Source organism: Poecile atricapillus, chromosome 5, assembly GCF_030490865.1.
Source record: "Poecile atricapillus isolate bPoeAtr1 chromosome 5, bPoeAtr1.hap1, whole genome shotgun sequence".
NCBI lineage: Eukaryota > Metazoa > Chordata > Aves > Passeriformes > Paridae > Poecile > Poecile atricapillus.
This window is the reverse complement of record NC_081253.1, coordinates 8,409,890-8,554,068: the sequence shown is the minus strand read 5'-3', so window position 1 is coordinate 8,554,068 and position 144,179 is coordinate 8,409,890. Positions and strand designations below refer to the sequence as shown.

The 144,179-nt window shown below is 41.2% G+C and overlaps 4 protein-coding genes and 1 long non-coding RNA gene across 5 annotated transcripts; 2 read left to right on the top strand and 3 right to left on the bottom strand.

The window, feature by feature from the left end:
* Positions 1-28,783: 28,783 nt before the first annotated feature.
* On the bottom strand, positions 28,784-42,229 carry INSIG2 (insulin induced gene 2). The gene is made up of 6 exons (XM_058839661.1): positions 42,103-42,229; positions 37,757-38,094; positions 34,830-34,954; positions 32,621-32,787; positions 32,107-32,206; positions 28,784-31,623 (listed from the first exon to the last, which is right to left on the bottom strand). Exons 2-6 carry the CDS (start codon positions 37,998-38,000, stop codon positions 31,582-31,584), a joined length of 678 nt encoding a protein of 225 aa, XP_058695644.1. The 5' UTR covers positions 38,001-38,094; positions 42,103-42,229; the 3' UTR covers positions 28,784-31,581.
* On the top strand, positions 42,220-71,053 carry LOC131579547 (uncharacterized). The gene is made up of 6 exons (XR_009277729.1): positions 42,220-42,292; positions 45,788-45,970; positions 46,109-46,239; positions 50,964-51,125; positions 66,827-67,533; positions 69,188-71,053. It is a non-coding gene; the product is annotated as an uncharacterized LOC131579547 (long non-coding RNA).
* Positions 71,054-77,663: 6,610 nt separating this feature from the next.
* On the top strand, positions 77,664-111,402 carry CCDC93 (coiled-coil domain containing 93). Its single transcript, XM_058840193.1, has 23 exons — positions 77,664-77,820; positions 78,859-78,972; positions 80,646-80,740; positions 83,074-83,185; positions 85,688-85,786; positions 86,850-86,906; positions 89,207-89,307; positions 90,353-90,392; positions 91,791-91,883; positions 92,338-92,388; positions 93,366-93,452; positions 96,464-96,580; positions 98,023-98,085; positions 98,282-98,355; positions 98,869-98,950; positions 100,041-100,112; positions 101,172-101,243; positions 101,515-101,623; positions 104,158-104,240; positions 107,262-107,299; positions 108,178-108,262; positions 108,897-109,010; positions 110,230-111,402. Exons 1-23 carry the CDS (start codon positions 77,779-77,781, stop codon positions 110,281-110,283), a joined length of 1,854 nt encoding a protein of 617 aa, XP_058696176.1. The 5' UTR covers positions 77,664-77,778; the 3' UTR covers positions 110,284-111,402.
* A 1,267-nt stretch (positions 111,403-112,669) lies between these two features.
* On the bottom strand, positions 112,670-123,633 carry LOC131579641 (5-hydroxytryptamine receptor 5A-like). The gene is made up of 2 exons (XM_058839891.1): positions 122,644-123,633; positions 112,670-115,946 (listed from the first exon to the last, which is right to left on the bottom strand). The coding sequence occupies exons 1-2, from the start codon at positions 123,415-123,417 to the stop codon at positions 115,614-115,616; spliced, it is 1,107 nt and encodes a 368-aa protein (XP_058695874.1). The 5' UTR covers positions 123,418-123,633; the 3' UTR covers positions 112,670-115,613.
* Positions 123,634-127,292: 3,659 nt separating this feature from the next.
* On the bottom strand, positions 127,293-138,466 carry DDX18 (DEAD-box helicase 18). Its single transcript, XM_058840214.1, has 14 exons — positions 138,263-138,466; positions 137,972-138,160; positions 136,873-137,007; positions 136,212-136,347; positions 135,767-135,867; positions 135,467-135,666; positions 135,267-135,381; positions 134,441-134,580; positions 134,079-134,240; positions 132,912-133,064; positions 132,143-132,256; positions 131,629-131,685; positions 130,467-130,644; positions 127,293-129,846 (listed from the first exon to the last, which is right to left on the bottom strand). The coding sequence occupies exons 1-14, from the start codon at positions 138,378-138,380 to the stop codon at positions 129,704-129,706; spliced, it is 1,941 nt and encodes a 646-aa protein (XP_058696197.1). The 5' UTR covers positions 138,381-138,466; the 3' UTR covers positions 127,293-129,703.
* Between the last annotated feature and the right edge of the window lie 5,713 nt (positions 138,467-144,179).

The following is a 144,179-nucleotide window of genomic DNA, read 5'->3' as shown; positions in this document are numbered from 1 at the left end:
TGGTGTCTCAAGCGAAACTTATTTCCGCTACTGCCAAAGCTGATTTCTGAGTGTGACGAGTTGGTGCAGCAGATAGGATGCAGCAAATCCTGCAGCTGATGGATTGCCCTGCTACATCTACTCTGACCTGGCATGGCCACATCAGGAGGAACATTACTTCTGTAGAGCTGTGCTACTCTGTTTCAAAAATCCACACTTCTCTAGTGTGTACAAATAACAAACTCCCTCGCTACTGCTCCAAAAATATTTAACAGTAGTGGCTCCAGGGATGATTCACATTATTGAAATGTAATTAGTCCTACAAGAAGTGTAGGAACACTTACTAGTCTATTATATTAGCATAAAGAATAATTACAGTGCAGGGACTTATTTTTTAACACAGTTTTAGAAGTACATATTTCACATTGTCAGCACAAGGAAAGACTTAGTAAGCCCACAGACAAGTGTTTATTTGAGTCATGAGAAAAAGAAAATACCCAAGGTCTATAAGTAACCTGAAAATGGGACAAATACACTGCAGTGACTCAACAAAGTGCTTATTTTAATCCTAATAAATATGCACCACATGTATCTTTTATAACTGTTATGTTTTGCAGTATTTAGGCAATAGTTGGTAATGGAGGCTTTGTCAGCTATGCTTCAGTGCATTCATAAAAGCACCTTCCGTTTAAAGAAAGAGGATTTCATAGTAATGGGCAAAATTGTAAGTGCTGTCAATGGGTACATTTCATCTCATTGATTTACACTGTGTAGGATGATTGCCTGATCTGAATCACATATGCTGGAGATGTGCTGCATTCGGTGCAAAACAACTGGAGCTCACAAAAGAGATGAACAGGTAAAATCTGCTAATTCTTGGTGTGGTGACTGTCCATGGAACACTCACAGGGTTACACTCAGGTGATCTCAACACTGCAACAGTGAGGGGAAACTAGCAAATGATGAGTCTCCAGATGCTGTCTGAAACCTCTCTGGGGCCAAAATACACCTACTTAATTAGTGGGTGTTCAGTTTTTGTGCATAACATTGTTGAAAAGAGGCCTTGGGCTGGGAGAACCACTAACTACAGCTAAGCAGAAGGCATCTCACAATGGAACATGCAGATTGGGATGTTTGGCACTGTTAGCAAAACACTACTGAAACCTGTGTTTGCTGGGGCTTGTTCTTGCTCTGGTTGGATGGTCTGTAAGGTGGGGGAAGCCTTGGGTGGGTTATAGCCTGAACTATGAGAGCGAAGTTGTTGGTGCAGCAAGGTGGCTGTTTTGCACAGAGTGATAAGTTAGGTGTGTCACACGCCTTACCTGGACTTTGTTATGATCTTAATGACAAGAGATAACACCCTGGCATACTCCACCTAAACTGTGCCAGCAGCAGTGAATCAAAACACAGAGGTTTGCTTTGCTTTGCACTTCACAGCAAAGATCAGATGCAAACACCACATTTTCTCTTCCAGCCTATTTCATATTAGTCCTCAAAAGTTGTTTCTGTTTCTCTAACAGATGAAATAGAGCATAATCTGAATATTATAAAAACAGTTTAATTTTTGTTTTCACTCTCTCAAACAGTTTGTGAACTCAGGTGGAGCAACTGTATGCTTCTTCTATGACCCAAACTACAATGGTAGGGCAAGCAGAGAGTGACATTGTTTAGCACTTGTAATAGCTTAAAACTTCAGTTTAGAGAGGGGAAATTATTTGAAGTGTGCACTTCACAACAAACTTTCCTCAAATCAAAAGCATCTTAACAATGGAACTCAAAATACTTTCAGCACAACTAAAACCTTTAGCATAGAGGAGACTTGAAAAAGTTTCCTGGATTTAAAATATAGGCTATAAGCCCAGGCAGACAAAAAGTTAACTCAGAGCACAGCAGAACAGGACAAAGGAGCCTGAGCAAGGTCAGAGGAAGGTAAAACCTCTATGCAGCACAGCAGAGAACCATGCTGAGTTTGAGTCCCAGAGGCAATACAGATGCACCAGTGCACATGTTAATAAGCTTCATCTCAGCAAAAACTATTAGCATGGGCACAGCCTCCTGCTGCACCAATTATTCAGCTTTGAGTGCTAGTCTAGGTTCTTCAAGGTGCTCCACTGCAAACAACAGCCATGGCCTCTGCTCCCCTGCCCTACACAGCTCCTTTGCACGCAAATAAATCTGTGGTATGCAAAATGAAAAAAAAAAAAAAAAAGAAAAAAAAGGACGTGGCTCAGTTGCTTCTGGTGTTTCCTTTGAGGAGCCCAGAGCTATAACAGTTTTGAATGTTTGTAAAGGTCTCCATGACACATTGAGGAGGATTGGGTATGGATTGGGAATGTCTCCATGACCCTTGAAGCACAAAGCCCAGGCTGGCTGGAGCAGGGGGCTGGCAGCCAGAAGAGACTGCTCACCTTTACTCTCAGCCTGTCATACATGGTCTGCCCTGGCTGACACTGGCTTTCCCTCTGTGTGCTGAGTGTCTTAGAACCAGAATCTGCCAGGAGAGGACATCTCTGGCATATCTGGCAGCAGCTCTGTGGCTGTCATTGGTCACTGCCTCAGGGATGAGTTTGCCTGGAGGCCTGAGCTGCTGCTTGGGCTCAAACACAGCTGGGCTTACTCTGGGTCACATCTTCCCCAAAAACAGTCTGTCACATCCTTGACGGTGTCAGCCCAGGGATTTATTTTATGATTCTGGAAGTCCCCACAGAGAGGGATGAATTCCAATGGAGAGGGTTCCCCATAGCTGAGCATGTTGGCTTGTGGTTTGACTGACTCTCTCTGAACCCAGACTGCTCCACTGTTCCGTGGAAGTCACTGGGAAGCAGCCAAGGAAGAAGGTAAGTTCTGAAGCCAAAGAAAATAAAGCTTTAATAATAATTACAAGGTTATTTTATGATATCACAAGAAATCATCAGGAACTTTCCAGTGTCTTTCTCTTCAGACCTATTTTAACTGAGCTAAGTTCAGCTGAGTTTTCTGTGGATTATAAGGCTTGCTCGGGGGACAATTATCTCCCCTTGATGTGTTTTATGTTGGTGTGATTGATATATATACCAGCCTTAACTCCTTATCAGGGGTTTTGGCACAGTTCAGGGAGCAATTCTCCTGGTCCCACTCAACTTACACTTAAATGTAATAGCCAGTACTAAGAGTTTTTTCTTACACAAAGGTCCAGATGAAGAAGCAGGTCTTAGATGTCTGAAATTAGGTTTTGGTGCTGAAGTGTAGATCCTCTTGAAGGTTTTGCAAAGCCTCTGAAGGTTTTGCACAGAGAGGTATGGGAGCAGCAGGAACAGCAATCTGTTGCTGCACTGGAAAGACTGGGGCTTAGGTAGCAGGTAAGTCCAGCAGAGACATTTCATTAAAAGATCCTGTGAGCTCATCCTGTCTCTGCCACCATCCATTCCATCCTGCCATAAACAGAAAAGCCTCTGGGCTTCAGAAGGGAAAGCAAGCCTTTTAGCCCAGCTAGCCCTAGAAGGGCACACTGTGGCATTAGGATCAGCATACAAACTGAACATAAAAAAAAGAGATGCAACTCTTCCTGTTGTGAGGCACTGCAACTGACATCCAGCTTGCATCTTTGCCTAGATCCCAATAATCTCTCTATGACCAGGCTTTATAGGCCTGGATCATTTCCAGGTTACTTGGCCTCAGTTGTGCTGTTTGACTTGGTGAGTGGAGGAGCCTCACTTCCTCTGGTTGGGCTGGAGGTGATGGAGTCAAAAACAGCTCCTTGAGGAAGCTTTGGCCAGCAAGAACAACATAGAAACTGATAGATATTGAAAGGAGCAGTGAGGAGACAAGGAAAAAAAGTGAATAGGAGAAAAGAAAGCTAGTCTAATAACTAGAGTACTAATAACCAGGCCACAGCATTCAGGGACTGGGTGCCAATTCCTACTCTCAGCTACCCACTTTAATATGGCCTCAGGGAAGGCACTTTGGATCCCAGCATCCAAAGGCCTTGGGCATTTCACGAGCCTTCACACTTCAGTTTCCCTTCTCTAAACAAACCATACCACTTTCTTACCCCTCAAGCAACTTGCAGGAATAAATACTTTGAAGTTTGTCAGGACCGTGGGTGTGGGTTGATGAGCACCAGCAAATGTGCCCAGGATCTTCTTGTCTGAAAAGCCCATGTGCCATGAATGTCATATGGGCACTGGGTTTGTGGAGCTATGGCCTGGGGGGCCCATGCAGACACGGGCAGCGTGTCTGGGGGAGCTGGTGCCATGACAGGGAAGATTTACACCTCGGCTGCCTCCACAGTAACGTCCTTGTGCACACAAGTCCTCACTGTACCTGCAATGTTCGCTGCAGAGATGTGCTATTAATTCACATCCCAGCCTTGTGTGCAATAATTTTTCCATGGAGACAAGCCCTCAGACATGAGAATGGAAATGTAAGGCAGAGAAAAAAGCTGGAGCAACAGCATGGTGGGAAAGGAGGGTTGTGTGCCACTTTTCCACAACCACTGCAGAACTAGCAAAGACTCCTGTAGTCCCTTCATTATTCTCTGCTCCCTGTAACTGAATATGCAGAGGAACCAAGTCTTTTGAGAGAAACTTTCATGAGTCAGTGTAGACAATGTGGAGGATGAAGCTGGAAGGATTCGGTTTGTCCTGGCTTTTTAACGCAGACCAAGCTGAATTGAGCGGTTTGTGCTCACAGACTCACACAGCAGCACAAGATTGGAGGGAGAGAAATGAGGGCCTGTGAGGACGAGATGCAGAGCCAAAGCAGGCCAGGAGAAATGAGTATTAGGCAAAAAGAGAAAGTGGGCATGCCTGTTGTGAGTGAGTGTGCAGCTGTGGAGAGGGGCATGTGTGAGACAGAAAGTAGATGAGGGACCTGCCAGTGGCAAGTGTGAAGATGAACACCCAGTAGTGACAATGATGTTTGGGGCAATCAATGATGCTTGATGCATGGAGGACAGGATAGATGTCATTATTCTACAAAACCATACACAAGCAAAAACAAAGCCATCTTTTTTAAATGAAAATGAAAGAGAAATGACAGGCAAAAAGCAAAATATTTGTGAGATGATTTAAACAAAGAGAAGTAAACCCAAAGAATATATTTTTTTCCCAACCAATATGATGTACGGTATAGTTTACAAGAGAAGAAAGAAAAAAATCAATCTGTGGCAATATCTGATGTGCCTCTGTGTAATAAACTGTTCTGCAATTATATGAACAAGGTAGTGGTGGTTACGAGAGGTAGGGGATTTTTGTGTCTCCAAATGTGCTGGGTTTGTATCATCCTGTCACCAGTTGTTCAATATTGTGATACTGGACAATCTCCAGTGTTTTTCCCAGTAGGTCAGCGAACTTATTTTCTTATCAAGCCTTAAGGCAGGTGCAGACATGAGGAAGGCATTTGCCTTTGTTTTTCTCCTTCAGACCAGCCCAGCAGCTCCTTAGTATGCGTGGCCAGTGATTCAACCACACAAGTTTCCTCCTCCCAGTATTTTCTTTATAAGGATTGCCGTGAAAAGCACTACGGGGAGAAGTTTCCTGTCTCCCTGTAAATACGAATGAGAGAAGTGTCTAATACCTGTTATAAAAGATGGCATTTTAATTACCACCTGTACTGCAGCAGGCACATGCACACACATCTGCACCCACCCACAGAAACACACTCACACACACCCCCCACTGCACCTCTCCCCCCTCCCCAGGATGAGGAAGGTCTCCTTCCTCCTCCAATCCCTTCTCTGCCTTTATACAACCCGGGGAACATGGGTTGATTGGAAAGGTCTCTTTCCTTGATAACAACAATTCAATGCACCTTGACATTTTAATAGCCTGCCGTCCTAGTGAACACAATCGAGCTGAGCACTGAAGCAAAAATCATTAGGTAAGCAAGATAATCTAAACGAAAAATCAGCCTCAACTGGTTCCCACATCTGGGGCACATCTGGGCAGAGCCTACCCTTTCTTGCCTGCTTCTGAACAGGAATCCTCTCATGGGAAGGCTCGTCAGGGGAAAGAGGAGCATCCACGGATTTATTGCCAGGGGAAATCCACCCCCTCCTGCCCCCCTACCCCTCCCACCTGCAAACCCCTTCCCTCTGCTCAGCCCCCGCCTTTCCATTGGAGTGAGATGCTGACTTTGCAAGCCATTCGCTTTATGAATATGACCCTCAAAGGGAAGAAACCCTCTCACAAGCCCAGAACTATGTTATCATCGTTATTAAGGAGCTTAAAAAGGAGCTGGGAAGAGGAGACACCGGTGGAATTGCAGCCTGATTGTGATTGATGTGTTCCTATTAGCTCCTCACTGTTATCTCTCTGGATGGCAAGAACAGCCAGTGGCTTGTAACACAACAGATTACCTGAGTTTTCAGCCCTAGACGGATGTTTAAATAAAATATAGTCCCTTTTAGCGAGAAGCTCATTTTCTCTCCGAGGCTCCCAGACTATTTCATGTCAGCTGTGATTCGCTGTGACTCTCCTCAGTAAACATGTCTTATCATTAATAATTCTTTACAAGCACAATTTCATGGAGTCTTTTTGTATGCGCGCGTGGGGGAGGAGGGGGAGTGCATGCGCAAATGTTGGTCTCAGCCTCATCTCGATACAGTTTGGGAACCCAAGGTGCTTCTCTTCAGAATTTCACCTGCCTTGCCAAAAATGATTGATTACCCCTAGCAGACTGGGTGTCCAGCTATACCCAACAAATGACTTTGGCCCCTAACAACAGGCCTTGGCCAGATAGAAATCAATATTTCACCATTAAAATCTATCAAAGAAGAGTTAAGGCACCATCTGTCCCTGCCGCCTTTCCATGGTGTGTGAACATTAAATCCGACACTTGTAGTACATGAGTAATCAATATATAGTAGTTCACAGATCATTTGTGGTCCCCTTTTAGCAGTGATGGATGCTTGGAATAGTTGTGATTCATTTTGTCACACCATTAAACAAGATTCTGTCCAGTTCCTTCCTGATTTCATTTAGAGGATCATTCTTCACAGTTCATAAGAGAGAAACGGTTTTACCAATCTGCTTCTATTTCAATAAGTCACTTTATAGAGATTTTGTGTCCTGCAGACTGTAAAAATTCTGGAGAGATAGTACAAACATACCTCTAAAACTATTCACTGCATGACATATGCATAAAGTGTGAAAAACTGAATGTAAATATGTTTACCTCTTTATCTACAAATATTGGTTTTAACCCTTCCCTTGCCAGAGGGGACTTGAGGCAGAAGTGCTTGGAAATACAGCCTTGCCTAGGGCAGATACAGCCAAGTTTGGGAATGAGCTGTAATTAAAGACATGAATAAAACAACTGCAAACTCAGTGATAGAGCTCTATTCCTGAAATTGAAATGGTGAGTTCTCAGTAAAATAAACACCTTTCTTAATTGCTTCTGCTGATATGCACCCAGCTTTTTCTGAATTGTTCATTTTATACTGACAATAAATGTATAATTTCAAAGCACATTTAAGTGGCTCCAAATAAATGACTTTGTTTTCCTTTTTTTTTCCTTTTTTTCCCCTTTTTTTTTAACTTTTCTTATAATTGCCATTATTATGCAGACTTCTTCCTTTTTGGAGGAGGGGAGAGAATTACATATTAATGTTCCGTAGATTATTAATCTCATAAAAGACCTGCTCTTTCAGTCTCCAAATCGTTCAATCAGATCCTCAGATGATGCTATAATTTGGCATCAAGATGGGGCTTCTTCAGATTTAAACACTTTAGGAATTGGCCCTATCTGGACTTCCCCTGGCTGCAGTAAGAGATCCAAATAATATAAGCAGCAGGCTTGGATGCAGAGATAAAATCAGAGGGAGCCCTGAGGATCTGTCAGAAGACATCTAAAATCTGCATTGTGCTGCAATTTTCCTAATTAAAGGGCATAAATAGCAGTGATTCATGCAAGTATCAGTGCTAGCCTGTCCTCCGTGGAGCACTTGATGCAGTAATTTTTAATCAGGTTGGTCATTTACAACCCGTTCATTTTTAGGAATCTCATTTGTCTGCTGGAGTGTGCTGACTCACTGAACACAGGGCAGAGGAGGAGGAGGAGGAAGGCAGGTCCCACCAAAGCTTTCCTGGCAGCAGACCAGACCCCACAGACATTTAATGCAAGTGTTTCTGGAGGGAGAACGTATTTGTTAGAGTGCCTACTCCTCAAAGTGTGTGGCTGTGTCCCAGCAGCGTCGAGCAGCTCCGGGCAGATGAGAAGGGGCAGGTGGAGAAGGGAAGAGCCCTGCTCTCCTCAGTGAGAAGGGAACAGGGTAATCTGATGAGTTCACGCTCGTGTGAGTAAAGAAACCAGTATATTAGTGATAAAATGGTACAGATGATTTGTGTTAGTAAGGCTGAGTCATTGGAGCAGAAATCCGTAGTGAAGATGGAGGGGCGCAGGAGGGGCCAGGCCTGGCTTTGTCACAGCTCTTGGGTGGCTGGACTCGGGTACATAAAATGGCTCCAGGCAGAAAAAATTGCCTGGCTACACATGGGCTGGTGTCCCAGGAAAACTGCCCATGGCTCCACATGCACCAGAGCAAGGGTGAGAGTGGGGGAGCTGTGCCCAGGAGCCCAGCTCTGAGACACAGGCCTTGGCTGCAGCTGTACCTTGAACTTCTGCCTTCATCACTTGCTAATTCCATAAACAGAGCTGTGCTCCTGGGAGATAAAAAATGCAAAGCATCATTGTTAAAAACAAGCTGGTTAAAAAACTAGGGCCAGAACTTCAGCACAAATCAAATATCCACCTAGATTTCAGTGTAGATGTTCTGATTTGCACACATGGAAGGCCCTGTCCCTTACGCTTAGGATTAATGTATTTCAGAGAAAAGAAATGCCAAAATAATTACTGACTCTTTTCCAGAAAAAAACCACATGGTATCACTGTATGGAAGCAGTTCCTAAATTCAGGCATCTGCCTAATGTCCTGGAGCTGGAAGTTGCTGAAGGTACCGAGCTCCTCCAGTTACCACTGAGAAATTTCTCAGGTTCAGTGCAGAAGCATAGAAAGAAAAGATTAAAAAAAAAGAAATCAAGTAAGAAATCTGAGTTATTACCAGTAAAGACATTGCATGGGGAAAAGAATCAAAAATGAAAACATGCATCATCTTTACTCTTCAAATATTATGCAGAGCACCCCTCTTTGGCTGAATCTCTAATATGTGTAAACAGATACAGGTATTGATTTTTTTGCTAATAAACTGCATAGCTGTGATTCCCTTATTATAAATCTTTTCCTAAGCACAAAAGTGAGCAAAGGGAGGGGGAAGGGGTTGTAGGGTAACAAGACTAATCAGGACTTCACCATCTAAGTAAATACATCCAATTAACAGCTATTAAAGAAGAATTTTATGGCACCGTGCACAGTGAAGGCCATTATATCCAGTGGAATTAATCTTAATTATTTGTACCTGGGTACATACATGCAAAGGAAAGCAACTCGCATTAATCTACATTAAACTTAATACACAGTTGGTGTATTATCTTCTGAGTCAAAATTGACTGCTGGTTTCTGCATATGTATCTGTGGTGCTGTCTTCAGTACATATAGGGTGTCTGAGGGCAGAATCTGCTCCATATAGAACCCAGCAGTTAAAATCTTTTTTGTGATTTCTAAAAACAAAAACAAAAAAAAACCAAAAAACAACCCTCCCCCCCAAAAAAAACTCCATAACAACAAAGCCAAACCCAAAATCCCATAACCTGATATAGGCAGATATTATAATCAGAAGTCTTTCTTAAAAAAAATAAAAAAGACACACAAAAAAAAAGCCCAGAAAAGGCTGTACAGATTTATTATCCAGCTTAAGGGGAAACCGAACAAATATAAATCTGTGGCTTTCTGAGGTTTAAATAACGGCAATTACTACCCCCAAAATATTGCATTTCATGCACTGTGGACAATGTTGTTAAAACCACCCACGATATTTTGGACTGTGGAGATTTTTTTTCAGGTTTTTACAGAAGCTGACAGTAAATTATGTTGGTTGTTTGTTCACTGGGTTTGCATTATTTGATAGAGCTGGCTGTGGAGGTCTGTGCTGCAGTAACAATAATGAATGGTGTACTTTTTGCTTTAAATCCCTGTCTAATGAATATAGACATAGGCAAACAGCTATTTAGGATTCCAAAATATAACTACCCACGAAGCAGAGCTCCAGCTGGTCTTCCCTCCTACTGCATTGTTCAAGGGCATTCTCCTTATCAAGAAATGGCTTTTGAGTCCTAAGAAGAAAAAAGAGAACCTGGTATCCATTGTACCCAGCAAAAGCACTTGAGATGTGGTGGTGATCAAGCACTGAACTGCTTAATAGTTCTATAAATGTTTACACTTAACATGGGCTTTATCCAGCTCATAATATGCAAAATCCTGACTGTGCAGAAGTCAGTAGGTCCCAGTTTGATGCTGTGTCTCTGGTCAGGATCCCCAGAGCAGATGTTACCTACTTTAGCTAACACAGACCAGTGCCTTGTGCTGTGTGAAAGCATAAGCACTGCATTTTAGTTAAGTTTTTATATATTTTATTATATATTTTATTAACTTTCAGTAGCTATCAGGAGATTAAAATCTCATAGAGCCACTCTACAAAACATTTCTCTTAGGGGTAATCATAGCCAGCAGCAAGTTAAAGTCTTTCCAGGCCAGCATTTGCAGCTGTGTCAAAATATGGATCAAAGTCCTATTATGCACTTCAGTTGTTATTAACAAGCATTTTGGGTTAACAGTTGTAACTATGAACCTCTGTAGTAAAACTGGCAGACTCATGAAGATTTAAAGAAAAGGCTTGATAACGCTTCATGTTATTTTCACTCCTTCAGCAATGTTTAGTCTGCTCTTGAATGTTTTAGGAGGTGTTACATTTCACTCTATGCTACTTAAAAATTGATGCATGTTTCTCAGCTATTTAACCATTATGGCTGAAGTGATTTCTGCTGCCCAGGCTGCTCCTGGGGCTTGCTGCAAGTTACACCTGCACAGGATACTCAGTGCTCTTGAACTGCTGTGCAGTCTGGCATTTTAGCATGAAATCAAATTCTTATGTCAATCTTCATTTTTGCACTGTCGGGGAATATCAAAAGGGGTGGTGTCACTGCATTTGCTTTAATTCAGATGCTTACTGAAGTCTGAAGTGACCATCCTCTCCTCTGCTTGTACAGCAAACCTGAGGCTTTTCCCCCAAGCCCACATCACTGTCCTGTCTTTGCACATTAACCATAAATCCAGAGATTATGTTGCCTTTGGGTTTCTCCATCAGGATGACAATAAAATCACCACAAACCAGAAAGTCTCCCAGCCCAGGGGCATCCAAGCAGCAAGGAAACTAAATGGAGAAGCTCCTGCAAAGGTGGGGAGCACAGAAGATTAATGGGGATGAAAGGAAACTAACTTAGAAGAAAAAATGGGAGAGTCACCTGCCAAAGACTGATGTGCTCAGAATGACCTCAGTGACACTTTTGGACAGGATATTCAAAAACACACCATTTCCCACTGTAAAATGGTAAGATCAGAGCCCTGATGCTCTTCAGAGAAATTCTGCATGGGGATAAGTTTGCAAGTTAAGAGAATGCAGGTGGCAGTGAACTTTTAAGAAAGCCAATGAGCTCCATGATGAAATGAAGGCTGGAGGCAAAAGTACAAATATCATCATTAGCTACATTCCCAAGGTCTACAAAGTACAACAGCAATGTCTTTTCATGCAAAAAGTTGTTAGCAAGCCTCAAAACCACCAAATAAGTGGCTGTGGGTGAAGAAAAGATTTGTATACAAAGCTGTATCTTTCTGAGTAAAAAAAAAAACAAAACCCACAAATGGATGTTTCTGAAAATATCTCAATCCTGAAAGATTAGCCTCAGCAGAAGTGTCACTGCAGAAACTATCTGCATATTGAAGAGGTTGCCTAGCAAGGGTTTTTTTCCCCTCATTATTATTTTCTACTTAGATTGGTAAAAAAAGGTCTCTCAGGAGAAATAACAGTAGGATCTTAAAAATAGTTCTGAATCTGCCATTAAAAATTCAACAGAGATGTTGTCTAAGCCAATTCAGGTTGTTTTGAAGTCATCACATTAAATATGCTGAGATTCTCTGCTGAGCTTGGTTTCAAATCTAGCACCCACTAAAACATTTCCCTGAATTTGATGGCCAAAGAGCAGTCGGTGCTTGGGAAGCAGCTTGTGGGTTTGAGGGTACCTGGACATCAGGGCAGAGAGAGCAGGCTGCTCCTCCTAAAGGAATAAAACAGGATGAGGAATTGCTCTGAAACTCGGTGAGGAGATCCATAGGAGTTACCATGAGGACAAGGAATTGCACTCTAACTAGAAGAGCTGATACACAGGAGGCACCACCCAGCAATAAAAATGAAAATGGAGTGAACCAAAACCTGGTGTCTTCTCTGCTTCTCCCCTGTGCTGTTATATGCATTTCTATTCCTGCAGTGCCATGTACAACCCACACTTATTTGATCCCAGAGACATCACACATGAAGAGTAGGGTGTAGCACTCTTCTCTTCTGCAGATGTTTATATTTATATTGTTTACCGAAGCAAATATTATTTGGATACATTTAGTGAGGATGAATGTAGCAAGCAGAAACCTATGTTAAATTATGAATGCTTACATTTGGAGGAAAGTGAGTAAATTATTGACATTGGTTAAGAATTTTCATAATTCATCTTAATGTGGAGTATATAAGTGGAAGTAGGTAAAACCTCAGCCCAAGTGAATCTAGTGGAAAACTACTAGACTCTTTAAATTAACCAGCAGAAGCCATAATTTTAGGTGGATAGGAAACACTGTAAGGATTTATTGTGTCCTAAATTTTCCACCACTACAGCCTCCAAGCACATCTCAAGGAATATGAGTCATTGTTCCTCTTGACCTTCCTCTGGGGACAGAGAGAAGGCACCACAAAATTGTTTCTTTTGCCACCAGCTGTATTTTGGGGTGCAGGGGCTGCAGGTCCTGTTTGCTGCTGCGAGAGGAAGGCAAGGTGGAGATGTGTGCACCTGGGAGAGCAGGGAATTGTGCCTTTGGTGTTTGTCCATTGCCAGAGGAGTTTGCTTGTCAGGCTGGCACTGTGAACACCCGTCCTTGCAAAGAGGAGGATGCCTGGAAATGAATTCCAGCATGCTGGAGCGTGGGGTGGGCAGGCAGTGCCTCTGTCTCCAGCCCTGTGGTGCAGCCTGGTCTCAAGCCACCGCACACTTTAAAGCCTCAGACCTGTTCAAGAACGTCAGCGAGTGCGTAAAACCCTTTGTGGTCCCACACAATAATTCAACTTCCATCAGTGCTGCTGATCTTGCCAATGCAACAATACCAGCTACCACATGCCAAAGCAATAAAATCACTGTTTCCATGAGCAGCCCCACGTAATTTGAACTCTTCAGTTCCTTCCAGTTATTTACAAGCATTGTGTGTCACAAACAGACCACCTCTTTTGTAATGTTCTTTAGGAAAGCTGTGTATTATACTGGCATAATAGTCTTCTTCAGGGAGAGCATTTTGTTTTAATAAAATGTGTGCCACCATATTTAATCAATCAGATTGATTGACACCAGCACTAGCTGCGTCTCCCAGCAGATGCTGCTGCTACCTCATTCTTATTCCAGTTTCATTTCTCAATCAAATCCATGTGTAAAAAACATAATGTGCTGCCAACATAATGTAATAAAACTTCAACTGAAATGCACACCACCACGACTGAAACTGATAAGTCAAAGTATGGGGAAAGTTAACTTCAGCAAAATCATTTTTGACATGAAAATATTAAAGTTTTACAGTTCAGATATGCCTTGGCTAACCCTAACATAAATGCAAAAGTTTCTCGGGTGTTAAAATAAAAAATAAAAAAAAAAAAACTATAGAAAGAAATTCTTCTAGAAGTTACTGAGCTTTTAGCTGGCTCCCAGCATTTTCTAATTTTCAGAGTTTGCTGGTGCTATTCCAGTTCAGTTTAGTCCATCCAGGTGAGATGAATTATAACATTCACCTGGACAGTTCAGGTGCCTGTGTCACGTGGACACTGGGTAGTGGTGATGGAGGGCTCTGTGCCAGAGGCTGAACCAGCAGGTTTGAAAGGCAAGGATTCCTACAAGCATAATGGAAACCCTGAAAACCCTGACTGGTGGATGTCACACACAGCATGGAACCACTCTGAACTCTTTCAAACTCACCTTATATAATCTGCACACCCCACATTACCCACAAGGCATGGGTGGGTCACAGAGCACATTTCTGGGGAATCTGCCATTCCTGTACTTATGGGCACTGGTTTCAGACCACTGGAGTTGAGGCCTCTCTTGATACAGGTGGTCCCTCGTACCCCTGAGGAGGCTGCACCTCAAATCCCAAGGCCAAGCATCATAGCAGTCCCCAGAGCCAGATGGGAATTAAAGCTAAGCTTTATTCTGATTGCTTGACAGATTTCATACTATGTGCATGATGTGTAATTACTGCAGGAAGTATGAAAAGAGCTCCAGAACTGTTTTCTAAGGTCCCACAATAAATGACTTTCCCTTATTTTATATTTCTCACGGTGATTATATGATAGGAAACATATGCCATGAATTCACATGCCACCAATTTCCATCCTTTTGTTAAAAAGGAGAACAGAGGTTTTAATCTGAAAAGACTCCTGATGCTTCAGAACACCCTTTTTGTTTCACCACTAATTTTCAAATTAAAGTTTCATTAGCTGCAGTCCTGCTGGGCAGTGCTTTGGGCTCACACAACCAAGGAGAGATTGGGACATTTTAGGCTACAAAGAAGTTGCCTCAGCTGAAAATTTTTCAGCCTCTACTTTCAGCAAAATGCCCAAATGGTAACTATGGAAATAAAAATTACGCTTAAAGAAATGGCAAGGCTGACATATTATCAACCTGTCCATTTTTATCTCCAGTGAAATCCAGCAGTGCTGGAGTCGCTGTCCCACCACTACCATCCCCCTCCTCCTGTCCCTTCCCAGAGAGGAGCCAGGTGTCCCTGCCTGCCAAGACCAGCAAAGACATGGGCAGCCTGAAACTGATTCCAAAAAAAAGCCAAGGGAATGATTCAGCATCTGGGAAAACCTGCTTTGTAGTGCAAAGACCAGCCTATGTAATTCAGTAGAATGAAAATTCAGCAATAATTTTGTTATCACCTACACATAATATCAGGAGAAGTAATTCTGACAGCAGAGGGCTCTTTAAGCCAACAGGCTGAGGTACAGAAGGATCTAGTAGCTGCAAGCTCAAGCTAAACACATTTGAACTGAAAATTAGCTAAAATTTATTAGTGATAAAAAAACCTAATCCCTAGGAGTTCTTTGCTTTAGAAATGAGTTGGATTCCATAGCAGCTCGAACTGTAGTTCCAGTTGGATTGTAAATATAGTTTTCATTTAAATTAGATGTATTTTTTAGAGGAATAAACTTGTTCAAAATTGCATTTGTTATTACGACAAACTATAGTAAAACCTAGGCTTGTTGCTATCTTGGAATAATTCAGATACATAAAATAACACACGGCATCAATGAGATAAAAGTGGTTTAAATTCCATAGTCATTGCTTTTTAGCATGTAGTCTGAGGAAAAAACCTCAAGTTCTTGGAAGAGCCCAGGCTGCAAGAACTTGCCACAAAAACACGCAATGCACTGCCTGGATTTTTTTTAAAAAGTTTATAAGCCCTCAAAAGTTCACTGTTTGCTCCCAGCCCATTTCAGGATTGAGACCCCATTGGAAGGTGTCAGAGAGATTTTGTTCACTCAAGTTACACATGCCCTCTCCTTTTGATGGAGCATCCTGTGTTGAAGGGATTTTCCCTGTGGACAGGTCACAGCTTGCTGCCTCTGAGAGCTCAAGCACTGGCTCTGCAGCATTGAGGTGTCCAAAGCTGAAAATCTCATCCATGTTCATCAGATGCAGGTAGATATTTCCACCAGAAAAGCAAAGAAAACTGCCCATTTTGTGAACAAAACACAGTGGAGCAGGTGATGTATTGCATATTTGAGGAAAGGCAGAGCCAAAGTCAGAGCAGAGCTTTCTTGGAGATGGTACAGGGAAAACACTCCCATGTGGAAAAAAAGGAGAAACCTCTCCAAGAAGTTTTCCTCAGCACAGCTGCTGAAAGGAGTGCTGTGCCTCAGTATCACAAAGCACAGTGGCTGGAGCAGGGTTTCTCATGGCATCTCATGTGTGCCCCAAGCAGAATCTGGCTCAGAGTAGCTTCAGGAGACAGAACTGATGGCCTGGTTCCAGGGAAAAATGGCTCTATTAAAACACAAATGAGAAAGAAAACAGCAGCATGATTTTCAACCCTAAAATATTTTGATTAAATTTCACCCACATCTGTACTAAGATTCTTTCTGGCACAGCCCTAGCAACATCCTTCCAGGTTATAACATTCCATGTTATTCCAGATAGTACCAGTGGAGCCCAACTACATCCAGACCCATTACTGCCATTTTCTGATTAGCAATACCATCACTTATCTCAGAATCTGGGCATGTTGTTTCTCTTAGGAGTGGTAATTTGCATTGGAGACCATAAAGCCTTTCCCCTCTGTTCCTGAATTACCCCTCCCAGAAGCTCTTGGAACAAGGCACAGCTTGCCAATGCATATGTGGAGGAATTAATGCCCAGAGGGTGAAGATCAGCAGCTGAAACATCAGTCTCCAGTCTCCAGGGACTCTCTGGGCAGATGGCATTGGTGTGGGGCTGGCAGGGAGGGAGGATGCCTGGTTCCCCACATCTGCAGTGGAGGGCAGGGCTGGCCTGTGGAGCGTGAGGCACATGAGTTACAGCAGATGAATCCCCTCCAGAATGACAACAGCTCGCTCAGCATGAGGCTGCTGCGCTTGCAGCCTTCCAGAGCAGGAGCTGGACATGGGCCCTGCTCACAGCTCAGAACCCTCGCCTGCCCCAAAGTGCCTTCGGTACTGACAGATCCCCAAAAGAGGGAGTGAGACTCCCTTTACAGGAGGGACAGACAGCGCTTGTCTGAGCTGACACCCTGCAGGCTCTGCCACCTCCACACAAGGACGTCTGTTTGACTAATACCTTTTCATGAATGTCTCTGTGACCTTTTCTGGTTTTTGTTTAACACACAGTTCAAGCTTGTCAAAGGTCTGATCACCGAAGTGTATTTTTGTGTGTACCTTTGGCTATGAACATTTCAGTCCCTGCATATCAGTCTTCCACCACTGCTACTTGTTGTTTCCTGATCTTTCTATGTCCATATTTATAATTAAGTTTCCCTTCTCCCTTGTCCCCCAACATAAATTCTTGGTATAAGTAAATGGAAAGTGCTCCTCCCTTCCACGAGCATTTCAGCCCCAAAGCAGGTTGTGCTACCACTGGGTCACGTTTTCTAGTGGAAGTGAGGAGACATGCAAGGGAAGGAGGATCTGTGCCCCAGATGCCTGCAGTCAAGGTGGGGAGGACACATTTTCCTGCCTTCTGCTCCCTCTGGCTGCCTTTTCCTGCCATTCCCTAGCACAAGACCAGGAGTGTTGATTCCTTCTCCCCAGGAGCCTGAGAGCTGTGATCCTATGATTTGACTCTGGATGACAGAGAGAAAAAAAAAGAGGCACAGAAGTGGGTGGTGAGGGCAGAGGAAATGGTGCTACTGCTCCTCTCCATGGGCAGCCAGCACCATGATCCCCTGGCAGCTGCAGGCATTCCCAGCACAGGCTGCTCCCGCTGCCTCAGCTGCACTGCTCTGCTACAGCGTCCCTGCCTCCCATTGGGTTTGGCCACCATCCAGAATTTCCCTCAGGAATGCAACTGGAAGGAGGGAAACAGCAGTTTTTAACACTTCATATTTCAGTCTGAATGGAGAGAAGCTTCAGTGGAGCAAAAACACGGAGGTTGAGCACCTCTGTAACCCAAGGGCTGCCTGCTCACCAAACACTGCCAGCATGCCATGATCCCAGTGCCAGCCTTATGAAAGGAAAGGACACAGGACAGTTGTGTGAGGAGACATGTTGCAAAGCCTGGAAAAAAAATTTCATCGCACACTCTCTTGTGGTACATGCCAGAGAAGTTCAAAAAATACAGACAATGTTTTGGAAAGTTTTGAATGTTTGAACTAATACAAATACCCTCAGACTCTGGAAATTTTTCAATTCCTATTCAGCATCCATGGCCTGACTCCATCTCTAATCCATTTGTTACTGCATAGACATTAAAAGTCCTGTCCTGTAGCATGTTGGGCTCCCTTCTTGGCACGATGGGGTTTGCAGCAGGGTTGTAGTGCCTTACACCCACGCTGTTCACCCAGAATTTGGCTATGGGGTTATTTACAGCTCTTCCCATCAAACGAGGCAGGGGGGGACAGTTGACAGCTGTGCTGGTGGCTTTTGTGATGAGCAAACTGAATGCTCTGAATTTGGCTGGAAATGTATGATTCACTGCACTTTAAAAAATGAACATATCAGATGTGAGGCTCCTGTTAAGTGCCCTGCTGCTTGGCTCAGGTTTCTCCTCATCTGTGTGAAGAAGCTGCTGCACAGTCCAGGACTATGGAGGAGCTGGGACAGCAACTGTGCTGCAGTCATCCTGTTGGAAAATAGCTGGATTTGAGGCTACTTTTACAAAGACTTTGGCAAGGTACAGAGAGGAAGAAACTTCAGGATATGTGGCCAACCCTGGGAATGTCCCACTGAGGAGAAGCTCTTCAGATTTAGGTGCCAATGTTGAAATAAGTTGATGTCGTACCAATTTACTCTTTCCCAAATAACTCAAAGAACAGTTGAGTAGTACGAGGAGAACTCAGGAAACAGGACACTAGAGTAGAGTATCCTCATCCCTGCTTGTGGGAAGATGTGCAGCCATCTTATACTGAAGAGTTTTTGCACAAAAGGCTTTGTTTTCTCTCATTCAAGGCACCCACACTGATGTTTTTCTCGCTTCATCAGTTTTTATGGCTCATCATTCATACTGGCAGCCTGTTTGGGACTTACATATTCAGAAGAATGGAAGTGTAACAGAGTCCTAATTTGGGTAAAATTATCTGTGCTAGGATGGTATAAACCAGGAGTTTTCCCATCTAGGATGGGAGAAAATTCTGGCCAGCAGGCCTCTGTAACAAGTATGAGAACTTCTTTGCCATGACATTACAATCTCTAGAATAACCCAAGTGATTTGATTTCTTTGCTCCACAAAAGAAACCATATGGACTGGGACTTGATGAGAGCCATTCAAAGGACTGCTGTTATCCCAAAATTTGAATAACATCTCCTGGAGAAAGTGAAGCAGAAGGATCAATGCTTAATCAAATCCAGGCTTTCGTTTGCTTGGACTAACAGCTAAGGAAACTGGTTTAATTTTTTCTGTGAGAAAAGTGAGATAAATGATGTGTGTATGTGTCTCGGGTAAAATATTTGATCACTTACCTTCTTAGTCATCACTGGTCTTTAATCGCACATTATGTAACACTACACCCAATACAGATTACATCGGGGGGAAAAATCACAACCATGCAGCCTGCAGAAACTAGAAAGTAATTTGTCTCTTGGAGGAAGGATGCTCTTTCCTGCACACTCCATGTACAGCACCATTTATCATCCGGGAGCGGAACCGCACTCAGCTAAAGTCACACCAGACCAAGCCTCCTCTTCGAGGCGCCTGTCCCAAGAGCAGCCAGACCCTACAACTTTCCCAGGGCAAAGGCCTCTAAAAGCAGTGCCAAATCAGTCAGCCCAAACAGGTTTATAAGACCTTTTAAACTCTTGGGCTCTGCTGTAGTGAAGTACTGCCTTTTCCAGGCTACCTCTGTGACAATGCCATATTCAGAGACCTGCTGCACTTGCAGATTGAAGACAGATCTATTTGGTAATAACAACAAAAAAAAAAGTCTCCCAAAGCCAAACCCTCCAAACAACTTATTTCCTAGTGAAGAAACTTCTCTGAGCCTATGAAACCTAACTACTCTTTGGCATGTCTTCTCAAACACAGCATGCAAAAGTAGTAATATTTTATGTTTTCATTACAGGACATTGTGGGCTGCTGCCATCTGTTATGAAAGGGACATTCTGCTCCCTGAACATCCTGGTTGTAATTTGCACAATATTTGAGTTTCTGAGAGATACCCGGAGCTCCAATACAGCATGGATACCCATCAGCACTAACAGCACTTAAAAAATGGGAGAGGTGACTTGAGAGTGACTGGATTTTGGCACCTCAGAATTTTTCCCCAGGCAGGGGAAAATATTCCAGCATGAACTAAACATGCAATAAACTTTCCCCAAAGCACATGCAGCCCCCATGGCAAAGTGAAAACATGTAGGAGTGCCTCATGCTATAACATCATCTCCCTTTGCTGGAGTTACAGTTGGGTTCAATTTTCTATTATTGCAGATCTTTGGGGTGGGACTTTTTTGAAGGGCTCAGCCTTGGCCCAAATCCTCTCCTGTTGGAAAACAATGAGCCCCCCGACCCCCTCGCTGCTTTAATGGCAGAAGAGCGCAGCCAGCACAGAGCGCTTCAGGAAATTCCTCTCCTCCACCCGCTCCCGCACAATGGGTCAAATGTTTCATCCCTGCATGAAGCCTGAATAAACAGGCATTGCACAAGGAGTCGCCGTGGGGAAGCGCAGCCGCCGTGCCAAGGGCAGCCTCTGTCACCGCAGCCCCTCTGCGTTAACCATTCCAGCTCACGGACCGGGATCCTTCCCTGGAATGCTGCTCCTGGGGAGCCTCCCCAGAGCTGCCTGCTTGACTGATGCCTCTGAAGCTCTGCAAGTGGTGGCTGACAGGGCCAGGCTGGCCATGACGTGGTTCATACTTCCATATCCTCCCACAAACAACAAAGATGGTAATTTCTGACCTTGAGGGCTTTGTGCTGTATGGTCAGTTTGGCTTCTCTGGTGGCAAATTTTGATGCAAGTTCATATTTTTGAAAATCAACCCATTTCATTTATTAATGAAAGAATAACACGCTCATAAATCATTATGTAGGACCTTCAGAAGGAGAATAATAATTTATTGTTGAAGTGTCTGAGCACACTGTACCTACCACCAAAGACAAACCAGACCTGTGAACATCGACCTGCCATGCCACACCCTGGCATTTCTTGATAAAACCTGCCTGCCAGCTCGGTGTCACCCAGGCACCAAAAACAACCTGTGCTGAAAGACCTGCAAAGTTCACCCACATTTTTCTCCTTGGGACTATGGATTATGGTACAGGCAGGAATTATGGATGGAAATGTACAGGCCCACAGTGGATGGGAGCTTCTTCACCCATTGTCTGCCTTGCAGGAGAAAGTGCCATGAGGACTAAATATAGGCTCAACAACCTTGAACTTGAGCCTGTGCCTTACCTGGGCTATTTCTGGTGTGGTTCATCAGTGCTTTTGCCCTAAGTCTCAGGATGTGTTTCTATAGGCTGAAGGGAATAAACAGCTTTTCCTTCTGCATTAGGTAAAAAGGCACAGTAAATAGGCTCTCTCAGTTTACATTATTTCAGGATCTGTCTCATCATCTTCAATGCCAGGAGAGCATTTCCAATGACCCTTCTGCTGATGGCTACAGCAAAGGCATAAAGCACTTCCTCAGGCAGCCCTGTGCATAGTGTGCTCATTTGAGCGGTAAATAAAGAAGACATCACGGCTGGATGTGCGTTCTCTGCTAGCAATCAATGCACAGCATACACTTTTGATGAGGTTAGATAACAAGCATCACATGGAGAGAGGAGTACCATGCACACACAACCTTCTGAATATATGTCAGCAATAAAATGATAACTACAAAGGCAAGCAGTAGCTGCCCACTGCAGGATGTCTCATCTAGTTCAAGTTCAGCTGTGCAATACAAGCCCAACTCCATGTAGTTTGATAAAAAGCCACCCTAAAACAACAACAAACCCCCTATACTGCTCTGAAGGATTAGCACAAGGATATATCTTTGTTCACTGAGCCCTTTTTAAACTCAAAAAAGGAATTTCTTACATCAAAAATAGAGAATTCTTTCATGTCACTGTCAGCTCCGTAGCCCACCTAACATTGCATTATTACCACTGACAGAAAGACAGGTGTTAACAGCTGGAGAGAAAACAAATGTAGAGCGCTGTGGCAAAATTTGAGGAGAAACAGATGTGTGAGCAACGCTGCCTTTGATATTTATTTTAATAGTGCTTCTCAAACGTGTTCAATATTTATGCAGCCATAGGCTCAGCTTTCAGTGGCACACGAGAGCCCGCACGGCGCATTATTCACCTCTGCCGCCACCTCTTCTTTTCTTTTCCTCCCTTCCAACCGTCATGAAAAACAGCATCCGCAAATCTCCCAGGAAAAGCCGGCTTATTCCTCCTCCCCTCCCCCAGTATGAAATGGATAGAGTTTTTTAGCAGTGGGAGCTCAGTGTGATTAGTATGCTAATATGGGAGAGAGAAAAGGAAATGGAGATGAGAGATACGGTCCTTTAGCGAAGAAAAGCAGGAACAACTGAAAGGAGGATCTCTGCTAATCAATTAACCTACAATGGACCTAATGCCATAAGAAGCTATTGTGCATAAAGGGACAGAATTCTCGGTGACAGATGGCACTTGGGCTCATGATATTACAGGGCTGCTACTCAAGAGCTTGTTTACCTCCCATACAGGGGTAAGCAATAAAGCAATAAAATTGCTTATTTATTTTAAAGAGAGAAGTTGAAATGCTTATTTACCAAATCAATCAAGGTTTACTAAGGCAGAACAGCCACAATCCTCATGGCCCTAAAATGCTGGATACTTCACTGATTTCAAATAGCAATTATCTACTGCAGTTTCTTGAACCTACTCTGACTGCAAAGAGACGTTTAATTTGCAAATTTTGATGAAAAATTGTCATTTTTTTAATTGCTTATTTCACCAATTTGAATTTTAAAACAAACGATTAACTATAAGCTCATTTTTACTTGCCTTGGGCAAGCCCAGAAAAATATTTGTCAAGACCCAAGCCTGTCTGCTTAGCATTTGAGTTGAGAAATGCACAACTGCCTTCAAGTCAACATTAGCTGTGACAGAAGCAAGACTATTATTTAACAGTAGCTGAAAATGTCAAAAACAAGCGGCATTTGGCATTTTGACAAGACGGCGCTGAAAAGAAACTATTTTTTTTCCCTCAACACTCAGATAACTGTAAATCAAAACTGTACAATTACCACTTGGCTCAGAGTACTGCTTTGGTGGGTTTCTTTGAACCAGTGGGGAGAAGGAGAGCAGACAGGTCTCCATTTTCTGCTTGAAGCCACCTTCAAGGTCCCAACATGACCCAGACCTTCCATACTTTAAAAAATCCATTCTGCTCCCAGGAACGGATGTGGCATCATCTGAAAATTCATGTCAGACCTCAGGCATATCAGCATGATGAAGATATCCCAAAAGCTAAGGATATATGTACATGCTACAATGTATATGTTTTAGGTGTTAACTGTCTGCCAGAATAAATTCAGACTTTTTTTTTTTCTTTTTTAAAGTAGGTGTTGTGCCTGGGCATTAATCAGTTTGTTTTTTTTTACATTAGAAATCATAACAAAGGGTCAGCTGAATTAATTAAAAATAATATTGTGCTGGAGAGATGCCTGACACTGAAGAAGGACAGGAAAATTAATATCTAAACCACTTTGTTCTCACAGCGAGATTAAGTTGGAAGTTCCTGTTTTAATCACCGACAAGATACGACAGTGCTTATGGTAAACAATATTGTGAACCATCTCAGGGAAACAATGACATGGTGAGATACAGCCTTCAAGAGATTTAGATACCAGAATGAACAGGCCTTAATAATTTAAGAGATACCAAAGTGATGAACATATGTTCGTCTTCATTGCACACACCAGATACTGCCCACCATTTATCTGGACTCAGGTAGAACAATTTTTCTAGCAAGGTTTCCCACTCATAGAGTCACTTTAACATCAGTCAGCATTAGGCAGGGTATCAAATCCCATAAAGATTTGTCTTTACAAGTGGCAGTTGCCTGTTTCTGTCCTTCCTCAGTGAAATCTCATCGTGCACCTCAGAGCAGCTGTGCAAGAGAGACATCAGGAGTGTGTTGCACCTTCCTAGGTCCTATCCCTTAATCTGACCTGTACCAGCTCCATGACCAACCTCACCACATCCCTCTGGGTTTCTTCAGTTACTGTGACCTCTGAAATCACAAACTCTCAGGGTCTGACAGTTCACCAAAGTATTCCATGAAAAGCTGACTCAGGAGATGCCAGAAAGCATTTACTGTCCCCATAGCTTTGAAACTTCCCTGAAAGTTTGGGGGGTTCTGGTGGCAAATGTGTCCCTTTCCCTTGCAGAACACCTTTGGCATCCTGCTTCTAACACTAGTGGAAAGCAGGAGGAGGCAACACCACAGACAAGAAGCGGCCAACCCTTTGCACTGACCTTGCACTGATGGGGAACCACTCCAGCTTATTTTATTGCCTGGGAACAGATTCAGGGACATCTGTCAAGCCACAGGCTGTGAGAGCAACACAGCCATCCTCATTTACCTGTGAGCTGATCCAGAGTGGTGAAACCCAGTGGGTTTCACATCCCAAAACACACGGCAAATCCAGGGACTTGGGGTGCGAAAAAGCACCCTGAATGGACAGGTCTTAAAAAACAACTCCCCCACACCTTCAAGGTGCTACCAAGACTAAGGGTTGAATGCAAAAGCAACCTGTCATACCTCTCTTTGTCTTTTTGTACTTAAAGGTGACTCTCCTCTGTAAATTTACATTTAAAAAAAAAAATCAAAAAGCCTGTGTGTGTACTTTACAAATACCACTGGTATTTGTCTTTGAGCTGGGCATTTTGACCTGACATCTAAACTGAATTCCCTTTCGTATCCAGCCAGCTTATCAAGTGACCCCCCATCTTGCTGCTCTTCACTGTCCCAAAGTTCATCCCCTGGACCAGCACAGTGATCAAAGTCTGCAGAACTAACCTGGGAAAAAAACCCAGCACATTTCCAGGAATAGGTACATACCTTCTTTTCCACCAGCTTCATTATTTCTTAACACTGCATCTCCACACTTACTACCTACAAACATGTCTAATGCTTCTCATACCACCTATCCCTCCCCACAGTGGACACATCACCTCATCAATTCATGTCCTTAAACCACTGGACTTCAGGATATTTCAATTCATCTTCAAGCCACTACTCCAGCACCATTTTTGCTTAATACAATGATTTGAGAGAACTGGTTGGTAAGAGGAATCTGAAGCCACACAAAGCAGTATTATTTCTCTCTCCCCAGTTTAATCAAAGCAGGCACAGGCCCAACACAAAGCCTCAGCTGAATTTCCTAAAAGCAAAATACTAGACTAAAAAACAGCAAGCAGGATTGTGGCAAGCATCTATGACAACAGGCTCATCAGCAGCCAATATTTTGTATTTTCATCATTATTAATCTGCTTTGCCAGATCTGATTCTCCTGAAGAGCTGATATCCCATATAAAAAGCACACTGCAAATCACAGAGAATGATGACAGTTTTCATCAGTGCTGAAAGAGGGGAGGGAAAGGCAGAATCTGCGGTGTGCTGCTCTTACGTGTTGCACAATGTAGGAATTTTTTTGATCTCTATCAGATAAGAAGTAAGGTCTAAACAATATCATCCCTTTCAAACACAGTGGGCCAAATTCCCCACCAGCATGAAATGCTGCATATCCACTGAAATCGATGGAGTTATGCCAGTCCGGCTGAGAACTTGGCTTTGCACGTCAGTTCATTCAGCAATGATTGCACTTGACGTGCAGCTCAGAACAAGCATTTGTTTTTAAAAAGAAACAGTGGAGTCTTTCAGTGCTATCCCAGCCTACACATAGTTCTGGCTCCATGTGCAGGATTAACTGTCCTTAGCTCAGGCTGCTATGTATTTGTGCAAAGGGAGAGTTAAGGAGGAGGAAGGAAGCACATTATTCTCTCTCTGGCACATTGATGGCGTGTCTCACCACTCAAGACAAGAGATGATGCTCTGCAGAGCAGGGCACCTTTGCTTTGTGTTGGAACCTGTAATTAGCACATGCACTTGATGTCCTTACAGGCATTGGGCACGTTTTCACCCCACCTGAACACCGTGGAGTCACATCCCTCACTTTACCCCAACATTACCAACCAGTGCCCTGGGCCAGACCAGCAGTTTCTCAGAGAGTTCAAATGGAACATGTCAATCGAAGCAAGAAGTTGCTAAAGTGTATTCTCATGAAAATTCTCTGGTGGCATAGCTAGGCTTACCCCAGGCATCCCTAGTCACTGAGGGAACAACTGGCACAGCTGGGATAGAGAAAAACAGACGAGCCAAAACATGTTCTGGTGATCATCGCCAATGAGGTGAGATGTCTTTGGAGAGCAGCTGAGACCAGAACAAGTCAATACAAACGCGTCTCTAAGACTCCCCTTACCCTTGTTTTGAAACCCAGGGTACAAACAGAACCATCACTTACTGTCCTTTTTCTTCTTGCAACATTATGGAAAATGCTGGAGGCTCTCCTTGCATAATTTTTGTATGGCAAATTAAGGTGCAACCCTGTTCCTCACAGCTTTCCTATTAGTGCAAACATTTTCCCCCAATAACTGCATGAAACAAATCTTGCTTGGTGGTTTAATTACCAAAAACTATTAAATAGCTGAATGTTGGTTACCAGACATATACTGAATTAATAGGAGAACAGAAACAGCAAAACTATATCATGAATTCAGACAGCAACATTTTTAAATAGAGATTTTTCCTTCAATTAATATTTTGCTGTATTTGCTTCAAAAGCAGTTTCAGGACTTCTACCAACAAAGTCATAAAAGGCAGATTTTATGGCTACACCTGTGGACCTTGCCACTGCAAATGCTCTGCAATGTGTGCACATATGCCTGTAAAACTACAGTACAACAGGTCACCTCCTGCAGAGATGTTTGTCAAAGACAAGGCAGAACTGCTGCCTGTACAGAAAGTGAATCCTGTGAATCTGTCTGGAAATGCTGCAGGTTGTGCATCTGACTCAGATGTACACACCGGACACAGACCTCCCAACCAGCTTGGCCCGAAGAAAATTAGTAGCTGCCCATTCACTTTATAGTCCTTTGTGTTTCTATATATTGCCTCCTATCTGCTACAGTGCTGGGCAGGCTAAAAAAGTGTCAATGTGCAACAGAAGCTACTAAACTTGAGCTTTTCTCTTGCAAAGAACAAGAAAGGAAAACCTCAAGAAAATGCCAAACTACATTTCAACCTGGATTTCAGCTCTGATCAAATCAAGAAATAACCCCTACTTCTTCCCCAGCATGGCTTTTAAACATGTAAAGCACAAACTCCCAGTATGCTGCCTGAAAAGCCCAGGCATAAAGTTTATCCTTTAATTTGAGGCTTTGTCATTTGACTGGGGAGGAGGTAATCAGGACAAGGCTCTGGACCATGCTGCTCAAAATATGACAACAGACACACCAAAAATCCAATCTGGCTGCCTGAAGCAATTAAAGGAGTGTTTACTATTCCATGACAGTTAACATGTTGGACTGACCTTTCATTTACTGTTTAGTGCTGAACATTAAGCTGCAAAATTACTCATGCTTTGCATTTAGTACTGGCATCAGAACTAACAGCATTAGATAGCTATTCCCACGGCGAGGCACGCGTTCCCTCCGCCCAGCTGTGCTCGTACTTTCACAAGCACTGACCTGATATCTAACATCACTTCCACAGGTCCTGTTCGCCCACTGCCATCAGGAATTATCGATATCACTGCTCCAAAATGTAAAAAGCATATGCAAAATGTCCAGGGTGATGTGGCTGGTGGAATTATGTTCTTTCTTACGTACGAGGAAAGAAAAAAAGGGAGGACTGGTGTATGCCCACAGGTCCCCATGGCAGGTCCCTGCCAGATGGCAGCAGGGAAGTACAGAAGCTACGGAGGAAAAGTCTCTTTGTTTACTCTCCTCCTAGCTGCTCATAGCAGCCGTGCTTTAATGAGATGCACAGGATGCATTTTTCAAGAGCCCGACAGCTCAGCAGTTGGAATATTCCCCCAAAATCCAACTTTCCATTCGACACTCTCAGGCTGGAAGGACCTGGAATTTCCATTCTCCAAGGCTACAGATGGGAGAGGTTAAGTTTCCAGCCAAACTCCTTCACTCATCTGCTTTTGGCTAATCTTAGTGCTTACTACCCAAAATTATGGTTATTTCTACCCCAGGCTGTAATCTGCATGCCCAGGATGCTGCATTTTTAATGCAGAGTTAGGAATTTTGGGCCACAGGTTGCCAACACAAACAGAGGATTTTTCCTCTCACCTCGTGCACTCCTTCCAGCTTTCAGTTGCAGCGCTGTCCTGCTGTGGGACTGCATCCCAAACCTCCATGCATCTCTCTTCCCACCCTTCCCTCACCTCTGCCTTAATGCTTTTCCATTTCATTTCCAAACCTCTCTTTATCACTTCTTTTTTGAGACAGTGATGGGCACGATGAATGGAGTCTGTGAATACCAGAGTAGCATTCAGTTCATAACCAGACCATAACCATTCATGAATACAAATATATTATGAATTTCCCTGCCATTTGTGTTCTGGGTTTTTTTCATATCCATAGTAGCTATTTCTATCTAAATCTCTATTTTCTGTATTGTGAGTGAAGTTATCTTAGGGTTATCTTATCTGCAGATTCAAAAGAGTAGATTTTCTACAGGCTGCTCAGCATGGTAATTAAGATAGAATCACAGCTGATTTGATCTTTCCTGCTTCTTTTTCACTATTTTTATACAGATGTGCAACCAATATGCCAGCTAAATGGTCAGAATTACTATGGAATTGCTGATAGAAGACAATTCAGTATATTTTAAATATCAATATAATTTCTTAAATAAAAAAGAAACCTATCAATCAAAGTTGTAATTATGTTTAATGCACATTTTGCTTTTAACAGCAATTTGCCAGTTTAAACAGCACAGACCTTATAAGGGTTACTTGGTAAAGAGGTTAGAGTGCTTTTGAAGTTGTATCTAAAATATACCTTATTCATTCTTTATTGAGCAACATTTTTAAGACAGTTTAATGTTATAACTACATGCTATACAGTAGCAGCATGTCCACCCCACTGAAGTTAAAGCCGTGTCAGCATTCTCATCATGAACCTTTCTCAGGGTTTGAACACATGAGCCATAAAATCACAGCGCTTTGAAACAACAGAACACCCACAATGTGATCCTCTACTGATGTTAGTCAAGTAAGAATAAAAACAGTAAGACACATATAATGAAGGACTCCACCCAAATTTATTTTGGATGATTTCTGCCTTTGCACAACATGCTCAAAATTTCCAAAATGAAATTTAAAAGTCAGCGGACAGCACAATCTAACCAGGTTTAGCTGAATCTGAGTGCAAAGTGCTACAAAGTGGGTGCCACAGATGTACAACAACCACTTCTCACATACTGCACATTTCAACACACACAAGGCTGCTTCTGTGTAAGTATCAAGACTGGCAGATAACAGCAGTTCTACCACCAAGGGAATAACAAAAACAACTCATCTTCAGTTGTACACACTCGTTGGTCATGATGAAACTACACTGTTTACCAAGTCAGCACACTGGCTACTGAGGTACTGTGTTATTCCCTACAGTTAGGATAAGAAACAACTCCATTTTTATGCCACTCATGCCCTGATAACTCAATAGGGACTTCTCACACTGTCCACCAAGCTGAAGTCATTTGTTGAAGTAAAGGAGGTGGATGAGGCAAAATACTGTAAGAGAGAGACCCAACAGCTTCTTCAGCAAATTGCTCGAGCCTGCCTAATGAAACTCACTCTTCATTCCTGCCCAGCTTCTTGGTTTTACTATTGAAATGCTTCTTACTGTCATATGGTTTAAGAAACATCTCTGGTCAGGGATCTACTTAGACAGGTTCTGCCTCTGCTTAAAGCAAAGTCCCTCTGTAGGTGCTTTGCTGAAACATCATCCCAGGACAGTGGGCTGCAGGTGATGACACTTTGTGGAGCTGCAGAACCAACCTCTTCATACATCACTTGCTTATTTATTATCTTTACTATTTCCCATACAAGAAATTTTTCTTTTGTGACCACGTCTTTTGTTACAATGCTTTTGGAAGTGCTCATTCCACACTTTTCAGACTTGGAGGTAAGCAGGTAAGACTGAAAAAGTTGCCTAGTTCAAGCTTCGTGTACAATGTATTCACACACTTATGAATAAAAACTTGTCTAAACATCTATTTTCTCTTTGGACCAACTCCAGCCTCCCTAGATGACTGTAACATGCCTTATAAACATTTCATGGAAGACTTAAAATATAGTACTTAAAGACAAAAAAGGAAAACAAATACATTTAAACATCATCAACAAAGACAGAAGGGGAAAACAAAGTGGAGACATCCCACGCCAAACTCACTGCAGGCACAGGTTAGCAGTGTCCTCTTGAGATCTGCTTTCTGCCTTCTTGCACTTCTTCCAGCTCATGGTCTTAAAAGGGAGCTGCAAAGCCAAGAGAAAATTCCATGTATGCCCCCAAATATGGGTCACACACTAAAATCCTTCTTAAGAAGGGAACTGCTCAGCACACAGCCTATTTCAGCTTGCTGTCCGTGCACAGGCACCTGACAAACAGGGGTAACAGCATTTCTCTACCTCAGAACACTGCTACAAGAAGAAGTGCATTTGTGGTTGCCTGGACACGGTAACAGCAATGAGGGCTCCATCAGTACCTAAAATACAGCCCTGCTGATCCCTGCCAACAGAGCAGGGGGTGGGCAAAGACCACCAAGAGTAACATTGATAATGGAGGGGTTTATGACACTATATGGTAGTGGCTGATTTACTTCAGCAGAATTAAATTTTGCAATAGAAACTCTCTAAGTTGTTTTTTCTATCAACACAAATCAGCTTAAAGGATTGTACAAGAATGACCTGGCCGTATCCTGTTTTGCACACAAGTAGTTTCAGAATCTGTCCACAATTCACATAAATTCAAAAACAAACATAGATGCTGGGTATCCCAGGGGAAAAATAGCAAATAGCTTCCAGACTCAGTTTCCATTTCTGTGATACTGGGCACGCACCACAGACAAATGAAATGCTATGGCAATAACCCATGAAACCTGCATTGAGTTTCCTCACCTGTAATGTGAGTCAGAAGAATTATATACTGTGTTAATAGGCATAAATCAGTTACTTATTGCATCAAAGTTCACCTGTAATCCATAAATTTTATACAGATATTATGGGCTGTCATCATGGAAAGAGATCTTCATTGCTAAACGTGAACCCACTCTGTCTTTCACTAGCTGTTAAGAACAAATTCCTCAAAACTTTCAAGATAAAGTGAATCAAGAAGTTTCAGCTACAGAAACGTAGTGCAAAGGTTCAGTTTGGCACGGCAACATTACAGACAGACAGGAATTTATGGTAAACTGTTTAGATTTGAAAAAAAGAATCCTATAATTGAACCAATATTGTCAAATATATTGCATACTATTGTAACTTCACAGTAATCAAAATCAGACATCAAGGTTTCTATAGAAGCAGCAATCACAGATTGCAGTAAAGTATACCACTCAAGGGAAAAAAATTGCATTTTGGCAATTTCATAGTCAAGTGTTCCTTATGCTCCTCCAACAGTCACTTGTCAGGCATTTTCCTGTTTAAAAGGTGCATATTGTTTCCTCTCAGTCCTCATGAGACTTCTCTGCAATCACTTTGCATTCATACTGAAAAACAGAAGTTGACAAAATAATATTAATTTACATAACTTGTGAAAAAGGCTTAAGTGATTCTTCTATAAAATGGATGCTAAAATAGCTCTTGTTAAACTCCACCCAGATAAATTTGATCTCTTTAAGCTCTGTGCACATACTGGTGGCTTCCAATGTCTGTCTCCTGAGCAGGTCAGACTTTGGGGACAGCCCAATTTCTCCCCAAACACAGGAGCTCTTACTTAGCTCACGGTCCTCAAAGTACGTAACAGGGTGTACAGAGCAAAGCATGGGTGTGCTCTGATGTACAGCTCACCAAGTACATCACCAAGAAATGATTGCTGATTTCTACCTCACTGCACACCCTTGAGCCAAATAGCTGGCTGGTATACAAGGAAGAAGAAATGATATATACATTTAATCTTTTAAATAAACTTTTAAATAAATACATTTAAACTTTTACTGGAAGGCAATCAACCTCCCCTCCTCCAGACTCACCATTGCCAGCTGCCTGCCAATATTGCCCATTGTTATTCCACCAGCAAAAAATATACATGGCAACCAGGAACGGACATAGAGGAAGTCTGGGGATGTGTATCTGGAAAAGAAGGAACATTTTTGAGCTCAGTGTTTTGCAATACATAGAGTCCTCCAATCACAAGGCAAATTCACAATTATTTCAATATTTTAACTCAAAAAGATACACATTATAGAAATTTAATTTCTTGTAGCAAACAACAAAGGAGTCTTCTTATTGATTATAGCTGCATTTATTAACCAAAGTGTGTTACATCATTGGCAAAGTAGCAATTTTATTTCAATTAGCATTTCCAATTAGATTTCTCACCTACATACACATAAGAGCTTTCGTAAACAGTCCAATTTATGCTGTGCTCAAAATGAGGTGCTGACAGCTTTGAAAATCATGTCAAATTGCACCCCTTCAGTTATTCTGATTTAATGTTATGGCTTCAGAACATTATAATTTCACCTTAGGGGAGCAAGTACTTACTGATAAACTCCATTGTACACCAGAAGCTGTGACACCAAGGTGGCCAGGAAAGCAATTCCTACTCCAAGACCAAAGCCACTTCGTGACCTGTCAAAGGTCCACCACAGCCCAATGGACAGGGCTGCCAACGTGAGAGACAGCTGGATATTGTTGGCAAAATCCACCTTCTGTATTGGCTGTTAAGGATAAGCTTGGAAATATCATGTACAAGGATGAAGAAATTTGTGTCATTCTGTCTATTTTGGCACAACAGGAAAAAAAAGTACCATTCAGACATGTACAGTGCTACTTGTATAACTTCTCACACAGCTATCAGATGTGAGGAATTAAGGCTTGTAATCATCAGTATTTCAGGAAACTAAGAACATATGACACTTCTTCAAATTTTAGGGTCTTTGCACTGTACAAGACTGAAGAGCCTCTTCACCTACCAAATAATCAAGCATTTTATACAGACACACAATGCACATGTTACTTCTCATCCTTGCCTGGCCCTTTACTACACTCAATATGAAATCTTAAATCTAGCATTAAATTTCTTCAACTGACAGGAACTTACCAAAAAAGGTATTTATCACTCTTAATTGTACTTTTGATTAAATTACACAATGCTTTACATTCAGCTCAACATTAAAATGTTAATGTGTTCTATAAATCAGAATGAAAATATTACTGAAAAGTGTTCATGTAAATCAACACTGAAAGTCAGTTTTGTCAGCTTGTGAAAGAATTGTGAAGTCACTACAGGTATCTTTGTGTGTGATATCTTCACATCCTTCAAAATGTTTTGGAAACACTAACTCATCCTCATTACTTCTGTCCAAAACAGGTAATTAAAAAGGGGCTTGCCATGTTTCATAGGCCTGAAAGCAAATTTATGGGATGACAGTATAAAAACCACTGTCCTATTTCCTCACAAAAATCTGGAGGGAGATCTAGTGGAAATGAGAAACAAGTCTGACTAACTGAAATAAATAATTACAGGATGAAAATCAATAGCTTCAGAGAAAGTGTCAAAGAAGATAGAACCAAAGCTGGCAATGTGCAGAACTGGCAACAGCTGAAGAGAAAGCAGTCTGGAGAGCTGTCAAGCAGGAAATACAGACAGTACATTACTGATGTCCTGGGATATGGGGAACAGCTGTTACAGAACTGTAGAAAATTTGCTGTAAATAAACAGACCCATGTAAAAAGGAGCTGTCAACTCTTATTTCTTAGAAGCAGCAAAGTTTCCAGGGGCTCACCCAGCAGATACAGGCCAGGTCAGTGAGAACCACAGCACCAGACCAGTGCACCTCTGGCAAGGAGAAAGAGGTTTGTCAGGACAGGGGGAGTGGATCAGAACCTCGGCAGCTCCAGCTCATCTGACCATACTCGATAGCAGAGGGTGGGGAAAAAAAACCACACAACAAAACCCATCAGTGGCCAAGCAACCTCAGTGAGAATTCAGCCAGCCCTCCCATTTTTCACTTAATGCACCCTCTCTTCCTGGGAATGAGGAGATTCAGTAGCACAAGAACAGAACTTTTAGCATCATTTCTGTGAACTGTGAGCTGACACAGATGGAGATAAGCGTCACAACTTTCTTTACAAGACCCCGGTTTTTACCAGCAGACCCTGGTTTTAGCTGACAGAGGAAGCATTAGGTATAACTGCAGAAAGCCTGTCAGACCCACAGCACTGCCAGTAAGGTGCACCAGTCCATGAGAAAGCATCCTGTCACCTCAAGAGTCACCAGGGTACTCTCTTGGCATCAAGGAAGGCATCCTTTGCAGAAGGGGGTAGCAACATTTCCTTGAAATTTATAGTCCCATGTATTCCTGGTCCTGAGCTTTCCCCACTCTATAAAGTGCATGTGCTTCACTCAGGACCTCAAGACAGGGCCTCAAGCTCTTACTACAGTATTAAAAGGACATCAGCTTGTAACATCCTAAAGTACTTTCCTGTAATACCTACAGCATGAATATCTCCCCACACTAACTTTAATTATTCCAAGAAAACAAAGAGTCTAAGAAAAAGCCCAGTATTGAGACATTCCTAATGAAAATATTTTTCAGAACAAAAAGATGAGAGACTCATCAGCTCCAGTACTGCTACAAGTTTGCAAAAATGCTGCATGTTACCCCTTTAACACCAATTCACCACAACTGACCGTGAGAGCTTTTTTTAAGAGGAAACACATTTTACCACCAATGACATTACAGGATACAGCACTGGCATGATTTATTCCCACAAAGACTGCTACACATCGCATCACACTGGACCATTCTCTCTTGAACTTGTGTGGCTCTCCCAGATGTCTGTCCATGCAGGGGTACAATAACCCAATCACAGCTGTGGACACAGGAAAGAAAAAAGGCCCTGAAGTTAAAGCACTGGCAACATTTAACTAGAATAAAGGCTATCTAGACCTTGACAATTATAGTCACCATTAAAACACATCTTTTAAGGATAAACAGCACTAAAACACACATTGAAAAAGAAGAGGAATTTCAAAGAGTTTCATTATTTAAAAAAGCCCTGTAAAGTTCAACAGCATCCTCAGTCTCTGCAGCAGAAGAAGCAATACAATTTGAACCAGGGGCAGCAGATACAGAACTCTCCCCCACACCAAATTTGCCCTGTAGTTCAGAAAGTGCACTAATAGTTTATAGGTTGGCACTTGCAAAAATCCCACACATCAAACGTTTAAAATAACTGCAAAACCAACATATGACAGTACTGGTGTGGTTTATAACATCAATATTTTGTGTTTTCTTTTGTTCTTGTTACAAGCAGGCTTTGTTTAGGTAACATTTTCTCTTCTTCAATGCTACTCTCATGCTCACCCAGAAGAGAGAAAGCCAAGAGCCTACGGTAGCTGTTGAATACAGAAAGCAAACAGGAATTCCAGCCCCAGGGAATTGCGATGCTCTTTCAGTATTTCTTCACAAATGTGTTCTCTACTGCAACTGCAGCTAAAAAGACTTTTACCTATCCCACTAAGGAACAATAATGGTGCCTTAATGTCAGACTTCAGTGGTGTGAGCACAGCAGAGCCTGAGCCATCGGCATAGACTCCAGTGCCTTCAGTCCAGCACAATGCTTGGAGTAACACTGCAAATGCTCTTTATTCTGCCACAGAGGAAACTGATCTCCAGGATTCAGGAAAATAAATCATCAGTAAAGCTGGAGCGGAAAAAAACCTCCCTGAGCAATTTTCTTGCCAAAGGCCATGGGCCAAAATCATGACTAATAACGGTGATGGATGAAAAGACTTCTCTGAATGCAGCCGTGATCAGCACTGATTATAAATATGCAAAATACCTTATTCTGTTCATAATAATAAACCATACTGCAGAGAAATGTTCATGTCAATTCCAGGAAGGCTGTGCAAGTACAAATGGTAGGAAAATAGGTGAATTATCAGCATTTACCACAGAGGTTCCTTGTATGTATGCTAGCAGAGAAGAAAAGGAAAGAAAATGGAGAAGACTGATAATGAAAAAAAACCAAACCCTGAACACCTCAACAGGGGTGACTCCTGCTGGGAAAAGCCAATTAAGGCTGTAGTATCTTTAAATCAAGTGGCTTAAAATCAAACAATACCCTTTACAAGCCATATCCAGTCTTTCCATCAGAAATACCAACCCCTCAGACCCAGAAAGGCCCACAAGTTTCTTGTGAGATGATGGCAAGATGTAGCCTTCCCAAGTTCCCACTGGCAGCTGCAGCATTCTCAGCTGACCCCAGAGAGCACAAGGTGCAGCCTGATGCAAACAGCAGACGGTGCAAATGTTGCACTGCAACACACTGCAAACTTCATGCACTGCTGCTGCAGCAAGTTGGGGCTCATTTCAACCCCCACTAACTCATACATAAGAGGCTTATTTGTCAAGAAAATCAGTTTAATCAGTTTAAAGCATAAAGGAAAAATGCAGGAAATGCAGGATATGAAACAAAAGCTAATTGACAATCTTGGCAAGACAAGAAGAAAAGGACTAAGATAACTACAGATAAAGCAGGTATGTAACCACCACTATAACATGCCCAATGAATTTCCACTGGAGAACACAACATTCAGGGAGCTGTTAGGAGGGCTTCCTTTCAAATCAGGCTTCTCTATGACATCTGAAGTGTACTGCTTCAAGAAGGTATCAAAAAAAAACCCTGAACAGTCTACTAGGAAAAAACAGGCTGAAATATTACCATTAGTAAAACTGTGATGCCATCTCAAAAGCAAGATTATTGACTCACATTAATAGTCAGAATTGTGAGCTTCTCAATCTGATTAAAACTTGCCTCTAAGAAGACACCCCCTGTAAAAACAGATTCACCAAAGCAGAATCCTCCAGTACTGGTTGCTAAGAATATTCCCTTAGTAAAGCATGAAACTGACCCTAAGGACTACTGATCTCCAGAGCCAGGTAGAAAGTCAAATTCTATCATGCCTGTAACGTGGATATGCCTTGACTCCAGAAAAGCCAGAAGAAAGTGGGTATTTCTTACTGCCTACAGCAGTCAACTTGCTTTAACTGACTAAACACAGAGAATGCTCTACTCCCTGCATGGTCGTGGGAGAAACGGAGCATGTTCACATCATCTGAGATACACAATTGCCTGTAGGTGCTCTGCTCTTCTGCACTGTGCCCCTCCAGCTGCAAATGGCATACTGGCCTCAGCTCCCAGAGACACAGGGCTAAAAGCTGTACCTTGACCTGGAAGGGGGAACAAATGGAAAGCTGGACCACAAAAGGGAGCATTTCTCAGGGTGGTTTGCTGTGCTCAAACAGGACACCGTGTGCTGCACAGTCTGACACCACCAGGGTATTTTCAAGGGCTCTCTTGGAGCACAGTCCTGTAACCCAACTCCAGCAGCAGCAGCAGCACCGCCTCCTCACATCTGTTAAACTCTAACCCAGCAGAAAAAACAAAGATTATGCTCTGTTAACAATATTACAGTAAGACAAGTTAGCAAAAAAGTAATTCCTGGACACATGTTTATTAATGTATACATGGGGAGATCAGAAGGATACTCACAGCTCATCATGAACAGTGATGCTGAAAGGGAATTTTTTATCTTTCCCATCTCTCACAGTTTTTTGCAACTACTTAACTTCCTCAGCACACCAGGCACATACACATGACTGAACTTACCTGATGCTGTGCCACAGCAAGGTGGTACCCACCAAGCTGAGGAGAAGATGCTTGTGATCACATCAGGGGGGAAGAGAGTAACGTTTCTCTGGATCTGAAGCAAGTTTAATACTAATGCAAGAAATACACCAATAAAAAACAGCACTACACCACGAATAACCAAATTCATGCCACGACTGGTTACAGATGAAATGTATGGGCCACACTTTTTTGGTAGGGTTGGCATTGCATCATTTTCTGCCATGACTTCTTAAGTTATCAGAGGCATCCAAGAGGCTGACTGAGGATTTACTTGCAATAAGTATTTCAACTGTCTTCAATTAGGAGACACCCAAACCCTGAAAAATAATTAAAAAAGAGTGAAAATTCAGATACAAGAAACATTACATGTATTTTTCTTAACTTATTTGGAGATTGGGTTAAAAAAATGCCTATTATATTTTCTCTGAATTTGCTGAAGAATCAGTTAGTCCTTTGACAGCAAAATCAACCACAGCTGCAAAAACATGTTAAAAAGGGAAGAGGCTTCACAAACAGCTTTTTCTACTAGGAGACAGAGGAGGAAACGTGTGGGATGGGACAACCAGGAATGTGAAAGTACATTCCAGAAGGTGAAGAAATGACACAGGTATCAGATGGAAGAAAGGCTTGCTTTGCAGTAAGAATAAATTGTTTTACTCCCCTCCTTTAAGCAACAACTAGAGGTTATATAATTCAGCAGCAAGTAAACACAGCCCTCAATTCCAAGTCAGCCACAGAGGTTCAGAGATCTCTTTTCTTGAAGAGACACCAAAAAACATTTCTTAATTGGAAAGCGAAATCTGAGAAGTAACTTTCAGGCCGGAGTCAGGATTTCAGCAATCCTGCAGCACACGTTTTGTAACCTCTAGTAAGAACAAACAGCTCAGCAAACCAGAGCAGAAACTTCAACACAGAGAAATATTTGCCAAAGCAGCACACACGTCTGGTGAAAACTGCCTTACGTTACTACAAACCCTAACTGTCATCAGGCACAGAAGCACCTGAGGGCAAAGGAAAAGGAGCTCCGCCTGCCTTCGCACTGGGAAGCCTCTGACATAAGTAACTGCCGGCACTACAGGAATGGCAGAGTTCCCATCCCAATCCCCTTCTTAAAACAAAACAAAACCTGTCCATCATGAGTCTTGTTATACATGGATTCAGTGCCACATTCATGTATAACAGCGATTTTGATTGACAGCTTAGCCACCTGGAACTTCAGAAAAAAAGCCCTGACATTGTTTTTAAATTTGAAACTGCCAGCTGGTAGCGGCTTCTGTTAACTCTTATTTATGGCACATGGGGAGCCAAACCAGAACATCCATCCCCTTTCCTCTCAGCTCCAGCCAATCCCGAGGAAGCTCTCTGGAGATACAGCAGCAAAGCAGAGGACTCAGCATTCATTCATTTCTGCTGACTGAAAGCCAAAAGGAAAGTTAAATACATCCACGCTAGTTAGGATACTCCAGACAACAACACAGATGTGATGCCACATCATGGCATACTCCATCAGATGAAAAAAGTCCCAACAGACAGATAAAAAGGAGAAAAAAAAAATAAAATTCTCTTCATGCAAAACTTCCCACTGGCAGATTGGGGAGGCAACAGTGTCTTCCTAAGAACACAGGCTCTCTTCTACACAGCCAGTTCCCCACATTCCTTGTAATCATGAACACATCTCGGGTGGAAAGAGAACCACCAAGGTGTCAGGCTGCTTCCTGAGTCAGACTGCCAGCTCCTTGATGTCTGTATCAAGGCTGGCACTGGCACTGCAACACTTCCTTGAAGCAAACTTCCTTCAAGCAAAAAGGAGGCGCTCCAGATTTTTCTTGCCTGCTCTAGATGGCACAGCACTGGAGCTTGGATCATATACTTAGCCTCCAGCAAAGAAACCATGGAGTCACAAAAACATCACTATTTGAGCTGAGCATCTTCCTCATGTCCCTTGGGGCTTTGCCCACCAGGTGATCACTGGAATTCTCAGAATTTACAGGAGCCTTTTCAACACATGGCACTGGAGGCTGTAGCTCCCAATTAGATACTTTGCAGGAATATTGTGCTTAACATGAGTTTCCAAACTGTTATGTCCCTTCTCAGCTCTAGCTTGCCTAGGAAAATAAGCTAAGCTCTTAACTCTCCACTTACTTCACCATTCCGACAGCTTTTGATACTTCCTGAAGTCTGCATATCCCTTTTTTAAAATGCATGACCCGAACTGATACGTAAGAAAGTTCACACTTTCAGGTCTTTCTTTACTGAGCAGCACACAGGATAAGTTTATTTTTTCAGCCATAAAGTGGTTTGCTCATGTCCCTTGATCCTTTACTACATTCAAGTCCCTCCTGTTACTAAAATCCTTATTCCCTGCTACCAGCACCAGACCATGCACACTGCATTTCAGCCCACAGGTGTTAATTTTGACACACCTAACTTCAATCCATTTTTCCTGCAGAATCCCTCAGCTCTCTTTGGCCCTGCAAATGTTGCCAGCTTTGGGTCATCAGCAAGCACCTTACTGCATCTTATTTTGTGCACCAAGGTTATCAACTAAAATAGAATCATAGGATGTTTTGGGTTGGAAGAGACCTTAAAGAACATCTAGTTCCACCCCGCAAATACTGAGAGAGATCAGCCCAAGTCCATCTTTGATGAAATCTATCAATAATTTCCCTGCATTGATTATTTCCCCATTTTACACTCTCTCTTGGTATTTCCCTCTAACAAGACTCTGCTTCTTGTAATTCTTCAACTACAGGAATTGTTAGCCTAATTAAGAATCATGTACTGTCCCACATGGCAATACTGATGCAAACACTGATTGGCTCTTACCGGTTTTTCTTCTAGAAATGCTGATGATCAAATAAAAGTCCAATTTTATTCCGGTATAAATCACTTTCAAATCATAAAGCCTGCATTTGTGTAATTTACACTTTTTTAATGTGCCATTCAGCAAATACATATTTAATGGTGAAGGCTTATCTAAATGCAACAGGAAGGAAATCACTTACTGCTTCTACACAAGCACTGCAGGTGCAAGTTATTCCAGACACGAGCAACATATTTTTATTGGCAGATAAACAGACTGACCACAGTGAGGGCACCTGGGTAGGTACATATTGACAGACGTTTATAAAAGTAATTCAAGGTCTGAAACTAGCACGATGCAGTCGTTTGCACCTGGTGGTTTCTCACCCTACACATATCATTCCTATTTGTTTTATCAGTTTCCAGATTTTCCACTGACCCTAAGAGCTTTTGGCATGCCACAGAGCAACTGGGGAACGAAGTGAAGTTATCAGTGCTCAGGAAATATTCTTCAGTGCCCCAGACAGCCTAGAGACACACAATATCCTGGCACAGCACAGATATATACTATCATCACCTTTCATGGAAATTAAATTATCATCTCTAAAGACTCCAGTCCCTTCTGAACAGGAGGCCACAGTTCCTGCAGACAGCAGAGACTCCCCTTTTAAGCCTTATGTTTTACAGCAGGTTTTCTCTCAGATAGGAACAGATCACAACATATTGAACCAACAAGACTTCTGAGCCCTCATTTCTTGGGAATGCACATTCACAGCTGTAACACCGCACTGAAAGCTGCAGGCTTGGCACTGCCAGAGTCTCAGCTGCACTTCCTTCCTCGCTGAAACGCACGGACTCGAGCCCAAGCTTTTCAACCCACCGTGCACCATACACGACCTGCAAGGCAGCCACACGGTGTCTGGCATTGCGCATAAAGTTAACAAGTAAATTAGTACCCTAGACATTTTCAGAACACTTAGTCACTTAACTGTCTCCTAAGGAGAAGATCCATCCTGCTCCCCTGTGCTCTCCCTGCGCACCGGGAACGATTCACAACTTCTGACACCACACAACCACACCGGGCACGGCGCGGTAAGGCCGAGAACGAGAAGATTCATTTGGGCTACACCACGCAGGAGATGGCAAGAAACCATCCGTCTGCAGCGAGGCAATGCCAAAAGCAAAGCAAACCATCGCCTCTCAGGCATCGGGCGCGGCGGTTCTGCCCCGAGCCCCCGCAGAGCCCAGCCCGCCTGGGCAGCGCCGGCACCTCCGGCCCGGCCCGGCCGGCGAAGGAGCCGCGGGCCCGGGCAGCGCCGGCGGGCACGGGCTGTCCCGGCTGCCAGGGAACGGCCCCGCCGGCCTCCCCCTCTGTCACCCCCGGCCCGGCCCCGAAGCACCGCCCCAGCCCGCGAGCAGCACCGGGCCGAGGGGCGCCGCTATACCCGCCCAGCCCGGCTCGTCCCGGCCCGCGGCTCCACAGCCCCGGCCCAGCCCGGCCCCTCCGCAGCGCCGGGACTCACTCGGCCTCCGCCATCTTCCGCAGTCCCCGCCCCGCGCAGCCTCCGCAGCGCCCGCCGGGCCTCGGCCGCGCCGGGCCGGGCAGCGCGGGGGGAGCGCGGCAGGCGCCGGCAGAACCCGCCCGCTCCGCCGCCCTGAGCCCTCAGGGGCCGCGGCTGCCGCTCGGGAGCGCGTCCGGAGGCGTGCCACGAGGTTTGATAGGGGAGCGCTTCACTCTGAGTCCTGTGTGCAGGAGTAATGGGTACACATTGAAAGACAGGCAATTTAGGTTAGCTATTAGGAAGAAATGCTTTACTGTGAGGGTGGTGAGCCGCTGGAACACAGGGGAGGGAGTTGAGGATGCCCCAACCCTGGCAGTGTTCAAGGCCAGGTTGGATAAGGCCTTGGTCAGCCCAGTCTAGTGGGAGGTGTCCCTGCCAATGGCAGGGGCTGTTGGTACTGGATGATCTTTAAGGTTCCTTCCAGCCCTTAACGTTCTGTGATCCAATAATTAAAAGGAAAGCTGTACGTGTTGGGCTACTTGCCCCATGACCGCGCTCCCAGCTGGGCTGGGGGCAGTGCCACAGCCTGTTGCACCTTGAGGCACACACATGGTGGGAATGAAGTCCTTGTCCCCAGCTGAAGCTGCCAGCCCAGCTCCCGCCCTCCTGAGCACCTGGTCCCACAAAGGACAAGTGCTTGACTTTATTGATTGAGGACAAAATTGCAGATCTCCATGCTCCAGAAGCCACGTTTTCACCTCCAGTTTGGGCCTTTTGGAGAAAATGTACAACATGAAGCAGAAAACAATTTGCTTTAGCCTTAGAGATGGTAAAGCCATCACAATAAAAACCATGATTTATATATGGAATTTGTGAGAATAATGCTGTTACGTTCATTTGTGTATTATACATATTCATTATAACATTATATTAATTATTATTCTATTAATGAACTCTTCCCTTTCTCACACTGATATTGAATACTATTTATTAAAAATTTGCACATTGCATTCCTCCAAGCTTCGTATTTCACTGCAAAGAGTTTGACAGAGCTTTCCACATTATGAGGTCTACAGAGATTCAGTGCCTATCCCCATAGAGTTCCCAGAATAATGACTGGGTAGGATGGAATTTATAGCTGTTTACTGTAGTGGCATCCTTAGTGATAACTGTGCTTTCTTTGTGCTGGTATGATGTGACCAGCAGTGCCACCAAACATGTACAAACTCAGAGGGAAGGATACGGGTCTATAACAGACATACTAAGAATAGAAGGGAGAGATATTTGCAGCAGCAGAAACTCGTTGTGGTTTAGATGAGCAATAAATGAATTTTCAAATTTTTTAACTTTGGCTTTTTTAACACACAACAGAAAAAATTACTTTTATTCTTAGTAATTCTGCTGAGCTGCCTGCTCTGTCTGCGGTTTAGATGGTTATTTTGCTGTACTTGAACACCAAATTCCGGATCAAGAAAGATAAAAGGTTTTTTTAATCAAACAAAATATCTTTCTTTTATGTCAGATAAATGCCTGTGGCCAGCCACATGCCTGAAGCAGAACAAAGTACCATATCTATTTTTTGCCTTAAAGACCAGGACCATCAGAAAGCTTGAAATCCAAAGCTTTGGGAATATCAAGTGTGTGCTGCAGAGAGAAATGTCTGGCATAAGTAGATGGAGACTGCCAGTGATTGCTGGATCTTTCCTTCTCCAGACACATGTGAATATAGTCAGGTAATGACTTGTATGTCAATAAATTTGGATTAGTTATAGTCACGTGTGCTGCTGTGTTTGGTACTGTAAAATCACAAGTAATTCCTACCAAAAAAAGTGACCATATGACAAATATTAGCCATATTAATAGAGGCATATTCAAACTAATATGTGAGAAAATAAATAACCAGTGTTGGTGTAATCACTGCAGGCACTAAATCCATTATACAAAAACGGGAGAAGCATGAGGGAAAAGCATACAAAGATGTATCTGAATTGGAAATTGCCAAAATAAATGCATCATCAAATAGTTTTACAGAGAAAGGAGGCAGAGATATGACCTGCAGAGAAATGGCATTTGCTCTGAATTGACTGGAATTGCTATGAAACATTATGGGAGAATCACCTCTTGGAAAGCAGCACAGAGTTGTTTCATTGCACTGGCTGCAGAACAAGATAATACAGAATGTTCTGAATTTAGTTTTGGGACATCAGTATTGCTCTGGATATAATAAATCTGACAGTGAAATACTCAGGGAAGTTCATATAGAGCAGAGGAGTCTAAAGCAGCCACTTTAGGCTGTAGAAAAAATGGAATTGCTCTCTGTCCCTAACAGTGGCTTTTTAAAAGCTGTACTTGAAAGGGCCTTCAGAGCTGCCTGGGACACTGGTTGAGTGAGCCAAGGTCAGTTGGCTTGACTGGAGGTGTGTCTGCAGCAGGACTGTAAAGGAATAGTAAGAAGACAATGAGTACATGGATACGTAGATGAATGGGTGAGAAAGTGAAAAAATAATAAGAGACTAGGTAGAAAAACCTAACCCGAGTCTGTGTGGTGATCCATGATAAAATACCAGGTGTTTCTGCACCTGTATTGTGTGTAACTTGGAAAAAGCCTATGTGTATGGCAAGAAAAAGCCTTCTGTAGAAGTCTGGAGCTGATGCCTGGTAAGGCTTCCAGAATTTATGTAAATAAAGGACAACATCAGGTCAAAGTTTTTTGTTCTTTTCCAAGGCTTCACTGTGTCCAATAGTGGGGCAACCACAGAGTGCACTCAGTGTAAGGAAACTGTGTGGGAACCTTGTTCCCAGGGATTAGGCCAGGTTTGCTTTCTGTCAGGTGCATCAATGAATGTCCATAGAGCTCTTCAAGCACAGTCTGCAGATCCTAAGTATCTATGACAGCCCTTCTGCAGAAGCCTGTTTGTGAGCTGTGCTGAAGCATGGCCAATGACCAGCAGCAGTTTTGCAACAAAGAATGCCTGTCCCTCATTCCACATTGCAGACAACTATATCAAGTACTGCTGTTATCTGGGGCCTTTAACTAGGATTGGAAAAAAATGATAATGTAAGTTCTAAATATTCTTCAGCAATGCAAATCTCTTCCAAAGCCTTTTTGGAAGTTCTCCATACATACAGAAGCCTTCATAAATAAAGAGTAATAGAACTGGGCACGTTTTCCAGAAATGCCTTTTATCTCACTAGCTGAGGATGCTGTTCTGTGTTTTATTATCTGCAAGAGGAGGTGCAGTAGCCACCTAGGTTAGCACACAGCTGGGTCACAGGCAGAGAGAGGCACGGCTGACAAGGCCTGCAGCACAGGAGCTTGTTAGGCACAAAGAGCAGCATGCTGTGAACTACTCCAGGGTCTTGGCAAGAGCGCAGCGAGCAGTGGACAAGTTCTATAAAATTGATTTTCCAATAGTGTTGGCATTTTCCAGAGGAAAGGGAAAAGAGACAGCAGCAGTGTGAAGCCATCGGATCACATGCGTTCCCACTTATGAAAAGGGCTTGTGCTTATCTCACGTTAGCAACAGGATATGCAGTTTTAGGGCTGATATCAAAGGCATTTTTGTTTATTTATTTATTTAGCCACTTGCAATAGATGCTGTGCTGTCAGCTCCAGGAGCTGAAGTCCCTTATTTATGTGCCTGGGTTTCCCTGTGTCACTCTGCCAGCGTGGCTCAGCCCTGATCTGGTTTCCACACTCATTCAGTACTTGCTGAAATAGTCACCTAGGGAGTAAACACTGCCAGCCATGGCCGTGCTTTCTGAGATATGGAGCCCAGCCCAGTCAGAAGTTTGCCAAGATAACCTCATTGCATCACGTGCCAAAGAGCCTCAAACAGCTGGAGCATTGAAGGACTGTGACATTTAAACAAGATACTGAAAATGCAAGGTAATCATCATCATGTTAGAATGCATGCAAATGTGGAATTTAGAAATTAAAGAGTTCCTACCATATTTTTATATATGCACCAGGCAACATCTAGGTTCAAGGAACAGATTAAATAGCTGGGACACTGATTTTTTTCAGTGGTGGCTTCTGGTGAGAAGCAAGGACAGTGTGGAGCCTGAAGGTAAACAGCAAATGTACCTGAATGCATTCTAGTCCTGTGAGTGTGTGCATCTGTCATAAGTGTGTCACTTGCTAAGAGTCAAAATAAGGTCAGTGCAGATGACTAAGTATATGTAAAAAAGACAAGGAGGAAATTCATGTCAAATCAAGCTCAAAATAGATGGCTGAGTGGATGAGGAAAATGGCATAAGAAATGCAAACAGAAAAACTACAGTCTGAGAACAAAAGCAGCCTTGCACAAGAAGTTAATTTTTTCTCTGGGCTTGATTGAAATTATTTTAAATATATGTGTCATTGAAGTTAGAACGAAAATTAATGTATCTAAGTTTGGAGATTCACAGTTTCTCTCCCCATGAAACTCAGATTGTCTCCCTTCCTGCCTCCCTCCCTCCTTCCTTTTCCTCTCCCTCTCCTTCATTTCCTTTGTCACATCTCAGATCCACAAGGAAGGAGAAGATTCTAGGAACTGCACCTGAAAGCTTCTGTCCAGGACCCCAAGGTTTTCTGTGAAGTCATTAGCAGGCAGTCACAGTGACAATTGCATTTGGCAGCACTGTTGACTGAATTTATTTCAATTGGCACTATATTTGTAGAGATACAGACTTTATACTTAGGCCTACAAAAAATATCAACAACTCATTTTAAATTATTGTGAGATAGGGCAATAACCCACCCTGTTTTGCCCTTCAGTGTACAAGGGCAGAGTGTGAACCTCTCACGCACACATCTTGGGGTGGTGCTGTGCAGGCTCAGGAGTTGGACTCGATGATCCTTGTGGGTCCCTTCCAACTCAGGATATCTTATGGATCTGTCCTATCTGAGCCTGAAGAAGGCTACTCCTGCAGAGTTTTCAGTCCAGAGAGAGCAGCAGATTCCGCTGCAGGTGGTAGAAAGAAATAGCACACACAGAGTGTGATCCTTGTGCTCATTTGATGCATCTATTTTAAGTTTAAAAATTGTCTTCTGGAGAGGCCTGTTTCTTTCCTTCACCTGTTGCAGATGGAAAAGGTGCCAAACTTCATAGACATCTAACTTTTAGGCCTCAGAATAAGGAGATAATGATGTTATCCTGTGTAATTTGTTCAATAGCACAGGTTATCTGGGTCAGTGTTGAGGAATGTTTGTGTTGCAGCAGTCTCAGGCACTTCTGTCAGACAGCAATCACTTCTGGCATTGACAGTGCTGGGAAGGACACATTACAGAGCAGTTTGAAAAATGTCTATTTCTCTTAGCCAACAGAAATCTGCAAATTTACAGTGACAATTCAAATATCACAAGTTCTCGTTTCCAACAAATACATCCATTTTGCAGCATTCAGCTTCCTCACAAATTTGACCTTTCCCTCGGAAAGCACAAGCTGCAAATGCAAAAATAAGGGAACTAAGAGCTCACTTAGAAACACCATTTTCCATTACAAGCAGTTTTAATGAAATATATTCCATCAGCTGGAGTTGCTTTTGACAGTCAGTAAGTGATTCAGATGCCTAAACACAGGATTCATGGTCTGTCTTAGAAATACTTGAAGGCATCCAGGACACCTGCATGGAGCTGGGGATGTGACAGCCACCTGCAAGACCCTTACCTTGTTGAGGCTGGGCTGGGGCTGGGGAGGGACACTCTGGGGCATCTGGAATAGCATTGCACACCCTGTGGCTGTGCAATTAGTCCCAGAATCTCTACAATTTCAGACAATAAAACACCCCATCTGATGCCATTACTAATGGGCTGTCAGAGCCTGATAAAGGAGAGGGGACAGCGGCACAGTGCCCTTGAATCTCACTCTAAATTCATGACACTCTTTTGGTCCCTCCTGGTTATTTTGCACTGCAGCAGGCAGAAATTCCTGCGTTGGCAGCTCCGTGCTGCATGGAGCAAATGCTGGCTCACACACTGCCTCCGTGGCAAGGCCCAGAGCAGGAGGCAGGGTGCAATGCAGGCACCCAGAGCAGGAGCCCGTGCTGTCCTGGGAACACTCCGAGCACATGGCATGCAGCCACAGCAAGCTCGGCAGGCAACAATGAAGTCTGGGGTTGGGCAACGGGATTGTGCAAGGAACAGCGGGATAAACGGAGCGGTACCTGGTAATCAACTCTGTGTAAGTCTCCCTGAAGCTATGGAAAGACAAGGAGGATTAATAATTGCCTGAGTCAGCATTATTATATATATAGTTTTTATTAAGTCTCAGGGTCACAGAGGCACCACTGGAGAGCCGTGTGCCTAGAGAAGGAAGACAAGAACATAACTGGTCCAGGCTCTGAGCAACCTGGTCCTGTGGAAGGCGTCCCCATGCCAGGGGGTTTGGAATGGGATGATCTTTAAGGTCCTTTCCGATCAAAACCATTCTGTGATTCTATGGGAATATAATATAAATGGAATTGGTATTGCAGACTTCTCAGGCCTTTTCCTATTTCATAATTATATTACCATTTTGGCTATAATCGTTATGAAAAGATAAAGAATTGTCTCTTTATTCGATAGTGACCTGCTAGTTGGTGTCAGCAAAGAATTATTAGGCTGCCCTGGATTTCTGAGCTACTGCTTAAACTTGACCTTTTCTGATGAAAGCAGGGGCTTAGCCGTGGTGTGTAAGATTTGATGTTACTACCAGAACATGGGGTATGAACCTTCTGAACTTACATTTTAATGTGATGGCAAATGGATCTGTTAACAGAATCAGTTATATTTTCTTCCACATATTTCTAAGGTTTAATGAGGAAGGCTTAAGAAGGTTTAATGAGAAAGATATTCTTTTAATTCTTGCCTCTTTTAGTAGAATTGTCACACAGAAGTTGAACTAAAGTACGCAGGACTTCAGAGGTACTGAAAAATACGTGCTCAGCTGTGTTGCTGATGTGGAACACTGAACTATGATCAGCTTAAAGTGGCTCCTGGATTTTGTCTTAGCCCTTTACTCCTATGCAACATATTTTAAATGTGAATTTCTGCTGTCATTGTAAATTTACCCCAGTGAAGAATTTGGCCTTCATGTTGCAGAGACAAAATCTCAGTATTGTGTTTGTGTTTGGATTGTTCTTGGTGGGTTTTTTTTGGTAAGTTGTTTTCTTCTTTTTGCTCGAGTGATTCATTTATGAAACAAGATGATGAGATTCAGGTTTCTGATGGTCTTTCCATTACCCAGGAATTGAAGTACTCTGAGCAGGCCAGGACTCGCATAAAGATAAACATACATACTTGAAGTGAACACAAACACTTTAAATAGAACTTGTGCCCTGTGCTATTTACCCTGCTGATCTTCTGCTGTGGATTTATGGCTGTTGTCACAGTACTTTCTTTTCTGGCCTTTCTCCGAAGAAAGCTTTCTCAAGAACTAAATTAATTAAATTCACAGAGTGTTAAACTAAAAATATTGTCCATGCAGATACGCACATATATACATGCATATACCTACAATTAGAAACCAGTTCTTCTGGAGATTTGATCTAAATCTGGCAGATTAGATTATCTGATAATTAGTTTGTTTTGAGTTTGGATGTGCAGGGCAGATGCTGGATAACATAATTACTTTGAGAAAGGGCACCAGTTTCTCATACATGCATCCTTAGAGTCTTAGGAAGATCCATTCCAAATAAATTCAAAGCCATGTGTCAGTTGCCAAATATATTATTTTTAAAAGGGAATTTTATGCACTAGTCATTTTGAGAGTTATCTGCTTATACAAGTTCTGGACTTTAGATAATTTCCCAGTATTCGTGGTGCAGCAGAATAAAGATCATGTTTTATTCCAGTGATGAGATTTTAGCTATATATTATTAGAGAATTTAGAAGTAGTTTTACATGCTTGTTACCAGAGCATGGGCCAAAATGAGTAATATTTTGCCATTTCTGCTGCTTCAGAAAAAGTGATCTTAACTTCAGAACCAGCACTGATGTTACATCTTATATCTTCAGATGAAACTTGGTCTCTTGTGTCTGTGCTACAAAACTGATACATTTTCTATTTGCTCTATAGGCAGAATTTCAGTCATCCTGGCTTTCTCTTTTTTCTGCATAATAAATAAAGATTGTCATTCAGGTTTTTTTTTTTTTCTTATTCATAAGAAAGAAATGTCATCCTCGTTTGGTGTAGAGCCACTTCAGATGCTTTACTAACATTCTATTGTCTGCCTCACTAATAAATACACTGTGTACAAGAAACACTGTGGCTTCTCTTAGATTGTTCTATTCATTTGATTCAAGTGGACAATAAAGCATGCTGAATGACAGAGTGTCACTGATGACTAGAGAGCTTTAAAGGAAAACCATTCTGCCTCCTGCCTTTTCATCGATTTTCATATATTTGAATGTACCTTGCACACACACACGCTTTATTTTAATGGTCTTGTTGATATATTTCTGTTAATTTTTAGTGGTGGAAAAAATAGCGAAAATAGGTACCCAGAAATTGAAGATTAATAAACAGTCTTCTACTGAGAAATGTTTGTTACATATATTTTTGGTAAATTATTCTGCACTACTTGGAAAACATTGGAAAACTGAGAGAGGTCCTTTAAAAGGAAAAAAAAAAAAAGAAAGTATATATATATATATACACACATATGTCCATCTCCTCTGGGCATAGATGAAAGAGATGACTGAGAAATTCCAGTCTGTGACTTGTATCAGGGGTGTGAGTTGGTGGGCTGGTAACAAAAGACGTGGCTTTCTCTCAGGTTGGAGTTTGCCATGTTGCAGAGCCTGGTGCAAAGCCAGCACCTCTTGTGTTCCCTTTTGGCTCACACAGTGCACAGGTCTCATGTGCTGCACAGGGATAAGCTGTTATTTACATCGGTTTTTCTTTTTTCACTCTTCCTAGTCAAGCAGAGGACTGTAATTCCTCTCTCCATTAACTAGATGTGACACTTCAGCAACTTTTTTCCTGACATACATCTGGTTTTCTGGAGCCCCTTATCCTGAGGGATCTACTGGACCTCCAGATGCCCTTCAAGTATTAGATACCCACTGTGTGATTTTCAAGGTAACTCAGCAGAGATTTCTTTCTTTCTAAAATGCAGGTAGGGTTTTTTTTTCCTGTTTATCACGTATTCAGGTGTAAAATACAGATGCATTGGGAAGTAGCAATGATGGCAGCACAGGCAAGGCAATTAAATGAACTGTCTTGGCAGGGGATGATACTGGATGCTCAGAATGTTACAGCTCTCCACCTCTTAAAAGTACATACACTACTTACAACACCTCTTAGCTGAGTAAGAATTTATTTGTGTTGCTGCATGTGCAGCTAAATGTTAACTGTGCCATCAGGCAGTACTGCTCTGTCTTTGGGTGAAGATGCGAGTGGAAAGACGTACAGAACTTCCTTCTGTGACATTCCCATCTACAGATACCCATGAACTGCTAGAAATAACCTTTCGTAATACCCACAATTTTCTGTAGTTCTAATTTTTATTGTGCCTGCTGCCTGAAAGATGATAAGACTTATTCATAAATTCACACTCCAGTGGTTTGATAAATATATAACAGTCTGAAAAGGAGTTTCTTGGTGCAGTGCATGTTATTTATCAGGTCTCGGTTTTCCTTGGGTTTGGTCCTAAGGTTTGTTGTTGATTTTTTGTCGGGTTCTTTTGTTTTTTTTATTTTGACATTTTTGGCTGACTTCTCTGATCCTCTTCCTATTTAGAGCCACAAGGAAAAACAGCACTTGGGACAACTAAAACTAAATTCATCGTGACAAAAAATATGTTTATATACCTTTATTATATTATCTCTTCCTCTCTATCTGATAAATGAGGAGGCGAGAATATTGTAAAGTGATATTCTATAGCAGGCACAACGCTTATCAGTTACTTTCCTTTGACCTTCTGCCTTAGAAAATTAATTCACTTGAGCTGTTCGTACACTAGAACATTAGGAAAAAAATAATGTTAGCACTGGTGAATATAATCTCTGCAGGAAAGCTGGGCAATTATTCAGTGGTCTAATCTTATCTCTTGTTTCATTTTTATATGGCAAGTCTACATTTAAAGTATTAGATATACTGTTCTTCTGCTCTGTACCATCAAACCCCAGTAAATAAACGCTGCTAAGTGCCACCATGAGTGAAGGAGCTTATAATGAGAAGTGTGAGCAGCCCTGTGCACCATTCATCATTCTGATCAGGCCCATATTGGGGCTCTTTTTATCAGCACTACTCGGAGCGGTGTCATCACCTCTGGTATAAATCTTCTGTCAGTGTCTGTCGTCCCCGTGCCCTATTAAACTCATGCTCTCACATAATCACTGAATGACCTTTGGATGTCTTTCATTAACCTCTGACCTGAACCCCGCTGCCTTCTTGTTGGTAGGTAAATCTATAACATGACATTTGCTTATGACTCAACCTTTATCCTTGCTTAATAGTTGTGCCTTTCAATTTTTATTTTTTTTTGTTGTTGTTGTTCTGGAGCAAAAAGATAGTTACAATCTTAAGGCACAGCTTGGATTTTAAAGGTTGGAACACAATATTCACCTAAGTGTCTCCTAATAGACTTTCTAATATTTTTCTGCTACTGCATGTTGAATCTTATCTGTTGTAAACTGATGGAGGATGTTAGCCTCTCAAGTAATAATTTCATTTCTGATAGAAGTTTTCTTTCCCTCAGATATTTTCTTCTTGTTGTGTTTACCTAATCAGGGATTAAAGATTGATTAATTCAAATTCACTTATGCAGCTGTGCCACAGCTTAGCCTAAAACTTCTGATCCTGCAGAAGAGAGTAGCTACTACACAGGAATAATGATAAAAATAAGGCAAGATTTTGTTCCTATGAGGGTCAAGTGGGCTGGAAAGTAGTTCCTGCAGAGCTCTCTCTGTGTTGCCGATGTCTTACTGCAAAGCCTTGGTCAAGCTACTTGCTTTTTCTATGACTCATTTACCTCACTTGTAAAACGGGCCATGGTAAAACTGTGCCTGCAGAATAAAACATGAAAAATGGCTTCTATTTACCTCTTGTGTGCTCGGGAACCAGGCTGATGCTCTTATTAACCCTGCTCAGCTAAGTGTGTGTACAGAGTTGAAAGCATACTGAATTATATTTCTCCCCCTTCAGTCCTCCCTCCCCTCTGTGAATGAGCCTCTAGTTACTCTTAACTATAATTAGTACCAATTAACTAAAATTCTTAACAGTTTTAGTTCTGCAAACCCACTGATGAAAGGGGTTCTTGGCAGTGAACAGGGAAGGAAGCAGTTGGGGTTTGTGCAGGCACTGGGATGAGGGGTTTGTGAAAAGTGGCTGGTGTTCCCTTGGCGAGGGTTGGAGGAATGGGCTCAGCCTCTGATGGGAAATGGGAGACAGGGAATGGATGTGGCACCAGAGAAGCTCAGGGGACACAAAATGCAGGCATTAAGGCTGAGTGAGATTGTGAGGATAGCTGTGACGGGGGTCTGTCTGTAAGGTGCTGTGGTGCTGATTCAGTCTTTGGAGCGATCGCAGGAAAGAGCACCAGGCTTCCTGTGGGAAAATTAGGGTAAAACTATGAGTGAATGTACATGGATGGCTTTTGTAATTCTCTGCCAAAGTGCTGTAAATCCTCCTGAAGCAACGGTAAAGTAAGAAGAGATTAAATGGCTTTATCTTCTCCTGAATTTTACACATATCTTTAATAAGAATATTTTAGCATAATTGTGTACATATAAAAATTTCCACTAATTTATGTAATGGCGACAGACATTCTCATTAAATCTGTCTCGATTTTGCTATGCAGGAATGCAAGCAAAAAGCAAAAGCAAAATGCCAGCAGTTTGTTCCTGAAATTTTCTTTTACTGTATTCAGGAATGGCAAGTAGGTTATGCTTCTCTTTCCTGTTTTGGTATGAGGCTGTCTCCTCACAGCTGGAAGGCCCATCTCTTCTCAGCTTGTGATCAAGTACCATCAAAATGGAGACAATTTCAGGGAATTGGGAATGAACAGATAAGCAATTTGTCTCTTCTTTAAACCTACAGTTTTGATCTAGCATTTCTCCCTGGTTTTATCAGTGTTTCTCATTTCACCTTTTTCTTTCTCATTTTCTTCTGTGCTTGGGTTTGTGTTTTTTGATATCAAGGGCAAAAACCCTAGTGTTGATATTTTTCACTTCATAAAATACCTGGAACAGGTTACAGGGGTAGCAAAGGAAACTGTAACAAAGCCCAGCTGTCAGCAGATACCCATCCCTGGTGTTGGCTGACAGCTGTAGCTCCTCTGCCCCCCTGGAAAAAAAGGCTGCTCTTGGCATCAGCCATCTCCACTGGAAGGTGACAACGCCACATGTGCCTGGCACCGGTGTCCTCTGAATGACTGAGACATTGGTTGAAACAGCATCAGCCTCCTCGTGGCATCTGAGCTCAGACACAGGAGATCCCAGGGAATGTGGCTGCAGAGGTGACAGTGTCCTGGGGGATGTGGCTACAGAGGTGACAGTGTCCTGGGGGATGTGGCTGCAGAGGTGACAGTGTCCCGGGGGATGTGGCTGCAGAGGTGACAGTGTCCCAGGGGACGTGGCTGCAGAGGTGACAGTGTCCCAGGGGACGTGGCTGCAGAGGTGACAGTGTCCTGGAGGATGTGGCTGCAGAGGTGGCAGTGTCCTGGGGATGTGGCTGCAGAGGTGACAGTGTCCCGGGGGATGTGGCTGCAGAGGTGACAGTGTCCTGGGGGATGTGGCTGCAGAGGTGACAGTGTCCCAGGGGACGTGGCTGCAGAGGTGACAGTGTCCTGGTGATGTGGCTGCAGAGGTGACAGTGTCAGTGTTTGCACAGAGCTCGCTGCCACTTCTGGAGCTCCGGCAGTGCTCAGGTAAGCACCAGGGAGTTCATGGAGTTGGTGGTAAATCAAAGCATGAGCTGGTGAGACGGCAGCTCCAGAACAGAGTGCACACTAATGTCCTGGCAAGAGGCTGTTGCTAGGTCAACCTGCTCTCATTAGCATAAGGCAAAAACTGGGCAACACGCTGTGTGATAGCAGTCCCTGGGCCATGGGGGCCTATTAATGCCCTTGGGACACTGACCCAAAGCCCTGCAGTGACAGGGAGCAGGGAACTACAGAAAATGTGATGGAAAGCTCACTTCTTTCATATGTGCCTAGTGCCAGTCTTCACTTGGGCCCAGCATCCCTGGTGGTGCCCATGATGTGAGCTGGTACCTGGGCACAGGTTTACTGGACAGGGATCTGTTATGTCAGGTTTTGTTGGAACTGTTATAATTCCAAAGAATGGTAACGCTAGTGACAATAGCAACAAGGTACTCTGGAGCTCTAGCTCTGGATCAGAATTGTATTGTGCTAGGCACAGTAAAACCGTTTCCATCAACCCTGGAGAGTGAGATGAATAAAATCACAAAAACATGGGAATAGAATTAAAAAATAAAGGACTGTCTCTCTCTGCTTTTTATTTGTATTTACAAATACTTTTGGAAATGGTTGTCAGGTTCAAATTTGGCAAAATACAGTTGAGAACCTCTGGAAAAAAATGTATCTTGAGGATAAATGTGTAAAGTCTCTTAGATAGCTCGGTCCTATGAACCTGAGTGTGCTTTTGATCTGGCCATGGCAAAGCAGAAGATTTTCAATGGATGACAACAACTGAGAGGATTTTGGATGATGGCAGCAAAGAAACACAAAGGGATGGTTAATTGTGTGACCCACAGGGAGCACTGGAACACATTAATGGGTATAAAGAGGCTATATTTCCTTAAGTGACCATTAGTCTTCTGCAAATGTTCCTTGAAATATAAAGGAATGATTTTCTCTCTCCAATTAATCATCCTAGAAATCCTCCTTCGTGTAATCTTGAAAACACGGGAGAGGACTTAGTATCAGTAAATGTTGCCAGATGTACAAAACGGCAGAGTAATGTGTTGTGTAAAATGATTTTGGGTGGCAGAAACTGGATAGGAAGCCAAGAATACTGCACCAACATTTGAGCTTTTCTGTGAGAGGCGTTGCCAGCCTCGGGAGGGAGCACTGGATAATTTATAGGTTAACATTTTCTTTTTATGTGAATAGCATTTTTTCTCATTTATAGTTAATTAGGTTAAGCATGCATGGGGAGTGAGGGAGGAAAGACTTTCAGAGAGAATCTAAACGATTAGTAATTTGAATGAAGTAAAAGAATCTGCTAAAGGATGTAGCTCTGGAATTAAATATGTTGCTATAACAAGTGTAAGTATCAGATAGGAGTTTTAAAGGTTCTTACATTAATTATAGCAGCAGCATAAAAAGAAGTAGAGCATATTTACAGATTTGGCGCATGAATTATTTTCCCAAGTAGCTGGTGTTTCATTTTACTAGAGAAGAAGAAACTATTTGTCCCACCGTTTCACAGGTTTATATGTTTTGCACATATTTCTTGTCCGGGGGCTTTGGTTTACATACAGGATCAGTTAAGGTGAATTACAAAGTAAAATGAACATTCCCTTAACCACTGAGTTTCTTCAAATCTTTTTTCCTGTATAAAATCTTCTTGACACATTCTGGTTGGATGAATATTTTTTTGGCAGATTCTGTGTGTCCATCTCTACTCAAGGACAGGAACAGTTTCATATGGGTCCCTCTAAAAATTTTGCACCATATTTAGTCTGGGACAAACTTTTATACAGACACTCAAATGTGTCAGGGTATTGAAATCACTTGTGCTGCAGTTTGTTTACTGGTGCACAGAGCTGTCAAATGCAGCATGTTGATGGTGAGAGTTACACGGTGGGCTGGCATCTCCCACCACGAGGATGCTGCAGTTCTCCTTTGCAGCGCTGCATGACAGGCTCTGTCCCATCCTGATGCCCCATTTCCCTGGAACAACTGGCTGGTTTCAACCCCAAGCCTGGCTTTTCCACTCTCTGCCTCTGTTGCATGATCCAGAGCATAGATGCCATGGCCTGAGACAGGATTTTGTGTTCCAGGATATCTGTGATGAGCATTTTCACCTGGAAGGCTTTCCACTGTGTCATTTTGAAAATGCGCAAAACAGCTCTTTAACTAATTTTCAGTACACTTAAATGTTGGGTGGAGTTTTTAAACGTAAGCATATAAGTTCAAATTTAAGCACCTTTGTCCAAAGGATCTGATGTACAGATTCTCCCAGCTGAAGAGTGTGGAGAACTTCTGACCACCAGGAAGGACTTTGAGTTAGATTCTAAATACAGATTTAACCGTTTATCCCCTGACACAAATAATTCAAAAGGTGAATGATTTATTATTTCAAGAAATGAGTGATTATTTATACTGAAAAACATTGCCATTTTTACTGCACATGAGCAGTTCCACATGGAGAGTTGTTCAAAGTAATTTAATATTTGTGCTGTGCCCATAAATGCCCATAAATAGACAAGGACCTTTAAAATATGCTAAAAGAATTGAATGCTGAGCCCCAGTGAAAGTCAGGGAGAGATAAGCACTGATTTCTCTAATTTTAAAAGATCCCAGAGTTTATTGGCTTACCCCCCCAGCTGAGAAAACAACATTTTAGGGTAAATTTTGGGTTCTAACATGGCAAGTGTGGTGCAATGAGTTTAAATGCCCTGTCTTGGGTGACCCAGGGAAGAGGAAGCAGACACAGTAGAACAGAGGCACCTGACTCAGAGCCCGCTCACCTCCTGATCCACAGGCCTTCTCTCACAAGCCAAAGGGATTGTTTCACATGTGCAAGGAGACATGTCAGACAAAAACACCGTTCAGCCAAGCTCATAGTGGGTTTGGATAAATAGGATTTGGCCAAGCAGCCCATGCTGAACAGCGGAGCCCAGACCTTTGAGTTTGCTTCCTGGCTAACTGCACCTGTGCCTCTGGTGGCTCCTGGCAAGTCCTTCAGCTTGAAAATCTGGGCAGAAATGACTTAGTTGTGAGAATTAGCTAACACTGTGCAAGAGCTCTGCCAGGGAGCTGCTCTGCCCTCAGTGGGAGAGCCTGAGACATGTGCTGTCTCCAGCCTCTTGCTGAGTAGGATTGAACTGCTCGTCTGTTGCTGCTGAGGTCATTGGGAGGTATTTTGATGCACCCTTTGGCCCCATACTTGCCCAGGCAGCCCCATGGACCGAAGCTGACTGAGATTGGTGCAGTTTAGCTGTTTTGACCATCAACCAATTCCCACAGCTCAAAGAAAGAGTTGCAGTGATCACTGCTGCCTGTGGGGCAGCACCAGACCTGCAGGGCAGCTCTGCCACACCTGATTGCTGCCCCTCTAAAGCATGTCCATAGCTCTCCATGAAGAGATTCCAGCACAGTTAGAATGTTAACAGGACTGCTCCCTCTGCCCATGTGTTGGTTCCCACATGTGGCAAGAATGGTTACAGCAGAAGGATCCAGGCTGAGGAACCACAACACTTTTATTTCATGACATCCCTTCTGTTTAGAGGGTCAGGCTAGTTTGCAGGGGGCAGTTTTGGGATTAGACAAAGGTGGAGTCTGCTGCTGCTGCTGCTTTATTTGTCCCAGCAGCATCAAATGTCTCCTCTCTTCATCAGAGAGAAGGGAGGTAGGCATATTTTATCAGTGATAAAAGTGGCAATATCCAAGGAGAGGGATCACTGGTGTGCATCTCTTCAAGACCTGGATCACATCACTGGCAGGTGAAATGTTTCTCCTTGGACCAGTCAGTTTTCCCATCTTTGGGAATGGTTCCTTCCCTTGCACCTGGGCTTTGTCTCTTCTCCACTTCTGTACTTGATCATCAGGACAGTGGGAGGTGCTGGGTGCACTAACAGTGACTGGAGAACTGCATAGCTCTGAATGGCTTTTGCTGTTTCCTTGTGGGATCTATCCTGGAGCCTGTGCCAGTGGATGTTCCAAAGCTTGGCTTATAGTAACATTCCTTTGAGAAATAATGCTTTCACTGGGAGAAGTTGCCAGTACATTAAAAATGTAAGAAGGACAGCATTTTTCACACAAACACTTGCTGTCAATATGGATAATGAGCTACGTGCTGCTCGTTTCCTTCTTGGGGTGGGAGACAAAGGAGGACTGGACTTTGTGCTGAATGGATGCTTGTGAGAAGCTGCTACTATTCAGTGATTCACAAGCAGCTTGCAGACATCAGGAGTAAAGGTTCATTACATCTCTAATTTTTTTCTTCCTTTGGGCAGGTGGCCTCACAGCCCAACAGCTGATCCTACGTTTTAAATTTAATTTTAATTGAATGCACTGTTAGAGATGCCTTAAATTGACTCTTTTTGTTTGAATTTCCTAAGGGAGTTTGCCCCAAGACCTCTATCCTAGTGATAACTTATTCTGGCCAATGGAGCCAGTGTATATTTATTGCACAGCTCTCCGTCCCCTCTCCAGCTTCTGCTCCCATGAACACTGCAGTTGCTGATGACTAGAAAATTACTCAAGTGTGAACTGTTTCACTGTCTGTCACTTTGCTCATTAGCCTAGTGAGAAAATGTATCTATGGCTCTGTCTCACACAGCCCTCATTAGGTTAGCAGCACATTGAGATCATTGCCTTTTTTAAAGATGGCTGCAGGAAAATGGCTGGGTAGTTTGATGCTCCTCAGTAATAAGTGGAAGTAGCAAAACCAGGGCTCGCTGCATTCCCTTCTGAGATAATTGCATTGTTTGCAGAGCCTGATCAATGGAATGAAGTGATACTGCTGGGCAAGGCAGCATAATCCCACTTCTTACTCTGAGTGGAAGGGGCAGAAGGTGCTAAAATAATTCAGTGTGCAAAAGAGATTGAGGACAAGGACACTCCATTTTTGGCATTAGCTTCTCCTTATGCCTGTTAAACTGGAGGAGCCCCACGGAGGGTGTTGTGCTATTATTTGTATCAGCATGAGCAGAGTTTAGGTCTATCAGCTATAACTCTAACTGGAAATGAGGGCTACCAGGGGTTTCTAGTTCCTACCTCCAGCAATTAGCCAAAGTAGCACTAATCAATATAGGATCATTTTGGCCATTCTCAGAAGGCTGAATTTAGACACTCTCACTGGCAAATGTCTGTGCTGTGCTTCTGCTAGAAAAGATGTGCTAAATGACCACAGGCCTTCTCTGTAATTAGTGCTTTCTTTCTAGCTCCTAAGCAAAGAGTGCCACTAACCTCCACACTGGCATTTCCCCTGAAGTTGCTCCATTAACTTTTATTTTCTCAGGAAAGACAGGTAACTGTTCATCCCAACCACTGAGCGGTAGAAATTATAGCAGGATCACAGTGTAGGATGGGACCATTGTATTGATGCTAACTGCTGCTTGCTTTGCTGCAAAGGGTGATTCTGGGAGTTGCAGTACAGCCTTTTCTGTCATGGCTTTGGTGTGGACAAGGTCTAGCTCACCATCTCACAAGGTGCTGTTAGCACTGGGAGGTGATGGTTTGCATGTCACTACAATTGCTCAGGAAAGTAATTTTACATGAGGCATTTCTTCTATGCTTTCATTGTAAAGTATTTCTACTGGTGATTTGCTTCTGTGTGGTGATCCCAAAGACCTGAAAAGCAGTTTACACACAAACCTTTGCATCAACTGAATCTTTGTAGAGGTATGTGGGGCAGTGTCTGGTCACCCCACTGGACCTGCAATGCTGATGATCCATCTCTGTATCGCCACAGGAATGTTCATTAGAGGATCCATGGTGTTCTGAAGCTAATTAGGTTCATAGCAGATATATATCCCCTAGGGATAAGATGATGAAAAAAACTTAAGGCCTTTTTGCTTATTTAAAGTTGATATCCAACTCCAAGTTAAATTGGATATCAAGTACTTGACTTGCTCTTCATATATTCTCTTCAATTTCATATACATAGGATTCTTCTCATTATCTGCATTTACAAATTCAAAGGCAATTAGTCCTGAAATAGCTGGAAATGTAGAGAAAGAAATAAATGTTTGAATTTTTGTTTCCCATAAAGTTCACATTTTCTTTTTCATTTAAGTGGAACTTTAATTTCTTTTGAAGCATGTAAGACAAGTGTAAAAAAAGAAAAGAAAAAAAAGGAAAAAAAAGGAAAGTCCCTCATGGGACAAGATGCTGAAAAGGACCATTATCATGAAATACAGTATTTGCTTCCTAGGCTGGTGATTCAAATACTCTTTGAGAGGCTGAGTCTGTATGCACAGTTTGAGAGCTCTGGTGCTGGGATGGCTGGGCTCTGGTGTTTCGGTTCTCCTGGCAGCTGAAGCTGGGCTGGGAGCAATGCTGGCTGTTTCTAGAGGCCAGCCTGGTTTGTGTGCTCAGTACCAGCCTACAAGGTCACCACAAAGCACAGCCAAACGTGCAGCACTCACCATCTGCTGTGTCCATCCCATCCCTGCCATGGGCTGGCATTCAGCTGGCTCTGCAGTCCCCAGCAGGAACTCAAGTTGTTATCCAGGCCAAGCTTTGGAGCTCCCTGTGCAGGAATACCTGTGTTCAGTCAGAGCCTGAGTGGGTGTTAAGGAACGTGGGAGCAGAAGAAAGGGCTCAAATTCTCATTTAAGATGTAATCCTGGCGTAGCCTATGTGAAATAGACCACTCCAGTTCCAAAGGAATTGGTGTCCCCACACTAAGAATGAGCAGACAGAGAAAACTTGGCTCTCATGAACCTAAGCCCTGAGCAGCCACAGGATGGGAGCCAATTTCTTGGATTTTTCCTTTGTATCAGAATGGAACAGTCTGGTGAACAGGAAAGCCTGAGCTTTCCACTTGTCTTGTGGCTGCAGTGCCTGGTTAGGGGGGCAGCTCTGGGGACCTGTCCCCAGCTCTCTGCCATCACTGCATTCCCTGCAGACCCAGGTGTCCATCCCTGCAGGATTTCACAGGGCTTGTCCCACCTGGCCACTGGGAATAACAGGTTCATGCTTTCTGTTGATTTTGCAGTTGCCTTCAGTTTTATATTAGTATTCAAGTTTCCTTCTCATACATAACTTGTCTTCAGACACACCAGCTTTTCATGAAAGTAATTAACTTACAGAAATATTACTTAGTTCATCCAGCTGGCTGGTTGTGCCTTATTAGTGCTTAGGAACAAGACTGGGGTTTTTCTTCTTTCTGACAGGGATTCTTGGAGCCTCAATGAGCAATTAGTTTAAAAAAGCTGTCCTGGGGAGACAAAATTAGTTCTAAAAAGGCCCAAGACCTAAACTGAAAATCCTGGAGATGTCTGCAACTTTATTCTTTTTACTCATCAAAGGATACATTATAAACTAACAATCTTCCCCAAATATGTGTCACCTAGTAAAACTAATAACAACAAGTTAATTTTGATAATTTTAATTTTAAGTAAAAATATAGCATCATCCAAGAGATGAATGAGTGTCCTCCTGAACAGATGATGCTTCATGTGTTGTTTGGGGTTTTTTGTAGAATGACATTTTTGTAAAGAAACTTCCCAAAACAGAATTACTGCAGGAGTTGATTTTCAAAGGACAGTTGGTGGCATCTGTTTCTTCTTTTTATTGGAGCTGGTGGGACCCAAGACTAGACTGTAGACTTTTTAACTTCTGTAAACTCTGCAATATCTGCTGCAGTAGGAAAATAAATAACCAGCAGCAATACATGAAGACATTATAGGTAACATGGCCTGAACTAGTACCTCACTAATGTGTACATAACCTGCTTTATAAAACCATATCTTATCTAGGCTAAAGACTTAATTATTATTGATTAGTTCTGCCCACTCTTCCAATATCAGTCATTATTGAAATAATCTCCGTATCCCTCATTAAACATGCATCTGTTTCCATGGGAATGCATTTTTAAATAAGAAGTGCTATTTGAATATTATTGGTTTCACTGGTTGTTCAGGCACTTGGTGCTGTGGTTGCCCAATCTGTCATAGTTAATCAACTCTCATCTCTTAACACTGGCTGCAGTTATCAATGAGTTGAGGATTAATATTCTGGGCGAAGCAGATGATAAATCATTTGTATATAATTAGTGTACAGCAAGGTTACAGCTGACATGAATTTTTATCTTAATTACGAGAGAAATTTGTTCCATTAATTTAATTTAGTTTGCATGAGTGGCTAGACACCTAACAAAGTTAATCTTACACCTGTCATTACAACAGTAAGGAGAGGCTCATTTTCAAGCTGTAGACACAGAAACTCCAGTATATAAGGATAATGTTGCTCATTCTGATGTGAAAATAGATGATCGTAGACAGAAGATACAGAACCTACTCTTCTTAAAGGCTTCCCAAGGGATTTATGTGTGAATATTACAGGGATTCAAATCTGGTTGCTTCTCTACCGAGCAGACTAATTTTCCTTCATTCTCCTTCTGTACTTCTTCACGAGAGAAGCATGCAGTGCCTACAAACAAAGGCAAAGATTTTCCCTTTATTTTCATTTTAATTACTTTAACTATATACATATAGTTAACATGTGACAATACCATAGCCCTTGTATGACATAATATCTGCATTAATAGCTATGGGTGAGAAAATTGTGCTGCCTGCAATCCAGACTTCATATTTATGTGAAAAAGAATTATTCATAACTTCATCTACTACACAAATGGCAATTATGCAGGCATTTCTGAGGTTTCAGCAGACTGAATAAACCTAAGTTCTGTGTTAATTATCCAAGCAATTATCAAGTCTGATAAATCATACATGATTGATAGATAAGGTGGGGCTGTTTGGGTAACAGGATATGGTGTTAGTTGTTTTGCTGATAATTAACCAAGCACCGAAATGAAAGAAGACTATTTGTGGCATCTCTTATAAAAATGTTTATTTTTATAGATTTGTTGATTATAGTTATTTTATTCTGGTAGGATGACATGGAAAAAGAAAAGCCAATACCTGAGTCTTTTTACAGCTAATGAGATGAGACTGAATACAGTGGAGAGAGAAATGTAAGTGAAAATTGCATTCTGCTCTAGCTCAAGTCCAAATACATATTTGTAATACAAGCCACAGTCTCCTACACATTTGCAGCATAAAAATAACCCTCAAACAGAAACATTAATTGAACAGTAACTCAGATTAATGTTTTGTAATATTAGTTCACAATTATTACTCTCAGCTAAGGTCAAGAAGTATATAGTTGGATATTCACAAAGAAATGACTGATTTAAAAACAAAGAGCTCTAATGGAATTCAATAGTGCTTTTCAGTCATTCCAGTTGGCATCTCTATTACCTGAAATGATTCACAGTCCATTATGGGAGCTTCCATGCTAATAGAATGTCTATCTTCTGTAATACAGACACATCAGGGCACTAACTGAGAATCTGTCACAATGAATTTCATCTAGATTTCACTTCATCTCTTCATGGACTGTAAAATTTGCTCTTGTACAATGCCTAAATTTACTGTGGGTAATTGAGAGAGATCTATAGATGCAGCACACAGTAAAAAGCAGTTTTCCAAAGATCTATTGTAAATTGTGCAGATTTGGTTCAGTTGGGAAAAGATTATGAAATGCTGGACACCACTGGCTGCTAATTAAATGTTTTCGGTGAGCTCTGAAAATATTTTGAATGGATCACGATGAATAGAAGAATGAAACCAGCAGCCTGAGTAAAATACCTCTCTTGCAGCTAGAAAGGCAATGAAAAAGCTTTCAAAATCTAAGAAACCCAAAAAAAGAGATCAGCAAATGAGTAAAAGTAAGCTCCATTACCCCTTGTAAGACTTATGGATCATATCAAGTAGACCTATGATATTTTTTATCTCTCTTGTGTTTACATAGTGCAAAGTGGGATATTATCCACTTAATCTGACTTCTTCTAGTTCTTTAAAAAAATCATTCTTAAATAGGGCAAGCAACTCCATTTTGTTTTTGCAACTGAGAATATCCATCCTATCTGAAAATGCTGCTGTTAAGTTCTATGCATGGATTCTTGATAAAAAATTAAAATAACGTTTAATGCGCGGCTCATTTTTTTTCCCAGATGAGTACTTGCTCCTCTGCTCATGAAATAGATATCCCAAGCATTTTCAATCATTTATTTTATTTTTTTTTTAATTTCCTTGTTTCCATTAATAGCTAAACAAAGTTATTGGTATCCTTACTGATCACAGACTTTAATATTTGTTAGTCAATTGCAATTGTGATATATTCTATAGCTTTTTTCCTAAGCCACAAACAGAATAATAGCATCACGCTTCACTGCAAGTGAAGTGATCTCAGCCTTTACATTAGGAGAAAATCAGAATGGTATGACTGCAGTTCATTACTGAAATAGGTAACTGATGAACTGAAAAGACAAAGGGCATTGTTAAATGAAATGTCATTATTAGAGCTGCTCATGTTTAACAAATGTACTGTAAGTTAATTCAGTGGTGTTTTCTCCAAAGTTCTCTGTAGGACGTTCACCATTCATGCTTATGTCTTCGCATGTTCAAAGTATTTTTATTTTCTTTGTGGAAATAAACATTAACTAAATCTTGAGTAAACACCAGTTAAACTGTTGTAAAAAATGCTACACCAATTTTTGTCCAAGGTTTACTTCCAGAGCTATGGGTCACCCAGTGAGCTCTGAAAGACAAGCATTTTTTAATGTTTCTGAATGTTTATGTATATTATGTTTGAATAAATGCCTCATTTTCCTTGAAGGAAAACAGAAGGTAAATCCAGAATTTCATGGGGAAAAGATTTAGTCTTTAGGTTCCAATTCAGCAATTTGTGACTATGCAACAAAGCACTTTGGCACGTGTTTAATGTCAGGACCTGAAGCATCTGTTTTAATATGTTGCTGAATTGGGGCCTTAAAGCACAAGCAGAATCTTGGACCTTGAATTTTAAGAGCTGTGTAAAAGTGGTGTTCTGATATCAAATAAAAAACATATCATACTTTCAGCATCTGTGGGAAACTGTTTGCATTGCCCCAGAGGTGATAAAAATAATTTATGGACTCAGTATTTTTCACCACAAGGAAATGACCTCAGCTTTGGCAATCTGAGGTAGTTAGTGAAGCTTTTCTGCTACATTTATAGATTTACTCGAGCTACATATTCTTTGACCTGTATTTGAGATTTATTGGCAGATACATAAGTCACAGTGAATAACCTAAAAAGAAATTGATGCTCTGTGCATTTTGTGCATGGATTGACTGACAGATTATGAAGGGCTGCTTCTTCACAAGTGATTGAGACCTGTGCCTTTCCTTGTTATAAATATGTCTGCTGGGGTGTCATGTGAATTTTTTAACTAAAGGTTTTAATACAACAGGAAGATTAAAAGCATATTGAGACTATAGGATGTGTGAATATGAGCTTGAAAGGAGACAATATGTTATGGATGCCACAATAAGGCATCAAACCATCAAACTCCTGGGAGCAGCCCTGTCTTCTCTGAGCAGTCCCACTGGCCTGGCACCTCTCTTAAGAACAGGACTGCAGAGTCCAAGTCAGTGTTGCAGAGCATTAGTGATCCAAAAGAGCAGGACAAGAAAGGTTCCTCTGGGTCCTCTCCTCCTGCTGTCCAAGTAGAGACACTCAGGTCAGCACTGAGAACAGCTGAGGCTTCACCCAGAGCTTGCTTTGTCTTGAACAGGTTTTGAAATGAAGTTCTGGGCCTTCAAGGTATATATTCAAGGCACTCCTCAGCACATTGCATAATCCTAGAGGACTGAGTGATTACCTTGGTATGTGAGGGAGGGAGAGTCCTCATTTCCTCAGGTGGATTGAGCACTGAGCAGTAACTAGAGAAATGCTCTATTTGATGGTCTAGCATCTGACTGGAAATCACTGACCACACAAGCATGTTTTTTTCATGACACTGCCATGGATCTAAGCTATTAATGACATTACATAGATATCCCTAATATTTTTTCGTCTCTTTTTCACTTTAGGCAAGGAACTTAGAAGTTGCAATCAAGTATCTGTACTGACAGCTTCATCATTTGCCTGATGGAAACTGGAAAACAAACAACCCCCTCTTCCATTCTGCCACCAGAAGTGAGACTAATTTAAAGTGCAAGGCAAGACTGTAAAAGTTTACTCCCAATCCCTGTTCTTGTGGCCTTAATAACCCTTTCACACGATTTTTTGACAGCAAAAAATAATTGGCAATATAAAAGTTTTAAAGCAATCCATGGTGCTGTATCTTCATTGTCTCAGAGGAAGCACAATACACATAATAAAGAGTAAAAGTTTACTCACTTGAAACTGAGCTTCATCCTCATCTGTTCAGCATTGCATAGATTTTAAATGTATGAAAGAGGGATGTAAGAAAGAAATGATAACAAAGTCTATCTGTTCCGCTGTTTCTGTCACCAAAGACAACCAAAATAAACATGATTTGGACTACAAACATCTATGGATGAATTAATATTTTCTGCCTCCTGAATGTGCTACAGGAGATCTCTGCATTGGAAATGAACCTTGCACTGTCTGGATATGCCCAGAGCTCTCTGAGCTACCTGCAGCAACACTAGCCACCAGGCAAAACATATTTTCTCGATTTATATTTCCACTCATTTGTTTAACTTCACTGCCATCTGCTGTTAAGTATGAGAACCTGGCCTGGAGGCCTGGGAAATAGCTGTGATGTGCCCAGGTATGGCTTGCCAAAGCACTTCCAACTCTTACACAATTTTACTGTGTTGTAAAGGACAGGAAGGAAATAGTTGCTCATGAGGTTTGTGTCCTGTGCATCCTTACCTCATGCAAGGCAGTGTCTTATCCCTGTCACACCTTGTGAAGACTCCAGCAGCACCAGCCTATATAATGCCACCATTCTTTGAGCATGTCTTCCTTCTGCATCTTCCTCCCACTTCTGCATCTTCCTCCCACTTCTGATCACGTTTTTTTTGACAGAACTATTGCCCTATGTTCCTTCAAACAGATCCTGAAAAATCACCTTTTCCACCCAGCATAAAAGTACATAGAATAAGGGCTTGAAAAGTAACCAGTAATTATAGCATCTCTCATTTTGTGCAATGGAAGCAGCATCAGTTTATCAAGCAGAGAGTGCTGGAGCAGATGGATCATCAGCTCTTGTCATTCTGTAAGTCAGGAAGTTCCTTCTAGTCTAGGTACTTCATGCTGGCATTTTCAGTGCATCTCACAAATAACACTCAGTGTGGATAATGGGTTGCATCCAGGAAAAGGAAAAAAGGATACTCAACCAACTGAACAGCACCCACTTAAAAAACCCTCAGAAATATATATGTATATTTAGGCTATGAATTGAAATAATAATTTGCTTATGGAAAAAGGTGTCAAAAGTGGAATATATTTGGCTACTGATGGGTGCAGTTAGAGATAGGAAGTCTGGAAAAACATGACATTTTCTATTACTTCCTGTGCTCGTTTCCAGCTTTGACTCAATGACTCAGTTCTTTGGCCTGATTCAATACAAAACAACAAAACTTTCCTTTGACCACAGCAGACTTTGGCTGAGACTGACAGCAAAATTACAGTGGGAGATAAAGTGATATATGAAGATTAACATAAATGTAGAGTTTAGATAGCTAATCTAATGGCCTTTAAAGGTAAATGATATTACAGTTATACACATTTATTACAAACGGTATAGTTTTACTCTTCAGTGTCAAGAATGGGCTCTTGTCAGTGTCAGTTTACTACTGTAGTATTAAATCTTTCCTCATGGCAATGCTTTCAAACTCCTTGCTTTCCTGATATATTTTTATTATTATTATTATTACTAAAAGAGCTGATAATCAGTACAGCTATAGGAAAAGCAAGATACAGCCTACATCCTCTTAAGTCCAAACAATGAAATTGTATTTCAGCCCTGATCTCAGAATATCTATTGCTATCAAAGCTATGTAATGAACTTTATGGCTGAAAAAATGTAGCTCAATTTTCAGATACTGTGTGAAATGCAGACCTGGCATTAAAAAAAATTATTCTGCCTTATAAATGGGGTGAATTTGATATGGAGTTTAGTGAAGAAGCATCAGAATGGAACACAAACATGCCAGTTCCTTAGTAGAACAACATCCCTCAGGGCAACAAGATGTATGTGAAAAAGTCTTCTATAGCACTTGGTAACCAGTTAGCACAGAACTCTGAAAATTAAAGAGTTACATAAAACACTGCAAAAAAGTTGGGCTAGAGTCGACCATGGTCTAAGGCCAGAGATGTTACTTTCTTTTTTTTTTCCTTTATGCTTTATTTGTCCATAAAATATTTTAAATAGTTGTTCTGACTCTAATCCTTTACCGTGCATTTCTTTGTTTCCTCAGCTTCTCCTAAGAAACAAATGGATGCTCTCCTGAGAACATCCAATCTTCTGCACAACCACCCAGCATATGTGGAAGCAGACTTTATGAACTAAAATCTCTTCAGAACTGGCTCAAATTTGAAATTCTGCATGTTGCCAAGTTCGCGGAAAATTACTGGTACTTGGTAGCTCTGACTTACTGCACGGTACAAGAGCCACTGCTATCCTTCTCACTTTGGAACTCCCAGCTCACTTTGTCTTCCTGAAAGCAGGCTTGGCTGTTCTGCCTCTCACAGACCAGCACAGATCTGTTTTCTCTGAGCCACTGTGAAACATGCTGCTTCACTTCATACACACTTCCAGAAATAAAGGCAGGAGAATCCTGATGTGATGTTCTGATAGAGCATATGCACTCAATTCATCCTACTTCCTAAATCAAAAACTTGCAGGATTTTTTTGGCTATACAAAGGGAAGAGTATAGTTGGTGGATTGACTAGACGACAGCCAGTTAGGGAGGCAAAGACTGACAAAAAAGAAATGCACTGTCAGATTTTTCTTTAAATCTGCAGTACAAAGGGAACTGGGAGACAGTTTCAGCAGAAGAGATGAAGACAGACAAATGGCTTTAAGCTCAGTAGAACAGTAGGCAAGGTAAAAGGTTAATTATTCCTTTGATGGAAGTTAGAGTCCCTGAATTATTGGGAGCAACTTCATCTCCTCCCTAGAAGCAATTCCTGGATTTAGTAATTTCTGCTCCCCCTGGCTTCAGTTATGTCACTGCTCCATGCTCACTGCTTGGCTTCCCAGCAGCCCCAGGCTTCCCAAAGTGGAAGGAAGTAATTTCTGCTGCGTTCAGCCATAGGAAATTAAGAGTTTGGCATGGCATTTTAGTTTACAAGAAGTCTGAATAAGAGAAGCAACACATCTCTACAACCACAGGACATCACAGCCTGGAGTATGGTGTCAGAACAAGACCAAGAGATGGGAAGGTGGAAGAGGTTATATTCCCTCACAGAGACAGATTTAGGAAACAGGATGTAGCTGCATGCCTATTTCTTATAGTGAATAATTAACACGGATCACAAGAAAAGGCAGCAGCAATGGGCAGCAGAGCTTGCTGGAGTTTTTGACACTTGTTTTGTCAATGAGCTGTGGCTTTAACAGCCATTCCAAACAAACCACGCTGGACAGCATATGGCATAACCCAGGTGTTTGTGTTCCTGTAGGAACTTTTCTCCGAATTTCAAAAGTCATGGAAGTTACAAGATATCCTTTTCCACCTTGTTTCTAGAAGGCACAGTTCCTGGTAAGAGGGCACACTTTGGAGATAAGCAGAATAACTCCAAATGTATTACAACCAGCCTTTCAAAATCACAAGGATATGAACTACTGGGGACAGTGGAGAAACTGCTGGGAGATTTCTACAAGAAAAGACTTCATTAGCCTTGGACTGTAAAAAAATCCAACAGTCACTGGAGTCAGCCATGCTGCTGCTTTTGAGGTGACTGATAAGAAAAATGCTGACAATCTTAGAGGTAAACCTTTCTCTTGAGTGCCCCTGCATAAAGGATGTGAAGTTTCATAATAAGGTATTGATAATTCTTATTTTTATTGTAAACCTTGCAATATTTGATATTTGTTTATAGACCACCTCCCAGAATCAAAGGATTAGGTGAAAGTCTGTTTTAATTAAGAAACAAAGGTTTTCTTCAGATTTTTCTCCCCACTTTGTGAGATGTTGGGAGGAAGCATATCGCTTTTCTTTCATGGTAATCATGAGATGCTCTGTGCTGACTTACTCAGACATGCTACTCAGTTTTATGCTAGGTAACATTCTGATGATTATCTTTACGCTTTGGAGATGTAATGCTGCATTATCTTACTAAATAAAAGATTAAATCAATATTATGTGGACCAGGTTTGTATGATAAATTGGTAATTACATGACCATTTTGTCATGAATTAGGTCCTTGGGTTAATTATAGTTAAGAACTTCCATGGTCTCAACATTTTTTACCTTTACCTAGTTTTTTGGCAAGGTTCCCTGATGTTTAGGGGCTTTGCACTGGTCTTGGAGTGTGAGAGAATCAATCTACACAAATCCCAGACTTAGAAAACCAGTTCTTTGCAGACTAAAATTCCAGAAAGTGTTTTCTAAAGTTATTATAAACACTAACTGCTTTTATTAACTCCTAATGAAACTCACATTAGCTTGCCCTTGAATTTTAATGAAAGGGGTGCCATCAGCATTGTGAAGAAGAAACTATTCAGAAAAATAATGTATTTTATTTGCTAGCATATTTGGGTTTTATTTGTGCTGAAATTAGCTATGATTTGCAAAGAATAGTTAGGTGAATATCCATCCCTTTTCCTTACCTCTGAACATTAAAAGGGAACAGCAAAAGGTTCTTCTTTTTTTAATAATTGCTTCTGTGGACAATCTTTGAAAAGACAGCTCAGCCAAGTTTCGTGAACACTGTAAGAAAATACTTGGATCACACTCTGAAAAGCCTTGAACTGTCCAGTGCAATAAAACTCGGGACTACATTTCATGATGCCCATAAAACCTGCTCTAAAGCCTCCTAAAAAATGTCGCAGAACAATTCAGAAAATGTTTGATTCAAATTACAAGAACTCAGTGATTTAAGGGACAGAAGGAAGGTCACTGTCATCCCTAATTTGTTTTCAGGACGCTCACTCTTGTACTCCTTATGTACAACTGAATAATAAAACATACTAAAAGCACGTGGGGGCGGCTTTCCAGAGCCCAGCCTGTGCTCGGGGCAGCAGAACACAGCGGTGTCACCAGAGGGTGCTCTCCCACCATTTGTCACTGTCCGCCTGAGTGTAAACAAGATTTGCTTCTTAAAAAGACGCGTGCTTCTACCGGCACTTTTGGATTACGCCAGAATCCCCTGTTTAAAAGCAGTCTGACCATGGAGGGAGTATTAGTGAATGGTAGCAAAGTTTGCTTTTCATTTAGGGTTAAGTTGCAGCCAGGCTAAAATTCCTGAAAAACATTGCTTGGTGGGACTGTTTCATTTCAAAATGCACACATGTATAAATTACTGAAGTTAACTGGGTGTCTATCCAGACGGTACACAGCCATTTATTTTTCTTCTGCAGGCTGTTTTCCTTTTTGCTTAGCTCTGTCCAAGGTTAAGCTTCCAATGCTCACCTCGAATCTCTACATCTCTCTTTTTTACCTCTACATCACTGATATTTTATCTAGCTTCTCTTACCACTCATCTATCTGCCTTTTCAATCCCCTTTCAAAAAATCAACATGGAAGAAGAAAAGCCAAATAAACCCCCTCCATCTTAGATCATTATTCTTTTGGGAGTGAGGTGTTTCTGTGATGTCTTTTACTGTTTCAGATTCTCTCACTTCATTGGGAAATGAACTGTTCATTCTTACAACTATTTTAAGTGAAGGATGTGTCATAGTATTATGGCATGTAGAAGGTAAAGTCTAAATCCATATATTTTGCCTAAGAATGCCACAGTGAAAATATACACCTCTCTGCCCCTTTGTAAGGATTTGTAAATCAGTAACCCAATGACCTGTAGTCTCTTAATCTTTGAACATCAAGTAAATCTTACTAGTGATTCTGTTTGGGGAAGTTTAACCTTTCACAAATATAATGTAAGTTCCTGGGCATTTTGTTTTCCAACAATTCCATATCAGATTTGCTCAAAGTATAAAAATGAAGGAAAACATTTTTCACTGTGTGAGCATCACAGAGCTGTGATCTGAAATTTAATATCCTGGTCCAAAACAAGGAGAATGTGATGCACTTACAGTGCAAAGGTTCTCATTTAGTTTGTTCCTTCTCACGTCAAGGCTCAGTGAATCAGATTTAATTAGTTGTTCCATGGGTGATACCTGAGTTAGAAAGATCCACTTCATTCTCCTGGAGTTTAATTTCTTTTGAACATAACAGCTGCAGATGGCCTGAGACTCTTAGAAGAGAAGATGTGCAAAGGCACTGTCCCAAACAAACCTCTCTGTGGGTGACTACTCTGTGTCAAGGTGTGCTGTGCCTGTCCTTGCCTGGACCTTGCAATGTGTACCCACATGGAAACTGAGAGACTGAGAAACTCCTCAGCAGCCTGATTTTCAAAGAAGGCACAGTATCACTCTCTGAAAATACAGCCACTCAAATAATTGAAATACCTAAAATGATTGGCTACTTGCATGTAGTGACTACAGTCTTTGAGTCATGCTTTCAAAATCATGACACTGCAGAAAGAGATGCCTGGTATAAACTTTATATTCATCACATACTTAGTTATAATATTCTTATTACTCTCCAGGCAGACTTCTAGACCTGGCACAGATGAAACTGTAGAGAGGACCAGACAACAATTCTGTCAACTTCTGTCATGTAGACCATGAGGGAGTTTTTTTTCTTACTAGAATATCATTTCCACTATCAGATTACCTTTTCCTCTACAAATTCCACAGGCCATAAAGTCTTTCCTCTTCCATCTGCTTCAGAAAGGAAGCAGATGTGTGGCCCTTTGCTAACTACATCACCAAGAACGTGACCATGAATAGGAGTTTTTTGTATTTCCACAGCCATTACTCCCACCTGCTTTGCCTGTGTTTGCCTTGGGTTTTGTGGCAATGAGCTAACAGCTCAGTAAGTGAGCTAAAAATGATCATGTTCATATTGCCAATCTTACAAAATGATATTAAAAATGACATGAACATAATTTTCAAGAAAAAAATGTCCTCTTGTCTGCCTCTATGTTTTAAACTATTAAGAGCTGAAAATAGGAATTGTTCAGAGGAGAGACTGAACAGGACCTTGGCTGGACTGGACCTTCTAAATGTCACCCACAGGTACGACAGTGAGCATGTTTAAAACACCATTTCCTGTTATATGTGAAAGCTGAAAGGGCACAATACCTTGCAAAGAATATCAGCTGATGTGATGGGATGCAATGGCCTGCTGCAGCCCCTAAGACAGCGGCGACTGGAACAGGTCTGTGACTTTTTCATTTCACAGTGCAATAACTGGGAATTTGCAATTGCCCACTGAATGGTTCTCTATGCCTACTACATCTCAGGAAAGAGCTGAAGGGGAACTGAGTAACTGTAAGGAGATGGAATACAACCAAGACAACGAATTAAAAGAGCAAATGCATGCAGAGGAAGATACTTGTGCTGTAGCTAACAGTATTGTTGATTCCAGAAACCTGGATGAAAACCTTCATCACAGGAATAATTTCATTACGGATCAGGATGGAAGTGATCTTTGTGCTGGGGCTGCCAGGCAACAAAATGGGTTGGAAAAGCCCACCCAAGATCTGAGCCACAGAAAACAGTGCAAAATCTGATACTGAGTTTGGAAGGCTTCAGCTTCTCCTGTAAGTAGGAAACCAGCTGGGAAGATGTAGTCATGGTAGTACCAAGGTCCATGGCCTGATGCAACCACTGAGATCCTTTCCATTTACGCCAAGATCTGTCCATCACAATTTGTTTTATGGTATCCTTAAAAGAATGTTGGACCCTAACAAGAAGATGCTGTATAAAGGACCATTGCACAAGAAGCTATATGTACTTTATTTTATCCATCATGCAAAACAGAAATAAATCGCTTTTAGGCCTTCTCAGAACAGAGAGCATTGGAAAGTTACTTAACTTTATTTATCTAACTGTGTCTGCTCTACAAACAGTGGAGCCCTTGCTGTTGCTGTTACAAATCCATCTCACATTTTTAATCTTATTACAAGAAGAAACAAATATGTGCTAAAAGATACAGTGAGACCTACTGCTACATTTTCAGTGGTGACTGAGTTTAATGCTGTCATAAGTCCAGGCTGAGCAGCAAAATTAATCATATGGCTATATAAAAAAATGAGGAAAATTTTTAGCTCAGCTTTGTGGGATCAAGACTAATGAAATAGGAAAATCAAGACAGGATTGTTGAAAGCAGCTGCACCAAGAACCAGAGCTCACCTACTTTCACAGATCAAAATAAAGTAGGAAAAGGGAAAACTAAGCCTAAATTGAATCTGCTAGAGATTTGCAAGCACAAAATCTAAAAGTCTGAAGGAAATGAGGTTTGTCTTTTTTTGATGGTGCCCCTCTTGGGACTCTTTTTAAAACTAATTGGTATTTAGAAGATTGATCATCCAAATGTTGTAGGGGAAAACAGCTCTGTCTGGGTAACTGAGTGAATTTGCATCACAATAAGGTGTTGGGAAGCAATGATTTTGCAAAGTATTTCGCTGAGGTTCAAGTGATACAAGATGAGTTGTAATGACCATAGATTTTGTATTTTTATGCCCTTCCCTTTTCTTTCCTAACTACACACCAGATGAAGGAAAATTCTGGCCTATAAAGGAGAAAAATGTTTCCAGTTCTTGCGGTCTCATAGACATAGAGCAAATTAAAAGAACCTATTAGAGTTCTGTAAGTACATCATTTCAAGCCAGCTTTGTGATTTTGGGGGCCAGCTGCATGAGTTTTAAAGTTCATAGGAATAAATGATGGGCTAATGCCCTGTCTCCCTCCTTTGCCTTACTTTACTGCTTGAAAAAGCCAGAGAAACAGTTCCATTTCCCAGACAGGTTTGTTCCCCACCTTGTCTGATACTCAGTTACTACTTAAGCCCCTAGTTCATACTACCTTTGGCTGTTTATTTATCATTTTTCTTTACTGTGTTTCTTTGTAAAGGAATTTTATGGGGTTTTTTTTAAGCTGATCTCTCTTCTCAGCATTACACTACAACCTGCACTTCCTGCTGCATTTGAAGGTCACCTACATCCCTTCCTAACACTCTCCTGTTTCCCTGCTCTTTGTCCCTGCTTTTTGTGGGCTTCAGTCTTACTCTGCATAGCAATCAAATTAGAGCCATACAGTTCTCCGTGAGGAGAAGGCAGGCAAAACACAGAAACCCCATATTGCTGTGGTGACCACATTAGCCTCCGGGGCTGTGGAACAGTGCTCTGCAGCTCTAATTAAGATGTGGCCTGTGGTTACACTAGTACATGGCCTGAGCTGGTCTGGTGCCTATTTTTGCTTTTACTATTATTATTATTATTACTACTACTATTACTATTACTATTATTATTACTATTATTATTGTTTTGATCACTCTGTCAGGGCAGCAGTCAGAATGGTCTGGCTCATGTAGGCTCTGCTACCTTCCAAAGGATAGGAACACTGCACTCCTGTTCCTCCACCTCGTTGAGATGCTTCCAGCCACAGCTGAGTACAAAGTTATTTTTTTTAATATTCTGTGTGTGGCAAAGAGTCTGGAAACAGAACACCTGTGATAGACTTGAAAAGACATCCCTGTCAGGTATTTCCAAAGCTATCGCCAACAAGAATGACACCCATGAAATGCTACTGTGGTTTGCTATCTGGCTGTTCAGCCCTTCAAACCCCTGTGCATTGGTGTGATTTTATTTAGGAATCCAACATGTGTTCACAACCAGCCTGGGCACGGCATCCAGAGCCCAGCACACCCATCACTCTGCAGGGTCTGCCCGGTGCTGCCAAACCCGGGATGGGAGGCCAGGCTCCAGCACATCCACCTTCCCACCAGGGGATGCTCACACATGGCCCTGCGACGTGCCATGAGCCAGAGCCAGCCCTGATTGTGGGGGTTTCTTGCTGTGGGACTGGAGCACAAATCTGAGCAGCAGCTGAGGGAGTGGGGGGTGTTTGGCCTGGAGGAGGCTCAGGGGTGACCTTTTCACTCTCCACAACTCCGTGACAGGAGGGTGCAGCCAGAACGGGGGTCAGGCTCTTCTCCCACGCAACCAGCGACAGGATGGGAGGACACAATCTGAAGCTGTGCCAAGGGTGGTCTCGGTTGGGTATTACCAAAAATTTCTTCACAGAAAGCATGATTAGATATTGGAATGAACTGCTTAGAGAAGTGGTGGAGCCACCGTCCCTAGAAGTGTTTAAGGAAAGCCTAGAAATGGCCCTTGGTGCCGTGGTCCAGTTGACATGGTGGTGTTGGATGTTGGATGTGCTGATCTCAGAGGTCTTTTCCAGCCTAATCGATTCAGTGATTCTGCGCCCCGTGTGCAGAGAGAAAAACCAGAATGAAATCCCACTTCAGAGGTTAGGTCACCAAAGAAAACACGACTGGCAATGAGAAGTGTCAGCGCCCAGCGCAGCATGAGCGGCCGTGAGGCGCCTCGCAGTCAGAGCACTCAGGAACTTGTCCTCCATGCCTGCGGGAGGCCTCAGCACCCCTTGCAAAAGGAAAAAAGGAGAAAACAGCGGCGGGCGCAGGGCAGTGCGGGCAGGGGAAGCGCCCGGGGCCCGCGCGGAGCAGCCGCGCTCTGAGGGCCCGCGGGCACGGGGCCACCCAGGGGCGCCCCCAAGGGCGCAGCCCGCGGGCGGGGCCTCGGCCGTTGCGCTCCGCGCAGCCAGTCAGTCACATGAGCCGCCGCCCTCCTTCCCCGGCACCCCTCGGCCGCGAATGGCACGGCCCGGATGCGCTTGTACGCAAGGAGGGTGCGGGCGAACCATTGAGCGGGGGCGGGGGAACCCGGCAGCCGCCGGCCGGGAACACCCCTTCGCCGGGGCGCTGCGGCGGCGGGGAGCGGACGTGACAGCGGCGCGGCCGGCGGCGGAGGGCGATGGGGGTCCCGCGGGGACAGGAGCGCCAGGCCCCGCAGGAGGTACCGGAGCCGCGTCTCTCCCAGCCCCCCGTCTCCCGGGCGCTGCCGAGGCGCGGCCGCTGTTCCTCTGGCTCCGCTGCACCGGCGTCCCCGGGATCCCCGCCTGCTCCTTCCCCTCGTTCCCGGCCCTCGCCGGCAGCGCGGGGGTCGGTGCCGCGCAGCGGGCTGGGCGCGGGGGGCGCGGGGAGGCCTGTGGGGCTGCCGGCAGGGCTGTGCGGGTCACCTTCGGTGCACCATCGCTTTCCCGTGTCCCCTCCGCAAGCCCGGCTCGCCGGGTTCCCGTGGGAGGGAGCGGAGAGGAGGAGGGTGCCCAAAGGAGTGGAGGTGGGAAGGGTGTGCAGGTGGGTCCCTGCAGCCCCTTGAGGCAGACCTGGAGCCCTGTTACCGTCTCTCCGGCCTAGGGCCGAGGTGTTTGGGAGCTCTGTGCATCTAGGAAATCACGTGTATCCCCGGAGCTGTGGGGTTGCATAGTCTAGGGTGGGGACAAAAGCCCTGGGACAGGCTGGCTGTCCGGGTGAGGCTTCGGAGCACTGAAACTGTCCGGGCTGCCTGTCACAGTTTACTTTTGTTACTGTTGTGCTTTGAAATTGCAATTGCCCAAAAAGTGGAATTCCATGTGAGTGTCTTCTCCTGTTTTTGTAAAAGAATTAAGAGAAGCGTGTCCTGGTTTCGGCTGGGATAGAGGTTAAATTGAGGTGTATGATTTTATGAACCCTGAAATTGAAAGAAATGTGTGAAATTGAGAATAAATTAACTGCCTTATGGCAATAGGACAGTCTCAGTAGCTGGAGGCAAGCAGTGGACCAGGAATTTGAACAGAAAAAGCAGATTAAAGTATTTAAGTGGGTGGAAATATGTGATGCTAAGTCCATGTTGAAATTTGTTACCTGTTTCTTTAATGTCTTTCACATTAACAACCAAGTTGCTAATGGAAGGCAGGTTTTCCCTGATATGTGGTCTGTGCCAAGGTTAGGCTTGAAAAACACTCATTCTTCAAATGAATGAGAAGAGCTGAATTAGTGTTTTGTTGTTTGTCAGGTTGAAACAAGAGAAGATGAGGAACAAAACATCAAGTTGACTGAAATCTTGGAACTGTTGGTGGCTGCTGGGTATTTTCGAGCAAGAATCAAGGGGTTATCACCCTTTGACAAGGTGAGGCCACTACAATATTTTGAAACTCCTCTTTTAAGTATAAGAGACTTACATGTTTTGCCAGTTTGCTTAGCAATTCTAGGTGACTTTAGAAAAGACAGTTGCAATCTATGAAGCTTCCCTGTGTTTGCAGGTCATTGCAATTCTGCAAATGACCTAGTTTCAGACAGACAGGACCTCCTCAGTCTTGAAAGACAATTTTGTGCTGCAAGGCCTGTTTCAGAGGAGACAATTGGATGCAACATAACTGCTGTCTGCTTTTTTGTGGGTGCTATGGCCTGTTCTAGAGTTGTGTACAGGGAATTTTCCTCCCTCTCCCAACAGCAGTTAGAATAGCTAGTCTTTGGGTACTTGGAGATAGCATGGTAATTAAAAACAACATTGATGAGAAATGAGGAAGTGTCTAGGTAAGAATAGAATAGTTATTTTGGGGCTGTTTTTACATATCTTTAGAATGTCATATTTGTTAACCTTTCATTGTCCTAGAACAGGAAATCTGTGATACTAACAGTGAGCAAAGTTCAGGTTGAAGAGAGATTTCTGCTTTAATGCTGACTCTGTGAGAAATTCCTGAACCAAGGTTTGAAAACACAGAACTACAGCAGCCTTGAAATGGATTCGGCTGTTTTCTGCTCTCTCTTTGATCATGGCACAGCCTCACTGTGCACTGCAATTTTATGTTATTCAAACTCCTCGGTATTGCTAACAGTCTCTGCTCAGGAGTCTGTGCTCACGGAGTAGTTTCAAGGAGTGTGCCTTAGGATGTAACATTGTTGCATTTATGTGTAGAAATCACTTATAGTTACTTAAATATAATTGCAAAGTTACCATTTCATGGCAGTGCCCAACCTCACCCGAATTGCTGCTGAAAATGATCACACTGCTAATGCAAAAGGGATATATGTAGGTTATCAGTTCCAGAGGGGAGTGTGAGAGGGGTAATGTGTCAGAAACCTTGTTAGAAACTAAGGTTCTTAATTTGCTGCATGATGTCGGCAAATGACTCCACATTTTAATCCCTTTTTCTCTTCTTTGCCTTTGCATAAATTTAGGTTGTCTTTCATATGTTTATGCAAGGTTGTCTTTAAATATTTATGTAAAGTTGATGAAATGTCTCAGTTTAAATATGCTCATGTCAGAATAGGGCCTGAAATAGAGATTTCTGCAGAGCTGGGGGTTTCCATTGCTGTGCTGATACTGTCTCTAGCACTTTGTGTTGCATATATCAGCAAGCAAGAAAGAATAGTAGCAAAGATATATATAAAAAGGTAATATAAGGCTGCAGTAATTATGATCCTTGATAAAATTTTGATATGGTCACTTTTTAGAGGTCATGACATTTAACATACGGTTGTGTTTTATCCATTTTTTTTGTTTGGTTTTTTTTTCAATCTGAGAGCTGTTTGAAAAATAATATATAAAGCTAAGAGAGGAATTTAGGTTGTCAATAACTGCTGGGTTGGTTTCTGTCTTCTTGTACTTGTGTATTGTGTGTATTACTGTATGAAGTTGGTGTGGTTATGTTATATGAGTCTGTCTTAGAGCAGAGAGGATACTGAGGACAGTAAGATTATTGAGATGTAGTTTCTAAAATAAATAAAGCCTTGAAAGTGTATTTGGGTTTACCTCTTCAGTTTAAAGTAGCCCTGACCATGCTGTTGCTCCTTTGCCAGGTGGTGGGAGGCATGACGTGGTGTATCACCACCTGCAGCTTTGATATCGACGTGGATTTATTGTTTCAGGAAAACTCTACTATTGGTCAAAAAATGTAAGTTGATTAAATGTCAAGTGGGGGATTTTTCTTCTTGTTAGAAAATAGAAATTGGGCAGGGAGCGGGAACTTACCTGCTATGTTTCTTAGAAAGAGTTTCAGTTCAAATTTCCTGCTTTTAAGGCCTGCCTGTTTACAAAACACAGGTTTTTGGGTTTCTCAGAAATCCAGAAAGAAGCGTATTTCAAAAAAGGCAGGGCTATTCCCTTTGGGCTGCCATGTTCTTATATCCCAACTAAGCAGTAAAAGCGTTTTTGTGGCTCCACACTGAACTGAATTGGGAACTGATCCAAATTAAAACCTACCAAAGAAAACCCAAAAAACCAAACCCAAAAGGAAAAAAAGAAAATAGTTTTAACATGAATGAATTCCTGGATCCAGTTCTCTGTGCAGCTGCACAGATGCTTGTGCTGGCACAAGGGGAGGATGCAGAGGCCAAAGCAAAGGGCAGAGGGAGACCACGCTGCTGGAAGCTGGAGTGCAACATTAGAAGACCTTCTCTGAGTTCTCTGTGTCTGCAATTCTTCTGTGTAAATAACCTCTGACTCCCTTTTATGGTTCTGGGTTGGAATTGTAGGCATCAGCAAACAGAATTTAAAGTATGTCGCTGTTGCCAAAATAGTTACCTGCCCCATACTGAGGAGGAGGATTTCCTTCCTCAGAGGGTACCCAATGAGAGCATTTTGGTTTGATTCATTTCTTATGCATGGAATTTGGTCATAAGCCAGCTAATTCCTGTACTTGAGGGACTATAGGCATAGTTTATGCTGGAAAAGGGAACACATTCTAAATTCCAATATTTCTTTATGTGTATCTGTGATAAGAGTTATAATTAAAATTTGCTGGCAAAAAGATTACCCTGACAAGTTACAGTGGCATCATAGATAACTAACCATATAAAGCATTGCTGAGTGCAAAGAATAAAGTAGAGACTAGGAATGAAAATCATGATGGTATTTTATCTTTGTTATCTTTAAGAACAACAGGATAGGAAACAGTTAAGTTGTTCTCAAAATGTTCTGTTATTTTTCCAGCTGACTGGATGCAAAACTGGCAAAACAAAAACCAGGCACCTCTCCCAAAACAGCAACAATGATTTATTTGTAAATCCAAAATGTTCAGAATCATAGGAGCATAGGCTGTTTGATGTCCATGTAATGTTTGTGTTGGTAGAGGCTCAGGGCTTCTGTGGTGTTTTCAAGATAAAGAAAAGTTAAACTGTGTTTTCTCAGTATAATTCCAAACTGATGGTGTTACACCATTGTGATGGTGTCCTGTTATTTAATTGCTGGGCTGAAATAAACATGAAAAAATACCTTAGGAGAGTATCTTGCATCTACTGGATAAATAGCTTTTGTTTTAATTGCATTTGCTTTGATTGTGCTTCACTTCCCTTTAGGAAGTAGAACATTCCAGGCTCTGTTCCCAGATTTTGGTCACTGTCTCATATCTCTTGATCCCCTTTTGTTCTTCCAGGATCTTAGTTGTCCATTTGGGCAGTACTAAATATCACTGAGGTCAGTACTGGACCAGTTAATTTTTTTTCCTTCATGGGGAAATAGCTTTGGTTTTCCAAGTAAAGTTTTCATCCTCAGTGGTTGCACCTGCTTTAAAAATGTACTTGCCAATATTGACAGCAGAAAAAATTCCTGCCCTAAAATTAGGTATTCAGTGGAATATTCAGGATGAATTTCTTGCAGATGGATCCCTTGTGGCAGGGTAATCCTTTCACTTAACCAGCTCTTACTGAGCTCTAGAATGAGATTGCTGCCAGCAAGTCATTTGAAAAGTATGTGAAGTGCACTGTGTATTTAGCTTTCAAGTGCAGAATGTATTTAAATTCATAAAGTTTCAGGAGTAACATCAAGATACATTTTGAGAGTTCTGCTAAAAAAAAGTTTTAAGTGCTTACATTTGATTCTGGATTTCCTTGGAGTGTACATCTCTTACTTAATGTAACTATTCTTAAAGCTACTGTCTCTTCATGTTGGGTATACACTATAACATGCAAAGGTGTTTGTGGGTGTATTTTATATGGGTATTTTATCTGTCCAGACACGCAGATCTTGAAATTTTCTGTAACAGTTAAATGAATTTCCAAGGTAGGAGCCTGTAAGTGGGGCTTAATCACCTCTTCACAGGCTGATGATAAATAGATTGAATAGTGCCTGTAAAAGCTGTTTTGTAAATTAATTTGATTGCTTTTCTTTATATATAGTGGAAGTCACTAGAGGGAATCTTTGAACGGCTGTGTTTGCAAAAATAATCTATAATTTACAAAAGAAAATTGTGGCATATATACCTCTGTCTTTTTGTTGCTTTTATAATAGTGCCTTAACTGAAAAAATCGTGTCAGTATTACCAAAAATGAAGTGTCCACATCGTTTGGAACCACATCAGATCCAGGGACTGGATTTCATTCATATATTTCCTGTTGTACAGGTAATAATTTCATGGTGTATTGATACTTTGCTGAAAAAGGCCATAAAACTTGCTTAAAATAATGGAACAAAACTTTGAAATCTTGTTTGGCTCTCTATTTAACTTTGGAATAAATGAACACAGAGAAGTAGTTGAAGTTTATGCTTTTAAAGAATGAAGTGACATTATGGATGATAGAATTTTTAAGTGTTTGATCCGTGTTTAAAAAGTAAACAAAAACTCTGAAATCTTTGCAGTGGAGTCAGATTGTGTCTATTGTGGAATGCCTGCTTAAAGAAACTTCAGTTTAATCTTGTTGTGCAATCTGATAGTCTGCTTTGGCAGACTAGGAAATAGAACAAATACCTTACAGTCTGTGTTTAAGCTTATGGAGTAAGTTATGCACATAGACCTTGAATCAGAATATGGATAAGGCAGAAGCCACTTGGGTCATTGCTTTAAGCATAATTCATCCATATTTCCTGTCACTTAAAAACTGTGCTCTGACAAGTGATCCTCTTCCTGTGCATTTGTTGAGCAACACTAACTCACCATGTGCATCGTTCTCAAGTTTATTAAGATTTAAGCTAACACTTGATGTGTTCCAGTTGCATGTGGTATTTTGAGAATCCTTGGCATGTTGTTACCATTTTTTGATTTTCCTTTCATCTACACACAGAAAGGTATCTTTGACAGATAGGGAAAATGAAGACTGTTAAGTAAGCTTCTTTTCCATTAAATATCTCCTCACCTCATGCTTGTGAAGGGATTTAGCAAGTAATTCAAATGAGATTCAATTCAAATCTGAATTTCATTCTGTAAGAAGTGGGGAAAACTTCCTGGTGCTCTTTCCTGTTATCTTCTAGTTGGAGGCTGCTGAGGAAAGCCACACTTAAGTGCATTTCCCACAAAACATTCTGTGGTGTGTGCTACTCTTACACAGCTTTCAGACTGTGATGATATTGCTTAAGGTGAAAGTTTGTATTTTTCTAATGTGAGTTTTTTGCTTCTAAATCCTTATTTCCTGCACAGAAAAAAAAAAAAAAATTCAATTCAGGTGAGTTTCTTGCCCTGGTCACTTGGTGGCAGTGAGTGGTTATATTTATCAAACACTAGGCTTCTTTCATAAGAAGTATATTCCTAAGCAATAGCACTAGGCATTCTTTTCTCTCACCTGCTTTGTCCCAAATCCTGGTTTGGGATATTACTTCTGGAAAAGAGAAATATTAATTCTAAACAGGGAGGAAATATACTTCTGGATTTCTCTGAGGGCAGTCACACTCAGTATTTGTAGCTGACCAGTAGGAGGTAGAGCTGACCCAAATGTGGTGATGAAGTCTCTTTTGATGGCCTAAGTTTGTGGTATATGGAGGATCTTTGTTTAAAAATTGTGGCTTTCTGTCGGGTCCCTGTGAAGTTCTGCCTGCTCCACATACTGCAGGTTCCTCATTTCATCCCAGCCAAGGCAGACTTCCAAGAAAACTTGTTGGTGTCACCAGAATACTGTGTTCTGAAAAAGACCATGCAAAATATAAAATGCTGACTACACCATGTAGGAATTATGTATTTGATAATGGCACTTTATTCAATGCCCTGTTAAACTCAAGATTACACTTGCTGTCTGTAAATCTCAAATCAGTTTCCAAATAATACAAAATCTTGCCCTTAAGCCTGGCAATTGTGTCCTATTTAACTCTTGCACTATGCTAGAATTTAGATGGATCCTTCCCTACAGGAAGGAATTAAGCTGAGTTGGCTCACTGCCATAGAACTTTAAAGAAAAAAAAAATCTAAAAAGTCTAACAAATATTCCGTTGGGCAGAAATGTCATTGTTCTTTCTCATAAACTCTGCATATGATCACAGGCAAAAGTATGTACAGTGTCTTGTGTTGAGATGTGCTTGGTAATTAATAGTCTTCATTTTCATCTCTTGTCATCATGTTCCCCTCACTTTCCAGGGGTTCGTGGTTATAGCACAGGAAACAGTTGCTGGTTCAAACTTGGATCCCACAATTGATCTCATCTCTTCTATGACCTCCTGCACAGGCTGTCAACAGCCTGCAAGATTTATCTTCTCCAGCATTGTTTAAAATGTACTTCAATATTTTGTGGCTTTTTGTGTGGTCTTATAAATGTCAGAGGAAGTCTTTTTTCTTGCACAGGCATGTGGTTCTTCATGAACACTTCATAGGCTTGAAAATACATCTTTTCATGGTGGAGCTGTAGTCTTTGAAACCAGTGAGTGATCCACAGTAGGAGAATTTCATAGAAGAAACATGCACAGAAGAAGATGAAATGTTTATAAAGTAGCAAATGTTTTTATAAGTTTATAAAGTAGGAAATACTGACAGATTTTGTTAAGATTAGGCCAAAGACTTGCCGTTTACAAATAAATCACATGTTCTTGTTTCTGTCCTTAAAAATGTGTTTTTAGCTTTTATCATGTATTGAAAAATTATGCAGTAGTTTGGTGCTTACTGCTATTATTATGTTTTCAGCTGATATAATATTTTCTTTTTCAGTGGCTGGTGAAACGTGCAATAGAAACAAGGGAAGAAATGGGAGATTATGTCCGTTCTTACTCTATATCACAATTTCAAAAAACTCACAGACTGCCAGAGGTAAGATCAAGGCAGTTCTTGTTTCTGTTATAATATGTCAGATGTTCAGTTGCAGTACCAGCCTCACAGCTCTGAAATCTGCACACTTTACCAGAGTTCCTTTTGCCTTTGTTTTATGAATGAGTCCTAAAGGAATCCCCTACAAATTTATCTGGGAAATTGAAGCATTATTGTGACAGAAATTTTGTAGATTATGGTTAACTTTTACCTAATGATTGCCTAGGTTTTTCTGCAGTATTTGGTATTTTTGTGTCATTCTAGCTGTTCAGAAACACCCAGCATGCTGTGGAGAAGCTGATGTAGCTAATTGAGAATTAATATGCTGTTAATGCTCTGTAATTTGGGGTTTCTTTTAGAGTACTGAAAGGTAGCTCTTGTCTTCCTGTATCCAAACCCCAAAATTTGTTCTTGAAAACTACATTTGTAAAAAACTTCATCCAAAAACTGAACTGTTCTTCAGCAATGAGATGAAGTTTCATTGGTAGAGGAGGAGATATTGAATGAGCTTGGATATGTGACTGTAGTGCAAAGCCATCAGTTCTGTTCATACATTTCACAAGGCAATTCCATTTTTCACATGTAGAACCCAAGTTCTGTGCCTTAGTAACAGGATTTAATGTAGATGTCCCTAGTATTGGGACAGACAGATTTTATTAACTTGGGGTGGTTTTAATTTTGATTTTTTTAAAAAAAATATTATCTTTAATGCTTAAAAACTAAAATAACAGTAGAGGAAACCTCTCTTTTCCACATCAAGTTTATCCCAGCTTCATTTCTTAATAGTGTAGTAAAGATTGGAGATCCCAGTAGTGGGCTGGGATTGCTTTTGTGTCGTGTACTGCCTAAGCAAAGAGCAGCCAGGCTGCTGATCTGGACAGTTTTGATGATCTATCTGAAGGCAGAGGCAAGTACTTTTCTGTGTTACAGCAAATCACTAACATTTCACCAAATCATTGGGTAACTCAGAAGCTGGTTGACAGCTTTGTTTCACAGAATCATTGTGTTGTTTGAGATTTAGTCTGTGTTCCTGGTATTTTTAATTACCTCCACTAATGTCTTTCAGGATGATGAATTCATGCAAAGAAAAGAGAAGGCACTCAAAACAGTTACTGATATCTTTGTAAGTATGTTAGATTTGTTTTTTTTATGGCCAAGTGAGTGGTTTTAGTAATGAAATGGAGGTGGTTAATTCTGTTTTATGCAGCCAGTCCTGGGTTTTCTTTGAGAAGATCCCAATTAATGCTAATCTTCATTCTTCAGACAGGTCTCAAATGGCAGTATATCAGATTGATAGGTGTGCATTTTATGAGGAGATAAACCATACCCACTGTCTGCAATGGGATGTGTGGAACCCCACACTATCAAACAAAAGTCACAGGATAGCTTACAGATTATAAAACCCTCAGCAGACTTAAATGTGCATTTGAAGCTATCAGCAGTTGTGCTGTTTGTCTTGAAGCTAATTAATATGGTGATGATCTCAATTACCTGCGTTTCAGAACTTGACTTTTTTACTTCCTGTAATTAGCAGTGAAAGTACTCACTCTTCTTCAGAAATGTTTTCTTCAAGTAGCAGATGTTGGTTGGGAAAGGTGGTCCCACCTGTGTTCTCCCTGTTCACATGCAAATCTTCTAACTCTTGGATAAGCTGTTGGAATATATTTTTGAAAGCTTGTTCATGAATGCTACAGAGAGTGGCACATAAAATACCTAGGCTCTCTCACTCTCATAGCTGAATTCAGCTGGCTGGCTGGCAACAGGAGTTTCTGTCTTGCTGTCTAATTTCCCTCTTTGCTTGGGACCATCAATTCACCATTTCTGACTCAGTAGTTCGCTACTGGTTTGGGGTTTTTTTGGATCATCTTGATAAATTCCAGGTCAGCATTTGCCAAAAGAGGAGAAATCTGGGTTTGCTTTGAATGGGACATTTCCAAGGCTCTTCAACAGAAGGTGAAACCCTGCTCTCCTGAGAAAAATCACTGTTTTTTCAGACAGCTCTAGCCAGGCACCCTGAGCTCTTCGTGCATTGTTGGAGGTGCTCAGTGTGGGTGTAAGGAGCCATAAGAGAGGTTGTGTAGTGGGCCACACAAGTCACCTTACTTTTCTGTCAGGTTTTGGAGGGAGGCAGTTGTTTTTCTGTACAAATTACCTGAGTGCTACTGAGCCAAATAGATGTGGTTGAATTACAGTATGTGTTTGTAGAATAACATTGCAATGAAAGTCTCCAGGTGATGACCAATGTAACTCGTTTGTTAATCTAACTGAATAATTGTCCTTGCTTTGGAAATTTCAATTACAGTCTCTAAAGTGTTGTTCCCCATGATTTGATTTGGTTTTTTAATTATTAGCAGACTTACAATTAATCTTTTTCTCCAACTAGAAACACTTGCCTTTCCAGTGAGACATGTATTGTTTTACAATTTAGCTCACCCTCTGCACAAGTATCATTGCATAATTTATGCACCTGTATAGGACTTTAAACTGAGAGACATTGCAAGCCAGTGGGAGAAAGCAATTTCCAAATGTATGTTCTATCAAGTAGCACTTGAAACTCATTGGACTTCTGCTTGTTTTCAGTTTTCAAAATAATTGTCCTTATTTTTTAAGTGTGCCCTTTACCTTCACTGTCTTTAAATAGCACTAAAGATTCTGTATCCAAGTGGCTGATCTTGACCTTGTCACTGAAGAGGCAGAAACAAAATAATTACAATACTGTTATGGGACACCCATACCTAAAATTTTCAGTGTAATTTAAAAAAAAAATAAAGAGGATATTTGATTAACGGTGATGAAGGATTGCCTTTGGTTACTGAGAACCCAAAGTGTTTGCAGAGCTTTGTGTTTATATTCTATTAATTTGTACTCTGTCTTCTCTGTCTCACAGATCTCTTGTTTGTAGGTGCATCTTCATGGTACATAACGTTTTTTACATTTGTTCCTCATTGCTTAGGGTGTCATTAGCCAAACACCTTTTCCTTAAATGGATGAACTCTGTCAGGATCATGTCTAATACAGCTGGTACCTGATCTTCTTAATGAAAGATTAGTTCATGAGATCTCTTAAGGCATTTAGGCATGAGTGCAGTCTAGAATGCACAGAATAGCCAAATCATTTTAATAGATGTTGAGTGTGTTACTTTTTACTCTTCTTTGAAACATTACAGAGGAGATGGATGAGATATTGTTTGATGTTAAATACTCATTTATAATTTTTTTAAAAAACTTAGACAATTTCTATAGCAAATTGCTTAGAAATTAATTCAATAAGGTTTTATAATGAATTTCCAAAAAGAGAAAGTGAAGGAGGTTTATTTGGGTAAGTCTGTGCTGGAAAGCAAACAGTGTGTATATCACTTTAGATACCAATTCCTCATTTTAGAACACCCTTTTCCAAGCTCTAAACTCATTCACTGTCTTGCAGGAGGTTTACAAACCCCAGAGAAAATACAAACGTCAGACTGGAGCTGAGGAACTGCTAGATGAAGAATCAAAGGTTCATGCTACACTTCTGGAATATGGCAGGTGAAAGGCTTCATTTAGCTCTCTCTGGTTTTATAAGTGTGCATTATAAGCAGTACAGATAAAATTTGGATTGTGGTAGGGATTTTCCTACTACTTCAGAATTTTAGAACTATTTCAGCTTTACTCCTATTTGGTTTCAGACAGTCCTCATATTTGTGAACCATATTTTGTACAACAGGAGACCAAGTTTTGTGCTCCTTCTAGGGTTTTTTTTTAACATGTTTTTTTAAAAAGTGGCTTAAACACATCATCCTTCCAGGTAGTATGTGTCAATCAGTATCAGTTTTTTGCAAGCAATCCAATAAAAATTTGATGAGAAAGGACCTGCAGTTGCTGTTGCTTCTTTTTCTAGCTCTCATGTGGTTGCTGCATGAAGAGGCTGAATCGTGGTTGAATGTTTTGCCTTCTCACTTTCCTGCAAACTTTGATTCAGACAAAGTTACCAAGGCTTTCAGTTTTCCATTATCTCTGAAAGTCCCTTTGGTTTTCTGAGAGCTCTCCAAACACATAAAAATGAAGCTACAGAGCTTCTAGTTCTAGTTTGTTTCCAGTTTTCTTTTCAGTTTAGTGGTAAGGACATCTTGTCTGCTGTCTGAGCTCTTAATACTTAATGAGTGCATATGATATCTGAATTCCATTTTTATCTTCTGGGGCTTCTTTTCCCCCAAAGCCATAGATTTTTTTTTTTTATTTTTTTGTGTCACTGCTTTGAGTATTTTCCTTTTAACAGTATCACAGACTGTAGTGTAATAGCTCAGGATTAACTTTCAAATGGGAAGAGGGCATTGCTTTTTCCTTTCATAAGCTTTACATTTTTCATGGAAAGTCAAGATTTGCAAATCTTGATGGAAGGAATAGATGGATCTGAAACCATTCTGTGAATATGCTCCAGTACCTGCTTATTTAGTTTACTTGAAACATTTCAAAACTAATTTGATGCTGGCTCTTGGTGTGTATCTTATGTTGAAAATTGATAAGAAGTTAATGTATTTGTGAAAGTCATAAGCAATGGTATTTTTCCTTCATGTTACTATTGTTCTTTTAGGAGATATGGATTTAGCAGACAAGCAGGAAAAACAGAACAGGTAAAAAATATACTAATTTTAAATACTCAAATAGTGGGGAAGAACTGCATTGTTGAAGTGTTGGTTACTGTTAAATCTTAATACAGCAGAATAAATGGCTATAACTTCTATTATTAATGGATCTTAAAAATGGCTAACTGGAACTAAATATCTGCATGCCATGAAAGGTGGGATTCATTACCCTTTTTAAAGGATTTCCTTCATCTCTGCTCACAGATCACATTTTGCAAACTTTTTTTTTTTGTTTAGAAGAAAAAAGGTTTGGGTGTTGTGTTTGTTTTGGTTTGACTTTTACTGTTAGGTAATGGCATGTCTTGTCTGTTTAGTATCTTTTAACTGAGGGTTCCATAATGTGATCATTAAAGGGTTTTTCTTTTTAAAGAATCATTCAACTTGGTAAGAAATATTGTACACATTTATTACAAAACGCTTTGTTTAATGTGATAGAGAAACCTGATACCATGCCATAAATTAACCCTTGTCATTCTTGAAAATTAGCATCCTTGCTGTGCTTTTGATGATTATGGAACCAAAAATATGTCCATAAAATGTAGGGTACCCACAGTTTTTTTATTTCAGTGCATATTTTAATTTGGCTACAAGTTTTTATTACAGACAGAGATAATGAAGATAATGCATTAAACATGTCATGGACCCAACAATACATTGAGTAGATTGAAGTTGCTCTTCTTCATTATATCAATATTCCACATGCAAATGTCACATTTAATTTTTTATAAATGGAGATATTTCCCAATCTGGACCCTCAGAGTAACCACTATTCATGTTTATAGAGTTCATTTTGTTTCTTCAAAAATTCTGTTGCCTTTGAGGTATTGTATATTAGATGTTCATTTTGATTGTTGTGGAAGCTGAATCTGCAGTAAGGCAGAAGTGGACAGTGAAATAGGTCAGTGGTGCAGTGGGGTGACCTAGAAATTGGGTCTGGCTGTCCCCAGTTCTCTTTACTTCGATGGTACAAATTCTTCTAACTGAACCATGCATGTTTGCACTTTTTAGGTTGAATGTTTGTTACACCAATATTAAGTTCCAAAAAAGATTTATGTAAAAAAATTCAGTCTTATCCTGTGTAGTAGGCATCATTTTCTGGGCTGTCTCCTGAGGTTGGCAGCTCTCAGAAGGCTTTGGAATAAGGAATCTTTGGACCAGATAAGTCCATAGGAAGCCAGAGACACAGTTGGAACAGTTGGAATACTTGTGACAAATCAGGGAGGCTTACATTTCAGCTGGCATGATTTGGAGGGTGAGGATGTTTCACTAGCTGAAATGTATTCATATAAACAGAACAGCCACATTCAAGTTTTCTCCTTGATGTCTTTCTTAACACTTTAGAATATTGGACCTAGGTATAATAATGACTTAATTTTTCTTTAAAAGGCTGAAGATAAAAAAGCAGTGGTACCTCCAGGGCTTGCAGGAGCAGGGAAGGCTGAGCCTTGTGATGAAGATGACCTTCAGGCTGCTGAAGAGGTGAGCCCCAGACACAGTAGGCATGGGAGTTGCTAACTTGCGAGTGCGCTGCCCAGTCGTTCTTCAAAAGAAGGGAAATGTCCATGGTTAGTTGAAGTGAGAGTTGCTTCCCACAGGAGAATACAGAGACTGAAACTGATGCACAGAATTACTCCTTCTTGATGTTCAATACCCAAAAACTTTTTTTTTTTCCTTGATTTTGAGTATTTTTTTTAAAGGTTGATTTTTGCTTGACAGTGGGAGCTGAATAATCTGAGGGAATGTTTACTGTTGCAAGAAATTTTTCTTAAATTTGGTAACTTTAGCCACCTCTTCTTTTCACAGACTTAGTGCCCCATTATATATTTTAAAATACACATTATATGATACTAATTATATGTATGTGTCCCTGTCAGAAAAAAGCTAAACAATATAAGTTAAATTGTTGTGTATAATTCTTCATATTTTGCTCTAGCTTCGCATTAAAACTCTGATGACTGGAATGGCTGCGATGGCAACAGAAGAGGTCAGTAGCATTTGAAACTGATACAGCTTTATTTAAATTATGGTTTATTGTGGTAATTATTCTTAAAATCAGACTGCTGATTCAGGTCTGAAGTCTTGGAATGACTGTGTTTAAATTTTCATAGGGAGAGTGCATAAAAAATGGTTGAATTAAGAAGACAGTGTATTTTACAAGGCTAATTAGTTCATTGTTTGCCTTGAAATGTTAACAATAATATAAATAAATGTCTCTTTCAAATGGTTTCTACAAGAATTTCAGGGGAAAGACATCACTCTGCAGCTATCCAAAATGCACTATCTTACTTTATTCATCTTGTGAAGTTACTCAGAGGATTACTGGGAATAGTGCTGCATAATTCTGTGCCTTTCAAGGTTGTTTTCAAAGCACTTATAAATTAACAACAACATTAGTCTAAGCCACAGAAAATTCTGGATATGTAGCTTCTTAATTAGTTTTATTTAATGATATAATGGAACTTGTAGTCTGTTCTTTGATTTCTGGGTGAAAGGACTGGGAATAAATTCAGTTGTTAAACATTGTTTCTGTTTATGCTGGAGACATGAAAGAAAAGGTAATAATTAGTCTAGTCTCAGAGTTGATTGATATACTTTGTATTGAAATCTGTTGTAGAATTCGGTTCTGTTTGAAAACTGGTTTTATACATGCATGCAGTTTAAAGGTGAATTCTTGCACATGCCTTCATGCTTAGAGGTTTATTAAGCAAACACAAAATTCAGCATAAAGAATAAAAATTAAATTTCTGAAATATGAATAAAAATCTGCTAAAAGGATTTAAGTGATAAATTTCTATCAGCAAAATTAGGTTTTTAGGGTGGAATGTTTCCTGGACTTTTCTTATGATTAGAGATTTTTACTAATTGTATGAATTTCTGTTTAAAATTAGAGCTTATTGGATATTGTCATGTAAAAGTACAGGCAGTTCCAAAACCCCAAGCATTTTCTCAATACAATTGCAGGGCAAACTGACAGCAAGCACAGTTGGCCAGATTGTTGGACTCCAGTCAGATGAGATCAAGCAAATTGTGTCTGAATATGCTGAAAAGGTAAGTGTGTTACCTGAGTGGGTTTAACCACGTGGTGTTTGATAGCTTGTGAATTTAAGCTTTAAGCTGCCAACTTCATTGCCATGATGCTTTTGAAACACACTTTTTAATATATGCTGTTGGTTCAGAGTTCAGGAAAGTACTTTAAAGAGACTTAAACATACCCAGGCTTTTGGTGTGATAGTACATATCCCTATATTGCATTTGTGACTAATTTGGGTTTAAGCACCTGCCTAAATGCTTGCATGAACGAAGAGGGGCCTGAGTTGTCTCTATTCAAACTAGAAGCCTAAATACTTGATGTGCTTTAAAATGTTCAGTGTTAAGCATAGAAATACAGTTCTGTGGGCCTGCTCAGAGAAGAGTCTGGGCCTGCCCAGAGAAAAGTCTAGGCATCCTCCACTCAGATTTCCTGATGTTTGCACTGGACTCCAGTTCTCAGTCATGCCCTTGATCTCAAGTTTTGAATCTCATCTTGTCAAACCCAAACCACTGTTGCTCTGAGAAGTCAAAGCAATTAAATGTGTGTGTTTGCTTCAGGTACTCTGTTCAGCTGTGATTGTTTTTTGCAGTAATGTGAAAAGAAAATCTGGCTCTTCAGGCAATTAATGCATACAATACATCACTGCCAGATATGAGTTATAGGTCCCTCTTACTTGTCCAATAGTTTTCTCATATTTCCTCCTTTTTGTTGACACATTTGAGGTATGGAGCTTTCCCATTTTGGAGATAAACCCTATAGCTCAACAGCAAATTCCTGGCCTTTCTTTATTATAAAAGATTGGAAGAACAGAAGCCCACGGGTCATATTTCAATGTTACATTCCTTCTGTTCTGAGAGAAGGGAGCAGGACCTTGACTATTATAGTAGAACAGTGATTAATACTCTGAAAAATAAGAACTGATTCAAGTCAAACCAAAAATAGATCACTTTTTAAATCTATGGGATGTGATAAAAATCCCCCAGAATTTCTGTGCACAAATGCATGCACCAGGAAAAGAATTAAGGATGTTATCAAAGAGTTTATTGAGGCATCAGCAATGTTTGGATATAATTCTTATAGTCTTAACTGGTAACTGTGCATAGCCTGAGAAACACAGCAGTGCTTATTTGTTTACCAGAGTCTTAAGAGAATCCACAAGCCCAATGAAGATACCTGACAACCCAGATTCTAGGTCTGATGTTGCCATGAGTCAGGATCTTTCTCACAAGAGGCATTTTTGAAGATCAGTGCTTACGATTTTCTGCATTTGCCCCTGCATTCTGCTGCCATGTTAGCCTGCTGAATGAACTGGAGGAAGGATTGTAGTGTCGTTCCTCACCTTCTAAAAGTACTCCCAGAAAATTTACAAGCAGCAAATTGATCATGTTTAAACACTCAGAGACATTAGTGGTGGTTCTTTCCCATTTTCAAAAAGCAAGCTGTAAAGTTCACTTCTGGAAATATGGTCTGCTTTTTTTTTAATGCCAAAGCTGTGCTATATGGATTTTTACTATTTCGGCAAACATCAGTCTCAGAGTGGTTTAGTTCATGTTTCTTTCTCTTGTGTTTCCATTTTTGTCCATTTTTATCTTATGCATGTAAGAAATGTGGTGAGAAGGATGAGGTTTTGGAATGCATAACATGATGAAGGGAATGTGATTTGACTAAGCAATGAGAGAAATAAGTAAGACTGAGTGTGTATTTGTTGAGTAGTTCAGGGTTACAGGTCTTGCTTAGAGGAACTTCTTCCTTTCCTAACAACAAAAGCAAAGAAAGCCTGTGAATTGTTGGGTTAAGCCATCAGAATTCATCTTTACTTGCTGGGGATATAAAAACATAACAAATCATTAAGCTGCTCTTCAGTATGAAAAACATAAAAAATGGAGAAGAGGAAGACAGGTTTTGCCTCTTATTTTCATTTAAAATTAAGCTGCTTACCCATCTGCCTAGAGTGGAACAAGGAGCAAATATGAGTGAAGAGTATATCACACTTAGCATTTTATCTGATTATGCATTGTAGCAGTTGTCAACATTTGGTAATTATTCAAAAAGCACTTAGTATTGAAGCCTTTGACAGGCTTTAAATTAGCACTTGAGGTACTTGAAAATTAACTGCTTTTCTAATGAAATATTGGAGAATGGATTAAGTGAAAAAAAGAAGTCTGAGTGCATGAAGCAAATTACCAAAACAGATGGATTTAAGAATTAAAGTGAAGACTTTCAAAAAGGTACAAATAATTTTTAGGCAAATAATCCCTTAGAGATCAAGATATCACTGGTTTTTAATGATTCTTTTGTCTACTGCAAATATACGATTTCTATTATAAATGTTATTTTTGATAAAGAATGTTTCTGTCAGCTTTGCTTTCACAATTCAGAGATAAGAGGAGGCTGGATCCAGATTGCTCTCTCCATTATGCATTTATGAGATGCTTTTGGCAATGCATGCTGGATTGAGTAGTTCTCAAAGGCTGGTGTCAGCAATAAACTTGCACACACAAAAAAACCCCAGAGTGGTAAATGCATCTACTGAGTATGTCATTGTCATTCAGCATGAAGATGCATCCAAGCCTCTATTTCAGAATACAGTATTGTTCAAGGCTTCTGAAAATTCTGGAGCTACTTATTGGGGTGTGGAACATCTCTGATTCAATGAGTTCAGTGAATACCACAGCTTAAGGTGTTTTTTAGTACACTTGTATTTTTACATTGAAGAACTCTACCAGGTTTAACCATAATGCTGATGCAAAAAAAAAGTCTGTCTTTTAGTACACTGTAGTATTTTCCACCTTTACCAAGGCACCTGACTATTTTAGTTTACTTTACTTGTAAATTTTGGGATATAATTCAGTTGTTCAGCTGCTTCCTTATTTTGATGCGAGATAAATCAGTAAGTCATTCTTTTGGATAGTGAGACACAGTTTTTGACAAGGAATATCATAGGTCCCACTTTGGTATTTCCTGAACTTCTGAAGAAGCAGAAAGCAATGTTGTGAGGTCCAAAAGGCTGCTGTTACTGTTTTTTCAGCAATCTGAGCTTTCTGCTGAGGAGCGACCAGAAAAGCTTGGCGCTGCCCAGCAACACAGAAGGAAGGTGGCATCTCTCAACAAGCAGATTTTGCAAAAAACCAAACTCCTCGAAGAGGTAAGTACTGTGTGTGTAGTAAAGAAGAAAACATTGATAAAAGTGGTTGATTGCAAAGTTTTTGCCATCCAGAAAATACCTGCAGGCTATCTCCTGCACCAGCAATTTGCCATGTTGAACACTGATTTCTCTGAATGTCTTGCTTGCACTGCCCTTGGATTGCAAGAACAGGTTGTGTTCTTGGGGGCAGTTAGCTCAGCCTTAATTTTGGAGAGGACCATGCTCTTGCCATTTTAACAGTTGAGGGCCCTTTAAATCTGTGCAGCTTGTTTTCAGTACATAACAATCTCAGTGCTGTTTTTATATTGGGAAAAAATGTACTGACAGCTGTAAGCCAAATATAATCCTTTTATCACTTTACTAAAGTAAAAATTTCCTGGCTGAATTTTATTTGCCACTTGCCAAAAGCAGCTTTTGAAATCAGTGACAGTCAAGAACCCCGCCTTTTAAAAAATATTTATGGAGTTCTGGCTTCAATACTGCAGTAAGTTTTGGCAAGATTTCTCAAAACTAACAATTCATGTCAGTTTTCATGAGATTTGGACTGCAGACTTAATTTTTTCAGTTAGTTAGAATAGAGTTTATTGATGAATTACTGGTGAAAAATTATGAAAAACTGAAAGAGCTTTCTTTTTAGAAATTTGGCTGTGGAAGGGGAGGAGTGGAGCATTAAGTCACAGCTCTGTGTTGTGAACAGCAAACTAAAGCAGCACAAAAGGAAGTGGAACTGAGCTACATGTGAATTTTTTTTTTGTACACTTTTGCTTCATTTTTGTAAATCACATCCTATTTTTGTTGTTACTATTTGTAATGTTATCTTAAATCATAAGGAGTTTAAAGAAGGATGTTCTTCTAAAATTAGCCTCTGAGAATTAACTGACAAGTGAAATACCTAATATTTGATTATAATGCATACGTTGCTAACTGCCTTATTAGACTTTCCATAGTTATACAGAAGAAAACCATAAAGCAACTTGGATATTTGGTGTGGAAATGTCCGTGGTTTGGTGCCATGATACTTCTGTTCAAGTCTTGAGTTGCCCTGACTTATTTGGAGAAGTATAAAATGGGACTTGTTCTTAGCCTGGTGTGAAACTAGGCCAGTACAACCAGGCTAGAAAAGTTTGAGCAGTTTAGCAGAGATTCTGTCCAATAAGTCACCATTCTGTTGGCTTCTATTTTGTAAAAGCTGTTGTTTATTCTGGGACTTTATACACCTAAAAGATCAGGTGGTAAATGCTTGATGTTAGTAATTTAATATTCAATCAGAATTCTTGCAATCAGATGCAGGAATAGCTGACAAGAAAAGACAGTGTTTGTTATACTTGGCTTGCTGTTTGACAGACAACCATTATGAACAGCTCAAATATTCTCTGTTCTCCATTACAGGTGTAATTAGTGTGAATATAGAATCCAACTCTTTTTTTTCTCTTTCATAACAGTTGCAAGCTAAATGTGCTGATCTGCAGGCAAAATGTACTGAAGCAAAAAAGACATTGACAGAGGTAATCTTTGTTTTTTTCTGTGCTGTTTGTAGCTGAAACTTTTTTAAGAAATTCTTTGTGTTAAGGGATGTGTTAAACAGTGAAGGTGTTAGCTAGCTTAACTCACTAATGTCATGATGTAGGAAAGTCAATTTATTATTAACCAATTTATTATCAATTTATTATTTATCAATTTATTATTAATTGTAACCATTAGGTTAAGAGTTACAGTGAAAAACTGGACAAGGAATTGGCAGCCTTGGAAACAATAGAATCCCAAGCAGATTCTAGGTAAGTTTCTTTCTTTGTTACCTTTGAAATTCTGAAAAACAGAGGTTTTTAAATGAATCATTCAATGTTTCTTGCTTTGTCAACCTAACCAAATAACTAAAATTTAAAAATTAAATAATTCTCCAGCTTGCTTTCCACAAACAGGGAAATGAAAAGTGTCAGTCTGTAGTTCAAAATAATTGTAGGTGTTTAGAGCAGAAAAACCCTAGACATGTCTGACAAGTAGATGAGGCCTTCTTGATTTATTTTGTTCATATTTGAAGACTTCATCTCACATAAATTAAATAGAAGTCTCTCAAAACTTTCACAGTAATGAGGTTGAAACATAGCAAAGCTGTCAGAATACTCGGTGTAACACTCCATCTTTATTTTGACCTTAGTATATCAGTGCTGATATTTGGGTTTATTGTAAATTTATGTAGAACTAAGCTTGTTTTAATATATGTTAATTCTACATCTGTTTAAATTGGGAACTAAAAATCTAACATAAGTTTACTGGATCTTCAAATTTAGCATATTACAGAGTCTGCGAGCACTGGTGGCCATGAATGAAAACCTAAAAAGCCAGGAGCAAGAGTTCAAAGCACATTGTAGGGTAAGTTCTAGTATCTCCTAGAAGGATTCATTTACAACTTGGTAAATAATCACTTTGCTGGTGTGGTGTTGTGCTGTGTGTCCCTGTCTGTCCTCTGTCCCACACCCCCAGCCTCCAGGTACCGCTAACTCCAGGTTTATATTGAATATTAGCACCCTGGAGCAGAGAGGAGTGAGGAAGGATCTGAGTTTGGATGGCCCTCCTTAATACAGGGCAGGTCCTTGGCACCACAGCTGCCTTCTGCTGCTCAGAGCTGTGGCTCCTGTGGCTCCTCTCCCTCCCATTCCCATTCTGCTACAATGGAAGTGTGGGGCTGGGCTGTGCTGTCACAGCCTGGCATGGATCATCTCCCTGGGTAATGCAGCCAGTGTGACCTGAGAGGTGCCAAAGAGGAGGGGTCAGCAAGGCCCCTACCTTTAGAGAAAGCCATCAAAAGAGACAAGAATGAGATGGAGCCATTGCAGTTTTCTCAGAACATGTTTGAGTTTCACTGCTTTAGTGCTGTGTTTGGTCTCCTGCTACTGCTGTGTTTGTGGACTGCCCAGAGATTGCATCAGAGAGAAGTGTTTTCATCTTCTCTCCAAACAATAGTGGATGGAATTTAACAGAATGAAAAGAAGTAAATAGTGGTGTAAAGCCTAGACTGAATACAGAATCTTATTTTCCCATATGGACTCATTTGGGAAGATCTAAAGGATTGTTCTGGAAACTTCCTTGAAAGGAACTTTAGGTTCAGTCATTTCTCCGAATGCCATATATCACTTTCCCATGTCACACTGCTGTAATGCTGCTTTGCTTCTTCAGTTTCATTTTCCATGTCATTAGTTGTCTTAGCTGGATTGGTATATTTGCAAGTAAGAAATAAATCTGTTCCCATTTTTTCTGTATAAAAGCAGACAGTTTAATGTAATGAATATTAATGGCTGCCTTACCCTTAAGCAGGGAATGCTGTTTAATCTTCCAAATTTAAATATTATGTGTGTGGTCTGCTCTGAAATTTTTTTAGAAGTGTGTGTGTCAAGATCCTTCTCTGCCCTCTTAAGAGAAGAGGTCTCAGTTAAAAAAAAATCAACTTTTGTTTGTTTTAAAGGAAGAAATGGAGAGACTACAACAAAATATTGAGACTTTGAAAGCCGAAGCACTGGAAAATGGGGAGGAACAGGTAATAGCAGAAGTCTAAGTTCTTATTTTCAATTTGCGTTTTGAAATGTTTGTTTAAGTCATCTTTCTGCTTTTTGGGACATTCTTATAAGCATTAAAGTGTCTGCTGGAATATCTAAAAAGCTCTGTAAAGCCACAGTTCAGACTAACAATCCTAGAAATACAGGAGTCTGAAAACAGCAACAGCACTATCTGTTCTTTTTGTACAATCCATGGGGCTCTGCTCATAGATGCTTTTGTGTCTTTTACTTCTTTCTCTGTAGTACCAGAGAAAAATCTCTGGGTGTTGTGCTAAGAGCTGTGCATATCTCTGACAGAAACAGGTGTTCCTCAGAAAGAATGTCTGGTTTGGTTGTTTTATTCTTAGAAGTGGGGTTATCTGAAGGACGAAAGCAGGAGATTTCAGTGGCTCGGTGCACTGCATGCAGTGAGCAGCTGTCAGAAGTTAGGCTTTAACACAAGTGTGTCCAGACTGATGGCAATGAATAATGAATGAACAGAGAAGGAAAAGCTTCAATGACTTTATTTTCAGTGGGTAAACATTTGATGCATTCATGCCTCTGGTGCAAGGCAGATTACAACTTCCATGATGCTGCTGTCCTCTTCAACACAGCGTGAAAACATTAAAGTACAAACCCAAATCTTAATTTTTTTAGCAAGAAAAAGTTACCTTGAAGTCCACAGTGCAGGAAGTCTAGAATACGTCAGAGGGTTTATGTTCTGTTCAGGTGCCTTGTACCCCATCACTGAATCAAAGTATAAACACTCAGACAAGGGGTACTGACAATCTTTGGATTATTATCTTCATTTAAAGTGTGACTTGAAAACTAAAATATCAAAAGTTAAAAGCTGTCTAAATACCCTTGGTTAGAGTAAATTATGTCAGGCTTTTAATACAGATAATGAATAATTGTTTTAAAAAGCCCCAAACAATGGTGGTGTTATTGTCAAGGGAGTCAAGGATAGGAAAAACCAGAAAACAAACCCAATCTGCCATTTTTGCACTGCAGCTCTTGTATGCTACTGTAATACACAGTTGTTTTGGCTTCTCAACTTCCAGGAGCCAAATAAGATCATAGAACAGCAGTACAAAGCTGAGAAGGAGAAACTTCAAAAGATCCGCCTGCTACTGGTGAGTTATTCTTTGTGTTCTTACTTGTACAAAATTGTTGATGTTTGTCTTATCTTGTTACTTCTAATACTTTGTTTTGTTGTTCTAATTTTAACAAGTGTTTCTGTCACAAATCAATTGCAAAAAAAAAATAAAAATATTATCCTCAGCCAGTGCTTTTTGTTTTTAAAATCAATTATTTAATAACAAAGTATTGCTGGGGGGGCTTCATCCATTTTAAGAAGAGAACAAGAAGAGGCTTTCTTTTCTCCCCTCCTAACTTTCTATTCAGGCGCGAAGAAACAGAGAAATAGCCATTTTACAACGCAAGATTGATGAAGTACCCAGCCGAGCTGAGCTCACACAGTATCAGAAGAGGTTTATTGAACTTTACAGTCAGGGTATGTATATCAAGCAGGACCATCCTGCTGAAGGCTAAAGCCCTGAAAGGAGGGCAGTTGTATTTTAAGCATATGGCATGTTACAGCAGCCCCTACTAATTTGGTGGTATTTTAAAGGTTTTTGGTATTCACATGACACATCATATTTTTGAGGTTTTATAAGCTGGGCTTTAAGAATTTTCCTGAGGGTGACTGACACTCAGTGCACAAGATCTCTGGACTAAATTTTGTCTGCAGCAGGTTCTGTCATTTAGGTTAATGACCAGTATGTTCTGAAAGTCCTTAACTTACATTTACAAATGAGGTTTCTGTTTGAATTGTATTTAATTAATTTGCCTTACCATTAGATTGCTTTTATTGTTTCCGCTGACATGACATAACTGATTCTGAACCAAACTATGTCAAGAACTACAAAGTAAAAACAGTTTCTTCAGGGGATTGGTTTCTTTCATTTCTTATTAACACAATTCTGCAATATCTTGGTAGGAGAAGGATACAAAATGTCTTTAGCTTTTATGGTCAGAAATTATAAAATTGGAAAATGTGCAAATGGAATAAAATTTCAAAGTTGCTCCATTAAACTGATAACAGACCAGTATGCTTGCTGGTGTATCTTTAACTAGCTTGTGTGTTAGCATAAGAAAACCTAGCTAATGATTCAGAGGTATTCTACATTTATTAAATATATTTGTGAACCAAGCTCTGGAAAGGTGACCAGTTCCAAACTGGTTATCTGAGTGTGATGCAAATCCCTTGCCCTGGTGAGGCATCTCCAGTGGCACAGTCCTGTGCTGTCCTCCACATGCACTGTCTAACTCAGTACATGGAACAGATGTGAGTACAGCTCCAGTACTTCTTCCCCTCTCTTTTCTGTGTCATGCAGTTTAGTTAATGAAGTCCAACTATAAAGAACTTTGTTGTTTTGCATTAAATTTCTTCAGATTCTCTGTCATGTCTAATGCAAAGTCTCTGGTCAGCTACCTGCTCAAAAGATGGAGCTTCCTTTATATCTGAAGTACAGAGAGACTAGGATCAAAGAGGCTTGTGTAGCTTTGGGTGTAGCTTTTAAGATGCTTTGAATTTCATGGGACTTTGTTTTCTAAAGTACAAAGTGTGAGTAGTATCTCACGATAACACACTGCTCATGTGGTTGGGAACCTGCATTGTACAGGCTAAACTTCTAGAGAAACGAGCTGGAAATCTCTAGCTGGTTTTTCTGTGAATTGTGGTATTTTTAGAGGTACTTAGAGGCTTTTCATTTAGCCAGATTCAGGTGAACCTTCTGTTGCCAAAACGTGTTTTTTTTTAACTTTTATTCAAAGGGTGTTAGACAAGACAACCCTCAGCATTTACTTCAAACCTTAGTGATTTTGTGATTTTTTTGTACCAAAATCCTTTTCATTTACAATATTCAGTGCTTTGGTTTTGACATAACTGAACCTCTTCCACTGAAAATGTTTTAGAGTATCAATGAGCTAACTGGTTCCCTCTTCTCCCTTTGTCTGTTTTACCCTGCATGTGTTCTGGTGTGTGCCCATAAGGCTCCACAAGTTGGCACAACTTTCCAACACAGGTGAAACCTTGAAAGGTTTTCTGAGTTGTTACGTGGAATGCACTCATAAAAGACTTGTGACTACCAAAGCTGCTGGGAAAACAGGAGTGGCATGAAGGAAATGGTTTGGGAAAGGCCTCTTTCATTCAGCAGTTTGCAAATCCCAGACTAACAAGCATGATTTCATTGAGGTTTATGGTTTTTAACCAATACATTTTTTCCAGGTTCTGGTTTCTAGCCAGAAAGACTTTTGCTGCCTGTTGAACTCTTTCCTTGGGAGTCACAAATATATTGGATTTCCTTAGGCTTTGAAGAACTAAAGTCTAGAGGAACACTCAGCAGATTTGAGTATCATTTTGTAGGCCCAAAGGGAAGGCACGCCTGAGCCTTGCCTTCCCTGCTGAGCTCTGACCAACATCTGCTGTAACCACCTAAACCAGAAAGTGTTATTTAATTCTATCACCACATATAGATTTTAAGAAGATAAAAAGACTTCAAAACAGCAAAAGCTTTGTTGGGCATCTTGCACATGCGTAGCTTGACATTTAAAGTCTAATGTACTGTTTCCACACAATTTTATTTCTACCAAGATTATCTGCTCTTCCCTGTTCCTGCCAAGCCTGTGCCCCTCCAACAGCACAGGCAAGGTCCCTGTGAGCAGCACAGCTGCCTTGGTGGTGTCAGGGGAAAGCTTGGGAAGGAAGCACAAACAGGCAGCTGCTGGTGCCAATATGTGTTGGCAGAAAGGGCTGTCAGCAGTTGGGGCTTAATTTAGACACTGAGCTGTGCTGTTCTTAGATGATAGCTGGAAACCCTGCTGAGAGAAACTCTGAAATGATGTTCCCTCTGCATGTGCATTAGTGAGTGTGTTCCGTTATTGATAGTGGAAAATATATTATATAAAGCATATGGAGTATTTTTACAAATTCCATTTTACCTCATATTCTTTTATTATTCTACCCCCTTTTTTCTTTGTTTGCAGTCTCAGCAACTCACAAAGAAACGAAGCAGTTTTTTACACTTTATAATACACTGGATGATAAGAAAGTATATTTGGAAAAGGAGGTAAGAAAGTGTTATTACTATTTTATAAGTTTTCAGTCTGTGAGGAAGGAATTAGAAAGTTTTTGCTTGGCTTTCACCATATTCAGTCCTGTCAGAGCAGAGTTATTGGTCTTTGTAAGCAAAAATGGAACGATTGATTCATAAGAATATTTGTAATCTTGGAGGGGAAATGGTCTGTGTTGTAAAAGAATTGTTGTTAGTACAGCATGTTTAAACCACTCACTGTGCTCTTGAAACGTGAGTAACATTTGATCAGCAAATATCTGTCTTGCTATCACAGCACCAAATTAGCCTTTTTCCTCCTTTTAGTCAATACCTTTTATTATGAACCCAGACCACAGTCAGGAATTTTGGAGAGCAAATTTAAGCTGCTGTCAGCAACATCAGATTTAGTTCTCAGGGTCTGAGCTGCCTGCACTATTTTGCTGGTGATTTTACTGGGTCAGTGTAGTTTTCATGAAATAATGTTTTTTCTCCCCTCCTCTTTCCCCTCTATGTAGAGTTTGCTTCTTTCTTGGGCATAACTGAGTGATTTCAGTCTTTTTTTTTTTTTCTTTTTTTCAATGACAAATGTCTGGTTTCAGTAAGGATAGAGAAAAAGGAGGAAACAAGAGGAGAAAAAAATTACAACTTTACTTTTAATATATGAAATGTTTTGATGCCTCAGATTTCTCTGTCTATTTTAATAAAATAAGAACAGATTAGTGAATTTTGCATCATTTAGATATAATTCTTTAGTATGTGAGACAGCACTGGTCAAATTTCTGACTATTTAAAGACACTTTTCAGTGTCCTCTCACATCCTGTTTTGGAGATCATGAGCAACCATTTCCTTCCCTTAAGCAGCTGATTCTAATCCATGTTAGGTAGTTTTCATTTTTTCCATTCAGAAAGTCATACACCATATTTTAAAAAATGCATGAAGTAGAAGCTACCTTACTTTAACATCTCCCCTACATTAGCATTTAATACAGATTTATTTGTTTTTTTATTTTTGGTTTGTTTTTGTTTTTGAGGGCAAACCTGAAAATACAAAAATTATAGAGAGACTGGTTTTGAAATGGGGACATAAAAAGCAGATTATGGATAATATAGAAACATAATATAGTACAGATTTATTTCACTGTTGTATAATCTGGAAGTACACTTGCCAGAATAATTCAATGCCTCTTAGGGGTTCACAGGGGGAATTCTGAGTGTCTTCTGATGCCATCTTAACTTAGTTAAATGTATAGTATCATTGAGATCTCCTTGAGATGCATTTAATATTAGAACCAAAGTTTCAGAAAGTGAGTATTGTCTAATAGTGTGTAAAAAATGTCTTTGGCTTCTGTGCCTCACAAAGATTTCTGGAATATACTTGCACTTTGTCTTGTTCCTGGTTTTGGGGAGAATTTTTTTCCCCTTTTTCCTCCCCAAATCAGCCCTTTTGTAAAACACATTGAGCATCATTCCTTTCAAACAATAGTAAGAATTATTGTACAATTTTGTTGAATTTTGGCTATGAGGGTTTTAGTTCTGACATGAAAGGTCTCTGTGATCATGGCTCATATTTAACCCTATTTTGAGAAAGATGTGTTTTTTAAAAGGCTGGAAAAGTAATTCAAAATATCTTTCAATTTTGGGGTGTGTATGCTGATTTCACTGCAGTGTAACACATCCACACTCTTCTACACCCAGGTTGTGCAGCACTGCTGTGCAGGGTTACTTTTCCTGGCTTGAGTGTTTTGTGGTACAGCTGTAATTATGTTCTCAAGCACGGCTTTAGTGGAAGTATCTTGAGGCAGCGATGTGAACATGGCAAATATTGACGAGTAATGCAGTAATTTCACTGCTGTAAACAACAGGAATTCTTAAGTACCTTGGCTGCTTGGGAGTCTGTTCAGAATTTGTTTGAATTTTCCAAGGCAAGGTCAGGAACACCTGCAGATTCTGCCGCGCCTGCTTATTGCTATCTTATTCAGATGGAAGATTTTATATTTAGGAGAGATGAGTTCAGCTTTCTGTGGCAGTGGGGCAGGTGATTCTGTTTGCAACTCTTGGGTTTGCTTAGTGCAGAACTCTTCAAATACTCTTCAAAAGGAGAAGCTGCTTGGAAGGCTTAACCACAGGAGACTTCAAGATGTATTCAAAGCTGAGAGAAAGGATCACATTAATTTCCAGTTGTTGGATTTTAATGCTCTCAGCAATATGTAAAAAACAGGAAAAAAATCCAAGGTAGTTACATAGGATGTATTCCATGTAGTTTTATTAGTTGGGAGAGTTTATACAAATGGCAAAATATTCCTGGGATGCTGTTATAAATGTCTGGTTTTGTCTTCATTCAGTACAATGTTACTGTCTTGTAAGAAAAGCCACACCTGAAATGCCATTCTGAACTTTTTATGAGTTCACCTGTTAGCATTCAGTAAAATACACATAAGCAAAGTGAGTAATGATGCATGGCTCATAGGAAACCTGTGAAGTTCTGCACAATGAAAGCAGTGCAGGAATTCACCTGCTGCTCCTGCACTGCTTGGAGAGTCTTCAGAGCCTTGCATGGAAATAGTGCTTCACAATCTGTTGAGTGGTTCCTGTCTCAAGGGCAAAAGTAGATTTTTCCTGTTTGTTTGTGATGTGCTTGTGCAAAGTCACTGCTGACCACTGGACCAGCATCTGCAACGTTCTTTTATGTCAAATTTCAACACTGAACACGTGTACAGGCCATTTTAATTTATTGCTTTAGTTTGGAAAGGCATCATGCTGGAAAACATTTAGTGCCAGTAAAATTAAAAATCTCAGTTGTGGTCCAACCCTTCTGCTTCTGTCATTCCACCAGTGGGATAAATGTTACTAAATCAAAAGGATTGTGGTTTATCTTCTGAAAGAAAACTCATGGTGATTTTTGTACCTCTGTCTGCTTTGGAGGGCATTATCTATATAGTAATTTTTTGTAAATTAAAATTCATCTTATTGTCTGTGAAAACTCATACAAGGAAAGACAAGTGTGTATTTTCTTCTTTTTTTCTTTCCAACTCACAGGTTAACTTACTGAACTCTATCCATGACAACTTCCACCAGTAAGTTACGGTTCCTTATCTCTTAATAGTTGCAAAGAGTGGTAGAGTTGGTTGGACAAATGGGAGTGAGCATCAGTTATAGAGAATAAAAATTTCTTAGAAGAATTTATAGTCATAAACTGATTTATAGAATAGTTTATTAACTCTGTTTAAACCAGTTTGGGGAATCACAGACTTGGAATTACGTAACTTTTATAGCCAACATATGTTTTCAATATCTGACTCTTTAGTCATAATTCAGTCATAATTTTCCTGGAATTAATTTAAATATTTTCCTCCTTTATGTGGAGTTGTGGTCATTACATTATGTACAAAATATTAGACTGGGACATTTCAGACATGTTTATTATAAACTACCTCTGTATTTACAAGTGTGAAGTCCAGACAAAATTGCGGTTGCCTTGGATGTTCATGGTCAACTATTAGTCTGTGAATCAGCCAGTGTTTATTTTTCTCTAATGATTCTGAGGTCTAAAACGACTTCTAGGCTTTCCCAATTTCAGTGTGAAATTATTTTGTACATTTGCTGTTCTCCTAGACCTCTCTTCACCTTACTATTCACAACAGAGGCTTTTCTTAAGAAATTATATTTTTATTTAGTTATTAGCAGTTGATTTCTGTAGAAGACATGACAGCAAGGAAGAGACTTGAGCTGACAGGGAGAACACCTGTGTTGGGCTCCGAGCTCTCTGTGCCCACCTCTTTGGTAGCTTACACCAGCTGAGGAGCTGCATTGTGGTACCAGTGATTAAAAGGATGAATTTTTACACAGAACACTAAGCAGTGAGAATTTTGGACATGGGTAGATGGGCAAGACAGCTGCAGCTGAGACACAGTGTCCCACATCCCTGTCAGGTGTTCCATTTTCTTCTTTCCAGAGCCATGGCATCATCCGGATCCCGGGAACAGTTTTTGCGGCAGATGGAGCAGATTGTAGAAGGCATCAAACAGAATCGAATGAAGGTCTGACTCCTCTCACTTTCTTTGCTAGAAGCTGGAAATTATCTCAGCAAAGCCTCTTGGATAATAATTGTGGATAGAAAGATCCACTGTATGAGGTGCAAATTAGGCAAGCAACTAACAAGTATTATTTCTTTTCAATTCATCAGAAATTTCTCACCTCTAAATGCCAATGAATAGAGTATGACAGAGGTGTTATAACCCCTCTGTCCTGACAGGAATCTTGTACCCCTCAACTTCATTACTGGAAGTGCAGTGATTTAAATGCCTGAGACAGCTGAATGCCACTGAAATCAGTGAGAACTCTTCCATTTGGACTGTGTGGGTGCAGTCGGACCTGCACCTCAGGCACAGGGTTTCTCAGACTGTGGGAGCTGACTTAAACTGCTTTCTGCTGCTGAAGAGGGTCAGCAGCACCTCAGAGTCCCAACCTGCACCTCCAGTGCCACTGGTACTGAGACTTCAGCATTGGGCTTTTAATTTTTAAGAGCTGATCTAAATGTTCATTGCATTTCAAGCATGAGCCAGGGGTATAATTTATGAAGTATCTCTCTCCCCTTGTGTTATAGATAGTTGTTCCTAATGCAGTATGTCCATGTGTATCTCATGATCTCTTACCCTTCCTGCACACCAACAGATGGAAAAGAAGAAGCAAGAAAACAAAATGAGAAGAGACCAGTTGAATGATGAATACTTAGAGCTTCTAGAGAAACAGAGGCTTTACTTCAAAACAGTGAAAGAATTTAAAGAGGTAAGAACACTTTTGCTATGTTCAGATGTCATGTGTTCAGTGACCCATTTTGATGTGACTTGTGCATTAATATTTGCACAAGATTTCCTGATAGGATGCTTATCACACCATGTTCATGATGTATCTTGGTCGTTTTCTCCATGTGAATCTTGGACTCTGAATTTGATTCTGGGAGTTCTTTCACTGCTCGATTGGCACCTCTCCATGTTACAGGGAGAGGTTATCAAGCAAGTGGTATATTTAGGTTTTCAAGTGGAATCTTTTGAAGATTGTGAGTAGTTAGGTATTGGAACAAAGAGGGGTGTGGAAATCTGTGTGAAAAAGGAGGAAATGCAGGGTCTTGGTCTTTAATCTTCAAGGAACCAGCCTTGTTGCCTAATGACTGTGAAAGCACTGTATAACACTTCATTGATTTAGCCTTTCCCAAGCTTTTAATCATCATGGACTTCTGTTACTTGCTGTCGCCACAAGAATGAATGAATGAATGAATGAATGAATGAATGAATGAATGAATGAATGAATGGGAATGCTGCAAGCAGTATTGTCATTTGGCTTTATATGTTCAAGGAAAAACATCTTTGTGTAATTACTCCTGCTTTGTTCTGAGACAGTTCTTTCCTGTTTCAGTGTACTCTGGCAGAATGACAGGGCCTGTTCAGGTACTTGTCTGACATACAGAATTTTACATCCTACTTGGAGAATTTAGGTAGATTTATTTTTAGGTTTTTCTATCTATTTTTCTTCCATGACCATATGAGGGAATTTCTCTTCAACTCTGCTACCCTTAAAAATAAAAGAATTCATGGTTGTGGTACTGAACACAGGTGTGCTTATGTTATAATATATTTCCTGACCGAGAGTTGTTCCCTGAACGCTGACTCTTTTGCAAGCTGTCCTGTGAGGTTCCAGATCATCTACAAGTAATCTCCATTTCACATTTATTCTATTTAAAAGTAAAAAGCTGAATTTGCTTTAGCTACATGTAACAACTTTAGATGGGAGGTCAAGCAGCAGTCCTTCAGGCTTGCATGTTTAATGAATGTTGCCACTGGAATAACATTATGGATGAATCAGAATTATATTCAGCTCATCACTTTAGGCTGCTTTGGATCCTGGAGATGTTTCAAAACGAAAGAAAAGGTTTGGTTCTGTTGATGTGCAGCTACAGGTAGCAGTGTTAAGAGCAATTCCTCCTTACGTGTTTGCTCTCTGTTAACAGGAATGCCGCAAGAATGAAATGCTGCTGTCCAAGCTGAAAGCCAGTTCTTCCTGAAGAACTCCAGCTGGGAAGTTTATACAAGATTGTTCAGTCCATTGAATCTCCTTTGTGAGGTGACAGATAACTGCAATGTAGATGTATATATATAGATATATATAGATATATATATAAAATATATATACACACAGCTGTAAAAGTCTGGTTTTTCCAGTATGTGTTCAGTTTACATTCCCTCATCACATGGCTGTATTATTCTTTATTGCCTCCACTACACAGTAAAGAGTTAACACAGTACAGCAAAATAGAAATACTGTCTAATCTTATTTATTTGTGTTTGGGGTTGGTTTTTCTTTCTACAGTAAGGACAGTGGGAATGATTTTTATTTGGGTTTCAATGCTGAATTAGGTGAAAATTTTGGAATAAGTTTACATGTACTGTGTAATATGTCCACCACCCCACAGGATGAGCACTGCAGAATGCAGTAGTTTGTTAATTTTGCCCCCAAAAACCCCACAGAATGAGATTCTTCAAACTCACTTTACCAGCTAATAACTTCACATTATTTTAGTTTACACTCTAGCCATAGATAAGATTCCAAAGGATAACAATTAATTTCTAATGGCTCAGAAACTGAAAACTTACCTTGGATAATTCCTGGTGTAAAATTATAGATCTATATTTTTATAAAGTCTAGCTGTTGTATAAATTTCTTTGAAATTTCATTTTTATATATAGAGAGTGTGCTTGTTAAATTAATAGCTCCAGGAAAAACATCTTAATACTAGGATCACCATCTTATCCCTGGCTGGGATGAAAATACAAGTCTGTCACCTGTAATATAGGAAGATAAAGATTGAGACATTCTGCTCTAATGAACTGATGCTCACCTTTGAAGACAACAACCTACTTACCCTGCTGAAGATTTGCTTTTGAAAGTTCAGAAACTTTGTGGGACACTTTCTGAGACATTTTTATATCTGTATATACAGTATTTTATAATTCAAACAGTTGCTTTTTGTACTTAACACCAGGATTTTGGACTGACTTCTTAATGTACATGACATCTTCAGGAGAAGAAAACTCATGTTCCTTCTTTTCCCACTGACACTGATGACAGTGCTGTTCGATTACTTTCTATGGCAGTGAATACAAAATAAAGAATGTTTGGGATCCAGTGGCATTCTGCTATCGTGTTTTTAAGGTGGCACTTGCCTTGGAAGCTTTCCCAGGCTCTTGAATTACAAGTGCATTAAAAGATGAATCGTGTCCATAGTCAAATAAGTCACTGTTTTCGTGATGTCCTGTTCCTTCAGCACAAACAGAAAGAAAACCTTCCCACTGAGCAAGCTGGAACCTCACTCCCCCACACTGGTTAGTGAGGGAATAGATTTGGGCTGCTCCTCTCACTTCTATTCAAAAAGTCAGTCTGCCCAGGGCTAGCAAAATATCAAAGGCAAAATCAGATTCCGTCCCTTCAAAGAAGGAAAAATTTACGTTTAGCATTCCTTCAAAGAAGGAAACCTGCACTGAGTGCTGCTTACAGACTTTCTGTAGTCAGCTTTGATTTTGGGAGGCATTATTTCTGTCTACAAACTTTACCCTCTATAAAAACTGTAAGACTCTTTCTTAACTCAACTTTGGCACCAAGGAGACCTACTTGGGAATTCAAGCTGTGCTGTGTTTGTGTACCATGAAACTCTAAAAATATGACTTGAATGGGCATTTCAGTTTGGGATTTATAATTTGAATCATGATTGCTTTTTAGCATCAAGCAAAATTTTCTAGGTAGGGTAAATAATGACTTTACATGTAGAATAAATGATGTGATTATTTGTTCAGTATAATGTTAAAGTTCCTGCTTACCTGCTACAAGCACAGTAACCTGGAAACTTCCACAAGGAATGTAAAAAATGTGAGATCTGTTGCTCTAACTAGGAGCTTGTGATTTTGACTAAGGTATAAATCTGAGGTTTGTGAAGATGCAGTTGTTGCTCACAAAGGATAATTCAGAGCATAACTGACTCTTGTAGATGGAGCCCAGGGCTGATAGCCACTAGCTTTGGTGTGAGGCCCATGTGGAAAGGAGAAGGAAGGAGGCTGGTGAGGGTGTGAAAGCAGTTCCAGCAGCTGTTCCTTGCTTTCCAGCACAGGTTCTATGTGTTGGGTGCCATTTCTCCTCATACCTGGGGAGGAACAAACAGCAAGGAGAATCTGCCTTAAATCTCCATCTCAGCTGGTTGCAAGTGAGAAATTGAGACTTTATCCGATTTTTTCTTCAGTATTGCTGGATTTCCTTGTTGAAAGAGAAAGGTCTTGCCCTGAATTCATTTGGTGTTACCAGGCTTGTAAAGTAACATTTACAGGACTTGCAGCAAAACTTAATTTCTTTATTAGGGTTATTAAAATTGTCTCCTCACACTCATCTTCCAAAGCACTTTAATTTCTGCACATTCTGGGCTCCCACAGCACAGCTGCTTCAGGACTATCAGAGCCTTGTTGCAGTGTGCAACAATCTGAGAATTGCTTCTGCTGAGCAATGGGCTCCAGTAAGTTTTTTTCCAGTAAGTTTTTCTAGGAGAAAATTCAGTGTCAGGAAATAAGAGTTTAAAACTAGTAGTCCACTGCTTACAAGCAGAGATGATTGTGTACTCCAAATTGGCAGCTTCTGTTGGGGAAATAAATGACAATAACATCTAAGACAAATGATGTCACTTCAGAATACCTGATTTTTATTTTTAAATTTAGCTTGGTATGGGAGCATCCAGCAGGTTAGGCAACAACCACTGATAACATATTTTCTTTGCTCCACAGTAAGCTGTGATTAAAAACCAGAATTTTAAATTCCAACTATGTGCTGCCGCTCTTCTGAATGTAGTCTGCATTTAGAGCCAGTGTGGGAAGTTGATTTTGTTCAGAGCTTTCTAAAGCCACTGTAATGAAATGAAAGCTCTGCTTGCCTCTTGTTGCTCTGGGTGCGTACGGAGGCCGGGGCCGGCTGTGTGAGCCTGTCACTGGAACACTCACTGCTGGCACAGATGCTTGGGTGGGCAGAGCACTGGCTGCTTATCTTCAGAACTTCTCACAGCAAAATCCCAGAGGCCCAGCCTTGCCTCCCAGGGGAGCTAAATTCATCCTTGAGGAGGAGGAGAGCTGTGTCAGTGCCCTGCTGCAGCTCTCCCGCTTGCTGAAGGCACTCTGCTGCAGGTCAGTGTCTGCAGCAATGCCCTGCACGTGTGCAGCTGCAGGAACTGCACAGGGGCCTTGCAGCTCTGTGGTGTTCTCCCAGGTTCCAGAGGCCAAGCCATGGGAGAAGGTCCTTCACAGCCTGTTTTGCTTCAGGGAAGGGCTTTGGAACTGCAGCCAGGTGCTGCCAGACATCACCGCAGCTCCTACAGCCAGACTGGGATGGGCCAGGGCACCAGGGCTGGCATTGGATTTGTGTGATAGTAATGCCTTGGCTTACCAGGCTGAGAGGGAGTACTGGCACTAAAATTTGTCCAAAACATGATTACCAGAAACTTCAGGAGTGCCACATGCAGAAGATTTGTATGCTTTTCAACACCAGCTCAAGATGACTTCTGCATTTCCTCCTTCCATGTCATCTGTTTGGATTTTGAAGGTTTTAGAGGACTGACTCTCTTACATAAAAAAAATTCAATGGACTTGAAAAATATGTCAGTGGTTCTGAAGGAGGCTGCAGGTTTTAGTAACATTCAGTCTCTTACATATGTGCCTTCCTTCTGGTTTAATTAAGCCTCCAAACACTGGTTTGAATGGTAGCTATTCCATATGCAGGCAAGTTGAGAGTCACAAGGGAAAGTTATTTAAATTGGCATTTATTCTGAGTCATTATCTAACAACTTTTTGAAATTCTAGGTTATTAAAACTTCTGAATTCCCACTGAAATTGAGAGAAGTATCCTCTGCAGGAATGCAAGACACACAGGTGGCTGTGGCTGCAGGCACAGCAGGTCACACTGGACTGTCACAGCACTGCAGGTGTGAGGTACAGCACTGCCTGACCTCACCATACACTGTGCTCCTGAGATGCAGCCAAGCTCTCTTAAGCCTCCAGGGACTCTGTGTCAGTAAAAAGCTGCCATGCTAGAAATACTCAGAGATGCTGTCAGCCCTCCCACTCAGAGCAGGGGAGGAAGTAAAACCCACCAGAGAAACAAATATGGAGCAAGATGGACTTGGCAGTATGCAAGGAAATAGATTATTTACGTATATATTGTTGGGGCAGGGGTGTTTGTCAGATCTTGGGAAAACTATTTAAGGCTTGAGTTTTAGGGAGTCAGACCTGATGGCATCCACCCCTTTGTTACACCAGGAGGAAGTTGATGCCAGCTGACAAATTGTTGACTTCACCCAGGTTGATGAGTACATTTATGGTGCAAGGGCCCCAGACACGGTGCAGGCACTCACCTAGCACTGCCAAGCAGCCACGTGTTGCTGCCAGCACAGCTGGTGTGACTGAACATCCTGGCTGGTGTTTGTAACACAGATGCCTGCTCAGTTTTATGGTAGCATGAAATAACCATACATACAGTCCTCATTCACTTGGAGGCGTTGGTTTCTATCTTGAGCTCACCTGGGTTTCATAAAACAGGGAGAGTCTGAGCCTGGCAGAGTGAGAGGACAACACAAGTAAAAAATCCTCACTAGATCCTCCTTTGCAAGCAGTGAGAGCACAATCTCAGGGGCTCTGAATAATTCCGTACTTGCCTCTTAAGTTTCACTTAACTTAAGTGTTTGTGACCTGTTTGTGTTTGGGACACAGCTGACCCCCGTTTGACCAGGCCTGCCCACCAAGTCCTGCTGCTTGCAGAGCACACAGCCCCTCAATCCTGGCAGGATGTGTTTCTCAGCTGCTTGGTCATCTACTTTAATATCACATCAGCTCAAGGACTGATTGACTGCAGCATGTTTATTCCCTTCCAAATAAACCTCAAAACTGAAGCCAGCATCTTGCCCATGTCACAAACATGTCAGTATTGCTCAATTAGCAGCTCCCAGCAGTGCCTTTGCTAACGAGGAGAGCTCCAGCACGGCCCCGGGGCTGGCTGGGCAGGATCAGCCGTGTTGGGTGTGACAGCCGCAGCACTGGACACACACAGCACTTCCCGTGATGATTTGAAGAGCAGACGAGAGGAATTCCCTGCCTCCACCTTCTTTGCCAAACCCTGGCACAGCACATATGTATTTCTAAGGGGGAACTGTAAACTCTCAGTAGGTTTATATCCAGACATCTTCCATCTTCTTTTTCACTGCTCCTAAATCCCCTCAAGTAGCTCTTGTGCATAAAAACTGTACATATCACAGGAATGTTTCCCTCAAGAAATCTCTCTATAATGCAATAATTTTCTCTTCTGTGTCTCCTTTTATCTTTGCTTTACAAAAAGGTTCTTGAAGGCATTGTTATAATTTTTGTTAAATGCCGTATAAATGAGAGGATTAAAGAAAGAATTTGAGTAGCCAAGCCAAAGAAAGATGCTTTTCCAGACGGGTGGGATGTTGCAGGAACAGAGGGGACTTATTAATTCTGTGATGAAGAAAGGGATCCAGCACAGTACAAAAACTCCAATTAAGATGCCAACCATCAGAGCTGCCTTTTTCTCTTTCTGTTCTCTCCATGTTTCTCCATCTGTCTGGAAAGTGATAGCTGCACGACGCGCTGTAAACACCATCTGTGGTTCCTGAGAAGCTTCCTTCACCTCAAACAAAAGCAAACACAGTTTCTTACCAAGACAGTTTGTTTGACTGAAGTATTACTTTTAAATGACAGCACAACATCTGTGCACCTACCACAAAAGGCCCCAACTCCATTCCTTCCATGCTAAAAGAAATGAAATGCCCCAGAGTGCCAAAGTTACCAGGCTTTTTGTTACACTGGAAAAGCTGCCAAGTCTTACTGACAAACAGAGCTTAATAAAGAGTACCTGGTGCCATGTGTGTTGTGGGATTCTTTTCCAGTTTATTTTATTGGAAGTCTTCATACTTAGGGGGAAATCAGGTTATTAAGGCAGGCTAATGAAGGCCTGTGCCTTCTTCCTATCCCTGCACCAGACTCATGATGCTACACGGCCTTTACACCCGCTCTAGGTGAACTGCTTCAGCAGGGACCTTGGACTAGATGATCTCCAGAGGTCCCTTCTAAGTCAAACCATTCTGTGATTCTGTATTTTCTGAAGAAGTACTCCGTTGCCAGAAAAACACCATTTCAATTAGCCCTCAATTCAAACTCTGGCTTCAGCAGAAGTTATATGAGAGAGGAAAAAATTTCAGCTACTCCAGGCTGTCAACAGTGCTTGTCTCCTCTCACTAAGGGCAAGACACTCATCTCTGCAGTGAGTACAGCACAGTGCTCTGGGGCAAACAGCTTCTGGGCTGAAGTTATTCATGTGCTTTGAGTCTGACCAGATGAAGACACTCCCTAGGGATTTGAATCTGAAGATTGAAGTGTCTGTGATATTGAAGTTCTAGGTGCTACAGTTCTGAAGAGAGTGCAATAAAATCAACAGTTTAAGGCTGTAAAATTTGCCTGAGTGATAATTCACAGGCACTGCAAGACTTTGACAGCACTCCAAATATGGGTCATTGTTAAATTAGCTGCATATTCCACATGCATGTGCTACCTTTGTAATAGATGGAGGGCCTCTACTCAGAATGAGCACAGCAATTCAAACAATGAAGCACTGTCAGTGGCTGAACAATCACTCTTCAGGATGGATATCCCTGTCTGCACCCTCAGACACAAGACAGGGCTGCAGAACATCAGAGCAGCAGATTATAGGTGCAGGCAAATAATGGAGAAAAATGAAAATCACATCCATACTGACAATTAAAATGGGACACCCCTCATGTAGCAAGGATCACACCATTTGTCTGCAGAAGGACTTGCTCTGCACGTCCTTAATCACACTCTGCAAAAAGGGATGAATGTATGACACGAGGACAAATCTGTGACAAGCAACCCTGAAAGATTATGTCTTAGCCCTGAGGAATAGTTACATAAGTGCCTCTTGGGAACAGCCACACAAAGGACATTGTCATGAGCATCAGGCACAGTTTGGCACTGTATTTAACCTTCAACTCTTGCTCAAAAGATGGAGCTTGCTGTGTGCCATCATCAAATCAGAGCCTTCTTCCTACTTCTGACTGCAGAATTTACTAGCAGTAAATTCTGACAGTGAATTCTTTTATTACTTAATTTCATATTGTAAGAAGAAGTTATTTAATTTCCTTTGCTAGTAGATGCCTCAGTCTTCAGGTGTTTTCCACAATGAAGCCTGCATTTACAGCCTGCAGAAGCTCCTACTGAAGGCTGTTAGGTCAGGCCTTTGAATACAAAACAGCAAGTGAAAATAGATCATGGTACATTTTGTTAATTACTTGCTAGAACTAAATGCAGCTCTAACTGTACCAAATCTGCAGTTCCCAGTGCCAGTCTCAGAGGCTTTGCACGACTCCAGTTCCCAATGTAAGTCACAACAGCTGACCTTTATCGCTGTACCACACAGAACAAAAGACAAGTACAGAACCTTTATCCCCATTTTGGGCTTACTATTGAGCACTAACAAGCAAGCTGTGACAGCAGAAGAGGTGGTCACAGACTAAATCAGAGCAGTCCATGGAGATGCCTTGGGTTATGCTGGAGCCATCTCTGCAGTGTTGCACACTGCTCTCACTCGGTGTCTAGCAGCACGCTCTGCCTCAGGCACAGATTTCCTTCCATCTGCCCAGGCACCGCTCCAGGAGCTGCGAGTGAGGAGCACTGGGGAAATAGCTGCTCTGAAAGGACTGCTACTCTGAGGCCAGAACTCTGAACTCATGAAATCAGCTATTTCCAGGACAACAGGCTGCGAGAAGTGCAGAGATGACTGCTGTTCTGTGGGAATAATAAAGAGATTAAATGAAGGAAATTAGCTCAAGTACAAATCCTTCTACAGTCACAAAGGAATTTGGTTTTAGTTCCAGAATTCATTCTTCTGTACACTGATCAGCAATTACAGTTCAATACCCTTCTGTTTGTCTGTACCCAGTAAATTACTACTCCTAAATCGCTACCTGTTCCCAGAGCTGTCCTGTGTTCCTAGAATATCACAGAAAACATACAACCAAGGAGCTTCTGACAAAATCCCTTGATTTAAAATGTTCCTTATTGCTTTAATGATTATTATTACTGGTCCTTTGTGGCAGGTACTCTGTGTTTGTCCTGCATCTGCAGGGTCTGCAATAACAAAACAACAGTAAAGATGATAAACATCAATCAAATCTGGTTTAGCACCACAAGTTCAGAGCTTGCCTTTCACAGTGTGGTTCAGCAAAGGTCATTACTGCCTCAGTGCAGCCCTGGCACACTTCTTGCTCTTTGAACAAGAACACAAGAAGCTAAATGCACAACAAAGGATCGAAACAGAAATGTCTATACTCTCTTGGATGCTCCACCAACATGACAAACAGTTCATTTGACAGGGAGAACACCCACATTCTCTCACAGGATTTTCTTCTGCTGTAAGCAGGACTAACTCTGTATTTCTACCAAGATATCACTACCCACTCCATTTTGCTTCCTGCCTCACTCCTTTCTGGACATTTTTGGCAACTCTTCTGGACAGCTGAACTTTGTTTCCTGACCCATCTCTTCTACTTATACAGAGGCAGAAATAAGAAATAAAATGCCCATGACCCCTTCAGAAAAGAAGAATCTGTATTCTCTCCCACATTGTCCTGACTGCTTAAGTGAGTTGGAGAAGCTGAATGGGCCAAGATGCAGAACAACACATCACTCCTGGAGCTCTGGGGCCAGATGTTATCCAAAGTGGGAAGGACTCTCACAAAACTCTAAGGTTTGGATCATGCCTAATGTTTTTATACTCTATATAAGTATTTTGAGAGGGGTGGAAGAAAATAAACTAAAAAAACCACAACAGAACCTCCACCAATCATCAACAGAACTTGGTTTTTAACTCCTCATATGAAAATTTAAACCTGATTTTGCCATTGCTACATGTAAGTTATGCAGACATTCAGATCCCATCATCCTTGGTTTTGCTGGGCTATCCCTATGCTACAAGGAATTTAATTGATTTAAAAGGGCACTATCCAGCAGTATCTGCTGTTTTTCAAGCAGTCTCATTTATTTCAATTGGACTGTTCAGAGAGAGAATTATTGCCTGCTGTCAACAAGGTGTGACAGAGCATAGCTCTCTGTCAGTGATGGTATGTCACTAGATTTTTAATGAGGGTCACTCACATCAGTGTTGCCTGCAGAATTCACTTTTCTGGGAGTTTCATAATTGGCAAAGAAATAATTATAAAAGCACCAGCTTAATTTAGGATCCCAATTTGGCAATTATTTTATTTCAAAGGAAAGCAAAAAACCAAGCTCTCATTAAAACCTGAAGCATCTCAGATGTTTCATGTCCATCTCTCTCACCCAAATTTTTTCAAAGGTATTGAAAAGTATTTTTCAGCAACAAAAGGAAAATTTTAACCAAAGAATGACTCGAAATAGTTATTCTGTAACTATTCTGTTCTGCAGCTCTAAGAGTACAGGAGCATAAGGTACGTATGCCAATGCCCAGTTTCAAAGAAATGCCCATTGTCTGTGAAAAAAAACAAACCCAAACCATATATATATATATATATATATATATATATTTAAATGCACTTATATATAGGGACAACCTGCAAAGCACTTTGGTGCCTGACTCTGTTGGCTGACAAACATCAAGGTACCACCCTCACTGCTCCACTTTGTGCATTGGTTTTTTCAAAGCATCCCTACTGGCAACTGAGTGTTATGGCATCTGACCTTTTCTGTCCTTAGTTTTGGCAGAATTAACCAGCTGGTTGTACCTCAGGCCGTGGACTGCAGCCGTGACACTACCTGACAGCTCATTCCTGAGTGCAACACAGATATCTTTCCCAGCAGGGATCCCTGCTGTTATTGCTCACCTCCAGACCAGGAAGCACTGCCAGCCTTTGGCACTGTCTGCCAAAAAAACCCCACTAATATTCCTCAGATCAACTGGTGCAGGGCACCTGCAGTGAGAACTGACATAGATGCAGAGGGGAATTGATATCCAGTCACAGTGACAGAAGGAAAATGTTGCCAGGGTGAGTATGACAGGTGAGCATTCTCTGAGAATGGACATGGAAGAAAGTAGAGGAAGGAGAGACATCAAGGGAGAAAGAAAGGGAAAATAAGAATGATTTTATAGGCAAACCACAAGAAGCAGAACTGAATTTGCCCCAACAGAGAGGACAGAGCTGATGCTGACAGCCTGATCCCCCCTGCATGCGGAGAAGCAAAGCTTGGCAATGTTACCTTTGTGTTTGCATGTTAAAAAAACAACAGGGTTTTGCCAAAGAACAGTAGGATGTGTGTGAAGATTCCCCTCCAGAATTCACTGGGGAACTGCTACTCCTCCTGTGGATGTGATGGATCCTACTACCACAAGCTTAAAAAGGATCAGGATAACACTTGCTATGTAAATATCGGTATCTTAATTTAGAAAGAAAAAAAGAAATGCATCCTGAATGCCAGCTCGCTTGATCCACAAGTTAATTTAATGTACACATGTGCAGCAGCAGTTCTTCCTTCAGGTGAGGAGTCAAGCTGGCATCTGAATCAGAAATCTTTTAATTTAAGTTAGCAAACAGAGCTGCTGGGACAACGGAGGAAGTTGTCACTACACACCAACTGCAGATTCAAGAATCCCTTTTAGGAGAAGTTAATATGTCAATCACACCAATATGAGAAAGAAGACCTACTCAAGCAAAGGTTTGAGCATTTGCTGGTATTATATAACCCCTCCAAAATGGATGTTTAGCTCACTCCCCCAGAGCCCTTTTGCCAGTGCAGCCTAAAGCAGCCCCCAGACGTTGCACTCACCTGGCAGCCGTGCTGGGCCCACGCAGGGCCTCTTGCAGACAGAACTTGGACAATTTGCAGCCAGACTGTGTCTTGCTAAAACTGCCATGTGATGTGTCTCTCCACTGCCTTGAGCAGCAATGCCTCAGCTCATTTCCCTTCCCGGAATTTTAGATTTCAAACAATTAGTCCTGTATGGGTATGTGTGTATGTAAAAGACAGAGCATGCAAAAGCACTACAAATCATCAGCTGGCTTTTGTGCTTGAAGAGATTATACATTAATTCCAAACAATACTTTCATCATACTTAAAACCATTTGAAAGAAATATGGTGCAGACTAGGGGCTGAAGATCGTAGGAAAGAAATGTCACTAGAGGAGACATTCTTAACTTTTCTAAGAAATATTTTGCTTTTCCATAGAAGATACCTTCATAAATCAATATATATTAAAAGTATCTTCAAGGTATTATGATTCAAATCTGCGAGTCTAATCACATGTGATTGCCAGTGCTGTTATTTCTTGCAAGAAGCTGGGGACGCAACCTCCAGACTGTTGTCACCATAATAATGAGCTTCCTTGACTCCAAAGCAAAGATAGGATTAGCCCCAATGGAAATGTTCTCTGTAGGTATCCCTAACATCCACACAGCTCATCTTTGGCTACTGGGAAGGGACTGAGCTTAGGAAGTGCAACATGCAATCACAAAAACATAAAGACTGGTAGGTGTGAGAGTAAGAGTATGTGACAGAAAGCAGGGAAAGTTCACAGCCAAGCACAGTGGAGGCATGGAATGGGTGACAGCAGCATCATGCAGAGAGCCTGACTTCTGGGGCACAAGGAGCCAACCCCAACTCTTCTGAAGGGACACAGCTTTCCTGTCAGCAAGGTGTATCCCCAAAATGAATGAGATCTCCCAAGTGGCTAGGGCACTGCAGGATTACAGACAATCTTTGGGATAAGAAGAACATGGTTTTGAAGCCAGCAGGTGATTTTAAACCGGAAACGATTGCTCGTTGCTTCAACACCAGGCAGTGAGCAGTATCCAAGGTAAAACAGCCCAAACACATCAATATGTGTATATATATATTGTGTATAGTGCGTAATTTGCTTACCAAAATCTATTCAGACACACAAAGTCTGTGCTGTAGATAAATGTGCATGTATCTCGGTACAGGACCTGGGGATCTGTTTACGTCTTTTTTCACTCCACCAACGCTATAAAAAAACGTAAGGAGGAAAAAAACCCCAAGGAACGGCAAATTCTAAACAAAGAGACAATTTTCAAAAGCCTCTCTCGACTGGCAGCAAATGCACCTGTCCTTTTCCAGGAGCTGCACTACTTGGCTGGCTAATTACTGCTCACGTCCAGCCTGTGACAAAGTTATACTCACTGGGGAGCCCCCGGGCACCTCGCAGTCTTCTCGCTGCGCCGAACCCATCACGGCAGGGATGAGGGCCGGGAGCTGGCGAGAAGCAGGATGGCAGTGCCTGGGGGAGCAGCAGGGGCTCCCTCCCCTTGCCCAGCCTTACCTGGGCAGCCTCGGGCAGGGGCGCCACGGCGTTCCTCCTGCGGCCCCCCATGTGGAACTTGGACGCCTTGTAGATCTTCCAGTAGACGAAGAGCACCACGCAGAGGGGCAGGTAGAACGCCCCGCCCGTGGAGACGATGGTGTAGGACGGGTCCTGGCTGAGCTGGCAGCGCTCCTGCTCGGGGCTGTAGGTCTCGCCCCAGCCCAGGAGCGGGGCGAGGGAGATGGCGGCGGAGAGCAGCCAGGTGAGAGCGATCATGACATTGGAGATGCGGCGGCGGGCGAGCAGCGTGTACTGCAGCTGCCGGGTGACGGACCAGTAGCGGTCCAGGGCGATGGCAGTCACGTTCCAGATGCTGGCCGTGCAGCACAGCACGTCGAAGCACACCCACACGAGGCACAGCTCCCGGCCCAGCCGCCACCGCCGCCCGGCCGACAGCTCCTTCACCAGGCTCAGCGGCATCACCAGGGCCGCCACCAGCACGTCCGACACCGCCGTGGAGGCCACCAGGTTGTGGGGCACCCGGTGGAAGGCCTTCACTCGCAGGATGGTCGCCAGCACCAGCAGGTTCCAGAGGAAGGTGGCCACGGTCAGGAGAACCAGCAGGGTCAGGATGAGGACGGTGAAGACGGAGAAGGATTCCCGGCCCCTCCACGCACTGCCGCCCACCACCGAGGAGGAGGCGTTGGCGTCCACGTTGGCGGACGAGGTGTTGGCGCCCATGCTGGGCTGGCACTGGCCCCGTGGAGAACAGGGGCTCAGGCTCTCCGCCATGCCCGGGACCAGGGTTCACAGGACCCCTCACTGCTGCCCCTTCCTAGGCCGCCGGCACTGCCCCAGCCCCGCTGCCGGAGAGCGAGAGCCCCGCACCGGGACGCGCCTCCGCTCAGCCGCCGCCCGCCATGTGCCGCCGCCCCAGCGCTGCCCGCGGCTCCCGCCCGCCGCTCCGCACGCCCATCCCGGGCGGCTGCAGAAGGGAGGCAGCCTGGAGAAGGGAGGGAGGCGCGGCGGGGCTCCGGCACGGGCAGCGAGGGCGGGCGGGCGGCACCGCCGCTGCCGCCCCGCCCCAGCGGCCGCCTCGGGGGCGGCGGGAGGCGCGGCCGCTCCGTGAGGGGCGGCGGGAGGCGCGGCCTCCCCGGCTGCTGCCGCGGGCCCCTGAGGGAAGGGACGCGCGGCTGGAAGGGACCTCTGGACACCGTGCCGTCCCACCGCCCTGCCCAGGCGGGGTCACCGCGGGCAGGTGTCACAGGAACACGGCCAGGTGGGCTTGGAATGTCTCCGGAGAGGGAGACTCCACGCCCTTCCTGGGCAGCTTTTAGTCCGCTGCCACCCTCAGTATAAAGTTCTTCCTCAGGTTGAGGTTAAACTTCTTGTGTTTTAGTTTGTGGCCATAACTCTTTGTCCTGTCAAAGGCACCACTGAAAAGAATCTGGCACCATCCTCTTGGCATCTGTCTTTGAAATCTTAATGTGCATTAATGAGATCCCCTCTCAGTCTTGTCTTCCCCAGACTAAACAGGCCCAGCTCCTGCAGTCTCTCCACAAAAGAGGGATGCTCCAGACCCTGCATCATCTTTATGGCTTCTGCTGGACCTTCTCCAGTAGCTCCCTGCCTTTCTTGTACGGAGGAGCCCAGATCTGGACACAGTGCTCAGATGTGGCCTCACCAGGGCCGAGTGGACAGCAATCATCTGTGTCCCCACAGAACCAGGTGGTGACGAGACACCCCTGTCTCCCCATACACCCCATGAGGGTATGGGACACCCTCTTCTCACAGCCCCTTCCTGCCACATTCCCCCACCAACCATTTCATTGCTCTTAAAATGAGCAAATATGTGACCAAGGGCTTGGAGACGGACAGTAGAATTAACAGTGAATACAAGGGAATGTCATCTTTCCATCTGGATGTTTGGTGCTTTGTGGTGCTTTTGAGAAGACTGAAGGATGCAAAACACAAAAGGGTGGAAAATAAAAAGCTCTGTTAAGTCTAAATACTTTACTTCTTCCTTTGCATCTGTTCTCACTTTTCCCTGTTGAAAACAGAAAGAATTGAGAATCGATGAGAAAAGGACTTGGGACAGGTGAGAAATTGCCAAACAAATTTCCTTGTTCTCATCACTTTACCAAACACCACTTCAGGACTCTCTAACTGAATCTTTTCAGACTCAGTCTTGTCATAATATTTCTTTTTGTCAGTCTGAAAGTTCTTAACTTGGCTTAACCCTCCCTGCTTCCTTGCAATTTGTGTCCAAGATCCCCTTTGCTCAGCTGTGCTGAGGTGTCTGTCCTCCCCAGGGAGCAGCTGCCCAGGCCAGCTTTGTTACAGCACCATTTCCAAGCGCTTCCAAGGACATCACGCAGCTTAGGAACAGCTCTGGAGGGTGATGATTCATCCAGATATAACAGAATTCCAATCCATTTTGTGAAGTGATGCTGCATTTTTATAGCAAATATATAAAATTTAATGTTAAATTTTCCAGAAGTTTGGTTTTATCCGTTAGAGACAGATTATTTTTAGACCATAATAAAAGGAGTATACTGAACTTGACTCATTTTCCATTTTTTTAGATTCAAAAGTGCTACAAAATCTCCTAGCAGATGCAGTTTTATTCTATCCTCTGGAACAGAAAATCAGCCTCCTTTCTAAAGCATTTTTTTATAAAAGTCAGTTATATAAATCCAGCAATTAATTTGAGAAATATATAGAAAATTTCAGCTCTGGACAAAAAAACCTTCCAAATTCCTTTGACAGCTGGTTCCATACTTTTATGATTGAAAATGTGATGGAGAATCTAGGTGTCATATAGATGCCAGCTAGTATTGATTTTATTAATAATAAAAAAATTCACAGGTGATTGCAACCACTCATAGAGGAGCCCAGAAAGCCCTAGGTGTCTCAACATCTTTAGCTGACAGTCAGAAGAGAGAAGAATTTGGAAGTTTTGTAACTGTTTACAAGATTTTGCAGAGCCTATGATTTTCTTTCTTTCTTTTTTTTTTTTTTTATTTATTTCTTTTTTTTGTTTTTGTTTTCTTTAAATTCCAACCATCTAGGAAAAAATAGTAGACGTTGGTTATGTTTTTCAGTGTTTCAGCTTCCAAAAGTGTCAGGGAAGATGGACTGCTATTGAAGAGTATGCTAAGGTTTTGGGGTTTTTTTGAAAAGTGAATGCAGTTCTTAACCTGGATGACAGCAATATAGCCAAGTGAATGTGTTTCTAGACAGGACCCCAATTTTCCATTTGTCTTCCCTTCTTCTAATGGCATCTTTCCTCTACCTCTCCTCACAACTGTAGCAAAAGTTTATCCTGCTGGCTAAGGGGAGAAACAAAGAAGTAATCTCTTCCCCACGTGGCTGAGCAATAAAGAGATTTGACAGAAGCAACATCATGGTATTGATGACTTTGATGCAAGCCAGCAGATTTTTTAGCAGCTAAGAACATTCCAATTCAAGAGGCTGGATTCTTATTGTCAGGGCTCAACACCTCCTATAAATCTAAGAGCATTGGACAAACAAAAGCCTCAGTAAGTGTCGCATGAATTCTCCTGTCAGCTAAAATCCCGAGAAAACCAAGCTAATAGAGCAAAAACTAGAAACAGTGATACACTTTATTCTGTATGCTTAGCCTCTTGATTATAGGCTTCTTTCGGCATTACTTTAACTTGGAAAAAACCCAAACCCAACAACCAACCCACCCTTCAAGGGCTAATAACTGGCTCTTTTTCAGGCTCTGTAAAATCCCTTCTAATTTTTGGGCACTTGAAGTGACTGGACAATGATCTCCTAAGCAGGGCAGTGGTAGAAGTAGAACCAAAAGTCACAGACCTGGCCAGCATCATGTCTTCCTTCACAGCGGGACCTCTACTAAAATATTTTTTAAATCACATAGCACTTTTCAGCATTCCTGTGAGTAGCTTTCCCCAGGCCTCAAGTCACCGGCTTGAAAGCAAATCATCAGAGCTTTGGCAGCTTACTCAAAATGAGTTGTCAAGTTATACATCAAACAGAAAGGCTGATTACTGCCAAAATATAAACATACTTATTTACAGCAGACCTCAGTAGATAATATCTTACCCAGTTCCCAACTATTCTTGCTCTACAGTGTCAATAAAAGTGCCTTCCACCTGTGACATTCACCCTGAAAAATGTGATGGCAACACTTTCTACCAGCATTGTGCTTGTCTGTAACTCGGCAGCTTTATGGCACAGGAAACTCAGATCATGACAAGATTTTTCACAATTATGAGCAGTAACTCAGTGGCAGAGTGCTCCTTTATGGGCCTGTTCCAAGAACTGTCAAAAATATCTTCTAGTTCAAGCAGGACAGTTTTGATCACCCCCTTAAGTGGTTTAAAGAGTCCAATTTCTTTGTCAAGGTTCTCAGAGGAAGAAAGCAATTTCTCAAGGCACACGATATTAGTCCCCAAGCGATTGGTCACTGTTATGAGACAAGCCTTGAGAGCCTGATGGCTGAGGTCTATTAACTGCTCACAAGATTGATAACAGGGGAAGCTGCAAAGGAAACCTTAGATTTCCAGTTTGACAATCTTTTGCACCTCTTGCAATACCATGGTGGAATAGATGCTGCCCAATACACAGATATTTAATCAGAAACTATTTGTCATTTATGATTTCATACACAAAGCAAAAGGTAATTGCATCTGCACAAGACAGGAAGCTTTTAATTCCCATTTAGTCTCAGCTCAGGAATTTGTCTTCTGCTTATAGAGCCTTGTAGCTGCTACAGGCAGGGTGGAGCCATTACACATGTATGTCTAAGTAACAGTGTTAACTTTTTTTTTCAGTGTATGCTACCATTACTCTACAGCAATACCATCCAGTCTCTCCATCTCCTACAGAAGTTTGTTTCAAAGATCTTTGTATTAGAAAATTAGGAAAATACAATCCAAGTATCACAGGGAGGACTTGTGCAGGCTCTTTGTCAGGTTTCCATATCTCAGACTTTAGCAATGGCAGGAATTTTTATGCACTTTTAAGGCCAACCAGTTCTGGCCACGAGCACGTGCCCAAATAGGTGCTCACTGACTACATACCCCAACTCTCCTCCTGCTCCAAACCAATACTCCACACTACTGCAGCCACTGCCTGTGCCCACAGAACCACACTCTGATCTTCACAGTGGTTTACGGCAGCTTTGCTTACATCTCTTTCCCAGTAATTAATTTTGCAGTTCATCTAATGAGTCCCTCAGCATTTCTCTGCTTTAATGAAAGTTAATTCCCATACAGTAACTGCACAGCTGGCACGTATAAACAGAAGCCTTAAACTGTATGATGATGTAGATCTCAGAGAGAACTCCTAAGATGTGCTATTAATAAAGACATGAAAATTACTTTAACATCTATTATTTATAAATTTATCAGAAAACCCAGAATCAAAGATTAGAACTCAATAATGAGACAGGCATCATATTTAGCACTGCTAATGCTTCAGAGAAGATTTTGCTATTTCATTGCAAGCTTAGAAGCACAAGACATTCAAATTCTAATAACAAAATTATTTTGACATTAAAAATCTTAAAAGCCCATTAGGGTCTAAAGTCAGCTATTTCATAAGAGGGAAAACCAGACAATGCTCAGTTCTGAATGGTGGAAGCACTAGAAACAGAATGGTCCTATTACTTCTCCCCATCTGCTTTCACCAAGGATGAAAAGTCCACAGATTTTTTAAAAAATACTTCAATGCATGTATCAGTTTTAAATCGGACATGCTACCTCAGAAGACCTAAGAAATAAGAGTCCAATTTCTGTTGGAATGACTACTTATCCTTTTGTAAATTAAAAGCTCTTTTACTGTAATCACACATGGCCCACATTTCTGGATTTTGTGACATTTTAGTCTTTCCTTGACATGTGAACACTTTTTAACCACTTCCCACCAGCACTGTAGCCTCATAAGAACAATCACCTACTGCTACAATGGCAGAAAGCTGGAAATAATATATGTAATACAATTACTCTTACCCAACTTGTGTATTCTTCTTGTACTGAAGCCTCTACATTTTTTCTTATCTGTGATGTGTATTCCACCCTCTTCCATTTCAGTTTTTTATATTCCTCCTTCAAAACACCCTTCTAGTTTATTTATATCCCATTTCACCTTTTCACTTACTGAGTCTCTTCACCTACCAGTCCTGTGGCAGTTATCTTTGACTTTGCTCATTGCTGATCTGATGTACTAAGACTTGAAAGCAATTCTCTTTTGTAATTTGCAAGATACAACTGCAGAACTTCTCACTGCATCAAGGTTATGAAGCGTCTTAAAAAACACTACCTGTGTTGAGTGCTTTAATTCATGTAATCTACTTTCCTTAATTCTTTGCAGAGCACACTAGACATCACCAGATTAATAAGTTCAGATTGAAACTGAACATGAAGGAAAACCAAATATTTCACTAGTGTTACCATTATTACCATTACCACATTAAAAAAGTATTAGTCATGTCCCAGAATTGATGCAAGAGATTTATTGTGGACACTGTACTTGTTATACAGATACTATGTCTGAAATTATTCACAAGCTCATACAGCCTTAATTATTCATCCATGGTTCAGTTATAAAGGAATCTTCTATATTCTTCAGTATATTTGACGGCCAAAGCAGAGTTCTGTAGCATTAAAATCCCTTGCAATGATTCATCTGAGCAAAACCTTTTTTTCTCACAATGTCCTTATGTTGTCCACTCTAAGAATTTTCAGAGATATGCACAGAAAGAAGGGTAAGTGTAAAGCAAATTCTTCTATAAAACATAAAAGTATTCTTCCTTTCTTTAATAAAAATATCTCTGTAGTATTGACTTAAGGTAATTTAAATTATCTTCCTTACAAGAGTATGGCAAAATTCGCTGGCCATATTCTCCTTTAGCCTCAGTTCTGAAGACTCTTCCTGAAGTGAAAAATAAAAGATGTTCCCAGAAAAAAAAAAAATTCTTAAAGAGACCTAAAAATGAGAAAGGAGCTGTTTAAACTGGAAGTAACTGCCAGATGGTTTTGATCAAGGTAGGCTACTCCAAGGCCACAAGGCATTTAAGTGACCATAATTAACGAGAAAACTGCCGATTGTCAGATTTCTTGCTGATGTGTTTGAAGATTTTTGCTTTGTGGACGCTCTTTGCTTTCTGGTAGCCAAATCCCCCACCTCCGCCTCTTTTCTGTAGTCTTCTGCCATGGTTGCTGTGCACATCTGAAATTTTATTGGTTAAAGAACTTAAAAAGGAGTAAATTGAAATATTGCATTTTGGGTTTACTAAGGGTTGTTGATGTGAGAAAAAAAAAATTACACAAAAAGCAGAGCTGCCTAATTAGAGAACTTTGTGCCTGTGGTTCTAAATACTCCTCCAGCTGTCCAATTAAACTGTCCAATGCACTACTGCTTCAAATTCCATCCAGTCAGGTTGCACAGTAATTTAGACACAGTATTCTAGTTCCTGCTCTTGCCCATCTATGCCTATATTCCAAACTTAAGCAAGTACATTTCAATGAAAATAATTTTTCATAGAGGAGAACAATACTTTGGAACATGGGTGTATCCCATGATCTACCCAACAGCAATTGAAGATTTTATAGCATGGACATGTGCTAAAAGATGCTTGTAGGCATTTTTTGCAGTTATATTATTTCCAATATTTACATTTTCTTTGAAAAGTGCTGTTGGAGCATGATGCATTTCTATGATTATTAGCAGAAAAACTCCAACCCCAACAACAAAACAGCAGAACTTGAGGTACCACAGGAATTCAGCAAGTTGCACTAAACATTTATAATGCAGAACTTCAGCTTTGAAACACTGGAATAAAAGGATACTGAGGTCAACAAATGGAGGAACTTTAAAACCAAATGAAAGGCTGACTTTGGGAAGATCCAGATTATTCACATCATAGATCTGCTTCAGAGAATGGGAGTCATAAGCTCTGATGTAAGCTTTGTAAGCCTCCTGGGCTGACTTGTGAAGGAAGTAGTTCTTCTCTATCAGTTTTTCCAGCTGGTGAGGGGACAAGAAAACCATAAGAGACATAAACAATTATGGCTGTTAAAAGTCTATACATTATATTCAGACATTTTTTACTGTGTGAGTGGCAATGACATTAACTCCTCATTTCAGCAAAACTGCCCTGGGACATCAAAATGCACATACAGGTGTAAAAATGCTTTTGTAAACAAGAAGAGGGACACAAAGGCTTGAAGCTGAGTTACAGCACAAACAAAGGCTTAGCAATATGAAAATTTACAGAAATATTAAACTGGGGTGTCCCAAATAAGTTAATCAAGGACAATACACCTGCAGCTACCCCATGAAACCATGTGTATGAGAACTGCCAGCCTGACAGCTGAACTGTGTGATTCCATGCAATTCTGTGCACAGTCTGGTGTGGCAATGCATTGTGAAATCAGCAATATTAATTCTAAACCAGAAATGCAGATACACCAGGGTAGACTAACACATTTTATTTGATGTAGGCCAAATTACCAATACTCGTTAGATCCCAGGGTTTCATTTGATGTTTAATGTACATTAATTCAGTATTCTAAAAAAAAGCTACATTAGGCATAATTTCTTCCTGATTATGCTTAATTAGGAATCTCTCTCTGTAAGGACTGTCTTCACTGCTTCCTGTACTTGCTATTTTAAATTCAAGTTACTGCAAAGAAACTTAACAGAACTCTTATCAAAAGAATGATTCACAGAGGTAATCAACAATAAAAATTCACATCTTCAGAATTATCTATGCTATTCCACTCAACTCTGTGTTCCTTCACTATTTTTGTAGCACAGGAGCACAAAAGTTTAGCTGATGCTGGGCTTTATTAACATCAGCTAATTAAAAATACACATAGGATTATATACTACAATTCCTGAACAGGAGCACCAGTATTTTTGAGTTGGAGTTATTACAGACTGCAACATTCTCCATGCAAATTATAATACAAATATTCAAAGTAGTTGAAGTATAAAAACATGCCATACCTGAGACTGGATATCTGAGATCTTTGACCAAGAAAATTCAAATTCACTTAGCGGTACCTTAGAAACAAAAGAAGAAATGAAATACCAAAGTATTTATTTACACTGTGTAAATCTAGTGAATGTGTTTAAGACCAAGGACAAATAGAAAAGAAACTGCTAGATAAGATTTTTTTAATGCTACAGCTGTATCTGTGAAGTGCCTTTACGTCAATATGACAGTATTAACACTTCCTTTAAGCCAGAGTAATAGAGACACTCAGTATAACACCATTTTTTACCTCTTTTGCTTTAGAAGTTAAATCACTTTAGTTAAAAGCCACAAAACAAGTCTATAAGGAGAGCAACCAAGAAACTCTGCAGTTCTATTAGAATTATTACCTTTAGAAGAAGACTCTGCTTCTTTTGGAATGAAACAAAATTAAACTGATCTTTGAAAAAACAAAACAAACTAACAGTTTTTGCCTTTAAAAACTGAATGTACAGTAAAAAAAAATAAATGTAGACAGAAATTTACCCTGGCTTGTTTCAGATAACGAAGGAAGCCAAGTTCTTCTGGTCGTAAAATGAGCAGAGCATGTCCTCTACCATTTATTCCTCTGGCAGTCCTACCAACACGATGGATATATTCCTTTTGGAAAGAATAACAGGCAACAAGGTCAGGCAGTCTTAATAATCAACAAAAATACACAAAAGTTAGCCTCAGTATAATGTAATGCATCTTTCCCTATTTGGTAAGACTTCTTCTTGGCACTGACACATGGGTAAGGGAACACAAGTGCTGAAGATGCAAAGCAACAGCTGGCTGAGACAGAGCCCTTGACTAAAGCATTTTATCTTTTATTGAAGGAAAAAAATCTTAGTCTGCAGTAACTGAAAATTAAACCTTGATTTTGGAGGTTTTTGAATTTCCCTTGTTTACAGTAGACTTTTATTCAAGTAAGAATACTATCTTTAAACAAAAAGCAAATTTCAACTGGAAAAGCTCAGGGATGCATATGTAAACTCACACTTCTCTTGTGAAGTGTTTGTTTAGCTGATTAGATTTTAATTTCACAGCACAAACATTATTTTAAAATGCAATTCTTGAGAAGGCAACAAAGGTCTTGGTGAGGAGCAGCATTTCCTAGGAGCTGGTGAAGGGCAGTGAAAGAAACCAGCAGCTGCATATGACCATGGCTGAATCCTGCCCTCTGCCAAGCAGCAGTTTCAGCTCTTCTCTGCAACTAAGTTTGTAGTCAGAATTTGATTTCTTGCTGTGACACTTGTCTATTTCCTTAACTTACCTTTGGATCATCGGGAGGGTCATACTGGACAATCCAGTCAACCTCAGGAATGTCCAATCCTCTGGCAGCCACATCAGTGCACAGCAGTATTCCAGACTCTGCATTACAGAACTGGAAAAATGTTGTAGTACGTTTTGTCTGTTTCTGCTTGCCCTGAAAGGAAACAAATACACTGGGGATGAAATACCAAATAAGAAAAAATTATTTGAGATATCTTTCCAAATCTTGTACAGACCAAGCAGGACCATTTTGCAGTGAAGAAACAAAGGAAAAAATAAAACACACAGAGTTACAAAAAGTGTCATCCCTCAGAGGTTACAATGTATCTCCCAAAACACTAAAAATTGCATAAACATTCTTTCATGAGCATAACATACATGTTTCAAGTTCAGGAAAAGGACATTAGCAAGTCTAGCAATGTTAAGCAGATTACAAGTGAAAAAAGCAAACAACCAAACAAAACTGATACTTGTCACAGTTCCATCGAAAAATAGCAAGAAATTTCCCCCCAAAGCATAATAAAAAAGGATTATTTGTGGTTAGTTGTAACTGTTTTATAGACTTGCAGTCAATTCTTTGTTCCAGACTGTGCATTTTGTGGTTTTGACAAAAAATTTACAATACTCATCCAAATGGTAAGAATTTGCATTAAAAAAAATAATAAAAAATTATATATATTAGATATAAAATATTTCTATATAATAGATAAATATCATATATTACAAAATATTATGTTTTATATATTTATGTATTATATAAATATGTAAAAATAAATCCAAACATCACCTTGGCCTTAGGAAAAGCATCAAATACAGCAGACATCAGACTCTGGATTTCTCTGACAAGAAACTTGCCCCACATATTGAATTTTAGTGTTTGTGAAAGGTAACTTCTTGGAATAAAACAAAAATGCTGATACACAGAGAGCATAAACTAATATCAGTGTTCAGTGCTGGTTGAAAAAACAGCAAGTCTGAATACTGAAGTGTTATTACATAATCTTTATTTCCTTCCTCTACAGACTAATCAAGATCATCATCAGTTTGGTGAGCAGGGTGTCTGTTTATTAGAAACTGGACTGAAACAAACCAGGCAAACGTAAAGCCAGTCACAGCTTACAGGCGTTATCAGAATAACTAAAAATAAATCAAGGAATAAGATACTTACATGAATGGCCAAAACAGGCAGATCAATGTAGTTGAGTAATTCATAGTGGTACTTGACTGACATACATGAAGAAAAAAATACCATCAGTTTCTTCTTCCGGTTCTTCTTGAGGAATGTGAAGAGCAAAAGGAATCTTTTTTCAGATGGACATACCACATAACCCTGCAAAAATTTTAAACATTTTTAAATAAAAGTAGTAAGGAGCAAACTTGTGTTTTAGTAACACAAATCAGGGTTACTTTGTGAAAAAAACCTCACCAAATAGTTAAACAGTGAAATACATTTGAAACATCCCAAGTGAAAAAAAACACAGGGCTTGGTATGTTCAGAGATCTCAACCCTCCCACTAATGTTTGTCTTACCTGCTCCAGACCATCTACTGTTGCTGTCTCCTTGTTATCATCAACCCCGACATACAGTGGCTCTTTCTTCAGAGAGATCTTTGCCAGATCTTCGACCTTTCTGGTTTGTGTGGCAGAGAAAAGCATCGTCTGCCTGCGCTCTGGAAGTATTTGAAAGACAGCCTCACTTTTTAAAGAAAAATTCAAATAGAGTCCGTAAAATCTCTAACTGCAAACCTCCCTGGGCAAATCTTCCAATTAAATTCTAACTCAAACATACTAGTACTGACAGACAAAGAGGTGTAGTTCTATTATACAGGGTGTACACCATGTTTATTTCAGCTGTCCCCACCCCCAAAATCCTAACTGCTATCAAAACACAGTGTTCTTTCTCTGTAAATATGTTAATAATCATTTGCAATCCAATTCAGACACAAAACAACAACTTAAACAGATCCATCTTCTAATTCTAAATTAATTCCCATGAATACTACAATATTATTGTTTAAAAAAACAATTCAAATTGTGTTTAATACATAAATTACAAGGAATAGCTAAATGAAAAATTAAGAAAATAAAAATCTAAGGTAAATACTTAAGCTTGGATTTTATATTAACAGAATTATATCTCTGAATAGCATTTGAAAACTCTGTTCTTCAGATAAATGATGTTCAACAAGTAATATATACTGGCTAGCAGAAAAAAAGGACTGAGTAAGAACACGGCTATGAAGTCAATTTACAGAACTATAAAAATTAATGACTTCTCTTATAATAATTGAGTCAGAAAGAAGACATAATGTTAGTCAAGTGATTTCCAGGCAAGAGAGATATTTTTTTTTCTTACTTGGTAAAAGTTTTATGATCTGTTTCATTTCTTCTTCAAATCCAACTTCCAAAATTCGATCTGCCTCATCAATTACCAAACACTGCAAGTTCTTGTACATGAAACCTGGAGTGTTCTAGAAGATTAACAAACTCACAGTCAGACAGGAAAAAGTTTTATTATATTTTAATAACAAGATTAGACATCAATATTCTATCTACCTGCATATGATCCAGCAGTCTTCCTGGTGTTGCTACAATGATGTTGATTCCATTTCCAAGCTTCTGTGCTTCTGCTGATCTGTTACTGCCCCCCATTATCAGACCATAGGTGTGAACATGATGATTCATGAGTTCTTTAAGAACTCCGTAGGTTTGCATAGCCAGCTCTCGAGTAGGAGAAAGAATAATAACACCCGTTCCTAAAAAATACATCAATTAGACAGGAGTCAGCTACAAACCACCCAGTGCCCTAAATGGCTGCTTTACAGTAAAACTCAGCAGTGAAATGAAAAGCCTTACCATTCCTAGGCATGAATTTCAGCTTGTAGATGAGCTCTACTGCAGGAATGAGAAACGCAAGTGTTTTTCCACTGCCTGTTTTTGCAGCTGCTAAAATATCCCTGTAAGCAGCAACGTTAGAAAAAGAAGTATTTAGTTGACCATACTGAGAGAAGAACAATCTGATCCTTGCTGACAATGTAAAAACTAACATGGCTTAAAGAAGACCTAGAGAAAGATAAAGCTTTAAGAAGTGGAGCTGGTACTCCACTTTAAGAAGTGGAGCTTGCTGGCAGAGGCAGGTCACAGCAATTGGTCAGAGAAAGACTGGACTCGATGATCGTGGAGGTCTTTTCCAACCTTAACGATTCCAGGATTTGATTTTATCATTCATGTATGTAGCTTGCCAGCAAAGTTTACAAAACATTTGGGGTCATTAGAGTGACTAAAAAGCCCTATTTCTTACCTGCCTTCTAGAAGAGGCTTAATACTTTTATGCTGAATTTCGGTCATGTGTGTAAACCCCATGTCATTTATGCCTTTCAATGTATTCTCACTGACAGAACCAGCCAGGGAAGCAAAGGAATTGTCTTCAAAAGCACCTGAAAGTGAGGGACAAAATGAAAAATATTTAAACTTATTTCTTCTAATTCCTCTGCCAGCTGAGATTAACCAGCTGAAACTGACCTATACGAAAAAAATCAAAGGACCTCTTCTTATTGCATTCTGCACAAAATCCAATGACACTGGCAAAATACTCTGTATTAATGAGTTCATAAGAAAACTACATCGAGTTAATAAGAATGAAGATGAATGCACTGCTTCTTCTGTCAGATTTACTAGTTCTACACCTCCAGCTTGCTATTCATGGACTTCTTCCTTTATAGACAAGCATGTGTGTATATAGGTTTAAAAAACACTTGCACTAGTAATGTGCATATAATTGTGTGTATATAATGCAGATTTCCAAGAACAGTAGGTGGGTGAGAGCTGTACAGATGCCAGTGTCACATCATGTATTCAAACTCCTGACTCACAAAGCTCACTTGAAAACTGCAACTTGCTCTGGAAGGAAAGTCTTAGATCTTGGGATTTTGCCCGTGCATGAAACAGAGAACACAAGATACCTGTTACACCTAGTGGCAAACTGGGCACTTCATCCTCCTCCTCTTCCACTTCTTTCTCTTCAGAGTCCTGCTTATCTCCATCTTCTGCCTCTGCAGAATCATCTTCTTCTTTTTTTGCTTTTTTAGTTTCTGTATCTGGAGTGTTATTTTACAGAAGACAAGTCAGTTGGAAATACAAAGGTCATGGTTATCATGTAAAGTTGGTCCACAGACTGAATTTCCTTTAGTCTGTAAACCATGTAAAAAGATCACAATTTTCCATTAGGTAGAAGGGAGGAGAGACAAGGTTTCTATAGAACTTTCTGAGACACAGAGCAAAATATCCCCAAGTTCCTTCCAGCCCACTTTGCATAGTGAAGCAATGCAGCTTGATGTATATCATAGTGTGGAAGCAAAATAAATTGTCCTTAAACCAGTTACAAAATTCTTTCCCATCTGAAATACACACACCCAATATCCCACACCATTTGTGCTCAGGATATATGAAAAGTTGCATTGAATCTTCAGAGACAAAAGAATCTCCTCATTGGCATAACCATGATGTGTGTCTCAAAAATCAAATACAATTTGGAAGGCTCTATTCCTCATGTACATCTATCTAAGTATCTATAAATCTATATGTATAAAAACATATGCAAACCTAGCAGCATTTGTGTGGTTCTTTTTTGGGTTTTTTGGTAGATTTCCAGTATAATTCAGTTTCATAATATATAAATGTTGCCAAAGGCTAGACATATTGCTAAAAGGCTGTATTGGCTGCACAGCCACGAACAGAGAGCAGCCATCTACCAGAGCCCTGAAACAACAGGGCATGTATTTGAATAATACACAAGCAAAACATCCCATCAACAGTACAAAGCAGAATCCCATGGAACAAATGAATTGGCTGCTAGTACGAATTAATATTAACTAATATTAATCAAATATCGCAGCTGGAATGAAACAGGTAAAGCTTTAGATCTCAAGGACTTTAAAACGCACACCTGACCGGCACATGGCATTTCTAACATTCCCCGGCGCGGCGGGAGCCCTAAGGAGGCGCTTGTGGGGTCTCCCAGACTAACTCATCTCTGGGAGACTCTTTGCTAAGAGCACACACCATCTCCTCCATTGGCCACCGCTTTTCTCTTTTTCTTCTTCTTTTTCTTCTTTTCTCCGCTGCGGGGTCCGGCTGCATCCACAGGCTCCGCGCCCTCCTCGGCCGCTGCATCCACCTCTGGCACCACCGCCTCCTCCACCACCTCCTCCTCCTCCTCCGGGGGTCCCTGAGAAGCCCCCTCGCTCGGCACTGCACGGCGGAGACAGAAGGAAGAGACAGGGGAGAGAACACAAAGTTAGGCTCCGCTGGCTCTCAGCCAGGGAGAGGCTCGGCGGCGCCGCCCGCCCTTACCTGCCCCCTGGGCCGCCCGCAGCTTCAGGTTGCGCTGCCGCAGCTTCAGGTTGCGCTTGTGGATCTTCCTGCGGAGCAGCCGCATGGGCAGGTTGCTGGCAGCAGCCGGCACCGACATCGCGGCAGCGGCAGCGGGAACCCCGCGCTCCTGCCACACGTGGGGAGGCCGCGTCCGGACCCGCCGGAACCGCCGCCCGCGGGGCCTCACGGGCACCGGGCAGCGCCCTCTGGGGGCCCGGCGGAGGCAGCGCAGCGCGGCGTCCGCCTTGCTCCCTGCCCCGATCCCTGCTCTTCTCCCGGCCCCTATCCCGGCCCGATCCCTGTCCTGCTCCCGGCCCCGATCCCGGCCCGATCCCTGTTCTTCTCCCGGCCCCGATCCCTGCCCTGCTCCCGGTCCCGATCCCGCCCCGATCCCTGTCCTGCTCCCGGCCCCGATCCCTGTTCTTCTCCCGGCCCCGATCCCTGTCCTGCTCCCTGCCGTATTCCCGGTCCGCTCCCGGCCCCGATCCCGGCCCGATCCCTGTTCTTCTCCCGGCCCCGATCCCTGTCCTGCTCCCTGCCGTATTCCCGGTCCGCTCCCGGCCCCGCTCCCGGCCCGATCCGTGCTCTGCTCCCTGCTCCTCTCCGGCCCCGCGCCTCAGCCGCCTCAGCGGCCTCAGCGGAACACGTCCCGGCTTTCCCTGAGGCGAAGGCCCGCCGTGTCCCACACAGACCCCCTAGGCTCACAACACACCGTCTGCTCGGTGGTGCTGCCTCCACCCGTGCTTACAAGTGTTCAGCGGGAGAAAGAGACAGAAGAATCAGGTTGGAAAAGAACTCTGAGATCATCCGGGTCCAACCGAGGACCAAAATCACTATGTCGACTACACCGTGGTTCTGAGTGCCATGTCCCGGTTTTCCTTAAAGACTTCCAGGGGTGGTGAATCCACCACCTCCCCAGGCAGTTCATTCCAATGTTTAATCACAATTTGTGAAGAAATTCCTCCTAATATCCAACCTAAATCTCCCCTGGCGCAGCTTGTGGCCATGTGTTCTTGTCCTGTCTCGGTTCCCTGGGAGCAGAACCTGAACCCCCGGCTGCCCGCTCCTGTCAGGGAGTTGTAGAGGGCAGAAGGGTCCCCTGAACCTCCTTTTTTCCAGGTTAAAAACCAGACCCTCAGCTCCCTCAGCGCTGCTCATCAGACTTGTGCTCCAGCCCCTTCCCCAGCCTCACTGCCTCGCTGTGCTCTCACTCCAGCCCCTCGGTGTCCTGTGATTGAGGGGCCCAGAACCGGGCACGGCACTCGAGCTGTGGCATCAGCAGTGCCAAACACAGGGGAAGAGTCACTTCCCTGCTCCTTCCCTCCTGAGAGCAGAGGGCACAGACAGCGCAGGGATGTGCCGCAGTTTTGCCACCTGAGACCAGAAGCCAGCGCCTTCCGAGAGACCCGAGACTGCAAACTGAGTAAGGTTCGGCCCTTGATACCTTGCTGAAACACAGGATAAACTGCAGAACTAATTCTATATTAAGTAACGAAAGCAATTTTTCACCGTCTGTAATTCTTGTCTTGCATAGGTCGTTTGGATCACCAGGATTAAAATTAAATTTGTCTTGCCAGAGCTTCAGACTGTGAACTATGCCATCCTGTCCAGACTTTCAGAGACTGGAAAATATGTCTGGCCACTGCTTTAATAAGTTGAATGGATTACTGCTATTTCCATCAGCTGCATTTGAAACTAGACTGATCCATCCTCAGCAAGAAAGGCTTTTGGTACAGACTCCGAAGGAACTCAGTTTTACCTGCTTAATATTAAGCATTTCATACTGCTAGATTCCGTGCATATTTTCTCCCTGGCTATCTTACATTGCATTTGCAGAATGTATTTTTAAGTAGACATGGGTTTGCTCTTCCTAGTCTGTACTGATTTATATAGATGTGACTAGGTTTACTATTTGGATCCAGATTTAACCCGGGCAGTGCTTCTTTCTAGAATATGGTCATTGTGCAGATAAAATGTATAAAGATCTGGACAGCAGGGAGCTAGCACTAATGTACAGAGGGAGGACAAAGTTATGTCCTTTGGGCATGGCGTGGTCTTCATGTTCCCATCTTAACCAGTAGTTCCAAGATCATCACTATTTTTTTAATTCACCCTTGTCATCATACCCCCAGCTCTGCCAAGAATTAGGACCTGGAAACTCTGGTCAGGTAAAAGCCTTTATAAAGAACTCACCTCAGTGTCCGTTCTGGGTTCTGGCTGACTTGGCAAGTCTTCATGAAATTGCATTAGTGTGGCACAAGGCCCACATTGATAAACTGTCCAGAAAAGTTATGTCAGATCCCACTGACCTGCTGTGTCTGTTGGCTACAATCACCATGGCACACAAGGAAAACTTTATGGACAAAAGATAGTCACGCATCTGTGTACACAGATGTCAGGGCATTCTGTATAAGAATTCAGAAATGACAGATTTTTTTTATGTGGCAAATTGTCATGAGCTCCAAAATTGTTTTCTCTCAATATCTTGCAAAACATGTTACTTAGAGTTAACAAACAAATGTGCTTTTCTGGAAACTTCAAAATGTGTTTTGAGCTTCCTTCTTTTAGCATTTGTTTGTTTTAAGCTGTTATTGTGGAAAGTCACAAAAAAAAAAAAAGATAATAATGATAATATTATTGTGACAAGTCTAGACAGTAATTTAAACCACTAATTCATGTTAATAGTTTTTCTCTGAATTTTTGGCATTTCTTAGATAGTGTATGTATCCCCTCTCGCACAAGTGTCATTTTTGTCCAATACATTCATTCCTAATTGCTTGAGTTATCAGGCAATCATTACTAACAATAGGATTTTCTCAAATGGTTATTGAGTTGTTGTCAAAATGTCTCAAATTTTCTGCACATGATCTCGCAGGAAGGTTTATAGGGAAACATGTTTTGTGTGGGTGAAACCTTTATAGAGCTGAACAGGTCCATATGAGATGTTCTGAATTTGTTTCTGAAGATGAATGTTTTTAATGGGCTTCCTATGTCAGTATTTTATCTCCCAGAGTTAATTCATCCTTAAAGCCAAATTCATAATTTTTTTGCCTACTTACCATAAACTAACTTGTGTTGAGGAAAATGTAACACAGAGGTAGTAATTGATTTCAGTTGCATCATTTCAAGTAGAAGGTGGTAACTTATACATAAGGTGCCAAAATCTCATCTAGAAAATATCATGAAACAAAGGTGTTTAGTCATTTTTAAATATAGGATTTTGGGAACAGAGCAGAATTAAAGAAGAGAAGTTTTATTTTCAGAAATCAGAATTTCTGAAAAAATGCTTTTTTGATATCTTGAGTTGGACATGAAGAAGATCAACACTGATGCATTTTATAAACATCTGCACCATTCAGCTAAAAGTTCTGAACTAGAGAACTAAAGGTTTTATTGCTTGCAACCACAAACTGGAAAAGTGTTCAGAGCTGTCTTTAATTTTTGGCATATTATTATTTTCCATGTTAGAGCAAATTTATGTGTCAGACAGTAATACAGAAGGACTTGGTTTAAAATCAGGCTTTTTTTTCAAATGTGTCTAGCTTACCACTCTGTGTACATATGTAAATGATGGCTACAAAGGAATCTGCAGAGATAATCAATTTTCTGATTTAGTTAAGGTATATAATGAAAATTAAATGTGGACTTTTACAGAGAAAAGTTACCCAAACCTGAACTGATATGAATGGCTAGATACAGATATATTCAGATACATCACACAGAGAACTGATGACCTGATTTATAGAACATGTCAATGTTAATGTGAGTTGGAAATTATTAGTACAATTCATGCCTTTGTAGGGTATCACTGAATATCACAGAACCTGTGAGGGAAGTGAAAGTATGGCTTACAAGGAGAGTAAGGTATCGATATTTGGAAAAACCAAGGTGGACTGTCACAATCACATTTAGGGTTTTTGTTTAATTCTGCTTTCAGATAATGTCTCCCTTGTGCCATATTGAAGTTTGGTCTCAGTTATGACTGACATCAGCAGCTCTTTGTGGACATGGCAATGGAGATGGATTCAAATCACATCTGTGACTTTTTTAGGAAATTTCTCATTCAGCCCATGTTTTACAGCTGGAACTGAAACCATTGCAGGTGTTCTAATGCATGATCTCCTCTCTGACACACAGAGGACCAAATGCCACCTTGTATGAACTGCTGGAGTTCTTCCTTGCAGTAAGAGATTATTTTATGTTTATCACCTACACACTGCAAACAAAATATCTTCAGGAAAACAAGGTGCTATACACATTTTTGTCCTCACAGAGGCAATGAGAGAACAAAAAATGCATAATGCAAGAGCAGTGCACAGTTTGTAATGTACCACTGGCAAGATGGAGAGTACCATGAGGATAATTGGAGTACAAAATTATGCATGGCACACAGCTGAAGAGTTTAGATTCTATTTTATTTTATTTATTTATTTATTTATTTTTTATTTACAGTTTGTTTCTGACATTTGCAGTTTAAACTTACAAAATGTTTTTTTGGGGTCATCAGAAGCTGCTTTTCTCAGTCAGATGAAATAACAATCAAACATTTTCTGTTCTATTTTAGGAGGCTGTTTACAGTTGTTTGCATCCCCTGTTCCACAAACCCCAGCAGGTGTTGATAAATAGCCTGTTTTGCAGATGACAGTAAGCTACAGCCACTTTTATTAAGACAGCACGTAAATTCTCAATATTCCTTTTTTAACCGATAAAGATCCAATTTTTAATGCTTTCCTGCTTTTAAAACACTTAGAGAAGGTTTCTCTAAATGCTGCAAAGGCTCCAAGTAGGATCAAGTGATTTATTAGCAAATTAATCAAACTGCAGGTATAGCAACTAGTTTATAACTTACAGACTGACAGGTTCATAACCCTTAAAATAATAATTTTCTCAGGCATAAAAGGCATTCCTTTTACAGTGCCCTCATTAAATTAAAGAATCCTAGTAAATATATTACTGTCTCCTATTCAGAAGGAGTGTGTCTTTTATATGGCTTTATAATTCATAGATCTTCATTTAAAATAGCTCTGTTCAAACGATATAAAGTCATGATTAAACTCAGAGTATGAAATCTGATACAGTAAGGGGAATATAAAGGGTCATCTAAAATTCTTTGCAGCTCTTTTGAAGATAGAATTTGAAGGGGAGGGATATTCTGGGTGCATAGCAGTTGGATGGAGGCTGATTAGTGGTAGTTTGTGGCTGGAGTGAACACAAGATGTCACCCTCACTGTGAGAGAGCTCCAACACACAAATGCCTTTAGTTAAAAAGGAAAGAGAATGAAGTATTGAGGTTACTTTTTTTTTTTTTTTTTTTTTAAGTTGTCCATCACGTGTGTTCTGTCATTTACCTATCCTGGTACCCAGTCTCACTGTAAAATTTTCTCCACCTTGCTGAGTATTTATAAGAAAATTCTCTCATGCAATTTATCAGTTTTTTTAACTGCTTTTTAAAAGTGGGTTCTGAAATTCGGAATCAGATTTTACTTCCTTGAGTAGTAGCCCTATGTTTATTACACTGTTAGTGAAAAAGAGGATGGAAAACAGAGTGCCATATTTTTCCTGTTTTCCATGTTTTCTTCAGTAACATTAATTTTCATACATTTACCTGGAAGTTTTAAAGCTTATAGAAGGATGGAATGGTAACTATTGTGTAAAACTTTCAGATAATATAATGAGCTGAATTTTTACATTTCTTCCTTACATGTAAAACCTTTTGTGCTTAAGAGTAATACTTTCTTTTTGTTACAGTTTCAAATTCCCTTTACCTTTATTCTAAACAATACAAAACTCTTCTTTTGAGGAAGAAAGGGTTTAAAATATTGAATGAAACAAAACATTGATTAAACAATGGTATTAGTTTTTTTCTGATTATAATTTAACTCCTTGAGTTCAGGCC

Coding starts and splice junctions, on each gene's coding strand:
- INSIG2 (XM_058839661.1), bottom strand. CDS start 38,000: ATGGCAGAAAATGATGCAATGCCAACCCTACCAAAAAAGTGTGGCCCA. Junction 32,207..32,620: donor GTGTACAATGGAGTTTATCA/GTAAGTACTTGC, acceptor CTTCTTTTCCAG/ATACACATCCCCAGACTTCC. Junction 31,624..32,106: donor TTGGCAGGCAGCTGGCAATG/GTGAGTCTGGAG, acceptor TCTGTTTTTCAG/TATGAATGCAAAGTGATTGC.
- CCDC93 (XM_058840193.1), top strand. CDS start 77,779: ATGGGGGTCCCGCGGGGACAGGAGCGCCAGGCCCCGCAGGAG. Junction 104,241..107,261: donor AAGTATATTTGGAAAAGGAG/GTAAGAAAGTGT, acceptor TCCAACTCACAG/GTTAACTTACTGAACTCTAT. Junction 109,011..110,229: donor CAGTGAAAGAATTTAAAGAG/GTAAGAACACTT, acceptor CTCTGTTAACAG/GAATGCCGCAAGAATGAAAT.
- LOC131579641 (XM_058839891.1), bottom strand. CDS start 123,417: ATGGCGGAGAGCCTGAGCCCCTGTTCTCCACGGGGCCAGTGCCAGCCC. Junction 115,947..122,643: donor CCCTGCCCGAGGCTGCCCAG/GTAAGGCTGGGC, acceptor CTTTTGTTTGAG/GTGAAGGAAGCTTCTCAGGA.
- DDX18 (XM_058840214.1), bottom strand. CDS start 138,380: ATGTCGGTGCCGGCTGCTGCCAGCAACCTGCCCATGCGGCTGCTCCGC. Junction 135,667..135,766: donor GAAATTCATGCCTAGGAATG/GTAAGGCTTTTC, acceptor TGTATTTTTTAG/GAACGGGTGTTATTATTCTT. Junction 131,686..132,142: donor GTTATCTGAAACAAGCCAGG/GTAAATTTCTGT, acceptor TTTGTTTCTAAG/GTACCGCTAAGTGAATTTGA.